Source organism: Megascapheus bottae, chromosome 6 (genome assembly GCF_031878675.1).
Source record: "Megascapheus bottae isolate mThoBot1 chromosome 6, mThoBot2.hap1, whole genome shotgun sequence".
NCBI classification, from domain to species: Eukaryota; Metazoa; Chordata; class Mammalia; order Rodentia; family Geomyidae; genus Megascapheus; species Megascapheus bottae.
In genome coordinates this window covers 8,105,823-8,250,001 of record NC_143514.1, presented here as the reverse complement: position 1 = coordinate 8,250,001, position 144,179 = coordinate 8,105,823, and the positions used below count along the sequence as shown (strand labels likewise).

The following is a 144,179-nucleotide window of genomic DNA, read 5'->3' as shown; positions in this document are numbered from 1 at the left end:
GTAAAGGAGAAATGAGCCTATTATTAAAGGCTCAGACTCTGAGCTGCTTATCTTTATGAGGCCTAAAACACAAGAACTTTTTATTTACTTTTTATGATTCACTCTATTGGATTACTGATGTTTACTTTTATTGTAGCTTCCTACCACCTACTGTTTCCTCAATTTAGATTTTTTTTTGCCAGTCATAGGCTTGAGCTCAGGGGCTGAGCACTGTCCTTGGACTTTTTCAAAGCTAAAGCTCTACCACTTGAGCCTCAGTATCATTTCCGGCTTTTTTCTATGTATGTGGTACCGAGGAATCGAACCCAGCTCTTTGTGCATACGAGGCAAGCACTCTACCACTAGGCCAATCTCCAAAGTGTATTGATTTTGTTCACCAAACACAAGAGACTGTCCTTTGAATTGCTTTGTCAGGTTTTTTGGGGGGATGGGGGAGTTATGGGGCTTGTACTGTGGCCTGGGCACTGTCCCTGAGCTCTTCAGCTCAAGGCCACCACACTACCCTTGAGCCACAGCCCCACTTCCTGTTTTCTAGTGATTAATTGGAGATAAGAGTCTCTTGGCTTTATATTGATTCAGCTGGCTTTTGAACCTTGATCCTCAGATCTTAGCCTCCTAATTAGCTATGATTACAGACGTGAGCCACCATGCCCAGCTTGCTTTGTCAGTTTTGAGAGAAAGGAGCTGGCTGTCCTTTTCTAAGGATGGCCAAACGAAAACATCATTTTATAACCAGAACAGTGTCCCCACACTTTGTGACTCAAAGGTATCCTAATCTGAAGTCCCCAGGACCTTTAATAAGACAACTTTGAAAATGAATCTCTTCCCTAAAGGAAAGAACTTTCCAGTATGCTGAACCCCTCTTTATGTGATTGCCCAGCAAGGTCAAGACTATTGGTTGGTTTGTGGTTTTTACCTGGATGTACGCAATAAGGATATGGCCACCAAGCAAGGATTTCTTACAAAAGTCTGGGCTTTGAGCAGGGTTCCAGTGTATGTGGCAAACCCAGTTCAACAATTGGTGGCCTGAGGAATCCCCTATTCCTCCTTCTGGGCACCGTGGAAGTGTATCAGTGCAGTGTGGGCTTAGAAGTAGGCTTCTAGGCCTCTCTATATGGCCTGAGCATCTCTCACATATATTGTAATTGTTCAAGGCAAGGAAGAGATAAGTCCAAATAAAATCTCAGAGTTTCCTATAGGTGCCAGGGACACTTCCTCTGTATGCCAGTCTACTTTGCTTCATAGCAAGTCAACTGGTCTACCCATTCATTCAAAACCCCAAAGTCTCAGATGCTCCCAAATCTGCAACCTTGTATGGTACATTACTGCCACAAATGGAAAGTTCTCCATCTGAGGGAGTGATGGGCTAGTCCAAACACAGAGGAACTAAAACTGTTTTATGCAGTCATCTATACTCTATGTACATAAGTGCCTGTGAAACATTTTGTGTTTGGACTTGGGTCTGCCCTTAGGGTATCTCATTATGTGTTATGATAGGTTGGGAGCCAGAAACCCTTACAGTTCCAAGCATATCCAACAAGGTATAGTGGATTCACACTTGCTGAGGGAGCCCACAAAGCTCTTTCCAGAAGTTTTGAGGCTCTTAAAGACTGAGGCTCTTAAAGACCTAACCAGGCCTGAACTTGTCCATTGTCATATATCAAGAGGAAGAAGCAGAACTTGAATTCGATCTGCTTGAATTCACATTACAAGTATGCCTAGAGCAACCAAAGCTAGCCTAGACAAACCCAGCTTTCTATAGGGTGGAGCCCTGAACTGATACTCTAGATATGGGGAACCACATTGTACAGCATATAAACATCCTCGAGCTCATCTCCAAGGAGACTGCTTTATGAAAAAAGACTGCAGCAAGTGCCAGATCTCATCGGCTTGCTGACTGAAGAGCATTTTTGTGAAAACAAATGACTAGGCTATTCCAAGATCTGCCTTGCCTTCAGTAGACCCAGGTGTTTGGTTGGTCCTTGTGACTCTCCTGTTAGTCTCTGTCCTCATCTCACCTTACCTTAATGCCCATGCCCATCCTACATTATTCACCATCACTAATAACACTACCACCACCAACAACAACAACCTCCCTGGACTCCAAAGGTTCCAAACTAGTTCCTTTCCATTGGTTCTCTTTGTCCTTTTTGGCTCACTGTGAGCTGCCTTTGGGGCTCCCTATCACTATTTCCCCAAGTTACTCTAATCATGAGTGGAACTCTTCCTGAATGTGAAGTTCAAGCTTGTACTCTTTTCCTCAACTCTTTCCCCTTCTCAGCCCCTTGGCCATCCTCCTATCTCACTCTACCCCTCTAAGGTTCTCACCTTCAAGCTAGCTATATGCATACCTGTTCTCTTGAAGACCAGGCCCGTGTCTATTCTACTCTGTGTCCACCACCCCCTGTCTGGGTCCTTGCATGGAAAATGGCCTTGCAAGCTGATGTACAATGAGATAAATCTGCTATTCACAAAGAGAAATCAGAGTCAGGAAGCTGGGAGGAAATGAAAATTGATCTACATTTTTCCCTTCTTGGCCATTTCAACTGGCTAAAATGTTTCCTGTCTGCTCTGCCATGAAGGCTTCAATACCACCAGAGTGTGTACACAGGCTAAATCCAGGTGGCAGTGGAAGTTCTGGTGAGTAGCTGTGATTACCATTCTCCTGGCAAAGCAACAGGAACTGCAGTAAGGCAGGAAGAAGACATTAGGGCCCACTTCCAAGACTCCAAATTATGCCACAACCCCTACCTTGAATTCTTACAGCTTCTCCCCTCTGGAGCAGGCAACACCTTCTGCAGACAAAGTTCTGGTGGAAAATTAATCTTGGACAAATTGGGTAAAGCATTTAATGCTGATGACAGAAATTGCTAGTTGTTTGGTACAATCACTGTTCTTTACTCCCTTGGCATGATCAGGTCTAAGTGTCAGTGGGATAAATGGCAATCATTGTAAAGATGGTTTTTGTCACCTAGATCTAGAGATGTGATTAGGTGTTGGCCAATGAGTTATGACTGAAAGCAGTGTGGGCAACTTTGAAAAAGTGTTCTTAAAAGAAGATGGGGCAGCTCTCTTAGCCCCTTCACCTTTCCTGCTCTATGAAATGTGGAGGGAGAGGACGGCTGGAACAGAAGTAGCCATCTCTGATTATGAAGTGGTAGCAGAACCGAGAGTATCGGGGTAACACTTGTTGATTAGGGCTGTCCTTTACCTAGCAGCAAGCAAAACATCTGGGGGCCTGCTGGAATTCTTATCCAACAACAAAGAGAGAGAGGTCATAAAAGTAAACAGAAAATAAAAGAATCGTGAGAGGTTCCAAACACATGTGCATTTTGCTTACCTTATGCATCTGCTTGTTAACACCCCGGCGACTGAATACAAATACAGCTGCACTGCCACAAGCCAGGTCTCCAGTTCCCCCTCCCTCTTCCCCAGGACCCACACTATCTTGATGTGACATGAGAGTGTGTGGGCTTAAGTCAGAAGATGAAGTAGATCCTTTGAGAGGGGAGAGGATACTCATTACCAAAGTTTTCTTTTTTCTTTCTTTTTTATTGTATGCCAGTACTAGAACTTGAACTCATGTCCAGGGTGCTTCCCTTTAACTTTTTCACTCAAGGCTGGCACTCTACCATTTGAGCCACGCCTCTACTTTTGACCTTTTTTTAAAAAAAAATGTATTTATTTAGCCAGCTTTGAGGCTTGAACTCTGGGCCTGTGTGCTCTGAGTTTTTGTGCTCAAGGATAGTGCTCTATTACTTCAGCCACAGCTCTGCTTCTGGTTTTTTTTTTTATGGTTAATTGAAGATAAGAGTCTTATGGACTTTTCTGCCTGAGCTGGCTTCAAAGTACAATCCTCCAATCTCAGCCTCCTGAATAGCTAGGATTACAGATGTGAGTAACTGGCACTCAGCCTAATTTTTTTTAATTTTTATTATCTGTAAGTACTGTGCAGAGTATTTGTCATTTAACAAAGCAGTTGATTAATCCAATGCATCTTCATAATATAATGCATCTGGCTTTTTGTTGGTTATTTGAAGATAAGAGTCTCTTGGATTTTTCTTCCCAGGCTGGCTTCAAACCACCATTTTCAGATCTTAGCTTCCTAATACCAATTTTTATTTTGATCTAAAGTTTTGGTTTTTTTCTCCAAATGAGAAGGCTTAGTAAGGAGCCTCCATAGCTGCTGGTATCCAGACCCAGGCTAGGGTGACAATCCTAAAGCCTCTGATATCACAACTCTGCGAGTGGCAGAGATTATGACATGAAAGCCAATGGCTCCAAGTACTCACTGGAAGCCTTCACAGAGAGCTTGTTCTTGGGAGACTGGGTAGGGCATGTCTAGGGATGTCAGAAAAATATGTCTCTTCACCCTACCTCGAAGCCCTGGCCCTCTTCCCCTCTTCATACACTCAATATGAAGCCAAGGATCCTCAGCAATTGTTCCCCAGATACTACACGAACACTAAGACTATGCAGAAAGACAAGAGGAAGCTTACTGCATCCAGAAATAAATCAACTCAATACAGTTCTGTGTGTGCTCGCTAGTTCTGGGGCTTCAAATTCAGGGTCTGGGCACTGTACCTAAGCTTTCGTGCTCAAAGCTAGTACTCTACCACTTGCTTCACGTCTGACTTTTTGGTCATAAATTGGACTTAGGAGTCTCACAGACTTTCCTGTCCAGGTTGGCTTCGAACTGCAATCCTCAGACCTAAGCCTAATGATTAGCTAGGATTACAAGTGTGAGTCACAACTCTTGGAGGGTTATTATCAACCACTTGCATAGCTTGTGTAGCCAGGACAGAGTCTGGAAGTTTCAGTGGAGGATGAACATTTCACACCAGGCAGAGCCAGGACCCAGGCCTATCTCACTTGCTCAATTTCGATGTGACTTTGACCAAGGCATTTCACCCCCATGAGTTTTATTTTTATCATCTGTAAACCTAGATACTCATGACTGTTCTGAAACTTAAGTGAAGTAATACACAAAATACCATGCCAGATATGATGGGTTCCTGGTATCCATTAGCTGCCTTAGACAATTCAATGGAATTACAGGAAGTGATCTCTGCCTCTTTAGACCCATTGTTTTTTCACTGTCACTCTGTCTTGAAATACATCATTACCACCAGGCTGAGTGTGGGGACCCTTTTGTATATATGCAGTTTGTTCAGGTAAAAAACATGAGCTGGTAATGAAGACAGACTTGCAAATAAGCTGCCTCATTCTTTCTCAACTTACTGGATCTGGAGATCAGAATGGTTGCTTAGTGACAGTATTAACTGACGGGAAAGAACAATAAAGCCCAAGGTCCTTTCTTCTCATCAAGGCAGAAATACCACTGTGCCATTCACAGCTCTTGTTTCTGAGGAGGATTATTTGGTTGCTTTTCCCAAAAGGGTGTTTTATTCTGGGGTAAACTGGGGACATTCCTCTGCTGGGAACTCTCTATGAATTGAAAGAAGAGCTCTGAGATGTGAGGTTGGGGCTAAGGTTATTTAAGAGCTGTGATTTGGAACTCCTGCCCACTCTTTTCAGATTATTTCAGTGCAAAGACAGCTCCCCAAAAGAACTGCACAAACAGGCCTCTGTTTTATGCTTGGCAAGAAAAGCAAGTGACCCCTCTTTTGCCCTCAAGTTTTTCTGACTTGCCTCTACCATGCTGCCATCATGACAGGGACTCAGCCTGTGAGCTTCTCAGAGCTGAGAAGGGGTAGGGGAGAGACTGAGTCACAGCAGTTCAAATTATGAGGGCCCCTTCAGTGACCTGGAAGTTAGGAATTTCTAGAGTCTTCTCATTCAGCTGGCTTCCCAAAACTCTTTGGTCTACTTTCCTTTGTAGAGGAGACATAACATTTATTCTTTCTACCTACAGGCCAGATTCCTACTGCCTTTGCTGGTGGGAAGGGCTGAGAAGTGAGGCCTTAAGAGTAGTTTTTTCTATAAGAAAACTAAAGTAATGAGTTTGTGATGCTTTAAGAAAATGAGACTTCCTTTGTGGGCAGCCTTACATATCTTTCAAGGTGGAAAGAATCAAATTTGCCTGTTAATTTTTTTTTTGCATGACATTTTTTATTTTTATTCTTTTATGAATAGTACATCTCTTTTAATGCTGAATGCCTGAGTTCCATTCTTTAATTCTAAATCACAAGACAGTAATCTGCAAGATTACATAACTGCTAGATAATTGTAGAGGAGTAGCACTCTTAGTTTCCAAGTTCTGTGAAGAAACCTGGGAGTTGGTAGTAGTTTTAGACCATTTCTTTTTTTTTAATATATTTTTATTGTAATTAATAGAAGGGTTACATGATATTTGCCAGATAAATGGTGCATTAATTCCCACACATTGATACCCTTTCACATGTCATGGTCCCCATTTCCCTTCCCCCTCCCCCACCCCTCATCTTGTTTTCCCCCGTTCCCTATCCAATTTCAGATAACTTGCCTGTTAATTTTAAATTCATCCCACAATGCAGGTTTTCAATGAGAGGAAAATTCTTGTTAACTGATAAAAGAATAAATTTCCTTAGTCTCTTCAGTGAAATCCCCCTCCCTGAATTTTTTTTCTGGTCCTGGAGCTTGAACTCAGGGCTCAGGTGCTATCCCTGAGCTTCTCTTGCTCAAGGCTAGCACTATACCACTTGAACCACAATGCCACTTCTGGATTTTTCTGAGTAGCTTATGGGAGATAAGTCTCATGATTTTCCAACCCCAACTGGCTTTGAACCATAATCCTCAGATCTCAGCCTCCTGAGTAGCTAGGATTATAGTTGTGACCCTTTCCATGAATTTCTAAAATGGAAAAACAAATCAAACAATCAACCTATAAAGCCATTAATGCAAAATAAAATGCTGCACTGAAGGCAGGAAAAGTCACTGAGTGATGTCCTCAGGCACTGCTCAGTGCTGCCCTTCCTTAAGCATAAGCCTGAGTCCTCTGACTCCTCCCATATTGGAACAGAATTTACTGATGGACACCAGGCTTTATAAGACAGTACCAGAGGAGCAGGAATTGCCCTAAAGTTCAGGGTTGTTGCCTCAGTCTTTAAATTTTTTTGTTTGTTTACTATTCTATATATTGTACCAACCCTGGGATTGAACTCAGGGCCTAGGCTCTGTCCTTGGACACTTTTTGCTCAAGGCTAGAGACCTGCCACTTGAGGCACAGCACCACTTCCAGCCTTTTCTGTATATGTGGTACCGAGGAATTGACTCCAGGCCTTTGTGCCTGCTAGGCAAGCACACTACCATTAGGCTAGGCTCCCAGCCCAGTTTTATCATTTTTTATTAAAGAATTTATTAACATTGATTTTTACATCATATTTCAAATGATGTATTTAACAAACAAGTAATCAAGAAGGGAATCTCTATGTACAATCACTGGCACTTAGATTTTAGAACATAATCAAAATTAGGCTGAGGGTTTGTATGTCATGGATACATGTTAATCTATGTAATAAAACATTATGTCTATAGAGACATAGATTGTTATGTCTATGTAGTTGTGTTTATATTTCCAATACCACGTCCATAGCATTGGGTACCCAAATATTGAGTCCTCGCTCTTGTACTGTGTGGATCTAATAACCATATATTAAGGATACCATGTGCCTTTTGTTCCTTTGGTCTTGACTTGTCTCACTCAACATGATTCGCTCTAGATTCATCCACTTCCCTGCAAATGCCATTATTTTATCTTGTCTGGTGGCTATGTAGAATTCTAGTGTGTGTGTGTGTGTGTGTGTGTGTGTGTGTGTGTGTATACCACATTTTCTGTATCCATTCATCTGCAGTAGGGCATCTGGACTGTTTCCATCGCCTGGCTATTGTGAATAGTGCAGAGATGAACATAGCTGAGCAGGTGTCCTTATCATATCCTGGGTTATGATGTTCGGGATAGATGCCCAGAAGTGGTATGGTGGGATCATAGGGAAGGTCAATTTTCAGTTCTTTAAGAAACCTCCACACTACTTTCCAGAGTGGCTGAACTAGCTTACAATCCCAGCAGCAGTGCAATCAGGTTCCTTTTTCTCCAATGTATTATTGGTGAATATCTTTTTAAATGGCCAACAATCAGATCTTTTTCTAATTTCCTTCCCCTACTGTCCAGAAACTCAAAATGTATTCTTGAGAGATACCACCTTCTGCCTACTAAAGTTCCGAGGGAGTGAGAGTACAGGGCCAATGGCCGCCATGACACATACCCAGGAAGTAGGCTCGCTTCTACAGATAAGTGAACCGGAAGTCAAAACGATCAGCGAGTGGCCCGGAAGAAAAACCCTCATCCATAAACTACAGACCGGAAGAGGGACTGAGGAACGTGAGGTGTGGTTATTCCAGTCAGGTAATTTTAGGGACCTAAATTCTGGAAGCAGGTACTATTACCGGTGAGTTAGCCACAAATCTTATGAATGATTGTTGTCCTTAATGTACTATGTTGTCTCTCATCTCCTTTGCTGTCCCTTGGTTATCTCATATTGTTATAGTATCTCACTTTGTTACCTGATATATTGGATTTATTTGTATTTGGATATTTGAAATTTGATAGGGAAGGGGGGATAACCAAGATGGGTGGGGGGTGTGGGGGGGAGGGAAATGGGTACCAAGACATGTGAAAGGGTATCAATGTATGTGAATTAATGCACCTTCTATCTGGCAAATATCATGTAACCCTTTTACTAATTACAATTTAAAAAAATGGAAAAAATAAAAAAAAGATTTTTTTTTTCTTCTGGGCGCAACAAATAGGTATTTGGTAACATTTATGGAGATCTGAGCAAGGCTCTGATTGTCTCACGCCTCTAATCCTAGCTACTCAGGAGGCTGAGATCTGAGGATCATGGTTCAAAGTTAGCCCAGACAGGAAGGTCCGTGATGTTCTTATCCCAATACTCTAGTCACAAAAAGCTGGAAGTGGAGCTGTGGCTCAAGTGGTAGAGCACTAGCCTTAAACACAAAGAGGCTCAGGGACAGCACCCAGGCCCTGAGTGTAAGCTCCAGGAGTGTGTGTGTGTGGGGGGGGGGGGGGAGATGGGGTATTGGTGTTCAGGAATGTACAGAAACCCAGGAAAATAAGCAGCATATTTAGAAAAACAGCGATTTTTTTCTTCCCTTCTACTTTTTGTCCATATTCCTCCTTCTGTTTGGTCTTAATGCTGCCTCCTATTGGTATTTTTAGTTGAATTCCTTCATGAGTTCATCATTTTGAACTAGGTCATGTTGTAAATTGCTAGAGAGGCTATATGGTATTCCAGGTCAACAATACTCCCCAGTTATTGCCTGTGGCTAGAAAGAGCTTTGGAGAAGGAAGGAGGAATGTGAGATCTTCTACATCAGATACATCTGGTATATAGCTTAAGTCCCTCTTGAAAAAGTACCTGAAAATATGATGGTTAGGTGACCCGTTGGTTGGATAGGCAAGCATACAAGACAGTTGCTTCCTTTATCATGAAATCTGCTTTGTGTTCAAAAGAAAAGACAAAGATGAGCCATAAAGTATTTTCAGTTGTCAGTGTTTCAGATTTTTATGAAAGACCAGATCTTTCAACCCACCCAGTGCTAGTTGAAAGATCACATTGAAGTGAATGAGTTTACCAGAATGATTCAGGTTTGGTCGCAGAATTTCTGGCTCTGCAGGGGTGTGGAATGTCTGGCCTATTGGTCATACAAGGCCTGTGAAATCATTTAGTACATGATGGGACAGACATGTATGCTTCTCATTGGTTTAGTCAGCTGCCTGTAGCCTGTTAGCTATATTGGTAATTCTATTTGGCTCTTAAATGATGTTATAAATATCTGAAAAGCATAAAATGGTTCCTCATGCATGTTATGGGATAGAACTTTCTATCTCTGCTTTGGATGTAAGGAATTTTAGACAAATAAGCATGATTTTTCAGTGAGAGGTAAGGGGAAGGGACTGTGATCTTCTTAAAGCCAAGAGTCTGGCTGGAGGAGAGTTCTCCTTGTCTCCCACCATGCAGCTGTAGCAGAACAGGGGGTCAGGTGAGGGGTCGATTTGAGGCCCCCTCCACCTCCTTACCCCTCACTCACATATGCCCTGTCCCCCGACACATTACTTCATCCACTTCCAAAGGGAAAGAAACTTGACCATGGCTATTTTTTTTTTTACTTTAAAGTCACAAAGTTACATTTGAAAACATCAGATCTCAGCCTCCTTATAAAATTTCATAATTTCAGCTTGATTCAATAGAGGAATCTTTGTGCTTCATAAAAGGAGGATAAGGGGCAGGGAATTTGGCATAGTGGTAGAGTGCTTGGCTAGCATGCACAAAGACCCAGGTTTGATTCCACCGTACCACATACATAGAAAAAAAATCTGTAAGTGATGCTAAGGCTCAAGTGGTAGAGCTCTGGCCTTGAGAATGTACAAGAACAGTGCTCAGGCCCTGACCTCAAGACCAGGACGGGCATATAATATATATATACCATTACTATCTTCTTTCTTTATTTCTTTAACTTAAAGTTAAAAAAAATAAAAACAAGGAGGGGGCTGGGAGTTTGGCCTAATCGTAGAGTGCTTGCCTAGAATGCACAAATACCTGGGTTCAGTTCCTCAGTACCATAAACATAGAAAACGCTGGAAGTGCTGCTGTGGCTCATGTGGTGGAGCGCTAACCTTTAAGGCAATCCTAAGTCTAGTGCTCAGGCCTTGAGTTCAAGTTCCAGAACTGGCCAGAAAAAAAAAGAAAAAGAAAAAAAGTCCTGGAGAAAACATTCTTATTCTGGATAAGAATCTAGTTTCAAAATGTGAAAATAGCTTTATAAAGAATTTACACCACAGTCATCTGTTTAGGGATTGATTGTAGCATTTTATTTGAAGGAATTTGGGGGGGGGGTCATGGGGCTTGAACTATGTCCCTGAGCTCTTCAGCTCAAGGCTACCACCCTACCCATGGAGCCACAGGCCCACTTCCCATTTTCTAGAGCTTAATTGGAGATAAGAGACTTCTGTTCTTTAGTGCCTGAGCTGGTTTTGAACCGTTATCCTCAGATCTCAGCCTTCTGAGTAGCTAGAATTACAGTTGTGAGCCACTGTGCCCGGCTTAAAGGAATTTTAAAATGACATTGTTAAAAAAAACCCTTTCTTTCATATATTTTATTGTAATTAATAGAAGGGTTACATTATATTCACCAGATAGAAGGTGCATTACTTCACAAACATTGATACCCTTTCTCATGCTTTGGTCCCCATTTCCTTCCCCCCACCCCTGCCCCTCATCTTGTTTTCCCCCTTCTCTATCCTATCTCAAATAACCAAATAAACATATATACAATATATGAGATAATAAGGTAAAATACTGTAACAATATGAGATAACCAAGGGGCAGCAAAAGAGATGAGAAATAACAGTACATTAAGGACAACAATCACTCATTATATGGCTGTTAAAAAACTTTTTAGGTTTATTGGATGTGTATGAGCATCTCAAATTGTGTTCTAGTAACTAAATAAAAATACATGAATTCAAGATTATTTTTAATCAAGAAAAAGTGCATAGTTAACTACATTTTAAGAGTTTTGAATACTGACACATTTAAAAATTGTCCTAAGGCCAGTTACCTAGAATCCTAGCTAGTCAGAAAGCTGTTATCTAAGGATTAAGGTTTGAAGCCCGCCCAGGCAGGAAGGTTCATGAGACTCCAGTTATACTTAACCTGGAAGTGGAGTTGAGACTCAAGTGTCAGAGTGCCAGCTTTGAATGAAAAGACTATGGGACAGTGCCTGGGCCTTGTGTTTAAGCACCCTACACACTACAACTGTTTTAAGATTTTCCCTCTGGGCCAGGCGTGTGGTCTAGTGGTAGTGTTCTTGGCTAGTATGCACAAAGCCCTGGGTTTGATTCTCCAGGACCACATACTCAGAAAAATCCAGAAGTGGTGCTGTGGCTCAAGTGGCAGACTGTTAGCCTTGAGCAAAAAGTGTCCAAGGACAGTGCGCAGGCCCTGAGTTCAAGCCTCAGGACTGACCAAAAAAAAAAAAAAAAAGATATTCCCTCTGATAAGATCAAGATATGTCCAGATTATTATTCACATTAAAAACACCTCCTAAAACTTGTTTGTTCTTTCACTGAACAAATAAAGTGATTAGCTTGCTTGTTTTTCTTCCTTATTAATAATCTCTAGGAGAGTCCTGTTGCCATCCATCTAAAATTAAGAATAAGCAGAACACCTCCAAAACTGTAAGGGCTTACAAGGTTTTCTTATAGCCTGTGTTCCGTCATAATTACATCTGAGCTTCTCCAACTGCTCTATAACATCAGGCAAGTGGAGGAAATCTCACAGCACAAAGTATTCAAAACTCATGTCAACAGATAGTCACCAGTGCAATGTTGCTATAAAAGAATGGGTACTCCTTGAAGTCTTTGTGAATGAAAGAAATAGTTTAGTTGCTGTTCATATGGTCCCAGCAGCAGGACCTTGAGAAATCACTTTAACCATGTGCTGTCAGCAGTGTTTAACAGGTATGATAGGGACATCTGTAAATCATTGCATCTCAAAAATCATAAATCATTGCATCAAATCATAAATGCAATTGATTTTTGAGATGGAATAACTTGTAGATTTACCATCATGGAAAATTTGAGAAAGCCTTAAAGGGTTTTCTCTTAACATCAGTTAAAAAGCACAGAAAGGCCAAAATGTAAGTGAATAATGTCATATTAGAGTCAGAAAAGATTTTGGCCAAGGTACTGAGATTGCAGATACCTTTGTGTGTGTGTGTGTGTGTGTGTGTGTGTGTGTGTGTGTTGGTACTGAGGCTTGACTCACACTTGTACTCATATCTACATGTCTAGTTTTTTTGCTGCATATTTGGGTATGAGTCACATAGATTTATCAACCTAGACTGGCTCTAAGTCCCAATCGAAGCCTCCCTAGTAGTAGCTAGGAGTATAGGTGTGAGGCAACAAGACGAGACCCAGATATCATTTTTTATAAAAAAAAAAAAAAAAAAAAAAAAAGCTTGATTGAGGGGCTAGGAGTTTGGCCTAGAAGTAGAGTGCCTGCCTAGTGTGCACAAAGACCTCGGTTTAATTACTACATACTTAGAAAAAGCCAGAAGTGATGCTGTGGCTCAAGTGGTAAAGCTCTAGCCTTGAGAAAGCCCAAGGACAGTGCTCAGGCCCTGAGTTCAAGCCCCAGGACTGGCAAAAAAGGGCTTTATTGAGGTGAAATACATATTAAAGGTACATATTCATATGCTATTTAGTTAATTTTTACAAGGAATATAGTTGCACAACCGGCACTCACAACAACAACAACAAAAAGCAGCATACCACCAGCATCCTCATAAAGCCCCTTGTACTTTCCACACACATGGTAATCCCTATTCTGGAATTTGAAGTACCAGGAATAACAGTGTGCACTGTTTTGTGCCTGGCTTCTCTCACTTGATGTTATGTTTATGAGACTCACCCATATTGTTGCATTAGCAGAAGTTCATTCATTCTGGTTGCTGTAATGCATTCCACTGCGGTAACTGTGCCCCCAGATTATCCATTCTCTTATTGATGGGTATTTGTTTATATGTTTTGGGCCAAATATATATTGTTTGATTATGGAAGTTTTAGAAAGCAATTGCCTATTTGAAAGAGACACTCAGGAGACTTCTGTGGTGATGTAGAGAAAGAAAAGAAAGGAGCCATTTCTTTTGCTCAGATATTTACTTTCTGCTTTCCTTTGCCCCTCCCCTTAGCCTCAGGAAAAATTGTTAGCTTGTGAGAGGAAACTGTTGGGAGTTCGGGAGAATGAGGAAGAAGCTATGTCTACATAAATACCTACACAGAGTAGACACAGAAAATCACTTGTGTATGTGAACTCTAGGGAAAGTCTCTGGTCACTCAGAAATGCTCAGATATTTAAATATCTCAGAATAGCTGGGACACCTCATTCAGCCTGGAGTCATTGTGACGGCAGTCTTTGGCTTCTGAACAAACATGAATACCCCGCTACTTCACATTCCCACAATTCTGAAGAAAAGGGCCAGGTTGTAGCTGCATATTTCACCCAATGAAGTTTATTCATGTCCTAGCAGATTTATCTATCTTAGATATAACTACAGCCAAACCTTTCTATACTATATAGATTATTAAATTTCCCTTTTCCCCCCAAAATGCAGTCATTATCCTGCTTCAGATCACGTTGAGATTCAAAAATACTGCTCACTGTTTTAAAAAACTTGAGGTAAAGCTAACCTACTTAAAATAATTTAACATATTTCAGAGGAGAAACTTTTCCCTAAGAAATGAAGTCAAACCATGTTGGAAATCTAAAGAAAACAAAAATATTGGACCAGGAGTGTGGCCTACTGGTAGAGTGCTTGCCTAGCATGCACAAAGCCCTGGGTTCGATTCACAGTACCACATACACAGAAAAGGTCCAATTTGGTGCTGTGACTCAAGTGTAGAGTGCTAGCCTTGAACAAAAGAAGTTCAAGGAGAGAGCCCAGGTCCTGAGTTCAAGCCCCAGGATTGACAAAAAGAAGAAACAAAGAAGGAAAGAAGGAGGGGAGGGAGGGAAGGAGGGAGAGAAAAAGAAAGAAAGAAAATAAAACATTTATCTGAAGGAGAAAGGCTGAGAAAATAGAAAGTGTAGTGTTTGGATTCACTGTTTTAGAAAGCTCTCTAAAATTTTTATTTAGTACTGAGGACTTATTTATATTATATTATATATATTTATAATATCATCAAATTTATGGCTAGAAGTAAAATATAAACACACACATACACATATATATATTTACAGATTTTGTAAGAGTTATTAACACAAATGAATGAGATGGTAGTGAATTTTTTATCAAAGAATTAAGGCTTTTTAATGATAAATTTTGTTTCTCTTCCATAACTTTGTTTGTGTGTTGTTTTCATTTGATTTTTTTTCAAGCTTCATAAGTACTCCAATCATATGAGACAATAGATTTGGGGACTTTCTCCGGAGGGCATCTGGAGAAGAATTAAGGAAGAATTAAGAAAGGGTATCTCAGCCTGCACAAGCCCTCATCCTGTTTCTCAGAAATACCCCCATCTCCTAATAAAGTTAATGTTGAGGCTTAAACATCAGTAAGAGTCATCACAGCTGTGCTTTATGGTTCCTGGGAAAATGAAACCCTGTTCCCTGAACTATCTATTCTTTGTGCCGTTCTCTCTGTACTTTATTGCATTTGAAAAATGACACAATGACAGCATGAGATAGCTAATAATTTCATCCTCATTTTCCAGGTTTGGAAAGTGGACTATGAGAATTTAGCACCTTGCTAAGTGATAAGGTTGTGAATGGCAGAACCAGAACTTGAATCCAGCTCTGGCCAGAAGCCCAAGCCTTAACCAATGTGATTGACCACTTTCCTCGTACAAGCAAGCTGTTTACACAGGCTGAGAGCAAGGCCAAGTTAACCTGAACACAGAGACCCCACATGCACCTGAAGAAACAAAACCTTAAATTGCTATCTTCAAAGGGATGGATATCTTCTGTTGATTTTTTTGTTGAATTTGTTGAAAATAATGATATGTAGAGCTCCAATAACTTAAGGAATCATGTCAGGATGAAACTTTGTTTCCATTTTGACTATTTTGCCCATGTGGCATGAAGAAAATTTTATTAGGAGATTAAGGACTATGGTGGCTACCAGTGTCTAATCTGGGCTTCTTGGTGTCAGAAATACAGAATTTAGTAAAATGTGATTCTTGTATCAAAAAAACAGAACATGATTACAGCATCCATTACAGTGAACAAATGGTAATTTTGCCCCATGAATCTGCATTTTCAATTAAGTCCTGGTTAATTTCCTTCAGCTTAATAATTCACAGTGAACTTTATTTTCCCTATCAGTTAATTTTTTCCCACATTTGTGAGGTATTTTTAAATAATATTACACCAGGATACTATAAGAACACAAGTACTTGGTTTCATTAAAGGTTCATTTCCAGAGGACTGATAGATCCCAGCGCATTACCCTCGGGAGACTTCAATACCCCATTCTCACCACTAGATCACCCATAAAGATCATTTTCAAGTGTTCTGGGTTCTCTGTAGAGCTATTTTTCCCACTAAACATGCCACAAGTAAATATTCTATTTTCCCCCTATGTTCTCAAAACTCCAGCATGCCCTCTCCTCTCCTCTCCTTTTCTCCCCTCTCCTCCCCTCCCTCCCCTCTCCTCTCCTCCTACCATCTCTCTTTCTCTGCCTTACATTGTGCAGCTTGCTTGATTGATTGAGGCCCTACTACTTCAGTAAGCCTGCCCAACAGTCCACACTAAAGGGCATTTTTTGGGCAGTTGTGGATGAGTGCTAGCTAATCATTTGAATCCAAATAAGCACTGGTAACAATAAATACACAGTTGGGATGAAAGATAGTGTAAGTGGGTTTTGTTGTAACTTTTTTACCTGATTTCAAAGACAACTGCATAAAAACAATAATTGTACATCTATGAGACCAATATACAATAGACAAAGAGGAAGCAGAAATTTCAATGAGAAGTGAAATTTGTATGATAAGCACAAAGGAGAGGACAGGAAAAATACCTCTGTAGAAGTGAAGTTGTTTTTGTTCTTGCTGTTTGTTTTGGTGGTAGTGGGGTTTGAATTTAAGCTTCTCACTTACTAGCTAGACATTTCACTGATGACCCATAATCTTTTTACTGGTTCTTTCTGAAACAGGGTCTCACTTCCTGCCCAGGTCTCTACCTGGGCTGTGATTTCATGTATAAAGGCTCTTGTGGCTGGAATGATAGCATCCATCCATTCAGATGGACTGTCATAGACTTTTCAACCAAGGTTGGCTAGGAACTGCTATCCTCCAACCTCAGCCTCTCACATAATTTAGGATGACAGAAAAATACCAGTATATCCAGCTATTGGAAACTTCAGCCTAGGCTGACCTTGAGCCACAATGCCCTTGACTCCCAAATAGCTAGAATTACAGGCATGCGCCGTGAGTGCCTGGCTAAGAGCAAGGGTTCTTGTTTGTTTGTTTTTCATGCTATTAAAATTAACTTGTTATAAATTCAAACTGGATTTGTATTAATTGAGTTGTTGGCTGTAATCTTGTAAGGCACCATCAATAAAATAATGTAAAAGAACCCATGTTACCAAATGGTTTGGAAAACCGGCAAAGGCTCACTGGTATATACAAATAGTAATAAATACAGTATACATTTTTTTAAATCTCTGAATAAAAGGAAATCATTGAGGATGCAATTTAAACTAGTTAATATACAGTAATTAGAAAAGCAAATAAAGTGTTCTCATTCATTTTTGACTAATGGTGGATTAAAATGTGTCCAATAATGTTTTATTCTGCAAAATAAAGGTTTACTTGCTTATGTCTCAGTGAAGAACATTCTTATTGATCTGTAATTTCTACCAAGAGCCTTATTTCTGTTATTTTAATTTACAGGTGACTCATAGTCTCCTTTAACAGTTTCTCTTATTAACTACCTTCATAGCCAATCTAACCTAGTCACTCATTTATTCACTTAGCAAACATGTTCTTTGAGTGCCTATCATGTGCTCTCCGTTGGACAAAGGTGGTAAGCAAGGCAGATTGAGTTCTTGTCCTCCTGACTGCCGAAAACGTACATGGAAAGTGTATATGTAATGTAGTGACAAGGAGTCCATGAGCCAGGAAGAAAGACAAAACCAGGGTGTTTTTGGCCTAGTGGTAGAGTGCTTTCCTTGAATGCACCAAGCCCTGGGTTTGATTCCTCAGTACCACATACACAGAAAAAGCTGGAAGTGGTGTTATGGCTCGTGTGGTAGAGCACTAGCCTTGATAAAGCCCAAGGACAGGGATCAGTCCCTGAGTTCAAACCCCAGAACTGGCAAAAAAAAAAACAAAAAAAAAAAAAAACAGAGTATAAGAGGGGATACTTTTAGATAAGGTGGTCAGGATAGAAATGTCTAACAAAATGCCGTGGCAAAGTTTAAATTCAGAAATCACTTGTGTAGTTCACTACTAAAGAAATCTCACTGACAGTGTAGAGTTCAGAAGCCATGAAGAGGAGAGGCAGAATTCTCTCCTGAGTGTGAAGACAATTCTTGGTGTTGCTTTCCTGAAACTGCCATTTGCCAGTGATGATTATTCTTCTGTCCTTTTGGGAGACGGAGAGGGAGAGGACAGTCTGTATGGCTTCATATCTTTTTGTGCTGTTGATAAGGAAAGACTTATGCTCTGGTTATATGTTGTCATGTCAAGGTGTCCTATGTCCTATTGATGTAAGTAACCAATTCTTAGTAGTTAAGAGTTAAGCCCTATTTCCTGGCCAGGCTCTTTTTCAGATGGGATTTCTCTCACCCTGTTGCTGTGTTATATACCATTAGTTGAAGTTTAGGAGTTTATGGTGAGACTCTTGGCATAAGCCACTCAAATGTCTTTAATCAAATCCCACTTAATTATACAAACTTAGTTTTCGTTTGCTTGTTTTGTTGTTGTTGTTGTTTGCTGGTGGAGCTTACACTCAGAGTGGGCACTGGAGCCTCTTTGTGCTCCAGGCTACTGCTGTACCACTTGGGCCACAGTGCCACTTTTGGCTTTCTTTGAGTAGTTTGTTGGAAGGAAGAGTCTCACAGACTTTTCTGCCCAGCTGGTTGAAACCACAATCCTCAGATCTCAGTCTCCTGAGAAGCTAGGACTACAGGCATGAGCAATTAGAGCTCAGACTTGGGTTTTATTTTTTGAACTATTTTTTATTATCTTTAAGAGGTTGTACAAAGGAATTGCCATTCACCAAAGCAATTAATGAATACAGTGCATCTTGTTCACTGTCACGCCTTTTTTTTTTTTACAGATTTTATTAACACTGATTTTTACATTATATTTCAAATGTCATGTTTAACAAACAAGTATTCAAGAAGGGAATCTCTATGTACAATCACTGGCACATAGATTACAGAACATAATCAAAATTAAGCTGAGGATTTGTATGTCATAGATACATATTAATCTATATAATAAAACATTATGTCTATAGAGTATATAACCCATCATAGATTTTTTTATGTCTATGTAGTTATGTTTCTATCTCTAAGACCATGTCCATAACCTTGGGTACCCAAATATTGAGTCATTGCTCTTGTACTGTTTGGATCCACATATTAAGGATACCATGCACCTTTTGTTACTTTGGTCTTGACTTGTCTCACTCAACATGATTTGCTCTAGATTAATCCACTTCCCTGCAAATGCCATTATTTTATCTTGTCTGTTGGCTATGTAGAATTCCATTGTGTATATATATATATATATATATATATCACATTTTTTGTATCTGCTCATCTGCAGTAGGGCATCTCCTGGCCATTGTGAATAGTGCAGAGATCAACATAGCTGAGCAGGTGTCCTTATCATATCTTGGGTTATGATGCTCAGGGTAGATGCCCAGGAGTGGTATGGCGGGATCGTAGGGAAGGTCTATTTTCAGTTTTTTAAGAAACCTCCAAACTGCCTTCCAGAGTAGCTGTAATAATTTACATTCCCACCAGCTGTGCAGTAGGGTTCCTCTTTCTCCACACCCCGCCAGCATTTGTTGTGTCTGAGTTCAGAATATTAGCCATTCTAATTGGGGTAAGGTGGTATCTTAGCTGGTATATTTTCTTTTTTTTTGATAAATCTCTCTTTAGTTCCCTTGCCCATTTACTAATTGTTCTGTTGGGTTTGGGGGGGAATAGTTTCTTGAGTTCCCTGTAGATATTGGATATTAAACATTCTGATGTATTATTGGTAAATATCTTTTCCCAGTTAGTTGGCTGTCTTTTTACTTTAGTAACTAGGCTTTTATCTGTACAGAAACTTTTTATTTTTAGGTGGTCCCATTTGTCGAGACTGACTCTGTTCAGGAAGTTTTTGCCTGTGCCTGTGAGTTCCAGTGTCTCTCCTTCTCTATCATGTAGCAGTTTCAAGGTTTCCGGTCTGACATTGAGGTCTTTGATCCATTTTGAGTTAATGCTTGTGCATGGTCATAGGCTGGGATCAATTTTTAGTTTTCTGCATGTGGCTGCCCAGTTTTCCCTACACCAATAACTGAATAGGCTGTGTTTGTTCCACAATATATCTCTGGCTCCTTTGTCAAATATAAGTTGACAATAGGTGGTTTTATTTCTGGATCTTCTATTCTGTTCCATTGATCTTCTGGTCTATTTTTGTGCCTGTACCATGCTGCTTTTGTTAATAACTTTTTTAATGAATAAAATTTCTACTTGGTGTGTGGCCTCTGACATGTGGATATGTGACTAGTAAAAGTTGTATTTTTTTTCCTTTAAAGAGCTAGAGACAATAATTAGTGAAAATTTGATGCAAATAAATCACAATGATTTTTTTTTAAAAAAGGATGGTGATATGTGAGTGGACCAGGAAGGAAATTTCCAAGAAAAAGAGATCTACCTGTACATTCTGGAGGTGGGAATAGACAAGGCCTCTGAGGATTAGTGTGAAGACCAGTGTGAACTGAACATTCTCCATTGGACATAGATCATGGAATCAACCTGTACCTTCATGCTTCCTGCCTCAATTCATATCTCACCTGAATCACGCATAGCTAAATGAGTATAAGAACCGTCTAATTTTTCTCACGCCAAGTTTATGTTCCCTAAAAAGCCCACAGTTAGAATGATTTTTTTTCCAGAGCAAATTTATCAAGTGCCTTTGCAACAAAAACTTACAGTGGATTCAATTCAATTCAATTCAAATTCAATTCAATTCAAACCTCTTCCCATTGGTTTTCAATTTTCTCTTGAGAGCAGTTACTCTTGCAACTGCAGGTCTGAATTCAGAACTCCAGGTTACTTGAAAACTGGTCAGTTCCACTGCACTGAGGTTCCATCAGCACAGAAAAAACTGTTAATGATACTGAATCTTCTCCTTCTCCTTCTCCTTCTCCTTCTCCTTCTCCTTCTCCTTCTCCTTCTCCTCCTTCTCCTTCTCCTTCTTCCTCTTCCTCTTCCTCTTCCTCCTCCTCCTCCTCCCCCTCTCCCTCCTCCTCCTCCCCCTCCTCTCCCTCCCCCTCCCCCTTCCCTCTTCCCCTCACCTGCCCCCTCCTCCCCCTCCCCCTCCCCCTCCCCTCCCCCTCCCCCTCCCTCTTCTTCTTCTTCTTCTTCCTCTTCTTCTTCTTCTTCTTCTCCTTCTTCTTCTTCTTCTTCTTCTTCTTCTTCTTCTTCTTCTCAGTGTGTATCAAACCTGTCAAACTTGTCTCTGTATAATAGATTCTGCTGAGCACAGAAACCCTGTGTAATTCATATTAGGCCCCCCTGGAGCACCAAAAGAGCTGCCAAGCACATGCAGAACTGAACTGAATGAAGATTTACTAAGCTGATCTAGAAGGTAGAGACATCCATTAATCAGGCCTGAATCCAACCTCTGAACTCGTACTCCTAGCTCTTATGAAGCCAATATGCTCCCCACAGCTCCCATCCTTTCTGAGCAAAACCTGGAAATGTTTACAAAGTTTAATACATGAATGTTATATGAATATAACCTCTGAGAATATAATAATTTATTTCCCAGTTAGATTAACTTTCAAGAAAGAACATGCCTTAACTGCTGAATGAGTCAACTGCTTTGGAAGTTGATATTAGTAATGGATTTGTGAACAGACTGTTGGATTAGTAGCTTTTGTTGAAAGACTCAGTAATTCATTTATTCTGTTCATACTAATTTAGGCATTTCTGTGTGTAGGGATATATGAGGCAAATAATACATATAATATATGTGTGTGTGTGTGTGTGTGTGTGTGTGTGTGTGTGTAGTTTGTAAGACACACAGGTGAGAAACAAACAAAAAAAACAATAATGGTAGTTAATGATTTTGGCTAATGTAATTCACTTACTTTGGGGAAGTAACTCACAGCATCCTGTACCATTATATTGTTCTGTGTTTGGGACAAGATTGTTTTTTAATCTTTGTACTACTGCTCATCTGAATTCACTGCATTTATTATATATTACATGACTGCAAAATAAGAATACTTACCATCCTTTGTTCTCATTATTCATTCTAGCTGGTTCTTCTAAGTAGACCCAGTATGAGAACGCAGACCTTTTTTCTGGGTAGCACTGGTGTTTGAACTCGGATCCTGGCACTTAGCACTTGTGTCACATGCCTCCAGCCCTTTTCACTTTTTGATTTTTCAGATACAGTCTAATGCTTTTTGCCCCAGGCCAGCCTCAGACTGTGATTCTCCTATCTCTGCCTTCTCCTTAGCTAGAACTGCGAATGTAATTAGCCTGTTTTTCATGTTAGAATGTCCTTAACTTTTGCCTACGATCGGTCTCAGACTATGATCCTCCCATTTTTACCTCTCTAGTAGCTGGGATTACAGATGTGTGCCACCACACCCTAAAAAATAGGCAGACTTTTGTGAGCTACACATTCTAAGCCTTTTAAATTGGGCAGTTTGCCTGGCTAGAACATATGTCTGTCAATCACCTGAGGGACATTCAGGCCAGAGCCTGACAAGTCCATTTCATGGCCACAGGCTTCATCTCACCCCTGACCAGTACCTTCAGAGCACTGTGCTATAGATCACACAAGACACAGGGGATGGAATCAAGGCTGAGAGTTTGCAGCCTCACAGAGCTAGGTTAGAGGGCACTTAGGGAGTCAGGTCAAGTGTTGCGTTCTGAAGCAGCTGTCTCTGATCTTCTCAGAAGCATAACAGAAGGCCGACACATGAATGCTTGCAGCCATCAGTGACTATGACTAAACTCAGATGGCCTCCCTGAGAGCACAGTCGTCGTTAGCAGCTTCTTGAGACTGCTCATGCTCAACCTGGATGGGGAAACTGTAGATGCTCCCTGAGCGAAGGAACTATGTAAATACTAATAAAGAGAAGGACACAGATAGTCACAGGAGAGGGTGAAAGAATTCCCTGAGTCAGAGTTCAGACCTGGAGAATTGCAACTGACCAGAAAGTTTGTGGGATGGAACAGTCCTAAGAATGCACTGTTCTGCACAGGACCCCTGCATAACTCTATTTTGGTATGTGCCAGTAATGGGGCTTGAATTCAGGACTGTTCACTCCCACTTGGCTCTTTTGCTCAAGGGTAGCACTCTACCACGTAAGTCACATATCCACCTCTGCCTTTTTGATGGTTAACTAGAGATAAGAGTCTCATGGACTCTCTGAGCTAGCTTTGAATCATGATCCTCAGATCTCAACCTCCTGAGTAGGTAGTATTAAGTCATGAGTCAGCAACACCCAATGAGGCATTCTCTGCGTATAAATGATGTACAGTTTTAAAGACTTAAGACAAGAATTGTAAAAGCAACCAGATGTAAAATACTTCATTTATAATTGTATACCAATTCCATATTGGAGTGATATTGTTTTGAGAAATACTGGATGAAGCAAAACATATACTCAAAATTAAGTTCACCTGTTTCCTTTTTTTTAAATATAGCTATTAGAAAACTTAAAATTACATATGTGACTCATTATATTTCTGTTGGATAGCACTGTTACTATAAAGTGTACTATAAAAGAAAACCTTTGGCCTGGAATTTGGCCTCGTGATAGAGTGCTTGCCTAGCATACAGGAAGACCCGGGTTCAATTCCTTGGAACCACATACATAGAAAAAAGCCAGAAATGGTGAGGTGGGTTCAAGTGGTAGAGCTCTAGCCTTGAGAAAACCCAAGGACTGTGCTCAAGCCCTGAGTTTAAGCCCAGGACTGGCCAGCAAAAAAAAAAAAACCTTTATATTTTAACACTGACTGAAAAATTTTTCAGTTGCTCATTTTCTGGTTTTAATGAACAGAGCCACACAAAGCACAGTCAATGTAAGTGGGAGAGAGGCTGAATGTGTGAAATTGTGAACAGTATACTTTGTTGTAAACACATTTCAGTGGCCCTGCGGTCCTGAAGGTGGCAAGGGTGGCACTTCCACACTGGCTCTGCCCTTGAAGGAGTCTTCTAAGTGAGACTGTCTGCCTTACAAATTCAGCTCATGGCCTATATTTATTTACACATTTCCTGGCTGAGATCATACATATAGCTGTTGGATCAAAATATTGGGACTACTAAAAGTTTCTATATTCTTTCACTTGTCCCATCTGACTAACTAAAAAGCATTTTCCCATAGCACACAATATAAAAACCATTATTTGCTGAACTTCAGCCAAAAAATAAGAGAGCATGCGAGCTATACTCACCCACCTCTTTTAATTATTGAACAGAGTATTGTGATTTTATAAGTAAATATTATTTATCTAATATGTATGCTTCATGATGCTTAAATTAATAGTAAATGCATTTCAGATGTTGTCTGTTACATGCTACTATGATGCTATTTGATGATTACGCAAAGAAAAGTAGCACAGCTATTTTACAACAGTAGTTTGGAGGAAAAAAGAATGTAAGAATAAATTGTTAACAAATGTTACCAGCACATAATTGAGCATAATTAATGAGTAATGATGTGTTTTAAGAAATGAGCATAATGCTGTCCTCTTGTGTTTCTTTGTGACTTGTGGCTACAAGATGTCAGCCAAAGCCATAATTCCTACAGCTGAAATCAGGGTTCTCCTGAACAGGTGTGTATCAGCCATAGCAGTGTTCTGATCCACAGAGCTACATGTGAGGGGCCAGGTCCCTGTCTGGAAAGTAGGATTTCTTTACAACTCTGCAAAGCAGGCTTTCTTTGCTCCATTTGAGGCTGCTTTTTCCTATTTTTTAATTTTATAGAAGTTAAGTTATTTTCCCAGAGTTAACTCAGTGGTATTTGAACCAAAGTGTACCTGGCTCCAAAACCAGGCCCTTCCCACTGAGCCTGGTTAGCAAAAAATTTACAACCATGAATCATCTGTGAGGTCCTTGTGCTATCTACCCTGAATCTAGCTTTGGATTCACCTTGGCATCAAAACTGGGAGCAGAGAATGGTTTTGCCCAGGTGCAGTGTGTCCCAGTGTTGAGTGAGTATGAGATAGACGATGGTATAGCCACTTCTGTGACTGGATAACGAGAGGGTTCGAGTCTCTTCAACCTATGATCTTTCTTGGGACTGTTTAAAAAGAGGTTAAAGTTCATTGTTCTTCAGCATTTAGAGAACAATGGGTCATCCACATCAAAGGGTCTGCTTTGTAGTCAACCATCCTCCCATCAAACATACTTGGGAAAAAATTGCATTTAGGATCATTATCAAGAAATATAATAACAACAGATGCTGGTGGGAATATGGCCAGGAGGGATTGCTACTACACTGTTGGTGGGAGTGCAAACTTGTTCAACCACTATGGAAAGCTGTATGGTAGTTCCTCAAAAGACTAAACATAGAGCTTCCCTATGACCCAGCAATTCCACTACTTGGCATTTACCCAACCGTCCAGAAACAAGGGCATACTAAATCCACTAGCACAACCATGTTCATTGCAGCACTATTCACCATAGCAAAGATATGGAACCAACCCAGGTGCCTCTCAGTAGATGACTGGATCAAGAAAATGTGGTACTTACCCACCATGGAATTCTATGCTGCCATCAGAAAGAATGACATTGCCCCATTTGTAAGGAAATGGAAAGGCTTGGGAAAAATAATATTAAGTGAAGTAAGGCAGACCCAAAGAAACATAGGCTCCATGGTTTCCCTCATTTGTAATAATTAGTACATATCTAGGATTCTCTGGCAGAGAATTATAATAGCTCAAAACTTAAGTACGTAAGGTCATATAGGATGAAACTAAATGAAAGGATCTCTAGGCTATGGAAACAAGAGTTTTATCTTGTATGATTGTTGTTCTTAATGTACTATGTTATTTCTCTTCTCTTTTGTTGCCCTTTTGTTAATCTTATATTGTTTCTGTATCTGACTTTGTTACCTGGTATACTGTATATATGTTTATTTGTTTATTTGAAATAGGAAAGGGAATGGGGAAAACAAGATGATTAGGAGGCACTGGGGGAAGGAAATGGGGACAAAATATGAGAAGGGGTATCAAATATAACTGTAACCTTTCTATACATTACCCCAACAATAAAGAATAAAAAACAAATTGCATTCAGATAGTGTATACATGTTTTCCTACTCACTATTTTCTTTTTTCTTTTCCTTTTTTTTTTTTTATGTGGGTCATGGGCTTGAACCTGGGCCTGTGCACTGTCCCTGAGCTCTCAGCTCAATGCTACTGCCCTACCCTTTGAGCCACAGCACCACTTCTGGTTTTCCAGTGGTTAATTGGAGATAAGAGTCTCATGGTATTTCGTGCCCTGGTTGGCTTTGAACCAGATCTCAGCCCTCTGTGTAGCTAGGATTACAGGTGTGAGCCACCGCGCCCAGCTTCTGACTCATTATTTTCTAATCACTACAGGATAATACTCTTGCATCTAAATTACATGTTCTAGATATTGTAAGATATCTATGGATGATTTAAAGTGTACAGGAGAAGGTGTGTACTTTATATCCAGTGAATACCTCTTTGTATAAAGGACTGAAACATAATTTGATATCAGCATGAGGTTTTGGGGACCAGTTCTCTCACCAATGCCAAAGGACAACTGGGTTTGGAAGAATGCTAATTACTGACATATTGCAGCACTTCTTCATGACTTTCCAGCTATTGCAAGACTTCTGATCTTTCACAAGCAACCAGTTATTACAATATCATGTAAGGGTGGATGCATTATTATTATAGTAATGCAAAACGGACTCACTTATTGTCAACACCAATTTGTTATCCTCCCAAAGAAGGAAAGTGAGGGCTCATGTGAAGTCATTGGTAATCTCTGTGTGCTGCATCTGCTTCAGTCTACTCAAAAGCCCAAAACTCCCCTAGATCTCTTAAACAGAATGTATTTGATACAAGGAATTGGTTACAAAGATCATAGAACTGCTACGAAAACAGAAAGCAGACAGTGAGACCCTCCCAAGAGGAAAAAAGAAAAATCAAAGGGTCTGCATTGAAGTCAACCATCCTCAGATCAAAAATATTTGGGAAAAAAATTACATTCAGACAGTGTATATTTTCCTACTCATTAGTTTTTAAACAGCATAATACCCTTGCATATAAATTAGATGCACTAGATATTGCTACCAACTCTGGGGACAAGGGGACAACAGGAAGGGATGGTGAGCTGGTACTACCATATTCCCAGGGGTAGACTGCCTAGTTGGTCCAAATAGGAGGCACACCAACCAAAGCCAAGGCCGGGGGGGAGGGAGGAGCAAAGGAGAAATGCCTTCCATTTTCTCTCCCTATCACTATTCGATCAGTGATTGAAATCGCCTGATGATGGATCACAAGGAAGCCTTGACTATGGGCTTCCCTTCCATATGGGGCCAGACAGAAGGGCAAGTCATGAATCTGAAAGCAAACATGCAAATAATTGGCTCTATACTGAAAAAAAATATTCCAGGAAATAGGTTGCAACTAGGGCGAGGGGAAGAGTGAGATGGAAAAGAGAAGGGCTGAAACATTACTGTAGGTGTTGATTAAAGAGGAGTTGGTGGGGGCCGGGAGTTTGGCCTAGTGGTAGAGTGCTTGCCTAGCATGCACGAAGACCGGGGTTCGATTCCTCGGTACCACATACATAGAAAAAAGCCGGAAGTGGTGCTGAGGCTCAAGAGGTAGAGCTCCAGCCTTGAGAAAGTCCAAGGACAGTGCTCAGGCCCTGAGCTCAAGCCCAGGACTGGCAAAAAAAAAAAAAAAAAAAGAGGAGTTGGTAGCATGCAAAGCCTGCCCTCCTTTCATCGCTGCATAACAGACCTTCCCCTTAACTGCTATCCTTTGGACCTTCGTTGACCCCTGCAGGTCTGTGTATCAGAGCCCATGTACTGGGGAGTGGTGGAAACTTTAGGAAGCGAGGCCTACTTAAAGAAAGTTAGATCTCAGTGCCCTAAGAAGACCCCACACTCTTCCTGTGTCTTTTGCTTCCTGGATGCTATGAGATGAACCAGAGGCCCCCTCTGCCACATGTTCCTGTCATGTTGTTCTCCCTCCATATAGGCCCAACACAGTAGGGCCAAGCACAGACTGTGACCTCTGAGACTCTGAGCTAAAATAAATCCAGCGTCTCTTCCCCTTCAGTGGATTTAGCCCAGGTATTTATTACAGAAATGTGAAAGTGACTCACTTATCAACACCGACTTTAAGGAACGAGGAAGAAGATCCTAAGAATAACCTCAAGTTCAGGAAGCATGAATGCCTAGAAGTATTGAAAAGGATGGATGGATGCTGAGTTTGCAACATAGGAGCTGTAGGAGTAGCACAGAACTAACGTCTTATCATTGTATCTCATTGTAATAAAGCCAGCTGAGATAGAAGGAAGCTGACAGCTAAGGAGGAGCAGCTGAATCTGGACAGAGGCAGCCCCAAGCTCTGGGAAAGATCAAGGGAGGAGAGCTGAGCAGCCAAGTCTCCACTTATGCATGTTCAGAGTTGCCCTGGGCCCAGGCTGTGCCTATGTGAGCCTATTTATTCATTCCATAGAAATTTATTGAACCCCTACAGTGTACCAAGCACCATTGTCAGTACTAGAGAGAACAAAACAGAACATGGGAACACCTTAGTCCCGTATGTGAGTCAGAGTGACAGTATCTACCCCATCTGGAGCAGAGGGTGGAGAGAGTGTGCTACAGGGTTTGGTCAAAAGGAAGCCTCAACCATGCCTCTCTGTCATGCCTGATTTCCATGCACAGATTTATGGCAATCAAATATGCAGTGGAGACATAGGCTGCTTCATTAATAGAAATATTAGCATATAGAACATGTCTCTTCTGGATTCTAGTTTCCTCAGCTCAACATTGGTTGGGTTGTCAACTAGACACTTCCTGTCAGAGCTACAGAGCTGAACTTTATTTATAATACCCAATTCATAGCAAAGCCAGAGCAGCAAATCCATGCAGAATTGCAGCAAGAGACTCAAGTCTCTTGCATGTTTGTGCAAGGGTGAAGGATCATTTCCCCATCTGGAAAAAGCAGAGGTGAGATGCTCAGTGACGTGTGAAGCTGATCAGAGCCAGTATTGGAGCCTTCCAATCAAGGAGGGATGATTTTCAACAATGGAAAAACCTGCGTAGCATGCTTCTGACTGCTTCAGAACAGCCAAGCAAACACAAGGCAGGCCTCAGGCCACTGTTCAGCCCTGAGGCAGCTCCTCCAGTCCTTAGCCAGGGAGGATATATGACCCATCCTTCTCATTTGCCGGAATAGTTACTATTGTTGTTCTGGGGCTTTTTTTTTTTTTTGTCAGTGGTGAGGCTTGAACTCTGGGCCTGAGCACTGTCCCTGAGCTCTTCAGCTCAAGGCTAGCGCTCTACCACTTGAGCCACAGCTCCACTTCTGGTTTTCTGGTCGTTAACTGGAGATAAGAGTCTTATGGTGCCTGGGCTGGTTTTGAACTTCAATCATCGATCTCAGCTTCCTGAGTAGCTAGGATTACAGGTGTGAGCCACTGGCATCCGACTTCCAGAATAGTTTATTCACTTCAAAGTCGAGTTTTCTCCTCTTAGATGAACGCTTCACCAGAAGTGTGTATGCTTCTATCTGTAATGCCAGCTACCCAATGACATGGAGATCATTCCATGAGCAGCCCATGGCAGAAGTACAAGACCGATCTGAAAAATAACCCACAAACAAAAAGGCTGAAAGTGTAGCTCAAATATTAGATTACCTGCCTAGAAAGTTGTAAGGCCCTGAGCTCAAACCCCAGGATAGCTGAGAAATAAATTTCAAAAAGTACCTAAGAGATATGATCCAACACTATATTTTATTTCTGGTTTATTACTATTTTTGAACTACATAAATAATACTTTAGCATTAAAAATAATAAAAAGACACCACTCATTCTTCTCCATTGAGCATACATTTCCATTATATGCTCAAAACTACATTCCTAGGATGCTATTGACATGTCTTCAAGAAACAAATACTGCTGTTTTCCAAAGAAAATGAATCATATCCACAACTAGATACCCATGGTGTAGAATCTCTGTTTTCTGGAATATCAGTTCATCTTGAAAATTTAAGTTTTAATCATAATCAAAGATTTAGCTGGTGGAATGTCTCTGTTCACTCAGCCTCAGGATGTGTGATATGCCACACATCCTGTTTTTTGCAGAGTTCTCCATCAGTGTGTGTCTTTAGGAAAAGATATGGACCCCAGGGATCCTGGCCACTCTGACGGTGATTTTTCAGCCTGGGTCTAAGCAAGATTGCCTGGGATGGCACCTTGCCTTCAAGTCACCTCTACCTGGGCCCACACAGACCTTGTAACCCACCTCGTCTCATGGTCTATAGCTACTTCATTCAGATGAATTTGTATAGGAAAAAATGAAAAGAAAATGTTTGCCTGGATCCATTCCTTTGTAACATTTTGATCATGATACTAAGATCTAAGATCTCTGTTATGAGCAATACTTGGAGACAACACCAGGCTGTAAGCTTTGTCTATAAAATCAAAACAGCAATGCCATTGTTTTTGGCTTGAGCAGCCAAGTCAAAACATTACAAGTCTGCCAAACAAGTGTTTAGCTTAGGGGTTGGGTAGATTTTTTTTGGTTTGTTTACTTCTTTAGTTTTGTTGGTTAAAGAAGTTGGAGCCATTGAACAGGTGAGGGAAAGGGTGGATGAGCTTACAGGACTCTTCCTCCTCCTCCCCGTGTATTTAAGAGAAGCTTTCACATCAGCATTAATGCCTTCAGAATTCATGACCTTAACTGCAGCTGAATTCACCCTTGGAGAGTATAATAAGAAAAAATAAAATGAGCAGTAATATCCAAGTAGTTGCCAGTGGTTGCAGATATGAAAACAGGCTCTGAAATGGGACTTGAAGCCATTCAACCATCTTTGTTTTTTACTTGAGTGTGTGAAGACACTTGTTCCTAGATTCAAAGTCTGAGTCATAATTTCAGTATTAAATCATTCATATTAACATAGGTGAGATGAGCTGATCTCTCTTCTTAGACCTCTGCAGAACTCCTTGTTCTATTTTTCTCATGGACTTAGTACGTAAGAGTGCTTGCCTGTAGCGTGCATTTCTGCCTTTGCTTCCTTAGCTCTCTTAGAAGCCAAAGTGTTCTACAGGAGAGTGCTCGGGGAACAGGTACTAGCAGGCTGGGTCATGGTCAAGTACACATACTCTGTAGTCAAACAAACCACCCGTCCAAGCCCCAGCTCAACAAGCTACCTTCCCTTCACTCACCCTCAGGTTTCTCCATAAGAGAACCACAGCATCTGCTTCCCTCGGGGTTCAGAAGCAGTGAAGGGGATATTTATGACATTATTAGTGACTAAATAACAAGAGCCTAGTCACAGTTTATCAACACTGACAACACAGTTCCTTATGTGATATGCAGGTGAAGAGAAACTGCATATTCAGAAAGGTGAGTGCTGGGGAAATCACATCATTACACGTCCACTAGCATCAGCAAGGCTTGGGGAAGTGGAGATTTGGGGAACTGGTTTTTGAGGGGGGAAATCCAGTGAGATTGTGTGAGACAATGTAGTAAGTGATAGGAGACTCCCAGAAAATTATTTCCTGCCTCACTGTCTGATCTTTCCTCCTCAAATCCCTTCTCTGGACAGCACTTCATGGCTGAAAATAGAAAATGATAGGTATAGAATAGATTTGGAATCTTCCCTGCAGCCACTTTCCATCAGACCTTCCCATGGGGCCTCACCCTGCCAGTGTAGCTGCCTAAGTCACTCTGCCCTGACAGCTGTGTACCCTCCAGTGAATGTGCATGGTTGAGACTTAGCAAGCATGGATAGTGTTAACTACAATCATCATACTTATTGCTCATGTCAGTGCTGAAGTAAAATAAACAGACCTCCAGCAAAGATTCCCTGTCTCTTGAGTTCTTGGAAATGAAAAGAAGTAAAAAGGCTACATTAGGTGTCAAACCCTCATAACTATCTGTTTGCATCTGGAAACATTATGTGCTTTAAAACAAGTCAGCTTAAAAAAACATTTTTCAGATAAGATGCCCAATAAAAGATGAATGAATAAATATGAGGTATATGTGGACTATTGGATATTAATATATCCATAAAGAAAAATAAAACGATGTCATTTGTCGGAAAATGGATGGAATTGGAGGATAGCATATTGAGTGAGGCAAGCAAAACAAAAAAAAAAACATCATGTGTTTTCACTTCTGTGTGGAAGGTAGACCTAAAAGACATATATTCACAGTCACAACATATACATACATAATTATATAATTTATAGACAGAGTATGAATCTAACTAAGGCACTACTGAGGAGGAAGAGGAAAGGAAGAAAGAATAAGCTAGAGGGTGAATAACTGTGAAATATATTACAACTACATATATACATGTACATATACATATATATAAACACAACCTCAATGGAAACTGTTTACCTGGGGGAGTAAGGACAGAGAAAGAAAAATAGGCTCTGTTGTAGGGGGATTCAGAAGGTGGAGAAAGGGCTAACAGGAAGGTTAAAAATGGATGGATGTGGTCAAAGTATATTATTATAGCATGGATGAAAATTTGAAATTATTTTATCAGAGAGCGAAGGGGAAAAGGGAGGTGAGCTTGGTACATTGTAAATATGTGGAAATACCACAATAAAATTGTCCCCATATAACTAATATATTCTAACTAAAAATTAAAAATAAATACTAAAGTACATTCGAACTGAATTATCATCATTAGATGATAAATGTCCATTTAAATACTTCAGAATAAACTCAGATATTGTAGTTATTCAATACCTCTGTCACTGATCAGTTACAAAAATAAGCTCTGCCCCAATATGTTCACCTTTTTTTTTGGTTGCCAGTCCTGAGGCTTGAACTCAGGGCCTGGGCACCATCCTTGAGCTTTCTCAATACTAGAGTTCAACCACTTGAGCCACCAGCACCACTTCCAGCTTTTTCTGTGTGTGTGGTACCAAGGAATCGAACCTAGGTCTTCATGCATGCTAGACCAGCACTCTACCTCTAGGTCATACTCCTGGCCCTGTCCAATTCTTTTAACTAGAAAAACACAGAGAACAAGATCTAGAGTACTAGTCTCATATCACCTTTCACTAATACGGAGAGTAAAACCCTGAGAAATCAAGTAACTAAAACCTGGAGAAATCACATGTGCACACATGCATACACATACACACACACACACACACACACACACACACATATTTTTCCCTTAGTGGAAGGTGTATATGCCACTTTTCCATGTCCTCATTTGTCTTCAAGAGCTACGCTATTTGCGGTCTCCCAGCTCAGCATGCTTTGTTCCTGGATTAACTGAACCATTTGAACTAAAGTCTTAACTTGTCTTTAATCATTTCTGTGAAATAGTGAGTAGAGATTTAGCACCCTGCCCAACAGGGTCCTCAGACCAGAAAGGAGCCAAGAGCTCTCATGCATACTTCCTTAGCAACAGAAAAGGCCTGGGTCAGAAATCCTGGACCAAACCTTTCCGACCCAGTGCAGGAGACCCCTTCCAAAACTGCAGAGGTGTGAGCATGGAGGGATTACTAGGAAATACAGGTACTCTAAGGAAGAGTGCAGGGGCAGAGCTGTGATAACAGTGGAGGAAGCAGCTACCCTGGGTGGTTACAGTGGGTAGAATTCCCATAGCTATGGTTCTTTCCCACGCCTATTATTACCACACTCAGCATTGTAAGAGCCTGAGATAAATCAGTTCTACTTCACGAGGCTTAGAAGTATTTGAGACTGCGTATATGGGACTTACCTGGTCTAATTCACAGCCTGTCTTAGGCTGTAACACAGGCTCAAAGCCCTGTGAGAAAGAAACTCTCTTCTACCTCTTCTTGGGGCTTTTTGGAGGATGCTGGAGGGTTATTGTGGTTCTCGTCTACACACACCCTTGGTATAAAAGATCCTCTCCTCCTTTTCTCAAGTGCTCTACCACATGCACACTGTCGCACAAACTTCCATTGGTCTGTGAATTTATCCTCTCATGGCTGTTCCTAAAGATTACCAGGTACTGGCTGCCCCATGATGAAACCACTGCTGATGAGGAGGGAAAGGGCTCGAGTGGGTTTTGTTTCATGTTTCTGAGGGCATTTTCTCAGCTGCTCTAACGGTGATTTGGAGATGGCCACAGAGAGGGCACAAGCTAATGATTGTTCAACAAAGTTAGGATCCATAACTAGACACTAACGTCACTTAACCTGTAGCACAGATGGGATCTGACGTGAACACCAGGCAGCCTAGGATAGGTGTGAGGGGGCAAATGGCCACGGAGAAGCCTGGTCAGTGGTAGAAAACAACCAACTGGCAGAGGCTTCCTACAGGTGAAGAGACCCCATCCATCAAACAGACCAGTGGAAATGGAAATGAATCCACAAGTCCCATCTGGAGCCAGGACAGTTGAATCATAATGAGAAAGAGGACATGTCATAGCAAGAGTTATGTCATAAGCAAGAAGTGGATCAGAAAGGGCCCACCTGTCCCAGACTGCAGTTGACTAGCTGCTGTCATGAGCCATCTTTTTTAATAACAGGATAGTGGAGAGTATTTCATATTGTCAAGGCAAATGAGCCATTTTCAGGTACAGCTTTTCTTTTTCGTTTCTTGTTTCTGTTCTGGGGAGTAATCCAGATTTGGAATAACATTGAGGACAAAATGAGATGGCAACAAAGCAAAAGAAAGAGCCCTTTATTTCTGATCAAGGAGAGGTTTTGGCTTGGCTTTTTTTTTTTAAATTCCCCCATCTTCAAAGCCAGGAGCTGGAGAGAATCGGCTTTGCAAGGCAGGGGGTGTGTTGGGAGAGGGAAAGGGCCTTGAATCATTTGCCCCACTGAGCTGTTGTGGGCAACGTGCCTGTTCCACAGGAGAAGTGGCATAGCACAGTGGTTAAAGAGATGTGCCTGGGTTCAACCTCAGCTCAGCCATATCCAGCTACATAACATTGGGTAACTTAACCTCTCAGGGTTTCAGTTAACCCATCTAGTTCTACCTAGCTTTCTCAAGGGATGAGGTGAGGACTAACAAAGCTAATACCTAAAGGGTACCAGAGCCATATTTTCTGGCCATTTCCACTGACAGAAAAATAATAGGGATAGAGTGGTACTGATTGGCACTCAGCATTTTCAAAGGATCATTTGCTTTTCCACCGGAATCATGGTGCCAACTCAGAAGACATAAAAGAGAAACTCATTGTGTCCCAAGTTCTCAGAAAACCATATCCACTTTTCTGGTACAGATTGTCATAACCATGTGAGAATGTGTTTGGGTTATTGCATATTTAGCAAGGAGCTGATAGCATTCAAGGTTTTGGAACTTTGTGCAGAAGTAAGGTAGATTCCTACCTCTGTGATGCTTAGGCAGCCAGATCCAGCTGAATAGATGCCACCTGCAGAAAAGTGGAGGATAGCCACATGCTGGTAGCTCACGCTTGTAATCCTAGCTACTCAAGAGGCTGAGATCCGAGGATCATGGTTCAAATCCAGCACAATGAAGGAGAGTCCATGAAATTCTTATCTCCAATTAATGACACATAAAAGCCAGAAGTGGAACTGGAACTATGGCTGTGGCTGAAGTGGCAGAGAACTAGCCTTGAGCAAAAAGGCTAAGGGACACTTCCAGGCCTCAGTCAAAGCCCTAAAACCAGCAAAGAAAGAGAAAGAAAAAGGAGAGAGAGATAGAAATAAAGAGGAAAGAAGGTAGGAAGGAAGGAAAGGGGAGGGAGGGAACCAGTTAAAAGGAAAGATGGGAGAAAGATCTAGAGAGGCCAGACTCTGAGGTCCTGATTTTAAGAGTCTTTCCAGTGGTTCTCTAAGCTTTCCAGACACACTAGCCTCCAGGCATCCCTGTTATTTAAGCCAGGCAGAGCAGCTTTCTGTTACTTGCTATCACTGACAAATGACTCCGCAGTTTCTAGCTTCAAGTTGTTTTTGTTTGTTTGTTTTGTCCTAATCTGTGTTACCTCATTCTGAACTATCTTGCTGGGCATTTTTCTTGGAGGTCCCAGAGCCTCTTATATTCAACATGTCTAAATTCATTATTTTTGAGCTCCCTGTCTTCTTCTCCTATCATGTGGATCTGTAGTCATCTTCATTTGTCCCTAAACCTTCTTTGTCCCAACCACATCAGTCATTAAATCCTGCTACTCTTTTTTAGATAGGTTTTCTTTTATGCTCATATGCACTTCTCTGCGTTAAGGGCTCCATTTTTTTAATATGTCCACAAGTAGGATGGTTTGGCATCCTACTTGGTACTATCTTTAAAATATAGTCCAGATCCATAAGGGGGCCACAACGATTCCAGAATCTGTCTTTCTGGTCAGGATCTCTGCTCTCCAAACCCATCCCCAGCTTCCCCAGCCCTCTATCTCTGCTCTTCTGTGCCTCAGTGGCTCAGCTTGCTGTGGTCTGACTGTTGGCTTCCTCAGTAAATTTGTAGGAAGTATGATCCTCTTAAGAGGTGACGTCTTTCTGAATGTGGTTAAGTCATGAGGACAGCACTCTCATTAAGAGGCTGAGTGCCCTTCTAGAAAGGCCGAAGAGAGCTGTCTTGGCCCTTCTGCCATGTTGAAGACACAGCATCCGCCAGATGCCATGTATGAAACAGCAGCCTTGACCACACACTGGATCTGTGGCTACCTTGACCTTATTCTTCCACGCACCCACAGGGTACATTTCTGTTATCTATAAATTTCCCACATTGTACTCAGAAATTGATGTGGTGAAGTAAAACCTCTTTGTACAGCTACTTAAAGATTTTTTAATAGAGGAAAAAGACAAAATAATAAAAATTACCCAGCCTTAATAAAAATAATTCATAGAAGAAAACACTAGTAAAAATACCAGTCTAAGGCGATTAGTTCTTCACCTCCTCATCATTTTCTCCTCTCCTCTTCCTCCTCCCTCTTCTTCCTCCATGTGCTGCTGAGCACGGAGGTATCTTGTTAGAGCAAACCCAAAACACTGCAACATGGCTTCCATACTGCTCTCCTCCGAGGAACCTTTTTCCATCAACCTATTCAGTGACATCTAGCAGAATTCCTCATTGCCCTGTCTGTCACTGAACAAAGCTTTATGGATACAAGGAGCCTACTGTGTGTCCAGCACTGTAGAGATTGCTAAAGATAGCACAGCATATCTGCTAATGGACACAGAGCTCTGAATTCCAGTGAGATACATGGCACCACATCTCACCCTCCCTTCTACTGTCTTTCCTTGGAGAAATATATGCATGTTTCGTCTCCCTGATCAGCTTGCAAGGTATTTTACAAAATACCTCCTAGTACATTGTCCCGTACTTAGTAATCCCTCAATAAATATTGGTTAATTTTTTTGAAGACAATCAATCCACAATTTAAGAGATGTAAAAAAAAATCTACTAATAAAATGTAAGTCCAGGCTTCAGAACAGTTCTTTCAGTCTAGTCATTTTAATCGCAATTCTGCAAAGCCATTATCTACTCTGGCATCTTCCACAATATAACCCCGTATTTTAGTCCATTCTGAATCTATAACAGAACTATTGTAGACTACATACGTGGCTTTTAAAACAATGGTACCTTATGTTTCACAGTTCTGCGGACTAGGGAATGCAAGGTAAGAATCTGGCACATGTGATATCTAGTGAGGAAATGCTTCCTGATTCAGTTTCCTGATTTATAGATGGCCATCTTCACATGTGTCTTTGCATGTCAGGAGGAAAAACAGAGATCTTCAGAAGTTTGTTTTGGTACCAGTTCTGGGACCTGACTTAGGGTCTCTCTGCCATTCCTTAGATTTTTGGTTCAAGGCTGGCACTCTGCCACTTGATCCACAGCTCCACTTCCAGCTTTTGCCTTATTAATTGGAGATAAAAGTCTCACAAACTTTCCTGCCCAGCTTTTTGAATCATGATCCTCAGATCTCAGCCTCCTGAGTAGCCAGAATTAGAGGTGTGAGCCTCCAGTGCCCAGCTTCAGAAGTCTTTTTATAGGACACTAATCCACTCTGAATGGCTCCACCCAGGATCTAATTATTTATCAATGATACCACCTCAGCCATAAAACTGGAGGTTAGGGTTTCAGCATGGGAACCTGTGGGGAGATAGAGGACATAAGCATTCAAATTACATCATTCTGACTATTCCCCCTGTGACAGGGAATAGAAATTATTTCATGCCTTGTAGTTCGTTTAGAACTATGTGTTGATGCAGTATACTAACTCCAAGGGTAATGGCTTAGGATGGCAACTACAACTAGTCAAACATTATAACCATATTTCCTATATCGAAGTAACTTCACTTACTAGAGACTTAACTTCCTGAACCAGTATAATGGGCTAGAACACACTTATCAAAGGTGATTGGACAGGTTATAGGATCAAAATTTAAGGCAGCTGTGAACTGTACTATTTTACAAGATGTCAAGACCTAAGTTTATCCTAAGCAACAGTGATGTCTAAACACTGGCTTTTACACTATTACTAAATATTTTCTTCACCTGGCTATTTTTTCACTAGACTCCTTCTTTATGTATAGAGAGGATTATCTTTCTGTTTGGGGCTTCATACATTTTTGTAGGTAATTTCTGAGTTAAAGATACCAATTTGGCAGACTAATTGTGATACACCTAAATCATTTTGTTTAGGGAAGGGAATGGAGCTACATTACTAAACAGCATTGCTAAAAGGGTTTTATATCCAACTCAGTATGGACAGAAAATTATTCAAACTGCTAAAACATTGACATAAGTAGAAATGATATATTTAACAGTGATGGAACTTTTCATTTTATTCTGTATTCTGTACATCTAGAGAAAAAAGAATTGTGCATCTCCTCATATTTGTTGAACGAATGCATTCTTTGTACCAGTCTTGGGGTTTGAACTCAGGGCTTAAGCACTGTCCTTGGACTTTCTCAGGCTAGTGTTCTACCACTTGAGCACAGCACTGCTTCTGGCCCTTTCTGTGTATGTGGTACAGAGCAATTAAACCCAGGTCTTCGTGAATGCTCTATCACTAGGCCAAATTCCCAGCCCAAATGAATACATTTTTATGCACCAAATTTGGTTCATTTGTAGAAGGAGTCAGAGTTGTGTTTGCAGAGAGTGCTATTATACACAGTTAAAAGTTATTTATCTTCATAAGAGCATAGGCTAAAAGTTTACATCCTAAGTGACTTGTTACTAAAAATGATATTCACTGTTTACATCTATGATCTATTTTGTCATCACTACTGTAGATAACTGCTAACTGGTGATCAAAATTAAAGCTGACAGATAATTTGATAAATTGAGTGCTGAAAAATACTAATCCTTGTCTAAGGCTTGAACCAAGAAGATTTTCCTCTAAAAAAATCACATTTAAAAAAATTAGAACCCTGGTGACATAGGTTATCTGTTCAGTAAAGCTTCCTGTAAGCTGTTCGTGATAAGCAGATTTATTTTGAATGACCAGGATAATACACTTTTATTGTATAGGCTTTCAACTAACTACTTAATTCTGGTCTAAATGTAAATTGCTGGGTAGCACCTAATTATTTTCACAAAAATGCATAATCAGAAGTGCCTATTTTTCCATGACTAAATACACCCTGCAGATGTGTCTTCAGTTCTGCTGAGTCACTTTTTTCCAGGACTCTCTGTTCCTACTCCTAATTCCCTTGGGCCTTTTTTTTCATAATCTGCCTTTGACCTGACTTTTAAGGAAAATGGTTTCACTGCTCGTTTTGCTATTTTATCTGCATACAATGGGGTGTTTAAAGTACTCTCAATTTTACCTGTTATTATAAATGGTCTCCTGGAGAAATGGACATGTAAGGAAGTTTTATAAAAGTCATGTCAGTCTTCTAGGCAAGGAATGCTGTCGTGGCCCCCGCTCACATCACATGGATGAGTGTGTGCTGAATCACTCTACCATACAATCTTGTAAAGCTGCAATTCTCAGATTTCTGCATTTGTTTTCTGCTCTTCAACTGCCGTTTTTCTCAAATGGCTTCCCTGGCCGCAGGAAGGACAGCTGATCAGGCCTTGCAGTGCTGTAGCTTGCTATGAAAGTGAAGCCTTCCCATTCATGTAATTTGAGCATTATGGAGCCCTCACTGCCACGTTTCTTTTTCTTGCTTTCTTTTTCTTTTTCTTTTTTTCCAGTACCCGGGGCTTGAGTTCAGGGCTTGAGCAATGTCCTTGGTCTTTCTCAAGGTGACGGCTCTACCACTTGAGTCACAGCACCACTTCTGACGTTATTTTAATGTACGTGGTACAGATCATTGTGCGGGGGAGGCAAGCACTCTATCACTAAGCCAAATTCCCGGCCCTTGCCAGATCTCTTGTCAGCAAAAAAAATTTCAGGTATAGAGTTCACCTCATGAGCATCAACAAAACTGTTTGGTAGCTCGCATAGGTCTGTAAGATATTCACGGATTCAAAATCAATGAAGCCCTTACTATGTGGTTGTAATAATGAGAAATGTAAAGAAAAGAAAAAAACAGTCCTCCCCAATAAGCTTGATGGGGAAGATGGAAAAGTACACTGTCAAGTTCTTGGGAAAGCTAAATTGGTAAAATTCAAGGCAAGAGCCAGGAAAATACAGAGAGAAGACTGAAATGGAGCCCTACCACGTGTAAACTCCTCATCAACCATGTTGTATCCCTGGCTACCTGAATAAGAGCTCGACTGTCTGCATGTCTCCACTGGTGCCTGTTTCAAGGAATTAACCTACTGGATATTTCTGCCTAAAACTAGACTTCTTCATATTGCAAGTATTTTCTATATCAATTGCAAAAACATAACTGTGGATAGATCAATTAATTATTCAGTTAATGACACTATAATTTGCTCTTCTTTGTATGAATTGGGAATAGAAGAAAGCATAACAACAGAAGGAAAGCCCCTGGAATCAGAAGAACACATTTGCAATGCACAGTTGGCTTACTGAGTGAGTTCTCTCAGGCCAGCTGGCCTCAGGGTTCTCATCTGAAACTATTATCTCTGCAGTCTCTCCAACCCTCTACATTCTAAGAATTACTCAGAAAGCCTAATTAATAGCTTAGTTACTTTTCAAATTTCTCAGAAACTACAAGGTACATCAAAGCTCCACTTTATTGAGGGGAGTGGAAAAAAAAAAGAAGTATAAGCTAGCTACTCAGGAGGCTGTGATCTGAGGATTGAGGTTCAAAGCCATTCTAGGCAGGAAAGTCTGTGAGCTTATGTTCAGTTAACCAAATGCAAAAAGCCAGAAATGGTGATGTGGCTCAAGTGCAAGTGCAGAGTGCTAACCTTGAGCAAATAACCAAACAGAAACATGAGGCCCTGAGTTCAAGCCCCATTGTAGACAGACAGACAGGAATAAATTGACTCATCAGTTTGCCCCTGTCAGTAACTATTAAGAGTGAAATTGTAGGAAATATCTTCGCAGGTAGGTGTCAACTAGCATTTGATCCAGAAATCATCTGGTTAGTCTGCTCAGCTGGGGGAAAACTTTAAGCTATAAACTGTGGCCAGTTTTATCCCTCTTTCTTCAGTATTCCCCACACACAATGTAAGCAGAATAGGCTTATTTGAAAATAAAAGGTAAGCCTGGAAACAAAGTAGCAAGACTATTCAGACAGGGTCTCCAAAGAGGACTCTGTTCTCTCAGCCTTGAAGAATGTCATTCATTTTTACTCAAATATCTGCACCAGCACCCCACACATTCACCTCTTCCATTCATCATCTATATTGGATATTCAAAATAATTACTCTGATTTAACAATCTTTTTCGCACATTTTTGCATCACGTTATTTTTCTTATCAAATTGAGGATCCTGGCATTGCTTATCTGATTTTAGGGCAGTGGATACAAATGGAATTAACTCTGAGGTGGTGATGATTTCTTAGGTCTTGGAAACTTGAAGTACAGTAATCTCTCCTTAGCTATCTTCAGCTCCAGAGAGTACAGCACAGCCTCCCGGGTGGAGCTGAAAATCTGTTAGGAAACATGACTCAAGTCAGAGTCTGTGAAAAGGAAAATTGCAGGCTTGGTTTTGCAAATATAAACTTTGTGGGTTTTAGAGCTGGAAGACGACTCAAAGAGGAAACCAGTTTTTTTTGACATTTCTTTTTTTATTGTAATTAATAGAAGGGTTACAGTTATAATAGCCAGATAGAGGGTGCATTACTTCACACACATTGAATTGATACCCCTTCTCATGTTTTTGTCCCCATTTCTCTTCCTCCCACCCTCTCCCCTCATCTTGTTTTTCCTCTTCCCTTTCCTACTTCAAATAAAAAAATAAACGTATATACAATATACCACTGTAACAATACGAGAATAACCAAGGAATAACAAAAAAGATAAATAAGAACAACAATCTCACATTATATGGCTCTTGTTTCCATATCCTGGAGGTCCTTTCATTTAGCCTCATCCTATATGGCCTTATGTATCTAGGTTTTGAGCTATAGTAATTCTCTGCTGGGAGAGTCCAAGGTTTGTACTAATTAATTTTTTTTTAAAAGCATAGTTTTCCACTTCTAGGAAAGACTGCAAAGCCTTGCTGGTTCAGCTTGGATACATGGAGAAAACAAAATTGAGCCATTTCTTTCATTTAAAATGAATGTTATAACCGTATGGCTCAACATGCTATGTGGAAGTGCGTGTATAGTGTAATCAGAAACTTCACTTCTCCAGCCCCGTCTTATAGGCATCTACAGAGAAGAAAAAGGAGGAAGTAGAGACAGAGGAGCAGGAAGAAATTAATGATGGGAGATACTTTAATACAGCAGTGTACAATGCCACATGATAGGATAATTAACTTCCTCACACCTGACCACTTCACAGCAAAACCCAGAAAGGGAAGCCAGAAAATAACTCAGAAAAACCAAAGCCTCCAATTAGTGGGCTGGGGTGTGGCTCCGCAGTCGAGGTGTGCTTAGAATGTGGAAAGAACTCGATTCAATTCCCAGCACATGGGCAGGACTAAAAAGGAAGACGAAAGGGGGAGAGGGAATGTGGCCACAAAATCCAATGCCCTTTCTTTTTCACTATCGTTTTTGGTTTCTCTGCCTTTGGATGGAACTTTCTGGAACCCACAGCAGCCTTCTCTAATGTGAGAACTGTCCTTTCTGGAAGCTCAGAGCTGCAGAAGTTGCAAACTAGAAGTCTCAGGGACAGCGGGCCAGGATCCAGGCTGCTGCTCGGATCCCTGCTGCCGGCTGGACCATGTGGGCGAGGGTCAGTCCCTAGATTGATTGTACAAGGGGGTTTTGATTTAACATGTCCATTTCAGTGTGCTATATATACATCTTGATCAGTCACCCTTGTTTTTGTTCTCCCGTTCCCTACCAATCACATTTTTTGTTCCATATTTCACATGCACACCGAGGCTATGACTGTGCCCCCTTCCTCTCCCTTCATGTAAGTTCTGTGTGCGTGTATGTGTGTGTATTGGGGCTTGAACTCAGGGCCTGGGCACTGTCCCTTCGTTTTTTCACTCAAGGCTGGTGCTCTACCATTGAGCCACAGCTCCACTCTGGCTTTTTTGTTGGTTAATTGCAGATATAAGTGTCATGGACTTCCTTGCCGGAGCTGGCTTGGAACCTCCATTCTCTGATCTCAGCTTCCTAAGTAGCAAGGATTACAGAGGTAAGCCACCAGGCTCCCAGCATTGTTCCAGCTTCTTGACATTCGTTTTGGCAAACGTGATGATCCCACGAGTTTGCACTGTGGACTCTCATGTGTGGATGGATCTTAGAGGGTAGGCACCTGCCTGCACCAGCGGGAGGGCAACAGCGCCCAGGGAGTGGTTAGGAGGAGTGGCTGGAGGGAGGGGAGCAACTTGCCCATCTCCCCTGCCCACCCCCGCCGGGTGGCCGAGCCTCGAGGCAGGGGGTCCTCCACGGCCCAGGGTCCAAGCCTCATACCGAATTTCGTCCGGGCCGTCCCTGGGCTGGCCAGGCCAGCGCTGCCTCCTAGTGGCCGCGCATGGCGGCCCGGAGCCGGGGCGCTCCGCGCGCCCGCGCCTTCTTCCAGCAGATCTGCGGGCCACACCGGGGCTGGCAGCGGGGCGACCCGGCCCCCAACACCTGGTCCCGCCCGCGCCTGGGGCGGCGGGCTGTTTGAATCACGCGTGAGTCAACCCTGCGGGGTCCCGGGGTTTCCTGGGGGCAGGGGCGGGGCGGGGGTGTGGAGTGGCCCGGGGCCATCCACCTCCGCCGCCGTGGGTGACCGGGGCGGGCACCGGAGGTGAGGAGGCGGGGGGAGGGGGGGGAGATCCCCAGGGGCGGGGCGGTCGGGGTGGGAGGGGCTCCGGGGGGCGGGGAGGTGGGAGGAGCCCCTGGGGAGCCTCGCGGGGTCCCGGAGGCGCGGGCGGCCTCCCGGCCCTTCATAACGCGCCCCACGCGGGCTCGGACACAATCGGGGCTCCCCGCACCCCTTCATCTCCTTCGATTGCCCCAGGCGGCAGCCTCCGCCGCGGATCCCCCAGCATTTCCCCGCCTGCCCCGGGACATGGAAGTCTCCATCCGGCCCTGGTTCTTGCAGCCTGAGATCGCCGTCCCTCGGACGCTGCTGCTTGGCTGGGTTCTTGCCCAGGTGGCTGGGGCTGCAGGTGAGTGACACCGTCCCTGGAAACTCGGGGCGCTCCGGGATGGCAGTGGACTGCTCTGGTTCTCCGGGGGACCCCTGAGTGCCCCCCTCCCGCGTCCCTCACCCGGCTGGGCTGGAATGGGTCAGGTCGCTCGCGCCCCAGACCCCCGCTGCCCTAGAGGTGCTGGCCCGTGCGCCCATGCTGGGTGCGGGAAGTGGTGTCTGGCTCTGGATTTAATTGGGGCAAGAACTTGCCTGTAGTGAGTGGCGACCTTGGCTCCGGGGTCGTGACTACTGAGTTGTGGGCGGCCGACGTTTCAGATTCGGCGTGCCCTGCGCCCACATTTGAGGACATGTGAGGACAGAGACTTTCTAGATATTAAAGTGGAATAGCTCAAGATGGTTGTGCTTTTCGTTTGTATGCATTCCTACCTCTCCTCACAGCGTGTGAGGTCTGCCCTTTTCCTAACCTTTCCTGGGGTCTGGCCCTGCTGAGTTGAGCCTAAATTCTTCTGTGCCAAGCAACCAGTCTCAGCACCCCCCACACCGACCCCCTCTGCAATGGCGCACAGGCCAAGATGTAACAGGGATTTCAAGACCCTTGTCTGTTTTCATAGGTGATAAGATAGGAATCTGGGTCCACAAACTACTACATGGAAAGATTTCTTTTTTTTCTCTCTCTCTCTTGATAAGTAGCAGTTACTGTGATTGAAAAAAAAAAATCTAAGTGGATGGTGGTGGAGACTGGGAAGGTGTTTTTATCCAGCCAGTACAAGGGCATGGAGTGGGAGGTACGTGTTAATAATAGCTGTTTCTTTGTGTCCCAAGGCACCCCTGATAAGGCATATAATTTAATTTGGAAATCAATTAATTTCAAGACAATTTTGGAGTGGGAACCCAAACCCATCAATCATGTCTACACTGTTCAGATAAGGTAAGCTAAGTTAAAAAAAAAAAAAAGCTTGGCTGGGGGAGAATATTTTGTTTTTCACATTCCTCTTCTGGGCTAGATGTCTTCAGAGGTGTTTATTAAATCCAGTTACATAGCAGGTGATAAAGAAAAGGGAATTCATGGTGATCTACCGTCCTGTATTATATTCTGTCAAGCTGATAACACTTCTGAACCTTAAACTGAAATGGTTTTTGGCAGTGATAGGAAGATTCTAATGTGCTGCAGGTTCAGAGACAAAGATCAGCCGAAGTGTCCTTATGTGGCCCGTAACTGTCTAGTCTGTGAGCTGCACGTACCATGAGCAGGGGAGGAATTCCAAGGCATGTGCTACCTTGAAGCAGTGTTTGATTCATTAATCTCCAGATTCCATGAATCAAAATTTGACTCCATACAAGGAGTTGGAAAAGGCCACATTTCTGAGTCACTGAGGCACAGAAAAAAAGCCTTTGACAGTGCCAACAACTGTGTGGGCTGCCTGGTCCTTTCAAGACCTCACCTCTGATTGACAGCTCTCCCCAGGAACAGGTAATTCAGTCGTCAACCCATTAATGTCCATGGATTGGCCCATATTTTCCATGATGGTTTTCACCACTGGCAAACTTGGGGTTTCTGAGGGTTTTAAGGAGTCTTGATTGAGATCTTAAGAAATAGAAGGCATGGGGCCAGGAGTTTGGCCTAGTGGTAGAGTGCTTGCCTAGCATGCACAAAGACCCTTGTTCGATTCCTCTGTACCACATACATAGAAAAAGCAGGAAATGGTGCTGTGGCTCAAATGGTAGAGCTCTAGCCTTGAGAAAGCCCAAGGATAGTGATCAGGCCCTGAATTCAAGCCCCGGGACAGGAAGGAAGGAGAAAGAAAGAAAGAAAGAAAGAAAGAAAGAAAGAAAGAAAGAAAGAAAGAAAGAAAGAAAGAAAGAAAGAGAAAGACGGCAGCTAGTATGATAATTTTTTGGAGGGGGAGGGGTGCTGTGGGGCTTGAACTCTGGGCCTGGGCGCTGTTCCTGAGCTCTTCAGCTCAAGGCTAACATTCTACCACTTACTTGAGCCACAGTGGCGGCACTTCTGGATTTCTGGTGGTTAATTAGAGATGAGTCTCACAGACTTTAGTACCAGGCTGGCTTTGAACCACAATCCACAGATCTCAGCCTCCTGAATAGCTAGGATTACTGGTGTGAGCCACTGGCATACGGCTTGTGGTAATCATTTTTTAACAGCAATGGTAAAAAGACACAAAGTGTCCCTGGCAGTAATTAAAGATGCTTTTACGTTCCGCTGTTTTACTTGTGTCAAGGTTTTTATAGTGTCTATTGCAAACTCGTAGGTATGCAGATAATTCTTTTAGGTGGATAGTCTTGTTTTGCAAAATGAACTCCATGTCGATTGCCAAATGCACGCAGAAGCAAACTTGGGTGTGTGCCTCCCTGTATTGATATGTATGTATGTATGTATGTATGTATGTATGTATGTATGTATGTATGTATGTAGAGAGACAGACAGGCAGGCAGGCAGGCAGGCAGACAGACAGACAGACAGAGAAAGAGGAATTTCATAGCCCAAAATATTGACTACAGTTATGGTCAAACTTGTCAGTTCACATTCTTACTAGTAAAGAATAAGTTGTGAAATTTCTCTGTTACAAACATGAAGTTGACCTGAAGACAGTGAAATTACATTTTGGGAAGGGCTAAGTATGTGAAGAAATACCTAGAAATAAAGTATATTTATGATATGCATATATGAAACAAAGGCCTTTGTTAACTCAAAGGTCTTGAGCTGCTTAAGACTGTCATTATTTATTTAATGCCAGTCCTGGTGCTTGAACTCAGGGCCTAGGCACTGTCCTTGCACTTTCTCAAGGCTAGTACTCAACCATTTGAGCCACAGCACCACTTCTGGCTTTTTCTGCATAGGTGGTACTCAGGGCTTCATGCATGTTAGACAAGCACTCTACCACTAGGCCATGCTCCAGCCAAGATTGTCTTTATTTAAATGATCTTGCTTCTGATTTGCAAACATGAGAGGGGAGGACGCAACCCAAAGAGGTGCACGTGGATCCCCAGCACCCAGCCAGTGGAGTTCCAGCTGGCTGCCAGCCAGGAGTGCCCAGGAGTGGGTAACCACTGCTGAGCCTCACCTGTACTCCCCAGTGAAAAGGGGGATTCCTGGGCTAAGAGGCTCCTAGCAGTCTTTCTTATTTTTCTAAGATGAAGAAAGTGATGCTGTGGGAAGCGAGGGATTTATGCCCTCTCTACTGATAGTGAGAGCCCCCTGGAAGCCTGGGACGGCAGTCTGCATGTGTCCTGCATTGTCACCTTCTCAGGGAGCTCTGCTAGGCCAGAGGCTCCAGAGCGGGGAGGAAGGGAATCTTGGCTGCCACTTCTCCCAGTGGGCTACCCTCCCTCTCTGTTTCCCTCCCTCAAGGAAATACATTTACTCTCCTAAACCAAAGCTTGGCTCCTGGCACTGGCCTGTCAAAGGGAAGCACTTACCAAACCTAATCTCTTGCACTTGAAAAGCTGATCTTAGTGGGAATTGGGGGAAAGCTGATGACTTAGGTCTAACTGACTAAATGGGAACGTGCTGAGTTCTAAAGCAAAATTTCAAAGGCGTCCAGAGAGTTGCTTTATGGCCATCTCTTTTCTACTGGAATGTTTTAGTTAATTGTCCAATTTGTGGTTTTGCAGTATCTAGAGGAACCTCAAAGGCGTTTCTCATAAATTCAGAGGCTCTCACAGGAGAATTGCCCTTCATAACCTGTCGACACAGGATCTGGGTGACATGGGTTCTTGTGCTAAATTTTGCCATGTAGTACATGATTCTGCCTGTGAGCTGGCGGCACCAGAGCCCACGTCCCTTACACTGAGTCCTCGCCTGAGCCCAGCTGGCCGAGTCCTGCCAGTCCTGGTGACAGGAAAGTCATTACATGCCTCTTTCCTTTTTGATATGGAAAAGATAGAATGACTGTGTATTTTAGGTCATTCTGACCAAAATAGCCTCTCTCCTTATCACAGACAAAATATAAAGCAAGCCAAAATATCCCAATACCAATCTGTGGGTTTTAGGATAAAGAATAAACATATCCAGATTCTTCTGGGCTGGTTCTTTATGTTACAGAGCCACATTTAAGTATGCCTCTTGTGCATAGATTTGGGCTCCTAGGCAGGGAGGAAGCCCACGTCAGGACCTCTACTACAAAGGAAATCACACCACTCTTCAATGTCAGGGGGTAAGGGGTTGTGCCAAGACAGGCAAGGGACTGGCAGGGAGAGAGATCAGTGCCAGGCAAGGTGAGCTGCAGAGGTCTGGACAAAATAGAGGTGGCGTCTGCCTTGGGTGATGAGTGGAACTCTGGCAAACCTGTGTATAAGGGCAAAGTAATGACTTGTGTCACTTAGTGAGTGTGGAAAGAAAAATGCCTATGAGGGGACAATAATACTTGTCCCATGATTGGGTTCTTTAGAAGAATTGCACTTTTAAGAATTGTTTAAATCATGTCTTCCTCAATGAAGTTTTAGAAAAGAAAGACATGGTCTAGATCTAGTGTTTTACAGGTAGTTGTAATTCCAGATATGCGATACACATAGGTAGGAGGCTCAAACTCCATGGCTGACCTCTAAACACTAAAGAAAAACAAATTCGCTGTGAATATGGCTAAAGTGGTAGAGTACCTCCCAAGAAAGAGCAAGGCCCTGAATTTAAACTCCATATTGCCAGAAATAAAAATAGAGAAAACATTGTAGCTTCCAACTTCATTAGATGAGAACTACCTGTGATTTTATTCTCTAATCAGTTGATGTATTCACATCCTTTTACATTTAGGTTGGCGTGTAGTAAGGCAAACTGACCCAGCTCTGCCACTGCTCAGCTACGTGACCTTGAAAGTTACTTAATGTATCTGAGCTTCCATGTTTGCACATGTAAAAAATAAATTATCTAATGTAATAGATATGCTAAAATTATACTTTTTACATATTATAAACATATTTTATATATTATATTACAAATTTATATACCATATATTTAATACATTATAAATTATATATATACAGTATCTTCTTGGAAGAATTATACCAAATGAACTAACATGTATAAAGGGCCCAGTATTATACCTGGCATATAGAAGAGTTAATAAATGATTAATAACCATGCCAATAATGATCATGACAGACTATAATTATAGATAGATTATGGTATTTGGTAGACTTTATTACTGCCTACTTCTATAGACTATAGAATGTGATGGAACAAACTAACTTAACTAATATGATCAATTAATATGCAGACTGTAATAAATAATTGGGGCTTAATGGAAAACTGCTTTCTAACACCAATCTTGACAAGCCACCATTCTGAGGGTGATGTTTAATAAAAGTGCAGACCTCGGAGTCAAACGGCTATCTGGCCCCAGGTCCAGCTGTGTGATTTGAGGGGTGGGGAATCAAGTCACCCAATTTCATTTTGTAAGACTAGGGATAAGGACAGAGCCAGCAGGGCTTGCATCATTGCTCTGCCTCCTCAGGGTGGGCAGGGGAAGATGCTAGAAACACAGTTCCACATTCCATTTCTTTTTTCTTCCTTCCTTTCTCCAGCTATGGAAACGGAGACTGGAAAAACAAATGCTTCTCCACAACCAGCACAGAGTGTGACGTTACAGATGAGATTGTACAAGACATATACCAGACATATGAGGCCCGGGTCCAGTCTCACCTGCCCAGGAGCTTCAATACAAGTTTTGTTGAGGAACCTCCTACAGCAAACTCCCCAAAGTTTACACCTTATCTGGACAGTAAGCAGCCTGGGTTGTAATACCTTCCATCTTCTTCTAAGTTTCTGAATGTCCTTGTGCCTTGTGACCTCTCCCCCATGGGCCACTCAATTTAAAAATAGACACTGTGTTATATACTTTATAAGTACTTATTAGTGTATGCGTGTATTTGTGTGTATACATAATCTCTCTTCCTCTTCTTCTCCCCCCCCTTCTCTTTCTCTCTCTCTCACTGAGCTTGGCAAGGACTGCAGCCCTCCTCCCTCCCTCCAGCTGTGGTAAGGAGGGTTACAGAATGTGAATGTTCAGTTCATAACAATGATGTCACCGAGTCTCTTTTTCTCCTCTCTTCTGTCCCTCAGTCCTTACTCATCCATGATGGGCTGAAGTGTGGTGCATGACGAGGGGAGGAGGGGTAGAAACACCAAGACTGAGGTTTGGGCTTTTCCTCCGGATATTCTGTCAGGATCTAGCACATCCTGAATTTTGGATCCTCGGGAATCCAGTGCAGGGTTTTCCCCCATCGGCATGAGCCCACGGGAAAGCCCATGAGCCTGCTATTAGCCTTACCTTTAGTAAATTATGTCTGAGTCCCATAGCATGCCAGCGGCACCTGTCAGCTCTCCTCCTTCATGCTTGTCTTGAAAACAGAGGCTGCTTTCCTCCTCACTTTTGCCCTTGCGAGCTGCCCAAGAATCTAATAACAAGATCTCCTATCAAATAGGGAGATCCAATTGTTTTTGTTACCACTATGATTCAAAGCTAGATCTTTTATAAACGTTTGCATCATATTAAGAAGACCCGAGGACTGGTCGCGATGCCACATAACTGTAGTTGTAGCTACTGAGATGGTAGAGACAGGAGGATCAGGTTTGAAGATCTCCTAGACAAAAATAAAAACAAAAAATAACATGCTGAGGCCCTATCTTAAAAGAGCAACTTTGGCAAGGTAGTATGGTCCCAGTTCCTTAGAAGAATATAAATAAACTAAAACCAGCTTCTCTTTGAGGCCTGCTGGCTGGAGTGAAGAATTGTCCCCCTAGGTTTTGCTGGTGTCCCTGTGACCACCCTGTGGCAGAGGACAGTTTCTTCAGGTCATGATGGTGACAAGATGGGTGAGAGACAACCCGCCAACCTTTTCCTTCTGGCACTTTCCCTGCTATCTAACTATGCAATAGCAGCATCCTTCCCTGTATCTCCATGGGCAAGACCCTGTCTTCAAACTCCTTAATTCTTTTTTTTTTTTGCCAGTTCTGGCTTTGCACTTGAGACCTGAGCACTGCCCTTGGGCTTTCTCAAGGCTAGAGCTCTACCACTTGAGCCACAGCATCACTTCCGGCTTTTTCCGTGTATGTGGTACAAAGGAATTGAACCCCGGTCTTGGGTCTTTGTGCATGTTAGGCAAGCACTCTACCACTGGGCCAAACTCCGGGCTCCAAACTCTTTAATTCTTGTGTGTCTTAAGACATACAACTCCAGCAACGGCAGGACTGTTGATGAGCATTCTCCCCTGACTGAGGACATACTCGTGGTTTCCTTTTGCAGTTCTTGAGTTTTTGTAATTCAACTCAAATCCTGTATTGGTCCATAACAGTATTTTCTGTGGATTTTGTGTAAACACCCACACACATACACTTCGCCCAGGGGCTGACATAGGATGGCTGTTAAATGACTGGAGTGCTTGTTCCATCCGTCAGCCGAAGCACATGAGATGATTAAGCTTTTGCTGAAACCACGCAGTTAAAACGGAGTCTTTGATGTATCCTGGACATTTCCTGGGCATTTGCACAGTGCAGGAAATGGTGTGCTGTACCTAAACAAGGAATCTTGCACAACTGCATTGGTTCAGTCTAGGAGTCATAACAACATAAGCCATAGATCTGAAATACAGCGAATGCTGTCTGTGTAAAATACAGACTGAATAGTGAAAAAATGTTAGAATATCTACACAAGTGCTTCTGCAGACTACCTGTTAAAATGACGATATTCCAGATGCATTAGAGTATGATAATTAACTTCCTCAGCTCCTTTCTTTCTTCCTGGTTTTTCTCTGCACTGGGGTTTGAACAGAGCTTTGAGTGTGCCAGCCAAGTGTGTTCCTTACATAGGAGCCACACCTCCAACCCTTTTAGCTTTCAAGTTATTTTTCAGATAAGGTATCATCGTTTGCCTAAGGCCCAGCTTCAGACTGTGAGCCTCCTCCCTCCCTCAGATCTGGAATAACGCAAATGTGCCTGCATGTTTGGTTAAGATGGAGTCTTGCTGTTTCTTTTCTTTTCTTTTCTTTTTGCCAATGCTCTGGATCTCTTCCTCTATACGTGGCCTTTTTACTTACTCTTCTGTGACTAGAATAACATTTAAAATTTTATCTGAGGCTCCCATTTTCCTCCCTGTGGCTGGCACTTTTGGGGACTGTCTTAGGATTCCATTTTGGGGCCCACCAGAGCGATGGCACCCTACCAGTGAATTCTGTGCCGGGGTTTTATATAAAAAAGTGATATTATTAATTGTGATTATTGGATGAGGTTTATGCTATAAAGAATTCTTTGGTTCTACCCAAGCTCTTTCTCTACATTTCAGCAAAACTTGGACAGCCAACAATACAGAGTTTTGAACAAGTTGGGACAAAACTGAATGTGACAGTGCAAGAATCACGCACGTTAGTCAGGAACAATGGCACATTCCTAAGTCTACGGGATGTTTTTGGCAAAGAGTTAAGTTATACACTTTATTATTGGAAAGCTTCAAGTACAGGAAAGGTAAGAATTTTTTTCTGCTTTTTTTTTTAATGCCTTTTTTTAATTGATAGATTTTTGATTTCCACGGCCCACTTTTTTCTCAGTTCAAATCTGGCAGGGTGGCTTAGAGTGTGAAGCAGTAAGGGGGATATGGGCACGTGGAGGCCTCGCACCAGGTCCTGGCTCTGCCCATAATTCTCAGCTGCCTACGACTTTGGGCCTGGTCCTCAGCTAGGGCCCGGACCATCTTTGATGCCCAGTCACCTCTCACAAGAAAGATCTCACTTGAGGATCCCTAAGGCAAATTTGACCTTCCTTTAATTCTTAAAAGTAAAGTGTATATGTCTGGGTGCTGGTGGCTCACGCCTGTAATCCTAGCTCCTCAGGGGGCTGAGATCTGAGGATCACAGTTCGAAGCCAGCCTGGTCAGGAGAGGCTGGAGACTGTTATGTCAGAGGAAAAAAAAAAAAAAGCTGGAAGTAGTGCTGTGGCTCAAGTGGTAGGGTGCTACAAAAAGCTCAGGGACAGTGCCCAAGCCCAGGACTGGAACAAAAATAAAATGTGTGTGTGTGTGTGTATGTGTGTGTGTGTGTATGTGTGTGTGTGTGTGTGTAAGAGAGGGGGGAGAGAGAAAGAGAGAGAGAGAGAAAGAGAGAGATAGAGATGCTGGAGATGGTTGCTCAAGATAGTGCATGCTTGACAAGTTCTCTACCACTAAATGATGTCCCCAGCCCTCCAGTTTAATATCTGTTAAATTATTGGGCTGGACTCTGTCAGCCTTGGCCAGTCCATTAGCCCAGTGGCTTGTAGTGCCCACAGCACTGTACAGAGCTCTGCTTACATCTCAGTCTGAACTTCAACAGTGATTTTTTTTTTTTTGGTCACTCATTGGACCTGAACTCTGGGCCTGGGTGCTGTTCCTAACTCTTCAGCTCAAGGCTCTACAGCACTAGCAGCCACAGCAGCACTGCTAGTTTTCTGATGGTGAATTGGGGATAAAAGTCTCATGGACTTTTATGCTCGGGTTAGCTTTGAACCATGGTCCTCAAATCTGAGCCTCCTGAGTAGCTAGGATTACAGATGTGAGCTACCGGCTTCCGACTTCAACAGCGATTGAATAGAGAGAAAGAATTTAAGGTTGAATTAAGAATTCCTTCTCTTTTCATAGAAAACAGCCAACACAAACACTAATGAGTTTCTGGTTGATGTGGATGAAGGAAAAGGCTACTGCTTCAGTGTTCAAGCTGTGATTCTATCCCGAAAAGTCAACCCGAAGAGTCCAGAAAGCAACTTTGAGTGCACCAGCTCAGAGAAGGGTGTGTTCAGAGGTCAGTGGCACTGCTTGTCATTAGCCCAGGGGGCATGGGCTGCCCACTGGGGGCCGATCACGTCCTGATGTTGTTTAAGCACTAAGGGAGAAGCTGCCTCGGGACCTGTCTTTCCTTTGGGTTCTCTTTGGATACAGATTATATTTAGTTTTAGCATGAAGTCAGGATTGCCCTGGCATTGTTTTCCTTCCTGTGTTCTACCCCAGTGGGTGATTTCTGAAGCAGCTGCAGGATGATGCACTTATCTCAGTGGGCTATTGCCACGAGCTGTTTGCACATGTGTACCCAGACACTGCAGTTGTGACCTCCACACCTGGGCCTGGGACAGGAAACCTATATGTGGCCCTTCAGGCTTTCCAGCAAAGTACTCTGAGTGCATTCAGAGGAACAAGAGTCTGGGGTTCTTAACAATGACCCAGATCCTTGTTAAGAGAAGGCTTGAAAATCCAAACACCCTTGGAATATTCTCCCCAGCTATTGCTTTTACAGAAGGCTCTGTCTCCCTTGATCCTGCCTGCCAGGGTCAACCTTCCCCACTCTTCACATTCCCCCATCCTAAAGCTCCTGCTCTGACCAACAACCAGTGGCTCACACCTATCATCCTAGCTACTCAGGAGGCTGATGATTGCACTTTGGAGCCCCTCTTGAGACTCTTATCTCTAAGTAACCAACAAAAACCCAAAACCTGAAAGTGGAAGTGTGGCTCAAGTGACAGATCATTGTCTTGGAGCAGAAAAGCCAAGCAAGAGGGTTAGGCCCTGAGTTCAAGCCTCTGTACCTGCACTCCAGTGAGTTGGTGGCTCACCTCTATAATCCTAGCAACTGAGGAAGCTGAGATCTGAGGATCACCATTGGAAGCCAGCCAGGGCAGGAAAGTCCATGAGATTCTTATCTCCAATTAATCACCGAGAAAACCAGAAGTGGCGCTCTGTGGCTCAAGAGCTAGCCTTGAGCAAAAAGAGCTCAGGGACAGTAGCCAGGCGCAGAGTTCAAGCCCAGGGACTGGAAATAAATAAGTATTTTAAGAATTTTATTTAAAAGCCCTGCTCTAATTCTACTACCTCCGCCTTTGTAGGCAATCAAGTTCTGCTTCTCCGGTGAGCCAAAATATGTCCTCAGAGGGTGTCTGACAGGCCACCTCTGTCAGGAAACCTCCTCACCTACTAGCTTTGGTCCCTTCTTCATTCACCAGGGTCCTGGGGGGCACCTCCTGGTCTCTACTATTCACCTTGTCCTATGGTCCTTTTGTCAGATGGCTGCAATTTTACCACGTGCTCCCATCAGTCTTCCTCCCTCTGGCTACGTGTGTCTTTTCTCATCTGCAGACGTCACTAAGTGGCCACTTGAATGCTTGAGCCATTGTCAATTCCTCTCTGACATTGAGGCTTTGAGAAATTCTTTCCAAACCTAAGTTCGGTGGAAAGTGGAAGCAAAAAATTTCAAATTGCATCTATAAAGCCCGGGATTATGTAATCTGGGGTTCATGTTCTGAATTCCACGTAGTGCTCCACAAGATTTCCAACTGACTTGGTGCTTTTCGTTTTGCAGAAATGCTCCTCGTGGGAGCAGTGGTCATTATGGCGCTCGTCTTGATCATTGTCCTGTCTGTCTCCCTGTACAAGTGCAGAAGAAGCCGGCAGGGGAGGAGTGGGGAGAACTCACCGCTCAACGTGGCATAGAGGAAGTGTGGCCGAGGCTGCACCCGCTGCCCCAGCACTGGGGCCGGGAGCACGTGAGACTAGAATACACAGAAACACAGCGAGCATTGGAGAGCACGATGGCCCTGGGCCTCACAAAAGCACCTTCTGTGACCTGTTCACTACAGTCCGCATTCTGATCGTGACAGCAGTGTTTGTTCTTTTGCAATCTAACCAACGGTACAACTCATTCGGAAGTTGTCATTTTTCACACTATGGCAGCTTTTGCACAGATCACACCTTCGATGGTCTATTCTGTAGAATAGAAGAATGCAGTCAAGCGTCCACAGGAAAGATACGCTTGGAAGGTATCTTGGGCAGATTTCCTAGGAAGTGTTTTGTGAAACTGACTTCAAAGGCTGTGGGAAAATGAAATTGAAAGTGGGTTGAATGTTCTAATCTCCATCTTTTTGTAACATGGCATTTGGGTTTGGGGATTTCTTTTCCCCTAGGAATACTTTTGGAAGTTAAAAGAAATTGTCAGACTTTTATATTGATCTCTGTAATGTAAGGGGATTTTTACTTTGGGCACTTTTCTTATATGCATCACAATTTAGCACTTTAACTGACTGAAATGGTGTTGATCAACTTTTGACAGCTAATAATATTTTTGTAAGATTATTATTACAAAGAAACTACAGAGTTTATGATTTAAGGTACTTAAAGATTGTATGGTTAACACTGTACATATTTATATAATTTTTAAAAAGGTTTTGTATATGGGGATATTCTATTTATGTAGGTGCTATTTGTATATATGGAGATATTTATTTAATATACTTTTATATAAACAGTGAAATTGAAATGGTTGTATTTTTTTCTATCTTGTCTTTATTATTAATGGTTTGGCTTTTACATTGGTCGGCTCTGCTGCTGAATAATCCTGAATCTTTCACTACCATATTACATTTCTGCATTTTTCACTTGTGTCACATTTTAGCAACTGTCAGTAAATATTCCTGTGGGAAGAAGCAATCTTTTCTGTCTAACTAAAATGTCTCCACCTTGTAACTAGCCACCACTGGTATACTGATATTTTCTGATACTGATAGTTCCTGGTACTATTTGCTTCTTGACTTCAGTGTTAATTGTCATCTGTGGTGTTTGTAACCAGCCATGTTAAGGGTACCAGTGGAAGGAAAAAATAGAGTGGGACCTTTCCACTGACTTTATCAACCTCCAACTGGAAACATGCAAGCCCCCTGCCAGCCAGCTTTGCTTCCTATACCCCGCTAGGGACCTTTCACTGACAAGAGTGCTTTCTAACTTGCTTATACTACCCTATTACCTTGGTAACCAATAAAGAAAAAGTGAGCCTGACTCCTTAGCAACAGGAGGGAGGGACAGCATCACCCCTTGGGCTCAGATAAAAACCAAGCAGACCACCCTGTCCGGTGTGCCTGCCTAGCTCTGGGGAGGGTGATAGGCCATTCTTCTGCACAAAAGTAAAATGCCTTGGTGAAATCTCCTGTACCTCTTGTGTGTCTGTTCATTTTCGGACACCAGAGGGCTGTGTGTTTCCAGTATAGTTCCTCACAGTGCCTTCAACATTGCAAGACCTCAAACCAAGCAGAAGTCTCCCCTTGGGTTGTGGCAGAGGGAAAACCAAAACATCTACTGAAAACAGGCAGCAGCAAGCTTCAAGCTTTAAGTCATGTCTTTCAACTGCTGCAGTGCATTGGTCCATTGTCGACTTCACACATATGTCATGCCAATCCTCTGCCTACTGGGAGATATCACAAGTCCCATGCAGCAGCAGAGCTGAAATCTTCCAGGAAAAGAAGAAAATAACTTGCAATCTATTGCTGCCTTGGAGATCTCTCTCCGTGGGGAATAAGTGAAAGATGAAGAAAAGGGGATTTTTGTCTTTAGATTGGATTGCAAAAGGAAATAAGTGGGGTGAAGTTTCTGTAGTGAAGGCCTTTGAGGACAGGATGGCATGTGGCTGCTGCAGGCACTGCTGTAGGAGGCTGTACAACTGCACCCAGCCATGATGCAGAACAGAGATGACAATGAGGTTGTGGCACCTACCTGAGCCAGACAACTGCTCTGACTGCCCATTTAGGAAAACCATCCAGATGTCCTGGGTACCGGGAAGCATCCCACACTGAACCTGAGCAAGTCCTCAGTGGCAAAGCCCCAGTTCAGCCTGGATTTGCTCGTGTGTTCCCAATGAATTGTGTGCCTTTGCACAAAAGAACTCTTAAGCTATTAATTAGAACTGTACATGGGAAAGATTTGATGGATCAACATCACATCCTAAACTTTGACATCTCCTAAAAATGATAGCTTAAGAAAGGAAAGAGGGGAAAATGGAAGTTACTTGGGAGAAATGAAGAACAAAGCAGTGGTCTAGTAATCTTTTGGGTTTTTTTATTTTTTGGTTGTTGTTTTTGTTTTTGTTTGTTTGTTTTTTTCCAGTCCTGGGGCTTGAACTCAGGGCCTGAGCACTATCCTTGGGTTTTCCTCAAGGTTAGCACTCTACCACGTGAGCTGCAGCATTCCTTTCAGCTTTTTCTATGTGTGTGATATGAAGGAATCAAACCCAGGTCTTCGTGCATACTAGACAAGCACTCTACTACTAGGCCACACTCCTGGCTCTCGGTTTTCTTTTCTTTCTTTTTTTTTTTTTTTTTTTTTGCCAATCCTGGGCTTGAGCTCAGGGCCTGAGCGCTGTCCTTGGACTTTCTCAAGGCTAGAGCTCTACCACTTGAGCCTCAGCCCCACTTCCGGCTTTTTTCTATGTATGTGGTACCAAGGAATCGAACCCGGGTATTCGTGCATACTAGGCAGGCACTCTACCACTAGGCCAAACTCCCAGCCTCGGTTGTTTTTATTTGTGGTAATAAACAGCATCAGTGCCAAAGTGCTCTGAATACTCTTGCATTACAGGAGCATTTTCTGCACTTTTGAAGAAGAGAGTACATTTGTTACAGATTGCATACTCCTCCTCGTAGGGGGTGCTACCAAGTTCCTGCTCACATGGACCTGGCTGTCCAGGACAAGCTTAGTGCACCACATGAGGGGCAGAGAAAGACACAGGAACAGGTTCTAACCCGGCATCTCCCTGCCAGGAATAATTACAGCATTAGGTCATTCCCTGGCTTCCTATCTAAGGAATTTGAATTATCCCATTACAAGTTTTGGCAGAGTGGAAGTAGGTCTGGGTACTAATGAAGTCTCTTAGCTGTTTACACAGCGGCTGAGCTGCACCGCTCTGAAAGCTTCCACCCACCTCCACCTGCCACACCTCACCTTATCCTATCACTGACAGGGAACAGCTGCTGCTAAAAGCAACTCTAATTAAAATCCACATTGGAGCAAAGAACCACATTGGTGTCCAGAAACTACCGCCCTCTAGTGAGCCAATTATACTTCACTCCTGGACTTGGAATGGACCCTTCCCTAAAGTTCATGCTTTGTATCTATTTTTTCCATCTTGAATATAAGAAAACAAAACCCGGGAACTGTGGGTTTTGGTTGAGTTAGATGATGGCCCATAATTTCAGTACCTGCCTCTTAAAGAAACTGCCCTCCATCCACTGTGAATGCACTCACTGGTCCCCGTGTTCTTCCTGCAGGCGCAGCTAGCAGGTGTTAACTTCCTCCAGAGTTGCCTCAGAAGGCTTATTGTTGTTATTACCTAATGTGACTTCAGTTCATTCAGATGATTTGAATACACTAGCATCCCTTCCCACAGTCCTTGCTTCTCAACTGGAGATGCATGTAATTCTAGCTTTGTTCATCATTGTATTCCTTCTTCCCAGATGGAGAAATTGGTCCAAGGTAGTTACATGGCTAAGATGTGAAATTCTTCTTTTCTCCCTTCCTGCTTTCTCTTCCTTCCTTTCCTCCCTCCCTCCTCCCTCTTTCCCCTCTTTCTTCTGTGCCAACAGTAAAGCTTGGGCCTGGGCACTGTCCTCTAGCTTGAATCTTCTGAATCATAATCAGACGTGTTATGCACTGCACCACGAGCCCTCTCACTCTACCACTTCAGCCAAAGATCCACATCCAACAATTTTGGTGGTTAATTGGAGATAAAGAGTTTCACAGACTTTCCTGCCCATGTTGGCTTAGAACCTTGATCCTCAGATCTCAGCTTCCTGAGTAGCTAGGATTACAAGTGTGAGTCATGCCTGCCCAGTTTCTTGATAAACACAATGGCCCTAAGAACTGTAAGCATTCACCTTGAGACCACCCAGCCAGGAAGCCAGCCTTCAATGGAATGGACATATTACAAAGCAGTACAGAAAAACAGAAACAAGCTAACACCACCAAACTGCTAGATCAAGTCTTACCCCACATTCCAGCCTGGACTTTTCATTAGACAAAATCCAACTAACTGCTTAAGTGAGTTTGAGTCGTGCTTTCTGTTACGTGTCAACAAGCAATCTAATTGATATAAATACTGACAATGGAAACTAAACAAAGGAAGAGGGTGCCTATAATGTAAACTGACAATGGCAAGTATATTGTTTCTCAACTACATAATTTTCCTCTGAAATAAATGGGAGGTCTCTTTTCTCTTCTATCAAGTAAGATAAAGGATGTAAAAATCTTAAGCCATTTTAGCCTAAATTCTATAGTTATGTTATTAAAATGTTAATAATTTTAAAACTGGGCAATTACTTTTTCCCCCAGCAACTTAGGAGGTTGAGATCAGGAAGATTGTTGTTTGAGGCCAATCTGGGCAATAAGTTTTGTGATATTTCATCTCAAAAAGCATTGTGTATTGATATGTGTACATTATCCCTGCTACATAGGAAGCATAAGTGAGAATCACTGATGAGCCAGCCTGGACTTTGTTTGCAGAACAGAAAAAGCAGAAGAGGCTCATGGTGAGGCTTAACTGGTATAGTGCCTGCCTAGCAAATGCCAAACTCTAAATTCGAACTAGCACTCTAGGCTCTTATAACTCCTTACTATCATACAGAGTAGTTGTCCTCTTATCTGAACTCCTCTTCTAAACTCTGGTTTCCATGCCAAGAACTGTATGTATGCTCTTGGATACCGCATTCATTAGTCTAACACTAGCTTATATTATGTGCCAGACATTATTAATTTCATTAAAATATGACAAGTATAATCTCAGCAATCTTAGAGCTCACACACATATACATGGTAAGATGCCAAGCAAGTCACTGTGATAGCACATAAATGTCACGATAGGCACGTTTAGGGAGCTCTCCAACTTTTGGAGTTTTCTGAAATCACAGCCAAATGAGGCTGTGATCACGTAAGAGTAAATATGCTAGGCACTCCAGGAGAATCCTGCACCAAAGAGCACCTGGCACAGGTGCTGAGAAGCAAGCACATGTGTTACAAAGCTGGGCCTTGCTGGTGTCTCAAGCATCCCCAAAGTCGGTCGTTTGGTGAAAACACTGGCTATAAAAGAAAGTCAGGTAAGCTAACGTATTTTAAGTTTTAAAAAGACAGCTACTAAAGACACTGGAACTTGCCAGGTAGGGCAGAGGATCTTATTTGGAGAGAGGACAGGACCAGGAAGAGGGCCAGAGAAAAGGAACAATAAAAGTAGTATTGTCATTTACAAAGAAGTAAGAATCAGAATGCCAATCTTAGCAGTCAAAAGCATCCAAAGCTGATGCCAGTCATTCATGCCTACAACCTAACCTACTCAGGGAGCTGAGACTGGAGGATCCAAGTTCAAGTAGAAATGTTGGAGAAATTCTTTCTCCAGTGAACCAGTAAAAGTTAAGACTAGAGGTATGGCTCAAGTGGTAGAGTGCCAGTCAAGGAAGCAAGCTATGCATGCCTACAGCTCTTGAGTTCAAGCCCCAATACTTCCTTCCCACAAAAATAACAATTTTTGCCATTAGGGGATGCAAGTGAACTGCTTTTGCACTCTAGTTGTGGTAGTTCAGTTCTTTTAAAAGTGTCGTGCATGTGACATTTATAGAAAGGGTAAAAATATTTCAATTCTTTGTGAAAGAAAAGTTCTTGATAGATTTTTTTAAAAAGTGTCCTATAATTAACAGTGTTCAAGTTTATTTGACAGAAGAAAATTCACTCTGGTTTTATGAAAAAATTATAGATTTAAAATGAAGTTTAGGCCAGGCACCAGTGGCTTACACCTGTAATCCTAGCTATTCAGGAGGCTGAAAACTGAGGATCGAAGTTCAAAGCCTACTTATCTCCAATTAAGCACCAGAAATGGTGCTATATAGCTCAAGTGGCAGAGCAGTAGCCTTGAGCTGAATTGTTCAGGGACAGCACCCAAGCCCACGACCAAGAAAAAATTAGGCAAATGTTAATCAGTCTGTGTGTGTGTGTGTGTGTGTGTGTGTGTGTGTGAGAGAGAGAGAGAGAGAGAGAGAGAGAGAGAGAGAGAGAGAGAGAGAGAGAGAGAGAGAGAGAGAGACCCAGATGCATTCTGTGCTATCCCAGTAGCAAATCCCTACAGCTGTTTATCACAGACTTTCTGTGACTAACAGAGTAGAAGATGAGGGTACAAAATGATATATTTAGTTTGCAGAATGCAGCTTATAAAGTTCCATTCTTTGGATATAGCCTTCAGATTACTCTCATTACTCCAATTTCTGGTGTAGTTCATGGACAGTGGGCAAACTCACTTTGGGAACGAACACTGGTGCACTTTACTGTGGCCTCCAGTGAAATATCACATTAACACACTCAATGGCATTATAAAAAACACTCCCTGGGCCAGAAGTCTGGCCTAGAAGTATAGTACTTGTCTAGCATCCACAAAGCCCGGATTCAATCCTTGGTTACCACATATACAGAAAAAGCCAAAAGTGGTGCAGTGGCTCAACTGGTAGAGTGCTAACCTTGAGAAAACTCAAGGACAATGCCTGACCCTGAGTTCAAGGCCCCAGAGTTGGAAGGAAAAAAAAAAAAGCTCCCTAATGATTCTGCTGAGAATCCATTACAGAAGCTAAGAAACATCTTGGTTAACTCAGAAATGTGAGAATCTTCCACTGCTCCATGTGCCAAAATCTCTCTCAGGGACTCGTTATTTGGTAGCACACAATGAAAATTTTTCAGAATTTTCTAAAAACAAAGAATGTGTTCGCTTAAATGTGCATGTCACAGGGCCGGGAATTTGGCCTAGTGGTAGAGTGCTTGACTAGCATGCATGAAGACCCGGGTTTGACTCCTTGGTACCACATACATAGAAAAAAGCTGGAAGTGGTGCTGTGGCTCAAGTGGTAGAGTTCTAGCCTTGAAAAAGCCCAAGGACAGTACTCAGGCCCTGAGTTCGGTCCCCATGACTGGCCAAAAAAAAAAGTACATGTCATAGAACTTTAAAGGCAAACTGGATGTTGAGAACACTCTGAACATGCTTGTGTTTTCAAGTCAAGTCTGTGTGACCTGGTTAAGAATCACTGAGTATTTTGACAGGGAATAAAACACTCACACACACATACACACACAGACACACACAGACACACACACACACACAAACGGTAGAGTATTTGATTTTTTTTTTAATCTGAACAGAAAAAAGGTTAAGTATACAAGTTTGCCAAAAAGAAGTGGTAAAAACTGAATGTTATGTCTGCTTCAGTAGACAGTGATTCTAAGTCAATTCTGCAAAAACCAAAACAAGTTATGCAGAAAGAATGTTTTTAAAGTGCCCCTACTTTCTTACCCTTATTTTGATATAATTTATTGATTACATTGTTTCAGTTCTCCTTGGGCAAATAATACATTTAATGTCATTAAGAGTAGTTTGGTGAGGTGAAATTGATTTAAAAGTTCAACATAATAATCCCAAATATAAAAAAAATTATTCAAGATTCACAGACATAGACCAGTACCTAGGAAACATAATTCACCCGTGTGCATAATTATTTTTTGCATTTTTAAACATACAATCCCAGTGGCAGGCGCGGTGCTTCGCATCCCAGGGCATGGCTTTATGTAGTGCATTCTGAGGGCTCCTCTGGAGTTGGCACAGGCAACCACCACGCTGCTGATGGATGGCTCCCATACACATCTGTCCTATTCTTTTAAAACTCTAAAATGCCTAAAACCTTGAGTTTGACACATGATGACTGCATTGTAATATCCCAAACATTGGGAAGATGAGGTGTGACTCGTAGCGACCACACCTTGTAAGCAAGACTGCACACACACTTTTGTTACATCACCACAAAGCTTCAAAGCAACTCAGTCCTGTAGAATGAGAGGGGCACATTCACCACAGAGCTAACGGGAATCCAAATGGCACTCCTGGAGTCAAACGTGCCCCGAGCGTGTGTGAAGAACAAGTGTAACCATGTGACAGTGAGGGAGATCTGCCATGGTGCAATCAGTGCTGTGATGCAAAGATGATCTTCATTTGAATAATACATTGTGATTGGTCTGCTTTCCACAACCATGGGGCACAAGAAAATGAAAGTGAAGACACTGTGTGACAACAGGACAAGTGATGACCCCAGTGTTAAACAGGGTTCTTCACTAAAGGAAGAGACTGAGCCACAAAGTCAATTAGCTGACTTTGAATGGTTTACATCCCAGGATGAATCAGGTTACACCAATTGAAGCCCAATTTAATTCAGGCAGGTTTTTAACCACAAGAATAAAGACATTCTTAGTACATATTAATAATTAAACCAACATATACACAATTAGCAATATCCTAATATAATATTAAATGTTTTAACAACATGTTCTCAATTGTTCTATAGCTAACTGGTTGCTTTGTTTTTTAAAAAAAACAAGCTTAACTTTATTTTACAATGTACTTTCTAGTTCTCTATGTATTCTGTAATGATTCTTATCTCATCAACAAGAGTACAGTTCTCTGGATTTCTCTAAGAACCAAACTCAACTGTATCTTCTGTGATCTTTTTGAATTCATAATTGCCTCTGCCATCCATATGCAAATAGTACTGTGGGAGAGAAGAGAAAGATCAGTCACGCAGAGTCCTTGCATTCTCTGTTCTCTGAAAGCTGGAACACATATGTGCTTTTAGTGAACCAGGTCTGTGTGCACCCCACAAATGAGATGCTCTGACAACCCAGAATCAAGGATCTCAGCCTGCAGGAGGGTGGGCTGTGCTGACCTGGCTGCAGAGTAGAGCAGTCTCCATTGCTTCTTTGTTTTTTATTTTTGGTCAGTTGTGGAGCTTGAACTCTAGGCTTGGGCTCTGCAGCTCAAGGCTAGTGCTCTACCCCTCGAGCCACAACACCACTTCTGGTTTTCTGGCTGTTAATGGGAGATAAAGAGTCTCATGGACTTTAGTGCCCAGGCTGGCTTTGAACTGTGATCCTCAGATCTCATTCTCCTGAGTAGCTAGGCTACCAGGCACCAGGCTCCATTCTGTCTTGTTTTGTTTTGTTTTGTTTTTGTTTTTTTATAAGGGAGCATGTATCATGAAATCTAAAACCACTTTCACCTACACTCACACATTTAAATTTTTTAAAAAAACTTTCATTGTTCCATAGTGAGAAACAAACCTCATGGTGCTTCCACAGAGATTTTCTATGTGACACCGTGAACAGGGTGATGCCCACCTAATTGAAAAGAAAGGTTTTACACTCAGTCAACAAACACATTAAATGAACACATACATCTTACGCTGTTAAAATGACTGCTTACAGTGGCTATAGCTAAAAGAAGCAACAACAACAAAAAAACATCAAAGAGAAAACCAGTATCAAAGCACCTAATGATGCCTAATGTTTATGGTAATAAAAGTTTGTGCCACTAGCCACATAATAAAAAATGAAAAGGTACTGGCATTGAGTGTACCATTTTATTTTGAACAGAAAATATATCTCCAGGTACTACATTTCCTATATATTGTACTATATATACATATTTATACACACACGTACATATATATGCACACAAAAAATACTAGGATATAAGTAAAGGTTAAACTGGAAAAATTAATCAGCATAGCACCACCTACAGTTAACTTGTTCCTCAAATGCCAGTCATAATCCCCTATTGAGATTATGAGATTTCTCTTATTGTAGAAATATATACTGGAACTCAGATACTGGAGATGAATTATTTATCATCTCTTAGAAGGTTCTGGGGCAATTAAATTGTACAATTAAACATATGAATATTTATGCAACAATACATATGAACAGCAGAAATAAATGAGATAAACAGTATATCTTCTGTTAGTTCTAGGCAGATTTTGTTATCTAATGAACTTCCTAAAAAAATTATAAAAATCCTTCTGGTCCTAAAAGCTTTTTGTATTTCAGACTCCAAATAAGAATATTGTATATACATTTATTTATTTGAAATAGAGAAGGGAAAGGAAAAAACAAGAAGACTGGGAGGAGGTAAGGGGAGGGAAAGTGGGAAAAAACATGAGAAGGGTTATCAATGTTCAAAGTAATGTACCCACAACTTGACGAATGCAACTGTAACCCCTCTACACATTACCCCAACAGTAAAATACCTTTAAAAAAAGAATTTAAGGTCTAGCCTTCATATTTTCAAGAAAAGACTAATAGATACAACTGCTGATACTCTGATTCACTGCTTCTCAACTGGGAAGTGATTTTTGTCCTCAAGGACATCTTTAGTTGTCACACTGAGGGCACTACTGCCATCTACTGGACAGAAGCTGCAGATGTTACTACACCAAAAAATAACACAGGACAGCTCAAGGACTGCCTTTCATACAGCCAAAATGCCTACATTGCCAACATCTGACAAGTCATGCTGTTCTAAATCACTGCTTCTCTGAACAGTGTTCTCAGGGATAATGGACACATTCCTGTGACTTCTCATTTTGATGGTAATTACCAGCAAAAAAGCCTCTAAGTTCAATACAGACCACATGGTTAAATATACACAAGAATATGCAAACATTTCTCTTTAGAAACCTATAAAACTAAATACCAATATGGACAAATGCATAAATGTTATAAATCACCAAAAATGGGATAGAATAAAAAAATAAACTATCCATGAAATACAATCAATAGTTAAATCTCCCTACAAAGAAAAATGTGACAAGCTGGCTCTTTCATTCTCACCAGCATAGGTTTACACTGTCAGGTGCATGAGAAGCATCTGGTCATTTGACAAGCTGCAGACTGGAACTGGGCGGTGCTTGCCATTCCACACTTCTAACTAGTCTCTAGGCCATGGAGATAACCATGACCACATGCTGAGTACTAGGAATTCACTTTATTTAGGTATATTTATATATGTAAATAAGTATGCATACCTACCTATGTGCAGCTTACTTTTTCTATCTACAGTAAGGAGTAAATAGACATAAAGCATTAAAATTCTTCTGTATCTCCTTTACTTAAATCAAAACTGTAAGTCAGCACATACTATTCTGTCCTCAAAAATCTAGCAGTAAGTTAAGACTGATAGAAGCAATTTTCAAATGAAAACTGAATAATGACTTAAAGAATGACAATGCAAACAGCCTCAACTTATCTACTAAGAGAAGTTTAGTAAGATATTGCCCAGAACTGATAAATTAAAAATTACAAATGAGTCTTTCTGATGTTTCGGTAAAGCTAATGGGATAAATAATGTGAGGAAAATATACTTACATGTAGTTTCGTACCTAAGAAATGGTAAAGAGAATTGCATACAGAATGCACTTACACCTCTTTTTTTTCTTTTAGGTCAGTTGTGGGGCTTGAACTCTGGACCTGGGCACTGTCCCTGAGCTCTTTAGCTCAAGGCTACTGCCCTACCCCTTGAGCCACAGCCCCACTTCTGGTTTTTCTAGTGGCTAATTGGAGACAAGAGTCTCTTGGGCTCCCATAGTGCCTGGGCTGGCTTTAAATTGAGATACTCAGATCTCCTGAGCAGTTAGGATTACAGGCATGAGTCATGGTGCCCGGCCAACTTACACCTCTTTTTATGTTACTGCTATCTTATTAACCTCAAAGCACTAAGCAAGACGCCATCTTGATAGTGACAGGAGACTTTTCTGAGCAGTATGTGGCAGTACACAGGGTGATGGGAAGAGACACAGGCCCTCCAGCCCAGACACTGTGTGCTACTCACCTTCCGACAGTGGCTATAGATGTAGTCTTCCACATCCACACTCACTGCACTGGTGCACTCATCCAAAATGGCAAACTGCGGTTTATGATAAAATAATCTTGCCATCTGAAGCAGAAGAAATACTTTCTTGTAAACACATGCCAACCTAAAACTAAGTAAATCTGTTTGACTAAATCTATCCTTATTAACTCAAGTTTGCTTTACTTAAATATTCTTTTTGAAATCCTGTAAAGCTAAAGTATGAAAATTATTCTGCCAAAAAAAACTCATCTGCTTCCTATAAATGGGAACAATATAAAGAAACCCACCTTTACTGTAAAGAGGAAAATATAGTCCATAGAAAATATGAAAACAAACACTAGTGTGAAGTTATGCTAAATTCTATGGTAGTGGCAGATTCACTAAACAAATAAGAGTCCTGGTGGCCAGTGGCTCACGCCTGTAATCCTAGCTACTCAGAAGGCTGAGATCTGAGGATCAAGGTTCAAAGCCAGCCCAGGCATAAAAGGAGACTCTTATTTCCAATTAACCTCTAGAAAACAGGAAGGGGGACTTGGCTCAAGGGTAGGGTGTTGGCCATGAGCTGAAGAGCTCAGGGACAATGCCCAGGCCCAGTTCAAGCCCACAAAAAAAAAAAAAAAAAAAAAAAAAAAGGATTAGGGAGCACAGCCAGATACTGGTTGCTTACGTCTATAATCCTAGTTACTCAGGAGGCTGAGATCTGAGAAATATGGTTCAAAACCTACCTGGTCAGGAAAGTCTGTAAGGCTCATCTCTAATTAATCATCAAAAACCTGGCAGCACACAGCCCTGAGTGAAAAAGCTAAGGAACATTGTTGAAGTCCCATGCTAGGGAGCATGGATTTCAAGCAAATCTTAAGTCTCAGAGGCTGAAGTGTCATTTTAAACACTGTTGCTTACATAACAGTACCAACTCACACTGTAACGGTCACTAGTACATCAGTGTCTTGACTCTACTATCAGGCATTTTCCTTTATTCAAGTCTGCTGATTTTGTGAATGAAAAATTAAACATCAGGATTGTTACAGCTTACATTGCTCATTATCTGAAATGCTGAATATTTTCCCTTGTTTATCTCTCACATTTATTTTATCTCCCTGGAACAATTTATGGTGAGCCTTTGTCTGACAGATAATCCAATTTGTCATCCGCCCCCAGAGATGATTCCATATTCTACCTTGGTAAACACCCCTCCTTCAGAAAGCAACTGTGACAGCATGGGGGTGGGAAGGGGGGGTCATTAAGGTCAGGTTCTGCAGGACTAATTCCTAGGTTCCCCTCTTTCTTCCTACACTGTCTTTCTGAGTAATCTCATCCAACCTTAAGATTTCCAACCATACTGACAGTCTGAAAACCATACATAGGTGACATCTGTATCATCTGTGCTTTTCTAAATTCCACCTTGACCAATTCTTATTTAGCTTTTCTATGCAGGTAGTCTCAGATGTAGAAATCTAAAACCCAAATGTGTTTTCTAGACTTCCCTCATCACTCACTCCTTCCCTGTCCTCTTCTCTCTCACCTAGCCCTCCTTTCTAGTCGATTCAAGTTGGTCCACTCTTGCCCATCTCCACAAGCATACCATGAGCCGGGGTACCCCCCTGCTCCAGCCCCACCACCACACAGCCTCCAGCCTCCTCTCCACTCCTTCCACTCCATTCTCTGAGTATCCACAGGGATTGTCTCACATGCAGAAAACTTCACTGTGGCTTACAATTCTTCAACAACTTCCTCCTTGAGTTCAAAGAAAATCCTAAGTCCTTAACACAGTCCTGTCACTCCTCAGGCCGAGCCTTCTAGCAGCATGTTCTCCCAACTGCTGTGGCACAGCACCAGGTGTAGGCTAATGTCAGACCTCCTCAAGGCCAATGCTGCTTATTCCTTCCCCACTCTTGTCATCACTTTCTCAAACACACGGAGACACAGCCCTTCCCAAGAAGATGACCTGTCTTACACAGGCAGTGAAAGAGGGCAGAAGACAGACCAGAGCAGGGCCACTGAGAAGGAACGGCTGCTAGAGGCATTGCAGAGGCTTCTCCTCCCTGCCTCTGCTTTCTGCTCTCCCCCTCTCCTCTATCCTCCCTGAGTCTGCAGACCTTCACCATCACCATGTTTATGTAGAGATGTTTATATCACAAGAGAAAGTACTTTCCTCATCTCTCTCCTGTGCACTGCGAGGAGGGGACCAACACCAACACCACAGTGCTGCCAGGCTTGATGAGCCTCGCTCACCAGTATTACCAGACAAGGCTGACTCTCCTGTGTGAGCCCCACTCACGTTTATCTCACAGGACTGCTGCAAGATTAGATAAGATCAATTGGGCAACACAAATGAACTGAGCTCAAAAATGAACTGCCATTTATTAAGCCAATTTCTTTTTTCTTCTCTATGCACATTGTGAAATTCTTCCCTTCAAATAATGACTCCATCTATACTTTCAGTCTCCACACAGAATTCATGACTTAAGTATATTTATCTTTCCTCTTCTGTGGATCATTTAGTCCATCTGTGAATTATCCTTCCATTTTCTTTGAAATCATAGTATTGCTATTTAATACTTAAATGTGTTTCCATATTTGTTCTACTGACTTAGTTATTTCTGCAGTCCAACTGACTAGAAACTGACTCTAGAAACATCCAACTGTTTCACAGTCTCACTCCTTTTGCCCAAATTCCATACTGGGTACAGAAAATATTTCCCTGCCTTTTTGTTCAACTCTTCACACTATATTAATATCATGTCACAACATGAGAGTTGATGGTTTGGGGTGCAACATACAAAATCAGGGACTAGGAAGCAACAAAGCCAGGACCCAACCTTAAGATGATGGGCACTGCCTTTTTCTTTGCCTCCAAGTGTTTTCTAATTAATACCAGGCTAACAGCAAAGGGAAACTCCCTGCATGTCCTCACACTATGGAACACACAGTTCAAAAGCGACTTCTTTAAAAAGTGCTTCAAACAGAGGTTCATAGTATCATCCTTAATATGCAGTGTTTAGTACATGGTTTTAGTTAGGAATAAGTTTAATTATTATATGCTTCTTTATGATAAGAAAGTTTTAAATTTCAAATAACTTTAAGCAGTAGATACTCTGCCTTAAAACAAAGGTACACACAGTAGATGGAAAGGAAAGAACAAGGAATAAAGGAGTTCATGCTTTTGAACCTTCACCTCTACAGGGAGCAGAAAGAAGACACTTGAGAGCCAGCACCTGACTGGGCTGGCTGCACATCTTAGGGCTTCCCCTAACCTTCAGAAAAATGGACTGCTTCTACAGATTTTCCTTCACAAGTGTAGCAACATTCATTATTAATGACTTCTCTAGAATTCCAAATGGACCTTCAAGTTAAACATTTCTGACACTGAGATCACTGTTTAAATTATCTATATAGGATAATAATGGTTACATCAGGAAATAAAAAGTAAAATCTGTGTCTTAAGTAATCAAAATGCCAGCTCTAAACAGGATTTAATTAAAGCAAGCAGTCTTCAAAGATACTCACGGCCATTCTCTGTTTTTCTCCCCCGCTGAGCACATCCATCCAGTCCTGGACACTGTCCCAGCCGCCCTCCCGCTCCAGGATATGACCCAACTGCACGTTGTCCAAGTACTCCTTCAGAACCTTCCAGCGAATGAGACAAGACAAAAGTCAGATTTGTTATAAATCAATGTTCTCTGTTTTGCTTTATTGCCAATGCCACTTAGAGAGGTACTTTAGAAAAGAATGGGGCACAAGGCTAGCCCAGAACTTTTATACTAAGCTTAAAAAAACAAGTCTAGTGGTTTTGAGAGAATCACATCATTGTACATAACCAAAGAATGGAGGAAATGAGGTAGGCATGGTGGCTCAAGCCTATAATCCTAGCTAAATGCGAGGCAACCATTTGAGGACTACAGTTCTACGACAGCTGGGGAAAAATGTTTGACTGACTATATCTCAACCAATGGCTACACAACATCATGTGTTAACACTGTAAAGCACATTTTCAGGAAAGCTACCCAAGGAAAATAAAACCCAGATACACAAAAAAAACACAAACAAGAGGGTTATAGACCAGGCCAGCTTAAGCATAAAGTGATACTCTATCCCCCAAAATCCAATGTGGCCAGGTACCAGTGGCTCATGGCTATAAGCCTAGCTACTCATGAGGGTGAGATTGCAAGGACTATGGTTTACAACTGGTATGGCCAGGAAAGTCCAAAACTCCATCTCCAAAATAACCAGCAAAAAGCTGGCAACAGGAGCATGATTGAATGGTAGAAAGACACCCAGACAAGTACAAGGCTCTAAGTTCAAAGCCTGGTACCAGCAAAAAAAAAAAAAAAAAAGGGAAAAAGGGTGAGAAGCAGGGTGCAGTGGCTCACGCTTGTAATCCTAGCTATTCAGGAGGCTGAGATCTGAGGACAGTTAAAAGCCAGTCCAGGCACTAAAGAACATGAGACTCACATTTACTATATAATGGGAAGTGGGGATGGTGGCTTCAGGGATAGGGTGGTAGCCTTAAGCTGAAGAGCTCAGGGATAGTGCCCAGGCCCAGAGTTCGAGCCCCATGAGCCCCCTCAACCCCCCCCCAAAAAGGGGGTTTAAGAAGGCAGGACTCAAGTGGTACAGAGCCTATGTAAGACACAAAAAGCCATGACTTCAAGTTTAAAAATTGTAAAATAAAATAAAGTAGGCCGGGAGTTTGGCCTAGTGGTAGAGTGCTTGCCTAGCATGCATGAAGACCAGGGTTCAATTCCTTGGTACCACATACATGGAAAAAAGCTGGAAGTGGTGCTGAAGGCTCAAGTGGTAGTAGAATTCTGGCCTTGAAAAAGTCCAAGGACAGTACTTAGGCCCTAAGCTCAAGCCCAGGACTAGCAAGTAAATAAATAAAAAATTTTAAAAATAAAAAATAATAAAGTAACAGAGAAAACAATGAATAGTGTACGACAGATAAACACAAATCAAGTGGTATTTAAACACGAATCAAGGGATATTTAAACAAAGTGCTAATCTTTATTCTTCAGCTTTGAAAGTTAAGACACACTACCTGGCATTTAAATATTACCATGCAGACAAATAATCAGAACCAGGGTGTTTTCAGTAGTTTAGGAGGTAAGCATCCATTACCTGGTCAGATATCCCCTTCTTCTTCTGATCTTCTCTTCCATCTGGATAGATCACTTGGTCTCGCAGAGTTCCAAGGGTCATGTAAGGTCTCTGAATGTGGCACAGCAAAAGTCAGTGAAGTCAATTTAAAGAAAAGAAAAGAAAAAAGATTACAAATCAACTTCAACAAGGTCTTACCTGAGGAACATAGAACAACTTTCCTCTGTCAGGTTTAGTAAGCCGTCCTCCAAAGAGAGGCCATAACTACCAATGACAAGGAAGGAAGAAGGAATTGTGAAATTCACATCACAGTAACAGTATGACAAAATAAGACAGAAAATGTTGGAGAGCAGTTCACACATACTTCACCAAGAACACGGAAGAGTGAGCTCTTTCCACAACCATTAGGACCACAAATTAGAACATTGGCCCCAGACCGAACCTGAAAGAAAATTCATCTATGAATGAATTAAAGCCAAGTGAAGATATACACACCAATATTTCCTTAAAAGCAAATGACTGGCTGCTAATTATAAGCTTTCTATTTTATCTGTAAATGTGGTGTTACTAGCCAGATGATATGGGAGGAACATGTTGAAGGATCTTTAACTTCTGCTTACTTCCAATTTTCACTGTTACAGCTTTCAATTTAATCTGAATCAGAATACAAAAAGTTTGTAGAGTTTTGTTTCTGTTTTTTTTTTTTTTGGCCAGTCCTGGGGCTTGAACTTAGGGCCTGAGCACTATCCTTGGGCTTTCTCAAGGCTAAAGCTCTGCCACTTAAGCCACAGCACCACTTCCAGCTTTTTCTATGTATGTGGTACTGAGGAATCAAACCCTGGTCTTTGTGCATGCTAGGCAAGCATTCTACCACTAGGCCAAACTCCCAGCCCCAAGTTTGTAAAGTTTAAAAATAATCACTGAGCCCATAAAAACAATAAATATGTGATTCTCTATGATTTTTTTTTTTTTTTGCCAGTCCTGGGCTTGAGCTCAGGGCCTGAGCACTGTCCTTGGACTTTCTCAAGGCTAGAGCTCTACCACTTGAGCCACAGCACCACTTCCAGCTTTTTTTTTTTTCTATGTATGTGGTACCAAGGAATTGAACCTGGGTCTTTGTGCATGCTAGGCAAGCACTCAACCACCAGGCCAAACTCCTGGCCCTCTATGATCTGTTTTTAAAGTAGCATTTATACACAGACCAGCCTACTGAGTAGTATGCAATCTACACAACAGTGTGTCACAATCTCCCAGGCAAGCGTAATTTGTGCCTGCCTCATTCTTGCAGTGCTTTGCAGTGTGTTCCCCCATGATACTGCATCCAAATTTACTTGAACACTAAGCTCAGATCATATATTTAGGTCATAGTTTTGTTTTTTTGGACAATACTGCATTGAATGTCAGTGTCAGCAAGTAAATATATGCACTAGCTCCTCAACTATGCTAGCCACATTTTCAGGGCTCAAAACATGGAAATATAAAGAATAGTTCCATCACCACAGAACGTTCTAGAGTGTAGTATCTCCAACTAAGGAGACATTGCCTGATAGGCATCTGCCACTAATTTTCAAAACTTTCAGCTCCAAACCACTCATGATGTTACAACACCCAACCCTAAACACCAATCCTTAGATCTTGAAGAGTCTTACAAACCACATAAAAACACTTATTATTGCTTTTCCTTTTGAAGGTTGCCTGTCATTACCACTTCTCATTAAGAGAACAAACTCACTTGGTGTTGCTCACTGGTCCTGAGAGAGACTCACTTAGTTTCAGTGCTACTACACTGGTCTTCTGTAAGTTTCTTAGTAGTAAGAATCCATGTTTTATTTTAGTAGCATGAGTCTGTTATGTAGGATAATTTGCATATACAAATATGTTTCTTTTTAAAATTTGAACAAACTGGGCCAGGAGTTTGGCCTGGTGGTAAAGTGCTTGCCTAGCATGCACAGAGACCCAGGTTCAATTCCTTGGTACCACATACATAGAAAAAAAAAAAGCTGGAAGTGGTGCAGAGGCTCAAGTGGTAGAGCTCTAGCCTTGAGAAAGTCCAAGGACAGTGCTCAGGCCCTGAGTTCAAGCTCAGGACTGACCAAAAAAAAAAAAAAAGAATTAAACAAACTAAAATTATATTTGCATATTTAAATACTAATTAGTCACTTGAAATTCCAATTAAATATATCTTCTATTTCCTGATATAAATTTCATTTGCAAAAGAAATTTCTGTAGCTAAGCACTGGATTACATCTGTAATCCTGGCTACTCAAGAAGCTGTTATCTGAGGAGTGCAGTCCAAAGTTCAGCTTTGGCAGGAAAGTCTGTGAGACTCATCCTCCACTGACCACAAAAAAAGCTGAAAATGGAGATGTGGCTCAAATGATATAGTGCTAGCCTTGAGCAAGAAAAGATCAGGGATAGTGTTCTGGCCCCGAATTCCAATTCCAGGACTAGCCAAAAAATAAATAAATAAATAGATACAATTCTGATGCTGCAGTATACATGATTTTAAAGTATAAGCAATTAAAGAACCAGATTTAAAGATGATTCAAAAATTTAGTTCTGGGCCAGGAGTTTTGCCTAGTGGTAGAGTGCTTGTCTAGCATGCACAAAGCCCTGGGTTCAATTCCGTGGTACCACATACATAGAAAAGCAAGAAGTGGCTCTGTGGCTCAAATGGAAAAAGCCCAAAGACAATGCTTAGGCCCCGAGTTCAAAGTCCAGGACTGGCAAAAAAAAAAAAAATTAGTTCTGTAAATATGGCAACTAAGTTAACCTTAAAATTAATTTGACTATTTTAGACAACAGGTTTTGGTTTGTAGCTTGAAGATGATTTAAGCTTCTGTATGAACATTTAAAAATTTTAAAGACAGTGAAGGGGTGACATTGTTCAAAACTAAATGTTCTCATTATCTGACTTATGCAACTGTAACCCCTCTGTGTATCATTACCTTTATAAAAAACAATGTTAATAAAGAAAAATAAAAAATACTCACTTCAAAGTTAAGATCTCGGATCAAGATGTCACCATTTGGTGTTGCTAAAAGAACATGATCAAACCTATAGAGAAAGTGAATAAAAGAGGATAATTTTAAAAACATAACAAACTCAACTTATCAAAAATATAAATAGTCCAACTTAAAAATGGCCAATGCCCTACTAAATATTTCAGGCATATGAAAAAGTGATCACTATCTCTAAGCACTAGAAAAGCATAACTCAACAAATACTATCTCTTTCAATTATCAAACATGAAAAAAAGATAGTGTTGACAAGATACAGACAAAAGAAAACCCTTATACGTATACATTGTTGTTAAGGTATAAATCAAAACATTATAGGAAAACAGTATGGAAGGTCCTCAAAAAATTAAATAGGGGGCTTGGATGTAGCTCAGTGGCAAAGCGCATGGGTATCAAATGAAACATTCTGGGTTCAATTCCCAGTACCAAAAAGGGAAAGAACAAAAAAATTAAATAGGCAAACACAACTGAATAGAAAAATAAAATCTATTAAAATTGTTTGAAAAAGCAGGAAAAGGGGGATGACAAAGAGTAACAGAGGGATGCATTGTACACATACATGGAAATACTGCAATAGGGTTATGGGTACATTAACTGGCTGGGGCATGGTGATCATAATATATACATAATATCAAAACACTATTATATGCCTTAAATGTATACCATTTTTATTCCAATGATACCAAAAGTATTTTTTTTTAAGAAGCTGACTTTAAATTCAGATGAGTAAGTTGAGAAGGGTTACTGTGAAATTTAACAAAAGTTTGAAGGGTTACTGTGAAGTTTAACAAAAGTCTGACATTTTTTTTCTGTACATACTTTATAATATTATCAAGGTTGATGATTTCTCCAGCACCAGGTATCAGGGGACTGAGCTGTGCTCCTTCAGTACCTGAAATGGAAAATGAGAATTAAAGCATCACACTGTATCAGCAACAACTTTAAATAGTGATCTCAAACTGTGATATTCATATTTACCCTTCTCATGCTGTGAAACCATTGTACGTTCATATCTGCCATGATTTAAATCTGTCAGTACTTGCATTAATTCTGTAATCCGAGCAGTAAAACTGTAGTTCAAAAAAAAAGGAAAACCACAATCAGACAGTTATTACATCTTTTCTTCACTTAAGTGTAACTCAAGTTTCCCATATAATTTAGTGTCAGTGAAATACTATAAGGAAGTCTCATCAATCTAAGAGATTAGCAATGGTACACATGTTCTATTCTGTTTCAACAGGGAGCAGAAATGTGAGGAAAGGGAAGAGGTTTCACAATAATTCACTAAGAGGAAAGCTGGGGCGGCAATTCTTGCTGCTAGGATTTTAAGGAAGTAGGTACTACATAAGAACAAATGCCAGTGCATTTTTCAGATCCAGGAAGTATGGAACCCGAGAGCCTGCTGAAGCAACCTGTATAGTCACATGTAAGGCGAGCCTTTCTATCAGAAGAAAGAATATACCAGCTGTATGCCAGATGCAAACAGGGGGGAGAGGGAAACATCCTTTGATGAAGAGTGTTAATATTAGACAGAAATCACTGGGAAAATATTAGAAATCATAACTAGTGACATGAGGAAGCAAAGATTTTTTTGTGTGTATGTGAGTAAAGGCATGATTGTAACAGCAAGAAAAAGGAATGAAGAGAGGACGAACAAAGAAGATGGATTATAGCTCTAGGAAAGATCGTAAGTCATCAAATTTCCTCATTATGGTGTTTACATTATGGTGTTTAGTGTTTTTTATCTATATTAATATTTAATCCCATTCCAGTCAAAGGACAATTTTACTACTATATCTACAACTGCACCTACAAATTCAGGAACCATGGAAAGTCAATACACAGAAAAATCTTCATTTCTAATCAAACCAACTTCTCAGGATCAGAAAAGCTGTCCCTTTCATCTTAACTCAGTTGGACACAATCAGTATGCACAACATTTTTTGCGTTCTTTCTGCAACTGTTCACTATTAATAATCTTACCCAGCCAATCTAGTCATTTCACGTCCAGCCAAAACTATTCGACCTAGAGCTTGAGACATTCGCAAAAGCATTCTTCCACTTTGGTAGTAATCCTTAGATAGAAATATATGTTAGATTTCACTTACACTTAAAAAAAATAAAAAACAGGGCTTCATTTCAATACTCTTACTTTACCTCTAGAAGCTCTGAATGTGTACTCTTAAGATGTCGAGGATGAGACAAATCCAGGAAAGGACGACTGACAACTAGGTATCCGACCACAGTAGCAATGTCTGAAACAAACAGTTAAGAGGTAGAATGTGCAAGGCAATGATGGTCCACACATGTATTTTTAGTTATTTGGGAGGCTGAGATCAGGAGGATCACAGTGTGAGGACAACTTAGGCAAAAAAGCTGTGACACCCCTTCTCAACCAGGTGGCAAATGGTGGTACACCTCTGTCACTCTAACTGCATTGGAGGTGGGATCAGGAGGATTGCACTTCCAGGCCAGCTTGGGCAGAGGAAAGCCCATAAGACTGCATCTCAAGAGAACAATCTATCTGGGCATGGTGACACATGCCACAGGTGTTATTCCAGCAACAAGGGGAAAGATAAATAAGTAGGTAATGATTAAGGCCCATGTCATACAAAAAACAATTCTCAAAGTAACCAGTGCAAAAAAGAAAGGAAGGGTTGGGGGCTAGACATGGCTCAGGAATAAAGGGCCTGCCTAACAAGTGCAAGAATCTGAGTTTAAACCCGAGTACCATCAAAACTTTTTTTTGGGGGGGTGGGGTGGGGTCAGTTGTGGGGCTTGAACTCTGGGCATGGGCTCTTCAGCTCAAGGCTAGCACTTGAGCCACCACACCACGTCCCAAAACTTTTTTTTTAAGTATCATTATGTCACTTTTTCCACACACCTTATTATAACAACTCTTTTAAAACATACTTACATTTGGCAATTATGCTATCAATGAAGCCCATAGAAAATCGAAAGAAAATGAAATTATGCAGATGTTCCACCTGGCAGAAAACAAAATTTTTACAAATACATTTTTATTTTAAAAACTACTTTATTCTGACAATAAACTACAGAATTTATTTATTCAATGAACATTTACTATGTGCCTGTGATTCTTCATTATATTGCACACCACACTTCCTAAAAGACAATGCTAACCATAGAGCAGTTGCCAAACACTTCATTAAAAATTTTTTTAGGCAGAGGCCGGGAATTTGGCCTAGTGGTAGAGTGCTTGCCTAACATGCACGAAGACCTGAGTTCGATTCCTCGGTACCACATACTTAGAAAAAAGCTAGAAGTAGTGCTGAGGCTCAAGTGGTAGAGCTCTAGCCTTGAGAAAGTCCAAGGACAGTGCTCAGGCCCTGAGCTCAAGCCCAGGACTGACCAAAAAAAAAAAAAAAGTTAGGCAAATGAAATGGAAACTACATAAACAACTTTAATAATGCTGTTTCCCTTGATTTAACAGAACATTTTTATATATGTAATAATTCAGACATATATAACTCCAAACTTGACAACAACCAAAGCACAGAAAATAGAAGGATGAGCTAATCTAGGTAGTACATTAGTCCTAACAGGCACTCAAGTGGTTTGCTTTGGTGAAGACACCTGGCCTACGCTTTCCCTATGAGTTAAGATTGACATCAGTCTGAACAAGGTGCTAAGGTAAACACAACCATGACACATAACCTAAGTTTACAGCTATCTCAGAGGTTGAGATCAAGAGGATCACAGTTATCCCATAATTACAGATAAAAAGTTCCTTTTATTTTGGAGTCTCAGTGTTCTCAAGTTGTCCATCTATCAGATTATTTAAGCGATTTCATGACCTGCCACTGGGATCTATTTTCCTTCCAAATATACCCCTATTCTAAGGATCTCTTCTTGCTGGAGTGATGCTTTCTTCTAGACATCGACAATTTCTAACTCCCTTCTAAGCCCCACTTCCTGTGGGGCTCTAATAAAACGCAACCTCATCGAAAGGACTATCTTGGCCATTCTAGCTAACAGGCTCTATCATTCTCTATCCCTTTACCCTGATCCATCTTGGCCAATGCATTACCACCTGATATCACACAGAACATCCATTTGCTTCTATAATAACCATTTCCTGCACTAAAACATGTGCTTACCAAGTACCACTTGTCACCTAATATCCCTGTGATTTTAGCACAATGGTTGGAGTATCTTTTCAGGGTATAACTATATGTTAGACACTGGACTCCATGCTGGAGATACATGGCAGTGAGGAGAACAGAACAGGTGTCTGAGATTACAGAGTTTACATTCTAGAATGATAGCAAGCAATGAAATAAAATACGAATTATAATATATACTTTTATGGCACTGGAATATTCAGACTGGAAGAAACTGCTGGAGGACATTTCAAGTAAGCTGATAGGAACAGGTAAAGCCTCAATGAAATATTAACAAGTGGGCTGAAAATCTACAGGAGGTGACTGAGGAAATCATAGGAAGGCTGGCTGGTCAGCACAATCTTCTGGGAAATAGCCTTACGTGCAGTTTATCAATGAGCATTCTACAAATGCAAAACTGTTCTAGGTAATCTACAATACTTACTTTCACAAATTTCCACTAAAATCTTAACTTCATCAAGGCAAGACTTATTAATCTATCACACTCACTACTCATCTGCCTAGTTATCAGCACTAATGATAGCACCCGCTAAGCACCTGAGAGAGCATCAATATCCACTCAGTGCATAATGAATAAAATTACTGGGATTAAAATTTTCCAAGTGATCAAGTACAGAAGAACTGAAACAGCTTCCATGAGGAACAATGTTAATATTCCAAATGAAAAGTCAGAAAACAGCCCAAATATGGTATTACTCGTTTTTATGATTAAAGTTTTATTGGAACACAGCTACACTCACTCTTTTCTGTGTTGCATATGGTTGAGTAGTGGGGCTGAATTCATGTGGCAGAGACTACATGCTCTGAAAAGTCTAAAAATATATACATCTTGTCTGGTCCCTTACAGAAAAGGTTTGCTGATCCATTTCCCCAAATAATCTTCACTACATGTTCGTGATTTCAATAAGAACAAACTGTGGGAGAGTCAACTAAATTTATCACTAGTAAGATGCATTTCACAACTACTGAAGATTTTAATGAATCTATTCATATTTATAGATGGGCAATCTCTATTTTTCATTTAAAACACAGTATAAACACTGATAGTCATTTGAACTACCTATTTTTAAGATATGTATGTATAATATATACAATACATATAATATTTATGGAAATATACACAAATTCAGTTCTGTTATCTTACCAGTTTTCGAAAGACTGTGTGGATTGTCTGCTTTTCTCTTTTATTCCCATTGTAAAAAGCAATTTCTTCACTATTAAAAAAATTTTTAAAAAGAATTCAGCAATTAACTTCAATGTTATGGAACACTGTAAAATAATTAAAATGCAATCTTTGATAAACACCTGGTTTTAAATGAAGCGACTAAGAACTCATATCGTGCATCTCAACCCAGGGGCTGTGCCTGAGATCCAGAACCTCGTTGAGCTCAAGAGCACAGGAACATACACACACCTGGCTGGATCATACACGGCTCCACAACCTTTGACACATGCAGCTCAGCTAGGAAAAGTGTCATGGACTAATCCTTCTCACTCTCACATATGTGAAATAAGTTAAAGAAAGATGTTCTGATACATGGAAAGACAGGGCTGCAACATACATTACAGACTATGAGTTGGGAGAAAAGGGGAAACAATAGCAGTCAGAAAAAGACAGGGATCAGTGCTTTGATAGCCTTTAGAAAACAGAATCGCAGGCTAAGTTCCCGTGGCAGCTCCCACAAGGCCTGGATGTGACATAACTTCTTATCCTGACACATACCCTTATCCTGAAACAAGACCCTTTTGCCGAACTAATGTGAGTAGGACCACAAAGGACTACAGGATCTCAAATAAAACACCAGCATATCTTACAGATGAAGCAAGATTCAGTGAGCAAATTTGTTAAAGCCTCATAGCCAACAAGTCAAGGAGCTAAAATTATCAGTCTATTTGACCCTAAAGTTTCCCTCTTTGTACTATGTATGATGTTAGTTGCCCTAGTAAAACTCCTCTTACAATATAATGAAGTAAATATGTACATGGATGTCCAGATATTGCTGCTCAAATAGCATCTCTCTCTCTCGTCTTTACTTTCCTTTAAAACTTTAAGTAAGGTTTATATTTCTTCCATTATAAGCCTATATTTCTTATGAACCTATATCTCTTCCATTGTAAAAGCAATTCCTTCAAGTAAAATTAACTTTCCATAAATACACATCACATTTATCCTGTGCTCATGGTTTCCTTGACAGAATGAAAAAGAGCCCCAAGAACCAGCGTCCCAACCAGTAAAATTCCAGGGTATGAAAATTCCACAATCTAACAGGCATCAAAAGGACAGAACTCAGGTCCACGTATCTGTGCTTGGCTTTCTTGCTCATACTTGAGGCTTAAGCCATAGTAGCCCCATAATATGAATTTTCAAAACAAGTAAATACATACACCATTTAGTTCATTAAACTTTTTTAGTGTTAAATATAAATGACATCAATAGCCATAAAAATAAATTTCTGTATAGCTTTAGTATACTTCTCCTTACCTGTTAGTGATGAGCCGGGAATTAACATATCTATATTCACCTTCATACTTTTGCTCAGTTATCGTCATCTTACCAATGGGTCTTCTAAGTCGAGTTAGGAATAGCCCAGAAACAAGCAAGTAGGCCATCATACTTGCTGGGCCCTGTTATTTTGAAAGAAAAAGACAAAGGTCAAGGTGAACATAAAATAAAACACATAGATGAAAACATATAGAATTTCTAGAATGAACCCCAATGACTGAGAGAAGTTGCTCTTGGGCTGTTTTGCCCCGATTCTTTCCTCAAGCAAGCACACACACCAATTCCTACACCTTTATCACCTGCTACTTTAACACGGCAGCTCCTTCTCCAGTGCTCCCACCTTTGTTTACCTAAAAACTTTTGATGACATATAACACTCTTCCCTTGAAACTCATCTTGGTAGTCCCTAAAAAGTTCACAATAAACTGTCAGCTCTTTTTTTGTCTCCTATTTGAATACGAAATATTCCCTCAAGATGCTTGATTCCTTCCTTGGAAGGAATCATAGTTAGAAACCTAGGGGATTAACTGCCTAAGAAGCACCACACAGCCTCACCTCACAAGTGTGCAGAAGCCTCAAGCTTAATCACCCAAACAAGCTCCCAGCCTTTCCCTACCTGAGCACCTCGCTTCAGCTACCACACTTCCTGTTTTGTCAACCACCTCATCACTATCCCCAACAAGAAAGGGGCTTCAAGCTTACCTTCACTTCTGGTGGGCTTAACATAGCTAGTGAGCACTACTTACTGCCTCGAGGCAGGTCCCCTATCAGCTCTAGATCTTACAAGCACCAAATACTTGCTTGAAATTTCCATCATTGGACTTTATTGTAATTGCTTGAAAAACTTCTACCCTATTTTAATTTTTCTCCAGTAAGAAATTTTTACCTTTCAAAAATCTCTACTATTGGGCCGGGAGTTTGGCCTAGTGGTTAAAGTGCTTGCCTAGCATGCATGAAGACCCGGGTTCGATACCTCGGTACCACATACATAGAAAAAAAAGCCGGAAGTGGTGCTGAGGCTCAAGTGGTAGAGCTCTAGCCTTGAGAAAGTCCAAGGACAGTGCTCAGGCCCTGAGCTCAAGCCCAGGACTGGCAAAAAAAAAAAAAAATCTCTACTATTTAGGAAAATGTAAGTTTAACATAAGATTAAAGTTTCAAACATAAGTTTAAAATAAGATTTTCAAAAATTAGGCTTGACTGATTTCAGGAACTACTGCAAATATGGAGCCCAGAGATGACTAAAAGTCCTTTTAAAAAAATACTGAACCAGGTAACAGAAATAAATGAAAATAGGCTTAAAAATAAAAACAACTACCCTAACACAGCATAGAGACAAGTTTATTCATGCTAATGGACTAGCACAATGATTAAATCTGAATCATGGGGTAGCAAAAAGTGATAAAAATTGACCAAAATTGAAATGAACAACTATTTTGCTACTGTTTTGGAAGGCAAAAACAAAAATAGAAATTGTCAATCGCCTACAAAATACACACACATATGTATGTATATATATATATATATATATACACACACACACACACACACAAAGCCACATCATATGATTATTACACATAATACAATATTAAAAGATTAACGGTAAACTGAAAATAGGGAAAATTAATTTAAAAAAATTTTTTTGCCAGTCTTGGAGCTTGAACTCAGGGACTGAGCACTGTCCTTAGATTTTTTTCAAGGCTGTACCACTTGAGCCAAAGCACCACTTCCAGCTTTTTTCTATATATGTGGTACCGAGGACTCGAACCTCAGTCTTAGTGCACGCTAGGCAAGCACTGTACCACTAGGCCCAACTCCAGATCCTGTTCAGAGAAAATTTAAAGATAATTATTGCCATCACAAATATCAGAGACAGCGTAATGCTGCCAAAAGCCCAACTATTTATATTATAAAATACTCTTGAAATTATCATCCATATTTTCAATGTATTGCTAATATTTTAACATTCAAATTTTACATTAAAATGATTATCTTCAAATATCCTTTGTAGTAAAATGTGCATGTGCATTCAATGCTTAGGTATTTCTGGTTATTACTGCCAATAAGTTTTCTGAGTATCTGACTTAAGAGACACTAAAAAGCCAAATTAAAATACTTTTCTTTTTTTCTGTTACCAGTCCTGGGGCTTGAACTTAAGGCCTGGACACTGTCCCTGAACATTTTTTGCTCAAGGCTAGCACTCTACCACTTGAGCAACAGTATCACTTCTGTTTTTTCTATGTATGTGGTACTGAGGAATTGAATCCAGGGCTTCATGCATGCTAGACAAGCACTCTATCACTAAAGCCACATTACCAGCCCTTAAAATACTTTTAGCTAGGCATGGTGGGTCACACCTGTAATCCTAGCTACTCAGGAGGCTGAGATATGAGGATCACAGCTCAAAGCCAGCCCAAGTACTAAAATCCATGAGACTCTTATCTCTAATTAACCCCTAGAAAACCAGAAATGGTGCTGTGGCACAAGGGGTAGAGCAGTAGCCTTGAGCTGAAGAGTTCAGTGACAATGCCCAGGACCAGAGTTCAAGACCCATGATGGAAAAAAAAAAATTCTTTTAAAATCTCTAACACAATACCATTAAGTTTCATTTATTTGAAAACATGCTGATATTAAAAAAAATCTTAAAACTATCAAGTTGGCAATTTAAAAGGTAAAATAAAAGTAAACTTACCTGAGCTCCAATTGCACTTGTTAACTTGAAAATATACAAAACTATGTCTAAAAATGGCTGTAAAATAAATATCCAAATACATAAAATTAGATCCCATTATTCAATCATTTGGACTGATAACTAATGCATATTAAATACAAAATGTTATTCAACATTAAATATATGATTACCGTGTAGAGTTCTCAATGTACACAATAGTATGCAGAGCAATAAATGCATTTAAAATTAAGCAATTTTAAATGGAGATTTCCTAAACAATACTTCTTGATCATTCAATAAAACCTTTACTTATTCTATCAACTCAAATAACTCTCCCATAATTAATTTCTCAATGTAGTATAAAAATCATTGAACAAGATTACATGAGTTGTAATCCCAAATCTGCTACCTATTTTCCTAAATTCTATATATTCTTCATCTGTAAAATGAGAGGGTCTCCCTGTTCTAATATTGTTTGGGATTATTACTGTATTTAATCACAACAACTGTACACTAAAATAATCAAGCGGTACCATGAAATCTCATTTTGTGATATAAAACTCACACTTCTAGAAACAGAATAAATTGAGGTCCTATTCCTTATGGAGAGACAACTTAAAAACTAGATCTAAGAACTAGGTTACATAGTCTTATATTTTTAAGAATGCCATTGTAGTACTATTAGTAGTAAATGCTTTTGCAATGTTTTAAGGAACCCAAATTGTGTTTATTCGCTTTAAATCTAACATCTACATATAGATGACTTAGTTTATGATTTGGTTAATACTAAGGTACTTTTTCTTTTATTTTTGCTTTATTTATTATCAAGAAGATAGAAATACTTGTGAAATTCAAATACAATTAAAGGTGACTGACAAAAAAACTCATAATTTAGAGACCAAACATGTTTGAATATGTTTCATGCATAGCAACATTTTAATTAATTTGAAATTTTTCTTTTGTGTTCCAAGTACACAAGAGCTGAGATCATATCTGCTGAAGTGCCAAGACAAAAGATATACAATAATTTGCCTCTAAAATTGTCTACAAAATTCTAAGACAAGTTCATCTACCTATATAACTGTGTAATATGGTATTAGGATCAGAAAAGAAAGCTGTTAGACTACTTGGAGTTGTCAGAGTTTCTAGAGTTTGGAGTCAGTGAGCAAAGGCCTCTGGAGAGCTAATAAAAAACAAAGTTTGGCATGAGGTGAAAGACTCTTTATTAATGGACCTGTCCTAAGGCCGAAGTTTTTGCTGACACAAGTAACCACTAAGAATTGAGTTTGTGATCTCCATCCACATGGTTAAGGCTACAACATTCCTAGTCCTGCAACAGGATCTGGTCCCTTGTGTGCAGAATTTTGGTCAACTGTGACCAGAAGCACAGATACTATAATCAATCCAGTTTGAGATAAGCTCCTATCCTACCCTAAAGGCAGGCAGTCATGTTGCTTACAGTGGAAGGGGGAGCTTCTAAGATGTAGATTGTCTGCTGGACAGACAATTTTACAAGTGCTAGTAAATGCAGCCAGTAATGACAAGGATTATGGCTTCAGGTGAAGACTATACAGAAGTGTTAAGAATGGCAAGATGAGAAGTGAAACAGGTAACAACTGAGGGAACAGGAAGAAAGAAAATTAGTGTAAGCCTATCCAAATGAAAAGTTTTAGCAATATTCTGAGAAAGGGAAAAACAGTAATTAGAAAACTAAAATAAGCTTATATCTTAGAGCCCCCCCCCCCAACTTTTTTTTTCTTTTGCCAGTCCTGGGGCTTGCACTCAAGGCCTGGGTACTGTTCTTGAGCTTCCTCAAGGCTAGCACTCTACCACTTGAGCCACAGCACCACTTCCAGCTTTTTCTGTGTTTGTGGTACCAAGGAATCGAACCCAGGGCTTCGTGTATGCTAGTTGAGCACTATACCATTAGGTCATACTCCTTGCCCTGGAAAAACCTTTTAAATATTGATATGATGCTATTTTGTCTATCTAATCAATGCTAAGTAAATTCAACAAGTTTTTTTTTATTCTTTTTTTTTTTTGTAGGGCTGAGGATTGAACTCAAGGCCTTATAATTGCCAAGCAAGTACTCTTCCACTGAGCTAAATCCTCAGCCCAACAAGGAAAAATTTCTAATAGAAAAACTTACCTTACTAAGATTTGAATAAAGATCAACTACACTATTACAAAATTTTTCTACATCTTGTGTGAGCAGCTGGTCTGGATTTGCTATTCTGTTGTCCAAATTTCCCATTTTATAATACGTGAAAGATCTACAAGAACAAAAAGAAAGTGATTTTAAGACACATCATTTTTAAAACAAATTTTAAAAACTCACATCATGCTATCTACTATAAACACACACACACACACACACACACACACACACACACACACATATGTACTGTCTCTCTCTCTAGTGCTCACACACACCCCAATTTGGAGACTCTAAGTACTGCTATAACTGGATTTAGAAATGAGGACATGGTCCAGAGAATGACTTGCCAGCTCAAAGAGAGCCATGATTTCATTCAAAGATATTACTAATGCACTGCTGAATCTAAGCCCTCTTCCTGAAAATTAATTCAGTAAATAAAGAAAAGTATCTCTACCTCATTATCACCATACTATTCAATTCAGGTATTTTTAGTATGAAAATAGGTTATCACTTACTGGAGATATTCCTCATAGAGGTATTTAGTGAGCCTTACTCGGAAGCATAGTTTGAGTTCATTTAACCCATACTTCAAGAAGTTATTAACCAGAGAGATCTAAAACAAACAAACAAATATTATTCTTTTTGTGCCACTTTCTCTTACTAAATTGTAACTTCTCAATCATTTGCTGCACCCCTAAATCCTATAGTTTTTATAACTGATGATGATATTCGGTTCTGTTTTACTCAGAATTTATAACAATGCTAAACATACAAGGTAAGCCAAATGAAATTGACTTTAATTTCCCAAAGTTATACTGTTACTTGGAACTTAACATATTATTTGTCATATAATCTATCTTGTCATCTTTTTCTGGTAAACTCAGTCAAATCTATAATCTTTCTATCCAATGTAAAAATATGAGGTTAGAAGTTTAGGCATTTATGCTAATACTATTTTTTCTGACGAATTAGGACTACGACCTAGATAACAAAATTTCTACAGTGTTATGTGTCATTGTTTTAAAAAATGGTGTAAATTTTTTTCATATATTTTTATTGTAATTAATAGAAGGGTTGCATTATTTTCACCAGACAGAAGGTGCATTACTCCACAAACATTGATACCCTTTCTCATGTCTTGGTCCCCATTTCTCTCCCTCTACCCCCAAAATAGTATAAATTTTATACTGATGTTATTTTCTAGATTACTTCTAAAACTCTCTCTACTCATCTTTGCTATCATTTAAAACATGAGTTCTGAATTCACTTTTCTAATTGGCATTTACTGGAAGCTTTCTCAATGTTTATAAAAATGATAGGCTTCTGTGAAATCCAATCTTTCATACCTTTATCTCAACCTTTTATTTTAAAGTTCTAAAAACTATACATGTCCATCCTTAAGCTTTACAAGCTAGAATATCTTGCATATTTTCAACTTAACTGGATTTGTATAGCCAAATTTCTCTTTTCTTTCCTTAAATTTAGAATATTAAAAGCTTTATAGGTACAATAGAATAAGAATAAAGACCAAGCTAAGAAAATCACTTACATTTTAGACTAAACAATTTTCTTTTAATAAATTCAGATCACAAATTTCAATTTAACTTAATAGTGGCTCAAGTTACAATAGTTTATGGTCTAAAGTAATAGCTCTCCACTAAGATGATGTTGATCTGTCTCTCTGTTTCAATCCCATCTTGGCAGTATCTGGAAATAATTTGGGTTTACAACTAGGAGAAACGTGCCATGCAGCAGGATGTTTGCTAATCAGTGGAGAAAAATCTGTCCTGAAGGTTAAAAAAGAAAGAATGAAAACAAAAAGTATATGTGTGTGCATGTATTTATATAACATGAAATACATTATCTTATAATACACGCACACATACATGTACACTGTAAATGAAACTGAACCAAATTTCTCTTTTTCCTATCTAGTATAAAGGTTTACACTGAAAAAGTTAGGCTACACATTATAACCCTCAAAATTGGAACAAAGTACATTTTTTTTGCTTGTCCTGGGGCTTGAACTCAGAGCCTGGACACTGTCCTTGAGCTTTCTCAAGTCTAGCACTTTACCATTTGAGCCAAAGCACCACCTCGAGCTTTTTCTGTGTAATTGGCACCAGGGAATCAAACCCAAGGCTTTGTGCATGTTAGGCAAGCACTCTACCACTAGGCTAGAGTCCCAGCCCACAAAGTACAAATCTTTAAAAAGAGTGTATTTGGTAAAAATCGTTAAAGATTTTTAATAAGGTGAAAATTACCCTATGTAAATAAGATTTTTTTTTAAAGAAGTAAACTTACGAGAGGCATGGCAGCAATGAAGTTGAATAAGTATCTCTTGAAATCTTTACTGCTACGACCAATGATGCCACTGCAAACCACCACATGCAATGCATTAGTTGCAAAAGAAGCAAAATATGACACTAAGAAAATTTCTGTAAAGCTCTAAAACTGCTGGGAATTTCTACTGAATCAAAAGAATAAGGGAAAACAACATTTTCTTACAAAACAGGTTTGCAACTTTTGAAAATATCACCATCTTAAGAAAAAACAAAGTTTGCCAGGTGCCCTGTCTCACGCCTGTAATCCTAGCTACTCAGGTGACTGAGATCTGAGGATCAAGGTTCAAAGCCAGCCCAGGCACAAAAGGACCTGAGATAAGTCTCCAATTAACCTCTAGAAAATGAGAAGTGGGGCTTGGCTCAAGGGTAGGGCAGTAGCCTTGAGCTGAAGAACTCAGGGACAACAACCAGGCTGAGTTCAAGCCCCAAGACCCACAAAAAAAAAAAAAAAAAAAAAAAAAAAAAAAGAGAGAGAGAAAAAAGAAAAAAACAAAGCTTGCTTGAACCTCTCTGTAAATGAAAAAATTAAATAAGAAGGTCATGGAGCCTGGTGGAGTCAAGGAAGAAAAGGCTGCCACAAGGGAGTTTTAGATAGTCAAATAATTAACAACTCCAGGGATGGGATACTGTGATATTATGGATAAATCAAGATAGCATTCACTTGGTGTGTGTGTGCACATGCACGCGCATGCACATGCCACAATATCACTTCTGGCTTTTTCTGAGTAGTTTATTAAAGAGTCTCACAGATTTCCTGCTGGATTGGCTTTGAACCATGATCCTCAGATCTATGTTTCTAAATACTTTAACATCCTTCATTCTGACTGGCATGCACAAATGATGACACAAGAAAGACAAACTTTTACTTTAAAGGCTTTGTGGGCCATTAGGTTCTACTTGCAACTACTCAGTTCTGCCATGAGAGAGTAGAAGCAACACAGGATGAGCCTGACGATGGAAGGTCAGCATTGAGACTTGTGAGTTCCAGCTTGCCTACCCTGGGACTAAGCACACACGAGTGGAGTCTCAGGAGGGCTCTCCACACAGTCAGATCCTGTCTGTTGTCCAACAAAACCAGCTACTCTTTCATCTAAATTTGTTCTGTTTTATATATTCATCTTTTAATAACATAAACAGAATATATATTTTAAGAATTCAAAGTAAGTTTGCTATTTCATCTTCAAGTTTGAATTCTTACTAATAGTCCCAAATATAATAAAACATATTCTGAACATTGTACTAAGTGATTTAAACTTAGCTCCCCACAAAAGTATCACTGGCATACAATAAGAAAATGTTTCTTCGGATGAGGGAGTAGGTAAATAAATTGGAGGAAATCTGGGTTAAACAAAGCCAACAAGTATCTTTTTTCTTTTCTTTTTTTTTTTAAGTTTGCTGGCCCTGGGGTTTGAACTCAGGACTTAGGCACTGTCCTTGAGCCTTTTTGTGCTCAAGGCTAGCACTCTACCACCTGAGCCAGAGTGTCACTTCTGGCTTGTTTCTGAGTACTTTACTGGAGATAAGAGTCTCATGGACTTTTCTGCCTGGGCTGGCTTTGAACAGTGATCCTCACATCTCAGCATCCTGAGTACATAAGATTATAGGCATGCCCCATCAGTACCTGGCTCTAACCAGTATCTTTACCAAAGAATTTCTCTATGATTTGAATACATAATGAAACCATTCCAGCTCTCTGAGAATGATTTATAGCGTGTAACATTTCCTGGATAATACTTTAGGGGAAAACTAGAAAAATTAAGTCTGATTATGATACAACCTTTAAAAAACAAACACTTTTCTAGAAACCTTAAAACTGCTAAAACGGAACTTAATGAGACTATTGGGCTTACTGAGACTATTAAAAAAAACAAGCAATTAGAATCGTACAAAATGTTTACAAGTTTAAGCTAACATTGTTTGAAGCAAACAAACTACATAAAACCAAGCTGTGCAACATCCAAGATTATAAACTCCTGGTAAAGCACATGCTATCACTCAACAATGGATTACCAGTGGGATAGCAGCAATAAATTTAAAAAATGGTTTTCTGAATAAAGCCTTCTTTCTGCTTATTATTCCACTGCCAACAAAAAATAATAATTAAGAATATTTTTACTGGAGACCTAATCACTACTACCTCTAAAATACTGAAGGATCTCCAGAGAAGTTTGGCGATTTCAAAACACTGCATGTACTAAGTAAAGATTTTAAATTGAAGCACATTAAGGATCATGATACCTCCTGGAGACTATTTCTAAGCAAAAAAAAATGAATTTAGATCTACTTAGGAAGAAGCCAAAAGGAAACAGATAAATTCATTTACAGTGTATCTTTGATAATAAGAGAAACATTTAATGTTTCCAATAAAATTATACTACATTGTGACTGTATTGTATTTTAAACTTGGCAAAATATTAATATTTATGCAAATATCAAAGACTTCACATTCAGCAGAGGCTCAAAAATATTTACTTAGGATAAAGCTAACAAAGAACTTTAAAATGACTATTAGAGTTGACAAGTTGGGTTGAGAGTAACAGGAAGTTTTTTGTATTGTTTTGTAACTTTTTTGTACAATTTAAGATACCAAATAATATTTAAAATCTTTTTGAGAATGTAGAAAACATTTTTTAATTTATTTCACAATTTTAAAACTGAGTATCTTGGGGCCGGGAGTTTGGCCTAGTGGTAGAGTGCTTGCCTAGCATGCACAAAGACCGGGGTTCGATTCCCCGGTACCACATACATAGAAAAAAAGCCGGAAGTGGTGCTGAAGCTCAAGTGGTAGAGTGCTAGCCTTGAGAAAGTCCAAGGACAATGCTCATGCCCTGAGCCCAAGCCCAGGGCTGGCAAAAAAACAAAACAAAACAAAACAAAACGGAATATCAGGTTGACTATCTAAAGGAATTACAAATTGGCTTGTACTACACAGTAACTTTATCTAGTCCACTCTCATCAATTAAGTTATGTATCACCGACTCTTGGTGATGCATTTTTCTCCAGGTTTTTAAGTATTTAAGAAAATTAAAACCAGCATCCATAGAAGGTCGAAAATCCTTAGTTTAGAAAAAAAAGTAATATATTCCTTTGGATTACAAAAGTATGAAATTATAAAATGGAAAAATTTTAAATAATAAATACTATTACGGAAAAAATAGTATTTATAAGGTGGGTAGATTTTTTCTTTTTTCCAGTCAGTTGAGGGGCTTGAACTCAGTGCCTGGGCTTGTGCCTGAGCCTCTAGGTTAGTGCTCTATCACTTGATCCATAGCCCCAGTTCTAGTTTTTGCGTGGTTTATTGGACATAAAAGCCTCATGGGAACTTTCCTGCCCAGGCTGGCTTGGAACTGCAATTCTTAAGATCTCAGCCTACTAAGAAGCTAGGATTCCAGGCATGAGCCACTAGCACCCAGCAAAGTGGGTGATTCTCAACAGGTTCTGAGGAAGATGATGTCCCTAGCAGCTGCAAACTGTATATTTTTGCTACAAGGAAGTTAACAAACAATACATAGGTGGGGGAAGGCAACAGTAATTTTATCAACAGATAAAGCACTTAAAATTAGAGTAAAATCACCAAAGGAAAAATTTAACTTTATAAATCATGGTAAAAGACATATTCTTTATATCAGTTATACCAAGGGTTTGAATTACTTGTGCATGAAGCTTATAGAAAACAAACTTAGCAATAAAATGTATGCTCCTAAAGCTGATATCATAGGAGCAATGATCAAACATTCCAATTATGTTTACATTTAATTTCTTAGAATTTGTTACAGGATTTCTCACTAGGTGTGCTCATACACATATACACAAGCTTCTACAAACACCCTTCAAGCCCAGTACACCTTAGTTATAAAGCATTCATTTGAAAATATAGATTTACAGTAAAGAATCACAGACTGCTTGGGAAAATTCCTCTAACATGAATGAAAAGGACCATAAAGAGACCATGCTTAAAAAAATTAAACAGGGGCCGGGAGTTTGGCCTAGTGGTAGAGTGCTTGCCTAGCATGCACGAAAACCCAGGTTCAATTCCTCAGTATCACATATATAGGAAAAAGCCATAAGCAGTGCTGAGGCTCAAGTGGTAGAGCACTAGTCTTAAGAAAGCCCAAGGACAGTGCTCAGGCCCTGAGCTCAAGCCCAGGACTGGCACCAAAAAAAAAAAAAAAAATCAATAACTTCAGAGATTAAAAATTTCATTCTTTAAAGTATAATTCCTATAAAAAATATCCATACAAAAGACAGTTGATGGAAGTAAAAGAAATTATAACTGAAGTTTAATGGATAATAAACATTTCCTAGAAAAATAGAACATAACTGTCAGCTGAAAATAGTAGAGAAATTTAAAAGTAATCAAATAATTATGTCAGGGGATTGAACAATCAACTAAGGATTCTGGGGTGAGGAGAATGGGAAGAACTGTTTTATAAAGCCATCAAAAAATTTTCAAGAATGAAGAATTAATTTTTAGTCTGAAAAGAACCTAGTGTCTTACACAGTTAATGATGATAAAAAAAAATCTTACCAATGGTCAGCAAAATTATCAAGGACTTGTAAGACATTAACAATGTAATATCTCTCTCTCTCTTTGTGGGTCATGGGGCTTGAATTCTGGGTCTGGCTGCTCTCTTTGAGCTCTTCAGCTCAGGGCTACCACCATACCCCTTGAACTATAGCCCCACTTTCTGTTTTCCAGTGGTTAACTGGAGATAAGAGTCTCACCGACTCTAGTGCCTGGGCTGACTTTGAACCACAATCCTCAGATCTCAGCCTCCTGAGTAGCTAGGATTACAGGCCTGAGCCACCACATCCGACAACAATGTAATTTTTTTTAACGTTTAAGGCATTTTTTTTTTGAGAAATCAGAATCTCTACTAAAGGAGGGGTGATAAGAATGTAGTTACATCCAATACTCGATATGTTATATGTAATGATGAAGTATTGGACATTTTCTAGCAAACTAAAATCATTAGCCTGTTTCTAAAAGTGGTGGCTAACCAAACTAGAACTGTTGGGATGGCACACTGCAGCAGTTCTTACAATTCTCCCAAGGATCCGAGTCTCTCTGAATCCCGAGCTGAGAGCTAGGAATAGCAATGGTGCTTCAAAAGTTCAGTGACAAATGATTTGCAACTTGGAATGCACAAATGCATCTAAATTATTGGTTGATGCTGAAAGTACACAATAATTTCAGATCTGCATAAGTCTCAAAACTTTACTTTCCTTGTTACCTCTTTGCAAAAAAGACTGTTTGCCAAAATGAAAAGGCAAAGTAACAGTAAAAGATCCAGGAAATAGATTATTTAATGCAGAAAATGGATGAAAGAAATTTATTCCTGAAATGACAAAAAGCAATTCAAAAATAATTGCTATTCAGTGGGTCTAAAGTAAAACTAAACCTGAGCAGAGCAGGCAGATAGGAAACTACAGGAGCACAAGGAGAGGGAAAAAACAGATACAAAATTGATTATCTGGTGTGTTCGACTGTATTATAATGGTATCAAGATTTTATCGTACTTCCAAAAAGCTTGAGCTGAGAGTAGTAGGCAAAGAGCTAATTACAAAACAAAAACTTGTAAGACACAAATTCTACGGCAAACAAAATTTTGTACAAGAGAACTAGCCAAGTATAGCATGTGGTTTAGCTATAAATAATAGTTAATATGTAACCAATAACTCTGATTTGCATTATGACATTGAGAAGATGAGTATGGTAATTAAAAAAGAGAGTTTTCTCCTCCCAAATTAGGAAACAATATACATTCTAACACTGAAACATGGACAAAAAGTTATACAAGGTATTGTAACAAAATGCAATCACAAAAGAAAAAACTGGGAAAACAGTGTTTCAATATGAGACAAATTAGGAAGAGAGGTACCTTTCAATGAGTGTCCCATTTTGAATCATCCAAACATCACAGTATGTTCTAGATACCAGCATAACAGCAATAAGTATCAAATATCCTGTCTAAAATAAACCAAACATAGTAAACTTCATGCATTTTAAAAGTTAGAACAAACATTACCTTGGCAAAAATTTTTGGTTTCAAATTTCAAAGCTTTATGTAACCTGGTATAGCTGGTTTACATTTTAACTGTAGTCAATTTGTAAATATAGTTGAAAAGGAACTTAAAATAATAATATAAATTGAAGAGGCTTTATGGAGCATTTAATATTCTTATACCAAATTCAAAGGTGAATTTTTCTTTAAAGTTATTTTTATGTTATTATAAAGGTGACATACAAGGAGATTACAGATAAATAAGTCAGCTTACGACATTTCTTTGTGGATAATGTGATCCTTTCCCCTTGCTCTCCAAAGGTGAATCTTAGGCAAGTCAAATAATTTACCTTCAAAATTCCAATGACAGAAATATATCTTAGGAATAATTCCTAAATAATAAATGTTAGCTGGGCGTGGTGGCTCACACCTGTAATCCTGGCTACTCAGGAGGCTGAGATCCGAGGATCAAGGTTCAAAGCCAGCTTGGGTACAATACCCAGGCAGAGTTCAAGCCCATGAACTACAAAATAATAATAATAATAATAATAATAGTAATAATAAATGTTAATATGAACATTTAGTTCAACTTGTTCACAAAGCTTTGAATTAACCTATTAATCAGGGCAAGATTCATACATAAGTCTTAATATCTGATGAACATGTGTGTAAAAAGAACTAGGTAAATTGAAGGGATGGGTGGGAGATGTAAGAGAATGATGAAGGGGTGACATTGATCAAGATAAATTGAAACTCCTTTGAACAACTGCTTAAAGATAATGTTTTTAAAGAATGAAATGTGAACAGAAAAAACAAAAGACAAATTTAGGCACATTTGTATAATACATATATATAATGGGATGGTAAAATCTGGAATAGCAAAAGCTATTTGGTTTTACAAATATGTTAGAAAAAAAAAGACCAGGTAGCTGGGTGCAGAAGCTTCCACCTGTAATCCTAGCTACTCAGGAGGCTGAAATCTGAGGATCGAGGTTCAAAGCCAGCCCGGGCGCTAAGGTCCATTACATTCTTATCTCCAATTAATCACCAGAAAACCAGAAGTGGCCTTGTGGCTCAAGGGGTAAGGCAGTAGCCTTGAGACTTGAACGAAAGAGCTCAGGGACAGAGTTCAAGTCCCATAACCAATCAAAAAAAGAAAAAAAGGGCCAGGAGTTTGGCCTAGTGGTAGAGTGCTTGCCTAGCATGCACCAAGACCAAGGTTCGATTCCTTGGTACCACATACATAGAAAAAAGCCAAAAGTGGTGCTGAGACTCCAGTGGTAGAGCTCTAGCCTTGATAAAGTCCAAGGACAGTGCTCAGGCCCTGAGTTCAAGCCTGAGGTCTGGCAAAAAAAAAAAGAAAAAAAACAAGTAAAATAAAGGAAAGATTAAAGATTAAGGGCAAAGAAAGGGTGAGGACTTATCAGGGGGAAAAAAAGTTAAAACCGTATGAAGTATAGCTGGTACTGCATATCCAGCAGAATTTATACAACCAAGAGACAAAACACAGAGACAAAAATCAGAGCAAAGAGCTTTGGGGCATAGGAGGCAGATTAGATACTATGACCCAAATTACTGAAATAAAGGACAAATGAATCTATTATTTAATCTTCACAAAACAAATACTGTTTAGAGAAGGCAAAGCCTTTAAAAATATAGCCTTTAAATAAAATAAAGACTCGTAGCATGTAAGTATTACATGGAATCACAGGAGTGTGTGAATAAGCTGCTACCTCAAGGTTTGCTACTTTGCTGACAAGGATACTATTTTTCTACCTGATCTTACTATTCCTAAGTTAGGTATTCAATCAACAGAAGAAGACTCTATTGACTTCAATGAATACTAACCACAGGTATGAATTCAATCAGATCTTAAATATCTCAATCCAAAGTTAATTACTGGGATATAAAGGTAACAGACATTCTAAAATTCTCTTTCTAAAATATTATAATAAAAGCAATGTTCTTAGAACCACCACTATTTCCTTATTAATGTGTTTGTGCAATGGGAACTAGAGTTACATGATGTATGTAGGCAGTCCGTCCTTCAGCTTTTAATATGTGAGAATTTCCAACTAGTTACATACAGTATTTTCATTTCGCTAATTCTACCTTCCATCTTCAGTAATTTCTGCTCTCTCCAACCTCCCCCCCCCCAAGTCCCAAGACTTGAACTCAGAGCCTGGGCACTGTCCCTGAGCTTCTTCTGCTCAAGGGTAGCACTTTACCACTTGAGCCACAGTGCCACTTCTGGCTTTTTCTGTGTATGTGGTACTGAGAAATTGATCCCAGCGCTTCATGCTTGGTAGGCAAGCACTCTACCACTAAGCCACATTTCCACCCACCTTTGGTGATTTCTAAGGGAGTTTGTTTTTTTGTTTTTTGTTTTATTTTTGGTCTTTTTGTTGTTGGTGGTGGTAGTTGTAGACTTGAACTCTGAGCCTGGGTGCTGTCCCTGGGCTGTTCAGCTCAAGACTAGTGCTCTACCACTTGGATCCACAGCTCCACTTCCTGTTTTCTAGTGGTTAATTGGAGATGAGGCTCACGGTCTTTTGAGCCCAGATTGGCTTTGAACCGCAATCCTCAGATCTCAGCCTCCTGAACAGCTAAGATTACAGGTCGAAGCCACTGGTGACTGGCACAAGGAGTTTAATTTTAATTTGCTTTCTTGAACTGGAGTTTTTGAGTGAGGCTGAATATTTTCCTCCTAAAAAACAGTACCTAAAATGACTCTGTGGCATGACTAGAGCCAAATAAACTGGAAGGCTGCAAAATAAGCTTCTCACTAACACCTGAGGGCCTATCCATGACTCATTTATTTTACATGTATCAAATCCTCTATCACTGAAAAAATGAGCATTGAGGTGTAATGGTTAGAGGGGTGACACGTCATTCTTCCCAGAAAAAAATCATATTTTAAATAAGGGTTCTTCAGAGTCAGATGGGCTGTAGAATTAATTAATAATTAGTTATGCCTAAAAATTAGTGAAGCCTTCACAAAAAAAGATAAAGCAGTGTTGAAGGTGTTTATTAAACACTGTTTTGGGGCAGAGGAGCAGGATGTCAGAGACAAGAGGATGTCACTGTAAATGAATGGAGGCCCAGAGCACAGGCAAGGCTTGGGTGGAGGAGAAGGAAGAAGGATAAGTCCTGCACTAGGAGTACTAAGCTCTCCTAGGAGCTGCAGTGCTTGCTGCTTGTGGTAGCCTTGTCTCACTGCTGGGATAAACCGATGCCTCAGAATTTTAACAATGGGAAGAGAAGCATTATTTTCAGAAATAAATTGGGCAGAACAAAAAAGGAAGCTTTTAAAATGAAGTCTTAAGAGTTTACCTAAGTAAAGATCACTGTAACATCCAGAAAAAAAAAAAAAAAAGGAGGAAGCTGGGCGAAGTGGCTCACACCTGTAATCCTAGCTACTCAGGAGGCTGAGATCTGAGGCTCAAGGGATCAAGGCTCAAAGTCAGCCCAGGCACAAAAGGACCTGAAACTCTTATCTCCAATTAACCTCTAGAAAAGGAGAAGTGAGGCTTGATTCCAGGGCAGGGCAGCAACTGAAGAGCTCAGGGACAATGCCCAGGCCAAATTCAAACCCCATGACCCACAAACAAACAAACAAACAAGAGGAAAAAAATCAAACTGTAGTGACTGAGGATAAGACATGAGAAGAAAGGATGAGAGGTGGTGACATATCTCGTTAGGAAAGGCAGTGAATATGGCACTACCTGAAAATCACTGAAATTTTTGTGAAATAACAACAAAAATCATCAGCTCACTTCCTAAAAAGGCAATTCAGAAACTATTTGAAGTACCTTAAATTAAATATATATATATATAATCAACTAACAGAACCAACTCTCAAATGTATCCCATATTACTGATTTCTCAATGTAACAAAAGCTTTGTCTTTGAAACTATATCTTGTTTTTAACAGTATCAATCATAATAAAACAATAGCACTTAAAGTAGCTGCAGTATAGTATACTAGCATACCACAGAAAATATAAGGAAATAATACCTCAAAAGAAAGCTTTAAAAACCGACATTGACTAAGAGTACTTACAGGACAAATGATAATTCCGAGATAAATTTACTATTATTCTGAAAGCATGAATCTTGAAATAATGAATATTTGATGTTATAATCTTACAAGACTTACCTCTTTACAAAATGTTCTAGGGACCATGATTTTCAGAATCTGTGACAGCCTTGATAAAAACACCCTGTCCACCACAGCTCGCTCTTTTCTTCCTTCTTTCTATATTTGGAAAAGGAAGAAAAAAAAGACAGCTGTAACAAAAATGCATAACAGGGCCAGGAGTTTGGCCTAGTGGTTAAGGTGCTTGCCTAGCATGCATGAAGACCCGGGTTCGATTCCTTGGTACCACATACATAGAAAAAAGCCGGAAGTGGTGCTGAGGCTCAAGTGGTAGAGCTCTAGCCTTGAGAAAGTCCAAGGACAGTGCTCAGGCCTTGCGCTCAAGCCCAGGACTGGCAAAAAAAAAAAAAATGCATAACAATTAGATTGAAGAATCACATCTAGTGCAAGTCAATACATAGGCAACCATTAAGATGAATGCTGCATCTAGAAAGCACACATATGCTACTCTTCAAATTCACACACGGAAGGAATAAAGAGGTGAGACGTGAACACCTAGGAGTAGTGGACCTAGTAAGTGTAAAATATAGTAAAGTGAATGCCTGTTTGAAAGAAGAATAAAACAGCTAGTCTGGCAGTTATGAAAAGGTCAAAGAAACAATGAAATAAATTATTATCCACAAGAGCGAGGATTCAATATTTGCATACCCAATGCTATGGACATGGTATTGGAAATATAAACACAACTACATCGACATAAAAACCTATGACTCTATGGATATGTTTTATTTCAAAAATTAATATGTACAAGATGAGGGGTAGGGGAGGGGGGAAGGGAAATGTGGACCATGACATGTGAAAGGGTATCAATGTGTGGGAATTAAGGCACCATTTATCTGGCAAATATTATGTAACCCTTCTATTAATTACAGGAAAAAATATATTAAAAAATTAATATGTATCTATGATATACAAACCCTTAGCCTAATTTTGATTATGTTCTAAAAACTAAGTGCCAGTGATTGTATATAGATTCCCTTCTTAAACACTTGTTTGTTAAACATGTCATTTGAAATATGATGTAAAAATCAATGTTAATAAATTCTTTAATTAAAAAAAGCACTAAAAATTATTATCCATTTCTTGATTAATAGAAGACTTGTCCTTTTTTAATCCTGAACAAGATGGTCTCTGATTAATTACAGAAAACTTCTACATTTCTAGTTGTATCATTTAAAATTTCAAATATGCAGTCAGGTGCTGGTGGCTCACACCAGCACTAGTATTTATAATCCTAGGTACTCAAGAGGCTGATACCTGGGGATGGAGGTTCAAAGGCAACCTGGACAGCAAAGTCCAGGAGACTCTTATCTCTAATTACCCAGCAAAGAAGCTGGACTGGAGATGTGATTCAAGTAGCAGTATGCTTGCTGGGAGGGGAAAAAAAAGCCCAGGGAAAGCATAGGATGGATATTGTAAGTTCAAACGCTGGTACACCATGAGGAAAAAAAAAAAAGTTAACATTTCCAATATGCAATATGAGGATTCATTATCTCTTTCTGATAAATTCAAAGACAGACAGGGTGCTTTACCTCATTCAGTTGTCACTCTAGCAAAGAAACACATAAAAAGGAAAGACTGGGACAGGATGACTGTAAAGATCCTGCATGCTTATTTGGAAGGAGAGATGGGGCAGGGGAGTGAAACACAGGGAACACGGAGTACAAAAACCCAGTGCTACTGATAGAACTACAGCACACACTGAGCAAGATGCTATAGCCAAGGAACAAGAATGACAGAAGGATAAAGCCTCAAGGCCACAGTAAAGTTTGTGTCAGTGAAGAGTGACCTGAGATAATGTCACTGGGCCTTAGAAATTGCTTTGTTTTCAATGTACTTTTGTACTTACGAAAACATAAATACACAAGAATTTGCAAACATAAGGAAGAAGTAGCAAAAAAAAGTTGGGGTTAAACTCACCTTCTTTTTGGATTACACACAGTTTTGACCAAGCACCGTCAAAATGATAGTAAATTTTTTAAAACTCAAATGGAATTCCAAAAGCAAAAAATGTAAATATCCAGATGCACATTATATGCAGCTCAGCTGATGGAGAGAAACTCTAGAGCAGTCCCATATTAGCAGCTGTTTAAATCAGTAATTCTGTGAAAATATGCCTCCCCAAAAGTAAGGTAAACATGAATGTGCTTAATTTAAGTGGAGTGAAAATTTAAGATTTGTTGAAAGGCAGCCTGTCATTAGCTGAAGGTGTCAGCACTACGGGAAAAATGAATGAAGCATCCATAGCACAGTGTTGAACTCAAAGCTTCCTCAGCACCCAGTTTCTCCTCATTGGTGGTTTCTTTGAACCACATACCTGCTCCTACCAACAGTCTACAGTATTACTCTATTACTTTTGAACTAGGGGAAACAGGTAAGAGAAACTTCCAGGAAAAGGCCAGAAGTCCATCTCATGCCTCATTCTTTCCATATCCATATAAGCACAAATCACTTACTTGGTAAATTATTGTGCTTTCCCCCACTTTGCCCCCCACCACTGTTCTAGGATTTGAACTTGGGACCTGGGAGCTGTCCCTTAGCTTTTATGCTCAAGACTAGCACTCTACTATTTGAATCACAACTATGTTTCTGGCTTTTTGGTGGTTAACTGAAGGTAAGAGTCTCACAGACTTTCCTACTTGGGCTGACTTCAAACTACCATCCTCAGATCTCAGCCTCCTGACTAGCTGGGATTACAGGCATAAGCCAGTAGTATCTGACACTGTTGTGCTCTTAACAAATGCCCATGATAGTCCAAATAAAGTAGACCAACTTTAGTGTAAATGCACTTTAATTAAGTTACTATCTAACTTGATGGACTAATGGTTGTAGCACTGAATTCGAATAAACTATTTCTATTATGTCAGACATGGTGTTTTCTCTAAGACTCTTAATAACTAGGCACTGGGTATAGTTCAAAACTGTACAGAGTGGGGGAAAATTTCTACACTAAAAAAAGAACGCCTGAAGGTATAGTGTTAATAGATGCATGATCCAAGGTACCATTCCAAAGTCCAAACTTCCCAATATTTAGAACTTTTTTTTCCAATGTTGGGAATTGAACATAGGACATTACACATACTAAGCAAGTACTGTATCACAGCCCACTTCTAATATTTAAGAAATAATAACAAACACTTTGGTCACATAAGTTTAGCATGTGAATGCTAGAAAAGGAAAAAGGAAAAAAAAAAAAAAAACCACCAGACCATTTAAGAAATTAAAGTAGAGCCAGTTGTGGTGGCTCACGCTTGTAATCCTAGCTACTCAGGAGGCTGAGATCTGAGGATCAAGGTTCAAAGCCAGCCCGGGCACAAAAGGACCTGAGACTCTTATATCCAATTAAACTCTAGAAAATGGGAAGTGGGGTTTGGCTCAAAGGTAGAATGGTAGATAGCCTTGAGCTGAAGAGCTCAGGGACAACTCCCAGGCCAAGTTCAAGTCCCTTGACCCACGAAAAGAAAATTAAAGTAGACCCAGAGTTTGGCCTAGTGGTAGAGTGCTTGCCTAGCATGCACAAAGATCCAAGTTCAATTGCTTAGTACCACATACATTGAAAAAGCCAGAAGTGATAGAGCACTAGCCCTGAGTTCAAGGCCCAAGACTGCCAAAAAAAAAAAAAAGCAATGTTTGGACTAAAGAATGGGCCATGTGGTACTGACAATAATATAAATATTCATATATATTGCTGCGGAATGTGTAAATTGGTATATTATGTATCATTTATAAGAATGGAAAAATGTACACTGACTATAAGATATAAAATAATACAGCAGATTTACCTTTTAGAATCTATCCTCCACATATTCCTGCATATATGCTCCATTATATAAATGGGAAAAAAATTCAAAATACCATCAAATGTAATACAATCTAAATATACATCATTATTACATGAATTATGGTAAATTTATTCATTGAAAATGATAAACAATTATAAAATAGGTAATAGGGGGGAAAACCAAGACGGGTGGGGGGTGTGGGGGGAGGGTAATGGGTACCAAGACAAATGAAAGGGTATCGATGTATGTAATGCACCTTCTATCTGGCAAATATCATGTAACCCTTTTACTAATTACAATAAAAAAAATTAAAATAAAATAAATAAAATAAAATAGGTAATAGCTCATATTCATATATACACAAGAGAAAACTATACTGTAAATTAACTACATCTTATGCCGAGTATTAGTATACATGCAACTTCTCAACACTGAATATCACAGGTAGGAATATCACAAGTTCAAAGACAAGCTAGGATTCAGTGAGTTTGAGGCCAGCCTGGGCCTACTTCAATAAACAAAATAAAAAATAAACAATAAAAAATCCTACTTCAATTAACAAAAATGATGGCACATGTGGTCCCTGCCTATAATCCTAATTACTTAGGACACTGAGACCGGGAATACCATTGTTCAAAGTCTGCTGGAGCAAAAACGTCTAGAGACACTCCAATATCAATTAAGCAGTAAATGTCAGACTAGTGACAGCTCAAGTGGTAGAGCACAAACCATAAGCAAGAAAGCTAAACAAGGTCTTGAGTCGAAGCCCCAATACCATTACCAAAAAAAAGTTTTCTTAAATCTCCATCTATTACCTACCGCAGATAGATCTAAAAGGCATTACACAGGGAAAATATAGAACGAAATAAATTATTTTATAGTGAATTTATGAAACTTCTAGGTATGTAAAATAATTCTACTTATATTGTTTATGGGTATATATATTATACACACACACACACCAAATACATAGTGATAAACATAGGGATACTAAATACCAAGCTGAGCACAGTGCTTACTTTCATGTTCCAAACTTAGTAATATGCATGACATCAACGTTTTTGTTTGTTTGGTGTTGGTGGTTTTTTGTTTTGGTTTGTTTTCTGTTTTTTCCAGCCCTGGGCTTGAACTCAGGGCCTCAGCACTGTCTAGGCTTTCTCAAGGCTAGAGCTCTACCACTTGAGCCACAGCACTACTTCAGGCTTTTTCTATGTATGAGGTACCAAGGAATTGAACCCACATTTTCATGCATGCTAGGCAAGCACTCTACCACTTGGTCAAACTCCCAGACTGTACATGAAGTATTTTGAAATCAATCTGTCCACAACAACAGTAATATATACCATGCTAGTTAAGCCATATTTCAGGGAGGAAATATGAGTCTAAGAAAAATCCAGAGGATTGTATACAAAAATGAATTAAAAAGCAAAACCAATGCTCCATATGAAATATTTGAAAATATAAATGTTGCATAGAACGGGGGAGGGGGGAGGAGGAAGACAAGATACAACTATATCCAGATAGCTAAGTCTATTACAGAAAAGAAACTACAGACTTGTCCTATTTCTACAAAAAACAATTCAGAGGTACATACCTATAATCCCAGGGTTAAGAGAGATGAAAGAGAAGGATTGGAAGACAGGGGCCAACTTTGGCTCCATAACAAGATCTTGTCTCAAAACAATAAATTTTAAAGAATGAATAAGAAGCTGAGGGGCTAAATCTAATCATAGGGTAGACCTAACAGAATTACGACTACTTCCTTAGAATAATACTCTCCACTAAGTAAATGTTAGAGAACACATACCAAGACTCTGCTCAGAAACAATTGCAGTATGTAGTAGACAGAAATGATACTTTTAAGTTCCTTTCTAATCCTACAATTCTATAACTTATTCCAATTCAAAACTTTATGACAAAATACAACAGAATCATGAAATCTCAAGAAGTATATAATTTAAAATTCTTACCTCATTGTTCTGCAATGGTGGTTTTCCACTTTTCTTACTGCAGAGTAAAGGACAAAAAGAAAGCTTTACTTCATTTGCAAAGTCTTATCATCATTAAAATTATTCTATGACATCAAAAAAAGAGCATACTAAATTCTCAAAATGAATGTCTTCACTTTTATATCCCTACTGAAACAAAACTCCATTTAACAAAACAGTCCAGTTGCTTTTTATTTTTGTTTATTTTTTTTTGTATTGAACTTACTGGGGATTGAACCCAGGGCTTCTGCATGTTAGGCAAGTAAGTGTAATACCATCTGAGCCATGCTTCTGGCCTTCCAACTACCCGACCTTAAATGCTGAGGGCCCCAGGTGCTCCAGATTTTAGAGTTTTCGATTTTTGAAATATTTGCATATCCTTTATCCACTGAATATCCAGAGTTCTCAAAAACTTTTATATTTTAGATTTTCTAATTTTATATCAGACATAGTATATATCTACTAAATACTATTTATAAAGAATGCTCAGCAAATGTCAAGTACCACTACATACACTATTTTTGTTATTTTTTATGAAATGTGTGTAGATATACACATACAAACACTTTATAAATCCGCCCATGGGATGATGAAAGTATATTTCTACTTTTCTGCACGGGGAGGATAATTCTGGGGTTTCAACTCATGGTCTCACTTGGCTTGCTTACTCAGCTGCCCTTCTAATACTGCAGCCATACCTCCACCCCTGCTTTTTGCCACTTATTTTGGAGATGAAATTTCACAGACCTCCCTGGTTCATGCTGGGATCCTCAGTATCTATCTCAGCTGCCTAAGTAGCTGACAGGTACAAGCCACTGGAGCCAGCTTTTTCTCCATTCTTGAATCAAATCTTGGCCACATGAACTCTTTTGGCTAATGGGACATGAACAAACGGATGTAAATGAAAGCAGGATGTGTAGACTTTTCATTGCTGTGTTAATTATCTGAGGGGGGGGATGGAACACCTTATGAGAAAAAAATATTGATTATCTGGACTCCCAAAGTTTCAGGCCATCATGGCAGCATCAGTGTGATAAGCAGAGCACCTCACTTTTTAGCAGGAAAAAAAGAAGGCATGCTTCCTCCTTCTTCCCTTTTATTCCATCTAGGCACCTGGGGTCTTAGATGGTCCTGCTCACAATGCACACATGCCTAACCATGCCCTCACCAACATACCCAAAGGTACACTCTATTATCTCCTAGATGCTTCTCAATATAATCAAGTTAACAAGATCAAGAATGTTTGTCCACTGGGCGCGCTCGCTCGCTCGCGCTCTCCCCCCCCCCCTCTCTCTCTCTCTCTCCCTCCCTCCCTCTCTCCCTCCCCCCCCCTCTCTTTCTTCTAGCAATCTTCACATAGGGAACCCTAGAGTAGTGACAAGACCAATGTGTCACTACCTTACTACAAATGAGGAAAATTAGCCTGGAAAAAGCAGTAGCCCAAGTTTCATGCTCTGACTAACCCTCCTACCTCTTTAACAATATAACTAATCAGGCTGAAATCCTTTTCAAAACATACTACACCAAGGTACCTGTGCTTCTATTGATCATATTTTTTTACTTTTATTTTTTTTTTTGCCAGTCCTGGGCTTGAGCTCAGGGCCTGAGCAGTGTCCTTGGACTTTCTCAAGGCTAGAGCTCTACCACTTGAACCACAGTACCACTTCTGGCTTTTTCTATGTATGTGGTACTGAGGAATTGAACCTAGGTCTTCATGCATGCTAGGCAAGCACTCTACCACTAGGCTAAACTCCCAGCCTATATGTTTTACTTTCTACTTGTACTTGCTTCCAGTAAAGTAGTTCCACAGGATCAGAAGTTACCACAGATTTGTTTAAATAATTTGAAGTGATGACACATCTGGGACACAAAACACTTGCCAGAAATCAAAACCAATGAATGGAAGGTACAGAGAACAAGTCTGGGCAGAACTCAAACTGTAATATAGGCCCAACAAAAACCAGAGAGAAGCTCTAAATTTTGCAAGTACTGTCCTTCAGAGTACTTTCCATTGAGCTGAAATAGTCTAGGTCTGCGTACTTTGGCTTTGCTCAGATTCCAAACACATTCAGACCCTGAGAAGTCAAGACTAGGGTATAGTCCTGCAGCTTAGGCAGATTCGAGACTTTAACAAAGTCTCATCAGACCTAGGTGTTGTCTTCTTTAAAAGGGATTGATGTTCTGAGTCACATTTTATAAGGTTTTCATCTATAAGGCCTTTTACTGAACACAGTGTCTACAGAAAAATTTCCTGACATTAGTCAACAAAACATCAAGAGCTGGTTCTTTGAAAAATAAAACACCAAATTATGGAATTTTAAAAGAGTACAGAAATACATGATAAAAATAACTTAAGCAGAAACAAAATTTTTGAAATACCTGTCTTTAAAAATCCAAATGAACTGGATATTTTATATAAGATTAGGATTTTCTGAAATTGATAACCCAGCAGAGAGAAGAAACCTAAACAAACTAAAAAATGGGAAATCTCAGCCGGGAGTTTGGCCTAGTGGTTAAAGTACTTGCCTAGCATGCATGAAGACCCGGGTTCGATTCCTAGGTACCACATACATAGAAAAAAGCCAGAAGTGGTGCTGAGGCTCAAGTGGTAGAGCTCTAGCCTTGAGAAAGCCCAAGGACAGTGCTCAGGCCCTGAGGTCAAGCCCAGGACTGGCAAAAAAAAAAAAAAGTGCTTGTCTAGCATGGACAATGACTCCGGTTCAATTCCTCGGTATCACAAACATAGAAAAAGCCACAAGTGGTGCTGTGACTCAGGTGGTAGAGCTCTAGCCTTGAGAAAGCCCAAGGTCAGTGCTCAGGGCCTAAGTTCAAGTCCAAGTACTGACAAAAACAAAACTGGGAAACCTTGGAAAGTTACCAGATACCTCCTACCCAGCTACCTCATCAGAAAAAACACCAAGCCCAAAAGGTTCATAATGGAGCTGTAAACAGTGGCAGAGAAGAGATAAAAATAAACACATACATAATTACTTTAAACCTACAGCTAGCCCTCAAAAACTTCATGACCAGGCTCTGGTCCTGTTTCTTCCCACTGTGTTTAAGTTACCTTAATATATTAGGTTGAACTAGGTGCAGTTATAATGTCTGACCATTTCCCACTTATAAAATGGCAATTTTACATCCTTCTACCTAACACTATACACTCACTGTGTCTGTACACACTCCCTGTTTCTGCATAAAAAGATTCTCCCTCAGTCACTCTGCTTATTAATTAATTCCTACTTGTGTTCACAATTCAGCCCTTCTTTGAATACAGTGACCGTCTCTATCAGTTCAGAATGATCTTGGCTAACACCTACTGTCCCAAAGAATTACAGCTCCATTTTCAATCTCAAAACTGACAGGACAGTAAGTTCCATGATGACATATCTCAGATGGCTCCTCTGTCCATTCTCTCTTCACAATGCACTGGGTATGTGTGTCCCCTCCACGAGCTGTGTGGTACATATGCCCTTCCTCCCCATCCATCCTCAGCTCACGAGGATGATCCTGCCTCATTCACCTCTGTACCCATGGTGTCAAGGCTTTCCCCAGCACATGGAAAATGCTACTTCACAAAACAAGACCTTTTTGAATTACATTTTGGTGCCAGTATTGAGGCTTAAATTTAGGGCCTTGTGCTCTTGCTTGGCTTTTTCTGATCATTAATGGTCTGCCACTTGGGTCACACCTCTACTCTGCCTACAAAACATTTTCTTGAATACAATATACACACTTTGTTAATTCACACCAATTGCATTATTTTCTGATTTACCTGTTTCCTTTTGTACAAAACAAGCAAATGTATTTGAACTACCCTACAGTTCCTTTCCAGAAGGAGACTTAAGGAAATACTATACTGATCAGTACCCTGGAGCTCCTATTCAGAACAATGCCTGGCCTTAAGGAAATACTGTACTGACCAGTACCAGAACACAATGTGAGTAACACGGAAACTAAGCAGAGGAAAGAAACAGCCTGGAGTGGGAACACAGCAAGCTGTGGGACGGGTAAACATGCAAGGAGAGTAAGCAACAGGCCCCGAGAGTAACCACAGGCTGCTCCAGGGCACAAATTAGAAAAATTCTCCTAAATCAAAAGCTGACAAGATGGGGCCAGGAGTTTGGCCTAGTGGTAGAGTGCTTGCCTAGCATGCACGAAGACCTGGGTTCAATTCCTCGGTACCACATACATAGAAAAAGCTGAAAGTGGTGCTGTGGCTCAAGTGGCAGAGTGCTAGCCTTGAATAAAGCCCAAGGACAGTGCTCAGGCCCTGAGTTCAAGCCCAGGACTAACAAAAAAAAAAAAAGCTGACAAGAACTAATTTTGAGACTGGGGGAAAAAAAAGGATAAGAACATCTCCACAGAAAATGGATAGAAACATATCAAAAAGATATTTCTAGGAAATAAAATCTGTAATATGAACTTAGCCAAAAACAAATGAGAAGCAATGATACTACATAAAACAGAATTTATAAAGTGACAATAAAAAAATTAGGAAATTTTAAAAACAAATCACTTTAAAATTAAATAAGAAACTAGAAGATATGTTAAAGCAAGTAAGTACAATGGTCAAACCTGAATAACAACAACAAAAACTACATACAAATGGAGATTTGATCTATTTGGCTTGAAAAAAATGATAAGCAATGTTAATAAACAAAAGTGCCTTATTTATAAAACTCCCAAACTAAGAAAATCAAAGCAAGTTAATTGAATAGTAAAACTATAATTCAAAGAAAATTCTCCAAGGGTCATTGGAGGATCACACCTGTAACCCTAGCTATTCAGAAGGCTGAGATCTGATTCAAAGCCAGCATGGGCTAGCTCTTATCTCCAATTAATCGCAATGGAGTTGTGACTCAAGCGGTAGAGTGCTAGCCTTGAGCAAAAAGAGCTCAGGCACAGTGCCCAGGCCTTAGGACTGGCAAAAAAATAAAACTCTCCTGAGATTGTTTTCTTACCACATCTTACTATTTTCCTTTTGTTGTTCTTATATGGGTTATTCTTAAGAAAACAACTGAGTAACATATTTAAGATACTCAAGAAGAGAAAACATGAGCCAAAGATTTCATTATCTTAACCAAGTTTTTAAGTATGAAAACTGTACATAACATGAAAGTACTTAAGGAATACCATCCCATGGACCTTTGGATAAAAAGAGTAACTATGTAGCCATGGAGATAAGGACAGGTAGAAAGCATTGAAGATACATTTGTTTATAGAACAAAGGCTAAATTGAGAGTTAAAAGACAGACCACGTATTATCTACATGCATGCCCTGACAAAGCAGACACAAAAATAATGGAAGAATGAGAAAAGTATCTGTAAAAAAATTTAACTGCTCTCAAAAATCATACTGATGGTAAAAAATATCTACATTACCACTTCAGCACTGCATATGTCAAATAGGGTTTTACTTGAAGATAGTGAGATACGCTAACTTGCAAAACCAAAACCTGCTGACAACAGACATTAGCAGGAGGTTACAAAAAAAATGGGCACTAAATCTCTGGCACCTCAATTTTACAGGGAACAGAAAAAAAGGCCAACCAATCAGAAATCCACCCCTTCTTTCCCTACCATATTTCTTTTCAATAAAAGTCTTCCTATCATTTTTACATATGTTTACATCTTCCCTGAATTTTCTTACCATATAAAAGCAAAAAGATCGACTTTGCTGCCCTAAATTTCTGGTAACATATTCAGTGCAGAAGTTGGGAAATTGGAAACTAAGTTATATCTTTCTCTGACTTGGACTCATTGAAAGATAACAACATTGATAATCTAGGTATAAAACATCAGTGGTAGCTAATATTACAAAATCAGACCAGCAGACACTGAATACAAATCAACACCTTAAGAATAATTCTTCTTAAAAACTACCCCAAAGAAAAATTAAATCTTATCAAGCTTTTAGATTCAACTATGAATTTATAAGCAATATAAAGGATGAAGAAAAATTATGCAATCAGCATATTTGAGAATCTGTATAGATCAAAATACCTGGCTACTTCTACAAATAAACTATAAGAAAAAGGAGAGAGGAATGGCAGCTAAATTACATTACTTGGGAATACTCAGAAGGAAATGCAAAGATGCCTCTGACCACCTAGAAACCCAGGATCTAATCTTCACAGTCAGTAGCCAACTCTTAACAGTAGTACCTCAGGGTTCCTCAGTGTAGCTTATTTCTACCTATAGATTTCAATCAACCCAACCTACTTCTTTCAGCTCCTGTTCTACAAATGAAGAAAGCATCTGGTTCTTTTTAATTTCATTTCTTGATATTTTTTCCCTAAGTTCAAGATATACTGAAGAATATATCTGGAAGAATATATATTGAAGACTAAATTTAGAGTTAGAAGTTTGACCCAAGTTGATATGCAGTATTTTCACAAACAAGATAAAAGATATTATAATACAAAGGAAACACTATAATATACTAATGATCAAAAGATTTGACTATTCTAAATTGCATTCTAATCACAGAGAATTTAAAGTGTGAAAAAGGATGTTAAAATATGAAAAAAGCATTAGTAAGTCATTAATGATAGATTTTTCCCCTTCTTTTTTTAATATTCAATTTTTTTTTTTACAAAACAAGCCTTCTGACATTTTTTACACAAGCCTTTTTATTTATCAAAAAGGTTCTTTCTTTGCTAGCAATTTATAGACCTCTTGCATCCTAGGCACACACAAGCAACTTCCTACTTTTATTTAGCTTTCTGACTCTGTGCTTGTGCCTTCAGCACTTTCACGATGATTTTCTGCTCCTCAATAAGGAAAGCTCACTTAATCCTGTCCCGGACACATTTGGCACACATGGAACAACTACAGGCCCTGCTGACATGTTTTTTCTTTTTTGACAATAGCATGAGAACTTTAGATCTCACAGCACGAACCCCCCGAAGTCATTATGGATATACACCACAGGTAGATTTTGGTGCTTTCCCGTCCTTTCTGGTGTAAAGGTAAATAATTTTATTGCCAGGGGTTCCAAACAGCCTGGTTTTGTTAGAGGCTGTGTTATAGGAAAGCCTATGGCAGTATGTCAATCGCTGGACCATTCTGATGTCCTCTAGACACGGTCCCCGGAAGCTAATACTCAAATTTTCATAACTTGTTAAATTTTTAATCATGCATAAATGTTTGTTTTTACTATAATATAGCAAAAGAGCAATTTTATGTCTATTCTCAGGTCTAGTGCTATTCACTAAATTATAACGAAGAAATCAAAAACTGCCTTTTTCTTTAAGAGACACAATGTTTCATGTTGCTTATCTCACAAGTTTAAGTTGTACAGATGCATTTAAAGTAGGGACATACATTAAGCACATGTTAACTAAGCTATTATTTATCTAGAGATGCTGCCTTTATTCCACACAGAACATTTATTTTCAATGCCAATATATTTAGAATAGTAAGTCAAAATGTTCTGCACTGATGTATCAAACAGTCCACTTTCTGTCTGTGTTATGGTGTCAGCAAAATAGTGACATCGTCAATGAGCCATATTTTCAATTTTTTTTGGGGGGGGGCCAGTCCTGGGCCTGGGCTCAGGGCCTGAGCACTGTTCCTGGATTTTCTCAAAGCTAGGGCTCTACCACTTAAGCCACAGCACCATTTCTGGCTTTTTGCTACGTATGTGGTACGGAGGACTCGAACTCGGGTCTTCGTGCATGCTAGGCAAGCACTCTACCACTAGGCCAAACTCCGGGCCGCATATTTTCAATTTATTAAATTGCATTCATTCAGGTCTGCTAACACAGAAAAAAGATAGAACATGTGAACTTTAAAGAATTACCTCTGATAGCTTTTGTGTGTGAGTGTGTGTGTGTGTGTGTGTGTGTCAGTTCTAGAGCTTGAAGTTAGGGCCTGGTCACTGTCCCTTACCTTTTTTGCTCAAGGCACTCTACCACTTGAGTCACAGCTCCATTTCTGGCTTTTGTTGAATATGAGTCTTGTGGAGGGCTGGGAGTTTGGTCTAGTGGTAGAGTACTTGTCTAGCATGCATGAAGACTTGGGTTTGATTCCTCAGCATCACTATACAAGAAAAGCCAGAAATGGTGTTGTTGTTCAAGTGGTAGAGTACTAGCCACCTTGAGGTAATGCACAGGCCCTGAGTTCAGTCCTCAGGACTGGCCAAAAAAAAAAAAAAAGAATAATATGGACTTTTCTGTCCAGGCTAGTTTTGAACTACAATCCTCAGATCTCAGCCTCCTGAGTAGCTAAGATTACAGACATAAGACCCAGCACCCAGCTATAACTGTTCTCAAGCTAGGACCTGATGCCTAATTTTTTGTAAAAAGTATTTTAGAAAGCCCATCTGAAACAACTCGTGCTCATCCATAATCATATTTCTAAATGAAATAATATAAAAACATTACTTCAAGTAAAGTTTATTTGATATGCCTAACTCCAAGAAAACATAAAAACTCCTTTTCAAATACTGCATAATTCAACTGTATCCTCTATTTTAACAGACTAAAAAGTGATGCTACTCATTAGGTCATGGGTAAGTTAATTACGATTTATTTATGTAAATAGGCCAGATGGCAGTGTTACTTAGAATAGGGCAAATTCTTGGAGTAAGTTGAATTCACCAAAAAGTACTATTTGACTAAGCTCATTCTCGTCTCTGAAGGGACTGAGGGCAAGCTCTGTAAAACTTAATATACTATGAAGCACTTAATCTTAGACCAATAACAGTTCACATCTTTTTTGTAAGAGACCAATGTCACATATAGGACCTCATATTCACATCTCTATAAGCTGAACAAAGACTCTTTCCTACTGGCCCCAGCAGAAACATTCCAAAAGAGGGCTGGTGGTCAGTACACATCACTTGTAGATGATTCTAGAAGGCCCTGGCAAGTTTACAGTGAGAATCAATACAATAATACCCAAACATGTCAATTAACAAAAAAATTACAGTGGTGTAAATAAATGTTCAACATTTAGTCTTATTCAATAATTTTTAATTATTGGGAAAACATACAAAAAAAATACTAAATATACAAGATGTAAAAAGTTTTAGATTCAAGAAGTAACATACTCAAACAAAATGAGCAAGTGTAAGTACCAGCTCCCATGAGAACCCAGGTATAAAAGGAAAAACAAGGGCAAGGCCTGGTGGTAGAGTGCTTGCCTAGCATGCACAAGGACCCAGGTTTGATTCCTCGGTACCACATACATAGGAAAAAAAAAAAAAAAAAAAAAGCCATAAGTGTCATTGTGGCTCAAGTGGTAGAAGTCTAGCCCTGAGAAAGCCCAAGAATAGTGCTCAGGCCCTGAGCTCAAACGCAGGAATGAGGGGGGGCAAAACAAAAACTAAACATGACATGCTGAGGAGAATTAAAGAATAATATATGTCATGAAAATCAGTATCTTAATAAAAATGCACACTCTACACGCAGCTTAGTCTGTTCTATTGGGAGTCAATGGGGCCACATTTTGGCTAAGTTGAGTTTAGAACCACTCTTTCAATGGGTAGAGGAACAGAGTAGCACATCCAGCACAGAAAAGCTTCTCTGAAAAGATTTTTATAGTAACTTTTGAGGAAATTATTAGGAAGATTCAATCACTTTTGAGAAATTAATAGACTGCCTTGAGGGTTCTTTGGATTTTCTTTTAGCAAGTACAGAGATGGTTCAGATATCTTCCTGTCTCATCCTCACACAACTGCTGAACTGAATAGTATTTCCCGTTCTAATGAGGCTCAGAGAGATTGACAGAATTGAACCAGGCCACAGACCTACAAATGACTAACAAAAAACTAAGCCCAGATATGTTGCAGAAGTCCATGCTATGTGCTACAGCACACGATCTTAGTAATCAAGACCAAGCTGGTCTTGTGAGTACATAAGGGAAAGAAAGGATATCAGAGTACAAAAGCAATACCTGCATATCCATGTTTACTGTGGCACAATTCATGGTTCTAAAATATGGAATGAATGTAAGTACTCATCATCAGACCAATGTACAGAGAAAAGGTCTATGGTATGCAATAGAGTACTGTTCCATCACAAGATGACCTGTCATTTGGGAGAAAAAAAAACAGATGAAACTATAGGACATCACAGTACACTAAACAATCTAATTACAGATAGACAAGTGCTATAAATTCCAGGTCACGTGTGAAGGAAACAAAGCAAGATCACTTGAAAGTACAGAGGGATCCTGAATAGAAGAATGGACATAATCAATACACAATACATGTATATAGTAAAACAGCTCAGTGATTCCTATTAATCTGTACAACTGATATTTAATAACTGCAATTAATACATTAGTAAAAAAAATTGAAAGTGATCAAGCTCCTGCATGAAAGCGTTCATTCTTGCTGGCTCAAGCGTGTAATCCCAGCTAAAACTACAGTTGAGGCCAACTCAGGCCAAAAGAACTTCACAACCATCTTAGCCAATAACTGGGTATAGTGGCACATGCTTGTCATTCTCAGCAATATGGAGATGCACAAATAGGAGGATCATAGGCCAGGCTGGCCTGGACCCAAAGCAAGACTCTACCTTGAAAATATTTGATGCAAAAAAAGGACTGGAGAACCAGGAGTATGGCCTAGTATACAAAGTGCACACCTAGCTTGCACAAAGCCCTGGGTTTGATTCCTTCGTACCACATACACAGAACAAGCCAGAAGTGGTGCTGTGGCTCAAGTGGCAGAGTGCCAGCTTTGAGCAAAAAAGTATCCAAGAACAGTACCTAGGCCCTGAGTTCAAGCCCCAGGACTGGCAAGAAAAATAAGGACTGGCAGTATGGCTCAAATGGTAGAGTGCCTGCCTAACAAGTGTAAGGACCATCAAAAAAAAGTTCATTCTTGCAAATATGTAAAACACATGAAAATTAATATTTGAACACCACTTCTATATAATTAGCACTTTTTCATAGTATAACAAATTGACACACATTTTAAAAAGTCAAGCTGGGTGGACATGGTGGCTGTCGCCTGTAATCCTAGCTACTCAGTAGGCTGAGATCTGAGGATCAAGGTTCAAAGCCAGCCCAGGCACAAAAGGACCTGAGACTCTTTTCTCCAATTAACCACTAGAAAATGGGAAGTGGGGATTGGCTCAAGGGTAGGGCAGGAGCCTTGAGCAGAAGAGCTCAGGCCAATTCAAGCCCCATGATCCCCACACACACAAAAAAAGTCAATGAAAAGAAATAGTCAATTTGTGAGCTCCAGAATGCTCACAGCCTTTCCAAAAACATTAAGTTCATAAGTTTCCATTCATTAACCCTATTTCTAGAACTTACTCCAAGGCGATTATATACCAAAGATGGAAAAGTTCATTCACAAAAACATCTACAAAAAGTTTCAGAGATAATTTTACCTCTGTGTACCACAATTTTTTACCCAATAATTAAGGCATAAATTTTAATAAAAGCTATTAAAAGGATATTTATATGTTCTTGAAAATATAGTTAAAAGTCATATAGAAATACGAGGATTTCTGCTTTAAATTAAAACAGTAGAACACAGAATTATACATAACTAAGTAAATAAAGAATAAGAAGAAATAAATCAATATGTTTATTATGTGTGTAGTGTTCAGATTTCCATTCTGTTTTGAGCCCAATGGTGAGAGGTAGAACTCAATCATGATTTCCAGGCCAACCTAAACTATGTTGGGAGTTCAGGGGAAGCTTCAGCTACATAGTCTGATCCTGAGTGAGAAAGAAAAAAGAAAGAAAAGGGAAAAAAGAGTGACCCAGTGCCTGGGATGTTAGAATGTATCTCAGTACTTGAGTGCTTACCTGGTGCTAGACTCTAGGTATGATTCCCTACCCACAATTTTTTAAAATAAAATATGAAAGTTAAGTAAGGCACCAGTGGCTTGCACCTGTAATCCTCGCTACTCAAGATGCTGAGATCTGAGGATCACAGTTTAAAGCAAACCCCAGGCAGGAAAAGTCCCATGAGAATCTTATCTCCCAATTAACCACTCAAAATCAAAAGTGGAGCTGCGGTTCAAAGTGGTAGAAAACAGCTCACAGACATATATTATATATATATATTTATATAAAGGTTATAAAATGATAATAGCATTACTTTCTGAAAACTGCAAATAGGAAGCATAAAGGGTTCAGTTCCTAAAGAACTAGTAAGAAAACATTTACATTTATAGCATTTAATAAGAAAGAAGCATGACCCTAAAAAATACACAACTCAGTGGTAGAGTCAGTCATTCCACAAGTATTTTCTGAGTTCCTACTTCCTGCATGCCATCCAGAGTTCTATTAGGGCTAACAAACAGATACAAATGGTTTCCCTCACAGAGCTGTGACCCTACCAGTGCAGACCCATAGTAAGCAAGCACAAAGCAATATAAGTAAAATAAATACCACATTTGAAAGTGCCAAAGAAATAAGGAAAGTGGGCAGAACATAAGTACAGAAAATGCTATTTTAAACTGAGTGGCAACATGTTTGATAAAACAAACAGGGTTTGATAAAAAAAAAACAAACAGTGGCAAACAGGGGTTTGATAAAAGACTGAAAGGGAGGAATCAACAGTGAGGCATCTGGAGACAGTACTCCCAGCAAGTACACAGGCCTGAAACAGAATGCCCAAGGTTACTAATTGCTAAAAACTGAGAAGCATAATTCATTAAACAGCCTGGATCACAAACAGCAAATCCAATAGCTACACAGTGCTCAGAACAGTTCTCAGGGCCTGTTCTACCTAAGCTGGGTTCAGTTCACAACTGATTTTGTTAGAATCCTTTAATTCTTTTTTGGTGTCTGTTTGTTTAACCTATGATTACTTAAAACACCTCCTTTTAAAACATCTATTCATGGTCCATCATTAGGATCTTCTGCAGCTCTAGCCCTTCACATGACTCATGCTTGCAAACTGCAAAGCAGTCAGCAGACCAGTGACATTATGCAAGTAAAACTAGCCCTTAAAACTTGATTTGAAATGATCACACATCTAAGGGGCTGAAAGGGAAGGGAATGCAAAGAGTATTAGGGAGAGGTCTGAGGACAAATACATGGTTAAAAAAAAAAATCTTGGCTACAGCACCAACTCAAGGAAAAGTAAAAAATACAATCAAAATATTTCCAAAAGTGAGAATGTCCAAAGAATGTCTCAAGTAAAAGAATTTTAAGATGTTCATTGAACTGGTATAGAATCCTTGTAACAGAACTCATCTACAAATGATCTGTGGATCATGGTTTAGAGCAGTCAAAGATGATTCCAAAGAGAGAGGCCCAAGAGACAACATGCAATAGGGTGTAAAATAGAGCAGAAAAAAAGAAACACAAGCTCCTCGAAACTCCCCAGAAATGTGCAGGGAAGGAACTCTGTCCCAGCGTTTATAGACTACAGCTTTAAAAAGAATAAAGGATAAAGGCATGTTCAGTCACACCAAGTTGGATTATACCCAGGGAAGCAAAAGGTTCTGGGAGTTGTTTGTTGTTGTTGTTGTTTAAAAGAGGGTGATCATGGGCCGGGAGTTTGGCCTAGTGGTTAAAGTGCTTGCCTAGCATGCATGAAGACCTGGGTTCGATTCCTCGGTACCACATACATAGAAAAAAGCCGGAAGTGGTGCTGAGGCTCAAGTGGTAGAGCTCTAGCCTTGAGAAAGTCCAGGAACAGTGCTCGGGCCCTGAGCTCAAGCCCAGGACTGGCAAAAAAAAAAAAAAAAAAAAAAAGAGGGTGATCATCAAATAAACCTAGAGTAGTTAGTTAACTCCTCTACTACAAGGTGACCCTGCCCTGGCCCCTGAAGGAAAATAAGAGTTAGCAAAGGATAATTAGATAAAAATTCCAGGTTTGGTTGCCAATCTGAAAATGGCTGGTTAAAAGAACAGGACAGAAACTGGCCTATTTGGAACAGAGGACAGACTAGCAGGCAGAAGCACACAAGCTTAGCCAGGTAAGATGAGACCAAATAGAGGAAAGCTCTGAAATCCAGGATGAAAAATCTGAACTTTGTTTCACAAGCATTGCTAGCAAGAGAAAGAAATGGCTTTGTTTTATTTGCTCTGTACTGGTTGGTTGGTTGGTTGAAGATAAGAAGTGTTGTGGCAATGTACACTAAAAAAAACACTGCTAAACATGCAATTTATCTCTTTATCCATTCCCCCGGCCCTTTCTAGTTATAGCTCACATTTCTCATAAAGCTTTCTCTAACTCTTTCTAAATGTATTGTCCTGGTCTTTCTCAGAACTCCTAGGGCATGCCTGCCTGTACTTTTTCATTCTTAACACTTAGCTCCATGAGAAAAGATATCTTATCTTTCAAATGTATGTTTCTTCTACAGAATGGAGCAAAATAATACAACATTCTCAGACACTTATTTTCATTTACATGGAATAAATGGCTAATATCATTATGTACAAAGATTCCATTTTTCCTCATTAATAACTGGCCAAATAAAATGTATAATCAGGCAAAACTTAAGTGAAAAAAAGCACAGTAGATGTAGTAAGTTATGGATTCAAAGGAATGTTCTTGAGAGACGAAAATCTTCCAATTTGTGAGGAGTGTATACTAAACAAATATATCCACTTGTTTTTAAAAAGTAATGAAGATTTGCACATTTCAATATGTATGAATTTGATCTAAAATCTCCTACAAAGGATGAGTAACAGTATAGATGAAATAGTACCAGAATGTTTCTTAAGTAAAGTGAATAAGGATTATTTTATTTACCTTGTATTCTATATGGACTTTCCAATAAAACTCTGGTAGGAGGAGGGGGAAAATGTATGTATATATGTGTGATTTATATGGGTGGAAACAACCAGTAACACTGAACAAACAGAACACTGTACTATTTATTCTCCTATTTTGGAATAATGCTACATTGTAACTCTTGAAATGGTTTTACTAGTTCCATTACCAAAGCAATTTGGAAACAATAGATAAAGACAAATCGACTTTTGATAAAAGGGAGAAAAGCAAGCCTCAAAACTACCTGTTTTTTTAATTAAGCAGCAGTCATTAAATTTAATTAATTCCGTTACCAAAGATATCCAAAGACCAGTAAGATATAAGTTTACAACTTTTTAATCTTGAACCTATGGCCAATGGCAATGACTGACACATAAGTAAATGACTCTGGTAGTATATAACGTTTTTTAAAAAATGATTCTGCATCATTAATGGTTTCAAAGTCATTTATTTCAATATCAGTAACGTAAATCTCACATTTCCAGCTAACAATCTTCAGTCTTACCACAAAATATTTAATGTGTGAAACAGGATTTGGCAATTCATCCAAACGTAAGTGACTAGCAGTAATATTTTGTTCTGTAAATTGCCTGTTGCATAAGTGGATACTCAAAAAGTTCACAAAGTTCCTCAAAGAAAAGTTGTGGTTTGGGTTTTTTTTGTTTTTGTTTTTTTTAAGAATTTTACAATAAAATGAACAGCCACAGCCATTTGGTAAGACCAATTCTATTATGCTATTTTTCTGCTGTTGCTATTTCCCATTAGATTATGTTTAAAATGCCCTCATTCCCTCATTCAGTAATCTGATTTTATAAATCAGTGGTATGGCTATTCTGGGTGACATGAGAGTTTGGGTTGGAGGCTGATAATTTTCTGTTTCTTGATCTGGGTGCTGAATATACAGGTGCATTCTACGAGTGAAAAATCCTTCAAGCTTTACATTTTTGATATGTGTGCTTTTCTATGCAGATAGTACTCCCATAAACAAGGAGCTACTAACTATTCTTGTGTACCTCCATCCCTCTTGTCCACATTATATATTAAAACAAATGTCTAGGAACTGAAATCTTTCTTTGCAAAATGAAATTCAAATTGAAGCATTTACAGGTGGATTTCCAACTGACTTTGATTTGTCATTGGAAACTCAGAAGACATACAATGCCACAGAAAAAATAATATTTTAGATTTCCCAGAATTAATCTTTAAAGAGAGAACAGAAGGGGGAGGAAGAGAAGGGTGAGAGGAGGAGGAGGAGGAGGAGGAGGAGGAAGAACTGTAAAGTCTAGGTATAATGTGAGCCACTGCTTCAGTAAGGCAACGAAGGACCTCGTGGAAAATATGCCGGCAGCCACCTGTCCGTGTTTTAGTCCAAATTTTACTGCTAAGGACACATTTCAGACAAATCAAAATCAGGAAATCCCCGTACCTACGAGAGTAGGCCACTCAACTCTACTAGGAAATACACACTCACGGGTAAGAACACTTGGAAAGCAACCTTTCACTTTACTGGCCGAGGAAATAAAAATTCTGTCCGCAATCCCACAACCATAATAATCCTCTTTTTTTTTCCTCTAACCTGAAGACTTCCCAACAGTGAAATCTGAAACTTAAATCTTTTGGGTTGGGGGGGAGCGGGGTGTAATCAAAAAGAATTATCAATCCTCACCTAAAATAACCTTTCACCTTTCACCTACAACGCCAGGGGAGGGAACTTTGTCCTCCAAACACCACAGTGCCGATTCGGCTTTTCCAGATGCCATGTCCGGGCGTTCCCTGTCCTATTCCAAAAAGGCAGTCCTGCAGAAGGAAACCGTGCCCGGGCACCGGGGATCCACCGGGACTCCCACCGCCCGGGGAGCCGCAGCGGCCGGCCCCCGAGGTCCAGCCGCACGAGCCCCGCCTCCACCCCCAAACCCCACGCCGAGGCCGGCGTGGGCGCGGGCAGAACCGGCCCACACCCGAAAAGTTGAGGCAGAAAGGAGTGGCTCCGGGGCGGCGGTGGGTGGGGCGTCGCGTCCCCCTCCACCCGCCCCCGACCACCGCTCCCTCCGCCGGGGCTCGCGGGGGACAGTTCGCAGTCCCGGAGCCGGGGCCTGGGCTGGCAGGAGCCGGGGTTGCCGGGCAGGCCGAGGGCGCCCAGCGGTCGGCGCGGCGCGGACACCCGGACGCCCTGACATTGGCGCCTGGCAGCCGCCGCCGCCGGCTCCCAGCTCCGAGCTCCCGGGGCCCGGGCGCCGGCAGGGAGGGGGCGCGCGCCGCGGCCCTCGGAGCAGGCAGGGGCGGCGCGGCCCGGAGCCTTACCCGTGCAGGCCGAGGGCGCGGCGCCGCCTGTGCAGCAGGCACAGCACCAGCAGCGCGGCCCCCGCCAGCGAGGAGTTCCGCGCCGTCAAGTACTTGCTGAAGGCCGCCATGGCACCACCAGTGCGACCGAGCTGGCGACGGGGGAGCGGGCAGCGATTACTTTAGTGCAGGAAGCCAGCGCGAGGGAGACTGGGAGGAGAGGACCGTGCCGGGGGTGGGCGGGGCCGGCGGCTTCAAGCCCCGCCCCTGGAGCGCGCCGCCGCCTCGCGCCCACCTCAGACTGGGGCTCGGTACCGGAGCGCGCGCGCTCGCCGAGATGCTGAGTGGCTTTCCCAGCCCTCACTACGCATGCGCAGACCTCCTCCGCGGCTCCGCCGGCGGAGTTCCGGGTACCAGAGGTCCTCGCTGTCTCCTCCGCGCGCGATCTGGTGGCGGGGCGGCCGCGGCGTCAACCCAATCCGGGCTGTGCCCACACGCCCTGGCTTTCCCAAGAACTGGAAGAGCGGGTCCGGCCTGCACCCGGGCACTCCGGGACCGCCGCTCAGCCCACCACCCTCTTAAAGGAGCCACGGGGGCCTGGAGGCCCATCCTCGGTGCCCACGGTCAGCTTTTGTTCCCGGACCTTCCGGAGCGCCCAAGAGTGCCGGGCGAAGACTGCACCACAGCTGCCTTTTAATAAGTCAAGGTCCTTGTGGTTTGTTTTTATGCCAGTCTTGGGGCTTCAACTCGGGACCTGGGTGTTGTGCTGAGCTTTTTCCTTCGAGGCTGGTGTCCCACCATTTGAGCCACAACTTCTGGAGTGTGTGTGTGTGTGTGTGTGTGTGTGTGTGTGTGTGTGTGTGTGTGTGTGTGTGTGAATTGAAGATAACAGTCTCAGAGACTCCTTTCGTGGCGGGCTTCGAGCCACCATCTTCTGATCTCAGCCTCCTGAGCTGCTAGGATTCCAGGCCTGACCCACTGGCACAAGGCTTTCCAATCCGTGAGTTAGGATCTCTCCTGGGACAGTGAAATCGTTTGGATAGACCAGATCCTTGTTCATCACGTTTGTGGTTAAGAAGAATAGATGGCAATAGAAAAAGCTCAGAGCGCATGACATACTGAAGGGATTCTTTGGGAAATGTCTCACTTATTTTTGTTGTTCTTGGTAGGTATATATAGCGGGTGGCAAGACAGAATGTATTTCTTTATGTGAGCTCCTGCCCAAGTTTGAAAAACACTGTACTGTTCAACTAGACGTTCGGAAGTAACAATCGTGTGTTGTCTTGGCGCTGGCCTGGGTCCCAGAATCAGAAGGGCTTTACAGATTACAGCATTCTTCTTTTGCTCCCCAGGAGGCAGAAAATGAGCCCTCACATTTAACCTCATACATACACACTTAATGAATGACCATTTTCAGTTGAGGAAAGCAAGTGGTAAGTAAGTCTATAAAACTTCACATAATACAAACTCATATTTAAGTCGCCTACCTGCTAAAGTAGCCAGACTAACTAACAATGAGGCCTTAGGTGTTTCCCCAAGGTAAATTGGTGATTGCCTCACATATGTTATGAGCATCATAAAAAAGAAAAAGAAAAAAGACGCAGTGGTACAGGTAACAGTTTTATATGGGTGTGCAATAGTCAATTTTAAGTTATGAAACAGTGAAGCTTCTCCATTCGTCATGTCTATGTGGACATTTATATTACTTATGTAACATTTAAATAATAAGGCATGTCTGACACAGAACATGAGGATCAATAATCATTTTTTTTTCTCCAAAGGTCAGTATAGAAAAAAAACGTGAGAAAAAATTATAAATGTGGTAAATACCACGGCAGAAATATGAACAAGACACTGTGAACACAATAATGCTTAGATTTGTCCAGAGCTTTCAATTAATGCTTGACAAGCTAAATACTTGTAGCTAAATGCTTGTAGCTAAATACTCAGGAACAAAAGAGTAGCCAGAAGTGTAGAAGTAAGGTTGCTAGTTCACTAGTAAATTACAAAATAATAAAGGTCTTGGGAAACAGAAGGAACTGACAAGGTCATGTTAGCTTGTCACAGTGAAGAAAGTGATCAAAAACATATTAAAGAAGTGGACTTCAAAACAACCAGAGGAAACACGAACATCCCACTGATGGAAGTGGAGCTGTGGCTGAAGGGGTGTAGCACTAGTCTTGAACAAAACAGCTTAAGTATAGCACCCAGGTCCTGAGTTCAAGCCTTTTAAAATAAAACGTGTTATATAAGCTGAAATGATTTTTGGTGTTATTGATAATGCCCATTGGATAAAGACAAACCTATAACCCAGAAGTTAGGTTTGTTGATTTGATGTTGCAAAAAGAGATCCACACAGCAGAGAAATTGTAGACAAGTCTGAACCAGTTTTTAAAAAAGGATTGAACAAAAGACAGAAGTAAAGATAAAATTTAAAACATTGCTAGATCAGCTCAAAACATATCAGATATATATATATATATAATGTTAAAAATGAGTAGACTGGAAGTTCTTTGTTTGGAAACAAATTTAAAACATGCAAAGTATTGTGTCTCTAAACCCTTGAATGAACTCTGCAACCTCTGCGTTGTTAATGGAAGCCACATTTCTAAATCAAAGTGACTGACCATTTAAATCCTCCAAGCAAGAAAAGGATGTTATGTTCTCACTGATAACCATCTGAGAATTTCCAGTTGGCCTAGGATGTTAAAGGACCAATAAACTCAGTACCTTGTCCTTCTATAACTAAGAAAAGCGATTGTGCAGGTGTATATCTTAGAGTACTAAATAATAATAAGAGAGAGAGAGAGGGAGAATGCAGTTTGTTAAGAAACTTCCAGAAGCTCTGATTTTTTTTTCTAAAGAATTTGAGAGTTACTGAACTAGAGAAAGGAATAGAAGATTGGGAAACCTCTTAAGGATTGTATCATCCAGCCTCCAATACAGGCGGAGCTTGTCCACTGTGAGAATGGGTTACTACTGAGGCCAGATCATAACAGGCATTGTGGCTTCCGCCAGGATCTCTTGGCTTACTTCTTAGAGAGCAGCTGCCCCCAGAGAACAGGCAGATGACCTGAGAGAGGGATTAAGGCCTCCCTCAGGAAGCCAGCACCAACCTAACAGTCATGTGAATCATCCACCAGATGTCTCTATCCCCAGTCAAGCTAGGTAATGACAATTCATGAATGATCCCACTCCAGGAAGCTCATCCTACCTACACTATGAGAGAGAAGAAGGGTTCTTTTGTGTTAAGCCACCAAGTGGGGTATAGTTTGTTATGTATCTGATATGATTTGGGCTAAACCTCAAAAAAACAGATGGAACGTGGGATTTAGGAAAAAATAACAATGATAACAAATGTTACAAACATCAGGAAGTATATATCGGGTTGGGTATGACAGCGTATACCTATAACTCCAGTGTGAGAGGTAGAGATAGAGTTGTAGGGTGGCAGCCTGGGATACATAGTTAACACAAAGCTATCTCAGAAGCAATCTGGGCATGATGGTGTGTGCTTGTACACACAGCTGTGCAGGAGATGGAAACAGGAGGACTATAGCTTGATGACCAGTCCCAGGCAAATGTTGGAGGCCCTATCTGAAAAGTAAAGCAAAAAGAGGTCACACAGTAGAGTACTTCCCTACCAAATGTGAGGCCCTGAGTTCAAACGCCAGTATTTCCAGAAAGAATGTCCACTCCAAAAAAAAAAAAAGAAAAGATTGAAGAACATGACAAAGTTCAGAACAAAGTGCAAAACAAGAGAAAATTTCAACATATTTAATTGAAATGAGCTCCTGGAGGATCTGAAATATCAAGTTATTCAAGTGGGATCTTATTTTGTGTGGAGGAGGAAGTAATCTGTGTAGATAGAGTAAAATGTTGGCTTAGGAAAATCCATGCTAATGGAATGTGAAGGAGAAATTGAAGGAGGAATCACTGAGAAAAGAGACTAATTTTCACACTTGGAAAATAATCCAGGTTAAAGGTAATGACCAACTGAGTCGAAGCAGTGCCAAACAGGAAGAGAAGAATTCTGTAGGTTTAAACTGGATGGGACTAGGTAGAGTTGTTCATTGGTAGCAAAACTTTTAAATTGACTCTGGTATCACCTGACTGGATACTGAGTAGATGATAATATTCACCCCCAAATCAGAGGTACATTCTTATCAGAAGAGATGAGATGTAAATGAATAAATCCCTGACTGTTTTCCTCTCACCAGAAAAGAAGACTGATCTCTAAATTCTGATCTTGATATCCCCTCCTCCAAAAGAGATATTCTATTTCACCCACAGGAGATGAACACCCACTCCCAGTCACTCCTGTATGTTCACTTCCATTGAACATTTACTCCTTCCTGAAATACAGTTTCTCCCTTCCCTAACATCTTACATCTCCTCTTCCAACTCAGTTCATTTTTTTTATTGTAAAGGTGATGTACAGAGGGATTACAGTTACATAAGTTAGGTAACAAGTACATTTACTTTTGAGTAGTATCACCCCTCCCTCATTTTCTCCCAGTTTTTCCTCTCCCAACCCCCTCGCCCCAAATTGTATGGTTCCTTCTCAGCACAGTGTGTAGTATCACTGCTAAATTGTCCAACCATTTATAAGGAAAACTTATATACAAGACAAAGGGTACAGAAATCAAAAGCAGGGAAAAGGGGGACCAAACAAGAAAAAAAGGAAAAAGAACTGAAAACAGTATAGTATACACGGTACAGTAATAAGCCATGACATGTTATGAACACACTTCTCTGCACATCCCTGCCTAGACATACTCCTCTTTAAAGTTAACTCCTTTCTCCTTGTAACTATTTCTTCATAGCTAGTCCTGTTACTGTGTGGTAGAGTTTCCTGGAAAATCAATCTTAAAACTTTTTTTTTTACTACTTCTGGGACTTGAACTCAGAACCTGAGCACAGTCCTTGGGCTTTTTCAAGGCTAGTGCTGTACCACTTGAGACACAGCTCCACTTCCAGCCTTTTCTGTGCATGTGGTTCTAGGGACTCCAACCAATGGCTTCATGCATGTTAGGCAAGCACTCTACCACTAGGCCATGCCCCTGGCCTAGAAGACCCACTGCCCAGGTAACAGGACATTCCTGCAAGATTCTTGTACCATAGATCTGTATTTTTGCTTCTTTTTTTGTTCTCTGTGTGTGTTCATGTCGCGCCAGTGATAGGACCCAGGCCGCACCCATGCTAAACAAGCACTCTACCAATGAGTTAAATCACCATTCAGCAGGGGTGAAGATGAGTAACATTCAGCCCTTGGGCTTTATTTTGTCTGGCACTGCTAAGGAAACCACAGGTGGGACTCAAATTTCAACAAATCTTGGTGCTATTTTCATAGCAAAGTTCAGTAAGTCTTGGCCTACAAAAGATGTTATAAACATCCAGATTGCCCTTGACAATGAAAAGGTTCTCCACTCCTGCTGCTCTATCCTATCTGGGGCTTAGAAGCAGTGCTCCTGGTGGAGTTTGCTAACCAGAACTCATTCCCTTTCAGTGTTAAAAGAAGAAATGCCCTGTGGAACAATGACAAAAGGGTAGCTAGTGATTGGGATCCTGTGCTTAGGTCAGTAATTATTTTTGTTTTTGCTTTTGCCAGGGCTTGAGCTCAGGGCCTGAGCACTGTCCTTAGGCTTTCTCAAGGCTACTGCTCTACCTCTTGAGCCACAGCACCACTTCTGGCTTTTTCTGTGTATGTGGTACTGAAGAATCCAACCCATGCTAGGCAAGTACTATACCACTCGGCCATGCTCCTAGCCCAGTAATCTTTTTTTTTTTAAAGTAAACTTTGGCATTTTTTGACACTTCAGCCATTTCAGTACCATTGGATTCATTTAGTGAGGTGTCATGGGGGAGTAGTATTGCTCAGCTTTTTCATAGTACTTGTGTTTCCCAACTGCAGTTGGTGCATCAATCATGGTGGATATCCCTTACATTACCGCTCAGAGAAAAGAAAACGTGACCATTATGAGTTTATCAATTCAAAAACAAATATTTAAATGGAGTAAAAGTGATTGGAAATACCATGTATACCCTCAATAGGGCTACAGAAGAAACTAAGAGTTTCCTTAGGAAGCAAGCAATTCATGAAGGGAAAGCTAAGACTTCAAAAATGATTAAATGAATAGGTATTAAAGTTAAATGGAAAAAATCAGGGAGCAAGGGAAGAAGAAAAAGCAGGAAAGGATGAAGTATATTGAATAAAGGCATAAGAAATAATAGTTAACAGAGCAACCCCCTAGCATCCCTCACAAATGACAGCTATTATCATTAATGACTTGATAATAGGGTAGACATTCAATGAGTCCCTCTATAATAGATGGAAACCTGACAAAAGGAATGATCCAATAAGCAATTACTCAAAAGAAAAGAAAAGGTTAAGTCCATCGCAGCATCTAGGAAAATGGATAAATATAAAAATATATGAGACATTCAAGGAAAAGAATCTAAAAATAACAGTTTGGGGGATAGGAAAATAACTCATCTTTACTGGCACCATAGTTTAAATTTCAGAACACTAGCTTCTTTCCCTCCAGTCACCTCTGGATTTCACATCTTCTACACTCTACTCATTATGCCTTGTCAACCTCTCTACCACCATTCTCCCAGATAATCTCTGCTCCAAATAAACTGGCCTACAACATGCCATCACTACTTAGACTTTTCTTCACACTATTAGCTATGCCTGAAATATCCCCCTTTCTATCCTCCACTTTTTAAATCTTACCACTAGAGAAGATTAACCAGGTCATATAAACTTCTGCTTAAAAATCCGGAAGTCTCCTTGATGTCAGTCTAAAGTCCTGCCTCCTTGCAAGGATTCACAGTCTGCTCATATCTTGGGTCAGTTATAAGAGTTGGATGATTTAATAAATGGAAACTGATTAATACAGTGCTTGGCACAGGTATATATTCTGTAGGGGTGTGTGTGTATGCTACTTCTCTAAAGAATGCTGACTAATACAGGACCTTTATACAAAGTATTTGCTAACCTCTGCCCTAGAAAATCAAGGATAAGATTAGTTCAAACAATAGGATATTTATGAGATATAAATAGGCCGAAAGTTTGGCCTAGTGCTAGAGTGCTTGCCTAACATGCCCAAGGATCCAGGTTCAATTCCTCAGTACGACATACATACAAAAAGCCAGAAATGTTGTTGTGGCTCAAGTGGTAGAGCTCTAGCCTTGAGAAAGCCCAAGGACAGTGCTCAGGCCCTGAGTTCAAGCCCCAGCACTGGCAATAAAAAATAAATAAATAATAAATAAATAAATAAATAAAATGAGCATGCACAAATTAGTAATGTTCACATATACAAATACCAACCAGTTACAAGATATAATGATTCCCTATTGATAATGGCAAAAACACAGAGAAAATATTTAAAATAATTAGGAATAAGCAAAAAAAAGGTGTTCAACAAATCTTTTTTTAGATGTTATCTAAAGAAAATTATAAAGCATTCCTAAAAACACAAAGATAGGCTGAAGAAAACAGAAAGCATTCTTGTCCTCAGTTGTGAAGTTCTAGTATGATCATTCCGTCCATTTTCCCTAAGATACTTTATAAACTCATACACTGCATTTGTAGTTTACTTTAAAATTTCCAGAAAACAATCTAATGAGCTTTAATATTGGGTGTAGGTGAGATGAGCCTATAGTGAATATAGGAAAATTTCCCATCAATTCCAATTGAAGGGAAAGAGCAGAAATGGACCCAAATGCATGTAAGCATGTAGGATATGATACAACCAATATCATATCTCTTGAAACTTGGACAAGGAAGCTGCTTGTTTGTTGTTTAAGAAATTATATTAAGACAATTGGATAATCACTTGAAAAACAAGAGAAATTGAAATCCCTCAACTCATACATAAGAATAAACTTCACAGGAATCATAGATCTAAATGTAAAAAATGAAATGTGTAAATACTACAGAAGACATGAACAAATTCCTCTATAATCTAGATATCAGAAAAGTTTTCCGAACTATGACTATTCAACAAAAGAAAAAACATTGGCAAAACTGAAAAATAATTATACAGTTAATAAAACTTTTTCACAGGTCAAGCATACTATAAGCAAAGCCAAATTAAAAATGACTATAAGAAAATATTTCTAACTTGTGTTGCAAATGAAAGGATAATACCCATAATTCATAATTTACAGAGCCTAGAGAAAAGTATCAACACTTGCGTAGAAGAATGGACAAATGAAAAGAACAGACAAGTTACAAAAAAAGAGGCGTAATAAATGGACACATGAAAAGAACAGATGAGCTACAAAAAAAGGAGATAAAGATAGTCAAACTTATAATAGAAACAATACAAAATAAACTATACGAAAATCCCTTGTGTACCCATGACAGTGGCAAAAGTTCAAAAGTGCAATAACATCACAATAAGGTTGTGGGGGAAAGACCCTCTGCACTTATGGTCCAAATGGGGAAATTTTTAGGGGGATTTGACAATATAGATTCAGTTATAAAACTATACATGTATTTACCCTTTGACCCAGGAATTTTTTAGGAAGTAGTTATACTTCCAAACTACAAAAACACATATATACAAATTACCTCAAGCTAGAAAAACATTGGAAACTAACCAAATATTTAAATGGATATTGCTGGACTAATCTTGATATAAATACACAATGAGTTTTATGCAACTATGAAAACAAAGGGGAAAATCTCTTTTGTAAGCTGAAATGAAATAGTATCCAGGAAGTTTCAGTAATCAAAAAAAAACTATATATATATATAGCTGGGGCCAGGAGGATAGCCTAGTGGTAGAGTGCTTGCCTAGCATGCACAAAGTCCTGGGTTTGATTCCTCAGTACCACATACTCAGAAAAAGCCAGAAGTGGTGCTGCTGCTCAAGCAGCAGAGCACTCAAGTGAGCAAAATGTGTCCAAGGACAGTGTCCAGGCCCTGAGGTCAAGCCCCAGGTCTGGCAAAAGATAAAAATACAATATAAGTAAATAAATAGCCAATCTTTATGTAAAAAGGAAAAATGAAGACATATGTTAGTTTATTTTTTAAAAAGACACAAGGAAAGGTAGCTAACAATGAAATCAGTTGTAAGAGAAATGGAAGAAATTCAAAGGATTAACACTCATTTATTGTTACTGGTTTTCCTTCTGTTTTTGGGGGGAGGGGTGATTTTTTTTTTTGAGACAAAATTTTTCTAGTTACCCATCCAAGCTGGCTCTAAATTCTCAGTCTTCCTTCCCAGGGAAGTCTTCTAGCCTCCCAAGTGCTAGGATTACAGGTTTGTGTCCCCCATACCCAGTGGAGTTATAAACACTTCTCTTAAGAATATCTTCTTGACCTATTTTGACTCCTAAAAGTAGCTTTGCGCTTTACATAATTAAAAATCAAATTCCAGCGACATGAATAAGAATAAAACCACACTGAAAGCAAAGCAAAATAAGCAGACTTTCTTGTATTTTAAATGAATAGCATAACCACACAAGAAGGAAAAATGGAAAGAAAAAAGAGTCAAGGATTAGAGGATGGAAAACAAGGAAGGAATTCATGAATAAGTCTTAGAAAGAGTAGGGGCAAAGAAGAATTACAGATGAAACTTGAGCTTATTATGTTTGGCTTGTATTGTAGCATCAGCAGAGTAATTATGTGACTGCTTCAGAACATATTATAGGAATGAGCAATATTAATATTAGTAGGAGTTAAAGATATCACTAAAGAAGAAGAGTATAAGCCAGGTGCAGTAGCTTGCGCCTGTAATCCTAGCTCCCCAGGAGGATGAGATCTGAGGATCCCTTTTGTGCCAGCTCAGGCACAAGAGGACCTGAGACTCTTATCTCCGATTAACTTCTAGAAAATGGGAAGTGGGGCTTGGCTCAAGGATAGGGAGGTAGCCTTGAGCTGTAGAGTTCAGGGACAACGCCCAAGCCCGGGGGTATGGTGGTAGCCTTGAGCTGAAGAGCATGGACCAGCACCCTGGCCCAGTTCAAGCCCCATGAGCCACAAAAAAAAAAAAAAAAAAGAGTATACTCAATCCAATCATAACTACATCAGCGCATCTATGCATCAGAACAATCTAACAGAAGAAACATTTTGTTGGAAGGGGAGGAGATAATATTCATCAAAATTGTCAAAGTCATAAAAAACTAGAAGGCTCTGGAAATGTTACCACTTAAAAGAGGCAACGGGAGAGATAATTAAAATTTACAGTCATCCCTAAACTGTAATAGTCTTTGGGGACATTCATTTTATTCAAGCAATAAAAGGGCATTGTTAGGTCAATAATTACTAAAAGTAGAATGCTATGGTTAGAATATTATGCAGATATTAAATTTACTAAATTGGTAACTATTCTGCATTATATTAATGAGTATTCATAGTCTAAGGAAATTCTCACTGAACTTTTTAGGAACAAAAAGCCATAAAGAATAAAATGCTTACAAATGGTTCAGTGAACAAACACATATATTAAAAAAATCACACATATAAATAAAGCAAAGGTTGAATATTTATAGTGGCTCAATTTGAAGTAAATATATATGTGTTTTGTGTCATTTAATTTTTCAACCTTCAGTAAATTAGAAATTATTTCAAAATAAAGTTCCTTTATAGAAAGAAAGAAAGAAAGGAAGGAAGAAAGGAAGAAAGAAAGAAAGAAAGAGAAAGAAAGGAAGGAAGGAAGGAAGGAAGGAAGGAAGGAAGGAAGGAAGGAAGGAAGGAGAAAAAAAAGAAAGAAAGAAAGAAAGAAAGAAAGAAAGAAAGAAAGAAAGAAAAAGAAAGAGGGGCCAGGAGCATGGCTTAGTGATAGAGTGCTTGCCTAGCATGCACAAAACCCTGGGTTCAATTTCTTGGTATCACATGCACATAAAAAAGCAGAAGTGGTGCTGTGGCTCAAGCATTGAGAATGTCCAAAGGCTTTCTCAATAATGGGTAAGCAGTTTGTGCTATTTCCATGCAAATACTACTTATTAATGAAAAGGAAGAATTGCTAAGTATAACAATATGGATGAATCTCAGAAACAATGTGTGAAGGAAGACACCATGCATATGTACTCTCTCTCTCTCTCTCTCTCTCTCTCTCTCTCTCTCTCTATATATATATATATATATATATATATATATATATACACACACATGTATATATATGTGTATATATATATATATATATGTATCGACTCAGTATAAGAACTGACAAATTAAACATGAGTAGAACTCAGAAAGTGGTTGCTTTGGGAATGGGATAAGATCCCCTGGAAAATACCATGGTGAAACTTTCTAAGGTGATAAAAATGCCCAATAAAACTGAACACTAAGATCTGTGCTTTTTATAATATGTAAAATCTAACCAAAGCTACATGGATGAATGAACAAACAGGTAACTTATACTTTCACATGTCTTCTTTTTTCAGTGTCTTCACAACTATAATTATATATTTTTTTTCTTTTGTTGGTCATGGGGCTTGAACTCAGGGCCTGGGAACTGTCTCTGAGCTCTTTTTTCTCAAGTCTGGTACTCTACCACTTTGAGCCATAATTCCACTTGCAGTTTTCTAGGGATTATTTGGACATACGAGTCTCACAGACTTTCTTGCTTGGGCTGGCTTTAAATCATGATCCTCAGATCTCAGCCTCCTGAGTAGCTAAGATTACAGGTGTAAGCCACCAGTGCCCAGCTATTTATTTTTTAATGGAAGAATTTATGGTCAGATTGACAGAGAAGCTAAAGCCAATTAAACTGTCCTGGAGTTTGTTTTGTTTTCAGGACCACTTCCTACACCTTTATGTCTGAGTTCGAGGGTCTCTGAAACTATGAGACAAATATTTTACTGGGTTGTCTGAAAAAAATGGAAGGAAAATAATCTCTCAAATGTCTCTCATACAATCTGTAAACCTGTAGGAATACAGTCACTCTCAAAAGCCACCTAAGCAGTTTGTCATCTAAAAAGATGCCAATATTGTTACATTTGGAACAATTTCTACATTTTGCTATTTGGGGTTTTGTTTCATGCATATCAGTATTGGCTTTATTTTCTCTAGTTGGCCCATGCTTTGTACAGGGCTGTGTGACTCTACAAGCTAGCAAGTTGCACCCCACTTAGGTATGGACCTTTTTTAGAACATGAAGTAGTCCATTTTATTCAAGTGACACATGGAGAAGTTCAAAAACTTACAAGATGGTAACAATATGTTTAAATACATTATGTTTCAAGTATATCCAACTATCATCAGAGACAGGTTTAAGGGTTTTTTGTTTTGTTTTTTTGCTGGTACTGGCATTTGACCTCAAGGCCTCATACTTGCTCAGTTTGCTTGCTCTGCTGGCACTCTGCCACCTGAACAATACCTTCCATCTTGGCTTTTTGCTGGTTATTTTGGAAATGGAGTTTGGAAGCCTTTTATGCGTAGGTGGTCTCAACCAAAAATCTCTGGATTTTAACCTCCTGAATAGGATTTCAAGTGTGAGCCTCTGGACCCCAGATTAGTTAGTGAGTTAACTAGTTAGTTGAGACAAGGTCTCATCAGGTAGTCCAGGATGGCCTCACAGCGATGATCTTCCTGCCTGCATCTTCCCAGCACAGGAATTACAAGAATGTGTTGCTGTTTGTGGCTATAGTAGCCTCGTCGACAGAGAGAAGCAGGGATTTGTTCTCTGTATGCTGTGGCTCTATGGAATTATCCTGCCTGTCCTGTGGTAGCTCTGCCTCCACTGTCAAGCTGCTACTTCAGGTCTTCCCTTCACCTGTTTTGTCTCCAAGGACCACACTGGTCTAGTGTGGGGACCCACTTCTATTAGCACCATTAGTAAACAAATTCGGAGGCTTCCATTGTCTTCAGTTCCTCCAAGTCTGTTTTCAAGGGCATACATTTTATCGGTCATTCTAGAGTGTTTTGCCATGATTTGGTAGTGCTCAAATCTTTCATGAGAAACATGTGCTGTGGCCACCAGAGTACTTACCAGTTCGAGGGTGTTTTACATCCACCCACACTTGGGCTGAAGATTTGTCTAAATACCTGTACTTGAATACCAGGAAAGAGAAATAACCATACCTCAGAGTCTTGAGTCTGAATTCTGCCTCCCACTCTGCCCTAAATAACTGTGTGGCCTTATTCTTTATCTCTCTCAGATGTGACTTAAAAGAATCAGAACTGGTCACTTCAGGAATAGAGCTTAGAATTATGGCTTCTGGACTTAAGGGTCCAGGCCTGGGTCAAACCAGAGCATAGCAATAGAGATCAAAGTAGATAAGCCCCTCAAACTCACACTTGAAGCACAACAGAAAGAACTGTCATTTCCACATTAGACACCCCACTGTACAAACATTTATATGTATCACTTCTATCCATTTAAAACCACCATATATATGTGTGTGTATATATATATATATATATATATATAAAAGGTTTTTTTTTTCCCCATGGGGCTTGAACTTGGCCTGGGCACTGTTTCTGAGCTCTTCAGCTCAAGGCTACAGCCCTATCCTTGAGCCAGGCCCCACTTCCCATTTTCTAGAGGTTAACTGGAGATAAGAATCTCAGGTCCTTTTGTGCTTTGAACCTTGATCCTCAGATCTCAGCCTCCTGAGTAGTTAGGATTACAGGTGTGAGCCACCGCGCTCAGCTTATGAAAGTTTTCATTAGATGCAAATGTTTTCAGGAATAAGGAGTTCACTCCCAAGGAGTGGCACAAGGGAATTTTAATGTGATGAGAGGTTCAATATAGTACTCTGGTGGAGGACACATGGCTGTGTTGGAAAATTCCACCAAACTTATACCATGAAGAGTAAACATTCCTGAAGGGAAATGTTAAAAATAATAATCAGGCTTTCCAGCTGTGACAACTCCTCCCCAGAACATGCCTCTTGCAAAAGATCTCCTTCATCCCTCTCCTGAAGAGGAGAAGAGGAAATACAAGAAGAAGCACCTGATGCAGAGCCCTAATTCCCACTTTGTGGATGTGAAATGCCCAGGACGCTATAAAAATCACCATGGTCTTTAGCCATGCATAAACAATAGTTTTGTGTGTTGGTTGCTCCACTGTCCTCTGCCAGCCTACAAGAGGAAAAGCAAGGCTTACAGAAGGACGTTCTTTCAGAAGGAAGCAGAGCTAAGAGCACCGTGAACCAAGATGAGTGGGAACCCGTCTCCATAAACACATTTTGGATAAACAATAATAATAATCAGGCTGTCATGAAAAAAATAATAATAATCAGGCTGTCATGAAAAATGAACCTAACCAAACACCACAATAACATGGGGGAGGGCAGGATAAAATCCATGAGAATCTTGTCTCCAATTAATTAGTAAAAACGTAGCCCACACAGTGATTGCATATAGAGTTTCCTTTCTTGAACACTTGTTTATTAAACATGTCATTTGAAATATGATGTAAAATCAATGTTAATAAATTCTTTAATAAAAGAAAATCTTAAAAAAACCCCGAATGGATAGATTTAAAAGGAAAAAAAAAACCTAGCCCACAAAAAAATATCCTGGCCTAGAGTTTAAGCTCTACCATTGGTGGAGTCCCCCCCCTCACACACACAGTATTAAGTTAATGAAAAATAAAGAGAAACCATCACAGGATGGAGGAGACTCAGGCTTCATGATGACCAAAGGCAATGAGCTATTCTAAGGAATACTGACAAAGACAGTATACAGAACAACTGGAGAAGCTCAAATAGTCTGTGGCTTAGTCAACATTACTGGTTCAATATTGATTCCCACATAAATTAAAGCTCCATTCTAATGTACCATGGAAACATCTGAAGCAAATTGGTAGATGGTGTACAAGAATTCTTCATTCTGTATTTCTTCTCTATGAATCTGAAATTGTTTCAAAGTAAGAAATTTAGAAAATGTTACATTAGAATGTCTTCAGTATCACACAAAAAAATCATATCTCATCAAAAGCCTTATTGTCGGATCCAGAAACAAAGTTCAAAAAAATCTAAGCTAAGCATTATCAACAAATCCTAAAAATTCAACAAATTCTGTATTCTTTTTTGTTGGTGTTTCTTGAAATACCAGCCACATGTTGTCTTGGGCCTATCAACAAAGCCTGAAAAATATGGCTTGCCAGTCCTGTGACTAGAATTCGTTATTTTGTCTTTGACCTAGATTTTTATATCTGTAAAAGAACTTCAGAAGATTGTGTAGTTCTGAGCTGGTGTAACACTTTGTCTCTATCCAGGCCCAGTTGACACAAATAGAACTTTCAGCCATTTTCTATCTTTCTCATTTCTTCCAGAGATAGAAATGTGTAATGTTACATTCATGTGACTTAAAATGAAAGGTTACATAAAATTGTTCCATCAATGCAAAAAAAAATCCTTCTAAGCATATTAAGAACAGCTTTATAGCAGAAGGGAAACGAGAGGAAGGAACATGGGAGGAACTCTCTATATCCATTGATAGGCACTGAATCCACCTTGCAGTGGGGGTGGAGGAGTCTGAAGAAGTATATTTGTTGTTGCTGCTGTTTGGGGGACTGGGGGTTTTGGTTTTCTTTTTGTTGTTGTTATTTTTGTTTTTGGTTGCAGGTCTTGGACACTGGGGCTGGTCACTGTTCCTAAGCTCTTCAGCTCAATGCTAGCGCTCTACCACTTGAGCCACAGTGCCACTTCCAGTTTTCTAGTACTTAATTGGTGATGACTCTCATTGACTTTTGTGCCCAAGCTGGCTTTGAACCTAGATCTTCAGATCTCAGCCTCCTGAGTAGCTAGGATTACAGGAGTGAACCACTGTCGCCCAGCAGTTTTTTTTAAAATTATATTTTTAATGTCTTGAAGTAACTATACAAAGGGGTTATAACTCAAAATGTCAGATATACAATGCATCATGATCATTATCAATTCTTTCATCATTCTCCCCCATCCCTCCCAACCTCACCCATCCCCTCAATTCTTCTAGTTTCATAGGATATGCATAGTGATTAAGTGTTTATGTGAACACATTAGGTGAGAAACACCTGAGAGTAACTGTGGCCTGTGGCCTAGTGAACAATACTTAACATTCAGTAATGAGATGTTGTCAGGTCCACAGGATGAAAGAGAAAAGGAAAGAATCATTAGAGCTCCATTTATAGTGGTGGATCTTATTTCCTTCTTACCATTGCTCTAGGAAACAAATGCTATTATTATTCTCCTTTTATAATTGAGATAAGTGAAGAAACGAAAAAAAGAAAAACATAAATGAACTTGCCCAAAGTCATATTGCTAGTACCTGGGGAAGCCAGGATTGAAATATCAAAGCTTTAAGTTCTTAACCATAATGCAGAGTCAAAAGCTGAGCAGGTACGGGAACCCAGAAAGGAAGGGTGGGGATTGACATCACAAGACTCTAACGTGTTTTATTATTATTACCATCTTCAAATAGTTTCTGTTTACCATATCCATGTGTGTGCATACTGCATCTTGATCAGTGACATTCCTTCCATCGTTCTCCCTGCTCTTCCTGTCACTCCATCCCCTCTGTCTCAACTTACCTAGTTCTGTTTTCACATAAGTACATGAAATATTATGACTGTATTTACAGTCCATTCATCCCTCCCTCCCATTAGCCTCCAGCCCCCTCAGACATGACATGTTTCAGCTTCCTTTCATTTTGTTACACTGTCATTGGTCAAAGTTTTGTGGTGTAAATCGCCTCAGGGAAGTATGCCTCTGTATATAGCATACTTCAGTCAGCTTGATAATACACATATACACAAAACTTCACATGTGTTTTCATATGTGTTTATATTTTAGGTCTAACTTCCACCTATGAGAGAAAAGATGAGTCCTTTATCTTCGAGCCTGGCATACTTCTTGCAGTATAATTTATTTCCAGGTCCAGCCACTTCCCAATAATATAATACTATAATATTATTCTTGATGGATGAATAAAATTTCATTGTGTATGTATATATATAGCACATATAGCACACATATGTGTATATATATGTGTGTATATAGATATACATATCTATAGACAGGTGTGTGTGTGTGTGTGTAATTTTCTTTATTCCTCTGTTGAAGACTGCTTTGGGCTACTCCCTGTATGGAGATACTGGTGGGTGCTTATCTACTTAACCTTCTTTACTGTTCTCCAATAGAATCTTAGCTCTGAGAACCAGTCTAACAGGTTGGAGCTCTAGCTATCCCCACCTACTTTTTGTTAAGCTCCTCCTCTGAGGCTAAATCCAATTTCTAAAAGTGAAGCAAAGCTAGACAGTTGTTTATGTATTCTTTGAATCCTGGTACTGAAGTCAGCCAAGGTCAGATTTGTTTCATTTGAACTTCTGCTCTAGCTAAGCTGGTAGGTAAAACTTTCTTAACCCAGTATCTACCGTGTGACCCTCTTTCCATTGGGAGTGCCAGTGAGGCCATATCAGAGCATATGGGAGATGGTCTAGCATGTGGAGGCTAGGGTGTCTGAAGAGATAGTGTCCATTTTGGACAAACAGCAGCAACATTTTTTTCATGAAGACGTTTTGTCTCTTCGTCTTTTTAAAAGATCTGCAGTCTATGTGGAGACTAATGGTGCCAATTTGTTTAGATGAAAATGAGATGGAATTAGTAAGGATGCTATATTAGCCACTGGGGTTTTGTGGAAAAAATTTTGGAAAATAGGTTTTTCTTCTTAAAAAAAAAAAGACAGCAGTAGGTGCTAAAGAAAAATAAAGATGTGGACAGCTACATGATCTTTGTCTGCTTTCACAGCTCTCTTTGTCGTCTTATTTTCACCCCATTCCAGTCCCTAGGATCTGGACCTTTATCACTAGCATTAAGTGGGCTTCCAGCTAGGACTGGCCTGTAACTAGGACAGACTAGAAAATGGGAGTCCAGAAAAAGGACAAGGGCCTAATTCCTTTGGTTGCTCTCAATTGGTGACAGATTATGTATTTCTAGATCAAAGGCCACTGCTTCCTTCAAGAAGTTCTCTCTTAATACCTCCACTCCCACTGGTTGAGTTCCCTGCTCCTTCTTGAATCTGTGCTTTCATTAAAGTTCCATTAATCACTCCTTTTGGCTTCCACCGCTTTCCTGCTAGGCTCCTGACTAATAGAATGATTTGAAACTGAGTGGGTTGACTTCGGGAAACAGATACCACAGGCACCCTTCGTGCTAAGAGAACTATTGGGACTCAGACCACTCACAGTATGTGATGACATTGGTGGCTGTGGCAGCAAAGATATGGAGCTCACTTAGGTGGCATAGGGCAACCACATCTCAACTCTAGAGAGCAGATAGAGAGCACTGAATGTCTAATCTGGGCTTTTTATTTTTTGAAAAATTGGGAAGTGTTCATCACATTTTAGAAGTCATTCCTTCAGCAGAATCCGCTAGGTAGGCACAGGAGAGAGTCACTTGAGAATGAATGACAGAGCTTGATTGTGAAGGCTGGAGTTGTAGGTCCGTTAAATAACAAAGCACAACTAGGTTTCTTGTGCTAAATGAAGGCACTAAAACAGAAGGAGTAGAAACCTTAAGATATATGGTGGGCAAATTTTGATAAGGGAGCCAAAAAATGCAATGGAAGAAAGACAGTCTCTTCAACAAGGGGTGCTGGCAGAACTGGTTAAGCACCTACAGAAAATTAAAGTTGGATCCTTCTATGTCACCCTGCAGCAGGATTAATTCCAAATGGATCAAACACCCTGAGGTAAAAGCAGATACCCTGAAAACTTTACAAGAAGGAATAGGAGATACACTAGGTCTCCTTGGCACAGGTCGAAACTTTCTAAATAAAGACCCAGAAACACAACAAATTAAACAAAGTTTGGACAAATGGGACCGCATTAAACTACAGAGCTTCTGTATGGCAAAAGACAAAGCTAGCAAGTTAAATAGAAAGTCCACAATGTGGAGAGAAGATCTTCACTAACCATACAACAGACAAAGGCTCACATCTAAAATATACCTAGAATTCAAAAAATTGATTCTCTACAAATCTTCAAAGAAACAACCATCCCATTAAAAGATGCGCTAAAGACTTAAAGAGAGACTTTTCTGAAGAGGAAATAAGAATGGCCTACAGACACATGAAGGAATGTTTAACATCTCTGGCCATAAAAGAAATGCAAATAAAAACAACTCTGAGATTCCACCTCATTCCACTTAGAATGGCCATGATCAAGAAATCTAATAACAATAGATGCTGGCAGGGATGTGGCCTGGAAGGATCACTACTACACTGTTGGTGGGAGTGTAAACTCGTTCAACCACTATGGAAAGCAGTGCAGCAATTCCTCAAAAGATTAAACATTTGGGGGGGGGTGGAGGGGAGGGTAATGGGGACCCAAGACATGTGAAAGGGTATCAATATATGTGAATTAATGCACCTTCTATCTGGCAAATATCATGTAACCCTTTTATTAATTACAATAAAAAAGATTTTTAAAAAAAGATTAAACACAGAGCTCCCCTATGACCCAGCAATTCCACTCCTTGGCATGTACCCAAAATGTCCAGAAACAATGACCTACTAAATTCACTAGCACAACAATATTCATTGCAGCACTTTTTACCATAGTAAAGATATGGAACCAACCCAGATGTCCCTCAGTAGCTGATTGGATCAAGAAGATGTGGTACTTACACACAATGGAATTCTGTGCTGCCATCCGAAAAAAAGACATCACCCCATTTGTAAGGAAATAGAAAGACTTGGAAAAAAATCATATTAAGTGAAGTAAGCCAGACCCAAAGGAACATAGGCTCAATGCTTTCCCTAATTTATAATAATCAGCACACATCTAGAACTCTCTTGGCATAGGATTACAGTAACACAAAACCTAGGTACATAAAGTCATATAGGATGAGACTAAATGAAAGGATCTCTAGGATATGGAAATAAGAACGTTATCTTGTATGATTGTCATTCTTAATGTACTATGCTATTTCTCCTCTCTTGTTGTCCTTTGGTTAATCTATATTGTTATTGTATCTGACTTTGTTACCTGATATATTGTATATACATTTGTTTATTTGAAATAGGAAAAGGAAGGGGGGAAAACAAGATGATTGGGAGTAGGTGGGGGGAAGGAAATGGGGACAAAAACATAAGACAGGGTAGCAATGTGTGAGAAGTATCTGGAGAATGTAACTGAAACCTCTCTATACATTACCTCGATAACAAAAAAATTAAATTTAAAAAATAAAAATAAAAATAAATTCAATTTTGAAAAAAAAGATATATGGTGGGGATATTTAAGTGAAAGAGATGAAAACCTTTTCCATCCTTCCTTCCTCTCCTCTTCCTCCTCCTCCTCCTCCTCTTCCTCCTCCTCCTCCTCCGCCTCCTCCTGTTCCTCCTCCTCCTCTTCTTCTCTTCTTCCACTTTCTCCTCCTCCTTTTTGCCTTTTTGCCAGTCCTGGAGACTGAACTCAGGCCTGGGCACTGTACCTGAGCTTCTTTTGCTTTTTCTGTTTATGTGATACTAAGGAATTGAATCCAGAGCTTCAAGCACTCTACCTCTAAGCCACATCCATAACCCCATTTCCTTTCTTCTAAAAGACCCAGGCTCTTACCCTGAACAAAAACGTATGAGTAGCCACCAGTCATTGCAAAAGCCAAATTAGTCTTGAAGAATAAATGGGGATTTGAGCAAGCCTAAGCATGACCACATGATGGGATCTGTAGTCTGGCATCTTTTCTATTGATAAAGGTAACAAGTACAGTTTACCTACTCATGGCAGGGAGCAGACTATACCTTATTCCAGGCAATATCAGCTCTCCCACTCTTTGTCTAATAGAAGTCAGAGGGAAACAATGGTTTTAGCATTTCATAAATGTCACACTGGTCCACTGCATTTTTACATTGTACCCATTGTACCCAGAATCACATCCTTCAGGGATGTGAAGTACAATGATAATGCAGTGTATCGAAGGGCCATTTCCAAGGGAAGTTTTGCTCCTTTAACTAAAAACGTGTATTCACACTCCTCTGTTTCCTCAAGGTTTTCTCCTTCTAACTGATTTTTGACATGATTCTTTTTTTTTTTTTTTTTTTTTTTGGTCATGGGGCTTGAACTCAGCCTGGGCATTGTCCCTGAGCTCTTCAGCTCAAGGCTACCATCCTACCCTTGAGCCAAGCCCCACTTCCTGTTTTCTAGTGGTTAATTGGAGATAAGAGTCTCACTGACTTCAGTGCCCGGGCTGGCTTTGAACCTTGATCCTTAGATCTCAGCCTCCTGAGTAACTAGGATTATAGGCGTGAGCCACTGCGTTCAGCTTTGACCTAATTCTAGGCCCTAGCAGTCTAAATAAAATAGGACCTCAGCAATGATGTTTATTATATATATATATATACACATATACATATATCACTGTGTATATGGATACATTTAACCCCATCAGTTTTGTACCTTATTTTATTGCATATCTAAGAAGTTTACTTGTAAATACTTTAATTTTTA

General features: G+C 40.0%; 2 protein-coding genes, 1 non-coding gene and 2 pseudogenes across 3 annotated transcripts; 3 read left to right on the top strand and 2 right to left on the bottom strand.

Annotated features, from left to right (window-relative positions):
* The first annotated feature begins 17,936 nt into the window (after window positions 1-17,936).
* Window positions 17,937-18,147, top strand: LOC150061352 (small nucleolar RNA U3). The gene has a single exon (XR_016536030.1). It is a non-coding gene; the product is annotated as a small nucleolar RNA U3 (small nucleolar RNA).
* A 26,114-nt stretch (window positions 18,148-44,261) lies between these two features.
* Window positions 44,262-55,997, top strand: F3 (coagulation factor III, tissue factor). The gene is made up of 6 exons (XM_090334231.1): window positions 44,262-44,468; window positions 45,275-45,380; window positions 49,988-50,184; window positions 52,744-52,922; window positions 54,070-54,229; window positions 55,778-55,997. The coding sequence occupies exons 1-6, from the start codon at window positions 44,369-44,371 to the stop codon at window positions 55,906-55,908; spliced, it is 873 nt and encodes a 290-aa protein (XP_090190357.1). The 5' UTR covers window positions 44,262-44,368; the 3' UTR covers window positions 55,909-55,997.
* Window positions 55,998-64,394: 8,397 nt separating this feature from the next.
* Window positions 64,395-122,998, bottom strand: Abcd3 (ATP binding cassette subfamily D member 3). The gene is made up of 23 exons (XM_090334230.1): window positions 122,809-122,998; window positions 105,789-105,825; window positions 100,037-100,135; window positions 95,755-95,843; window positions 89,832-89,901; window positions 88,043-88,140; window positions 87,519-87,642; window positions 85,391-85,447; window positions 82,681-82,823; window positions 81,343-81,412; window positions 78,971-79,040; window positions 78,211-78,308; window positions 78,037-78,128; window positions 77,032-77,123; window positions 76,873-76,945; window positions 76,027-76,090; window positions 73,398-73,475; window positions 73,232-73,297; window positions 73,055-73,144; window positions 71,444-71,563; window positions 67,916-68,020; window positions 65,371-65,427; window positions 64,395-64,802 (listed from the first exon to the last, which is right to left on the bottom strand). The coding sequence occupies exons 1-23, from the start codon at window positions 122,916-122,918 to the stop codon at window positions 64,725-64,727; spliced, it is 1,980 nt and encodes a 659-aa protein (XP_090190356.1). The 5' UTR covers window positions 122,919-122,998; the 3' UTR covers window positions 64,395-64,724.
* LOC150061350 (large ribosomal subunit protein eL34 pseudogene) lies at window positions 111,699-113,013 on the bottom strand (annotated as a pseudogene).
* Window positions 122,999-136,634: 13,636 nt separating the features above from the next.
* On the top strand, window positions 136,635-136,890 carry LOC150061348 (small ribosomal subunit protein eS27 pseudogene; annotated as a pseudogene).
* The last annotated feature ends 7,289 nt before the right edge of the window (window positions 136,891-144,179 follow it).

Bases quoted from the DNA above. Each gene is read 5' to 3' on its own strand.
- F3 (XM_090334231.1), top strand. From the start codon at position 44,369: ATGGAAGTCTCCATCCGGCCCTGGTTCTTGCAGCCTGAGATCGCCGTC. The intron at 44,469-45,274 runs GTGAGTGACACC...TTGTGTCCCAAG, and splicing joins CCAGGTGGCTGGGGCTGCAG to GCACCCCTGATAAGGCATAT. The intron at 52,923-54,069 runs GTAAGAATTTTT...CTCTTTTCATAG, and splicing joins AAGCTTCAAGTACAGGAAAG to AAAACAGCCAACACAAACAC.
- Abcd3 (XM_090334230.1), bottom strand. From the start codon at position 122,918: ATGGCGGCCTTCAGCAAGTACTTGACGGCGCGGAACTCCTCGCTGGCG. The intron at 77,124-78,036 runs GTAAGATTATTA...TTTGAACTACAG, and splicing joins GAAATGACTAGATTGGCTGG to TTTTACTGCTCGGATTACAG. The intron at 76,091-76,872 runs GTATGTACAGAA...CTTTCTCTATAG, and splicing joins AACCTTGATAATATTATAAA to GTTTGATCATGTTCTTTTAG.